Source organism: Narcine bancroftii, chromosome 6 (genome assembly GCF_036971445.1).
Source record: "Narcine bancroftii isolate sNarBan1 chromosome 6, sNarBan1.hap1, whole genome shotgun sequence".
Taxonomy (NCBI): domain Eukaryota; kingdom Metazoa; phylum Chordata; class Chondrichthyes; order Torpediniformes; family Narcinidae; genus Narcine; species Narcine bancroftii.
Window position 1 is genome coordinate 19,667,556 of NC_091474.1, and position 144,179 is coordinate 19,811,734.

At 40.8% G+C, this 144,179-nt stretch overlaps 2 long non-coding RNA genes and 1 pseudogene across 4 annotated transcripts; 1 reads left to right on the forward strand and 2 right to left on the reverse strand.

The window, feature by feature from the left end:
• Positions 1 to 7,296: 7,296 nt before the first annotated feature.
• On the reverse strand, positions 7,297 to 78,754 carry LOC138737443 (uncharacterized). Of its 3 annotated transcripts, none has more exons than XR_011340923.1 (3): positions 78,629 to 78,754; positions 72,742 to 72,861; positions 7,297 to 7,486 (listed from the first exon to the last, which is right to left on the reverse strand). It is a non-coding gene; the product is annotated as an uncharacterized lncRNA (long non-coding RNA). The 3 variants fall into 3 exon arrangements; XR_011340925.1 differs by lacking the exon at positions 7,297 to 7,486 and adding an exon at positions 55,158 to 55,374; XR_011340924.1 differs by lacking the exon at positions 7,297 to 7,486 and adding an exon at positions 57,990 to 58,087.
• Positions 78,755 to 84,293: 5,539 nt separating this feature from the next.
• Positions 84,294 to 87,368, reverse strand: LOC138737444 (uncharacterized). Its single transcript, XR_011340926.1, has 2 exons — positions 87,197 to 87,368; positions 84,294 to 84,688 (listed from the first exon to the last, which is right to left on the reverse strand). It is a non-coding gene; the product is annotated as an uncharacterized lncRNA (long non-coding RNA).
• Positions 87,369 to 109,160: 21,792 nt separating this feature from the next.
• LOC138737828 (U6 spliceosomal RNA) lies at positions 109,161 to 109,257 on the forward strand (annotated as a pseudogene).
• The last annotated feature ends 34,922 nt before the right edge of the window (positions 109,258 to 144,179 follow it).

Consider the following 144,179-nt stretch of genomic DNA (forward strand, 5'->3'; position numbering starts at 1 on the left):
GTTTGTGGAATTTTGATGCACTCAAATCATATTTGTATATACCTTCAAAATGAATTACAATTCAAAGGGATGTATTGGTCAAAAAATTCAATCATGTGTATCTATTCTTCATACCACAAGATTGTTTCTGTGTACGATCAATTGGCAAGTTACTGTGCTCTTTCCATATATTTGAAGCATTGCTAGCATGTGCTTAAAATATGCAGGTTACATTGAGTAATGCGACTCATTGTGGAGCTCCTATTGGTCCCAGTCTGAGATTGAAGGTCAGCTCACTGGGCTGGGGAGAAATCAAGGCTTCCCTTGGAGAGGCTAAAAAGTGCCCATACCTCGAGTCCTTCAGGCACAATGCTTCTATTTCCTGATGAAGGGTCTCGGGCAAGAAACATGACCTGCTTCTCTTTCCACAGATGCTGTCTGACCTCTTGAGTTTTTCCATCATTTTCTGCTTTTAATTTGTTGGTACTTTCTCGATCTGCTTTGAGGGGCAAATGTTTCCAGGATAGTATTTTCAGGGACACTTTCCTCTGCATCTGAGGCAAAAGTTTCTGGACTTCCAGTGTATTCAAAGAAAAATTCAATTGCTTCTCTTTAAGTAGATTGGATTGCAGAAGCATGAAGACTTGTGCAGAACATCAGCTTCCTGGAGATCTATGGATTGATAGGGTGCAACCTTGTGTGCTGCAGGACAGTGAGGCGACACCAGAACTTTATCAGTTGCAAAACCTATCATTTCCTGAACGTGCGTAATATTCACAATGCTCACAGACATCCCATAATCAAGCCAAGCACCCAAAATCACACTTTCAATTCATTGGCATTGGAGCTAGATGTCACCTGGCATTCCTGTTGTGAAGCAAAAAGAGAGGATCTCTCAAAAACAGTTGATTACTGCTCCTCAGGACAGCATAGATAGTGTAGTGGTGAGCTCAATGCTATGTCAGTGACCAGGGTTTGAATACACTTCTGTCTGTAAGGAGTTTGTATTTTCTTCCCTTGTCTGTGTGTGGTGCTCTGGTTTCCTTCCACATTCCAAAGATGTACAGGGGCAGTAGGTTAATTGGTCACATGAATTCATTTCTGGCCCATGGGCCAGAAGGGCCTGTTACCATGCTGGACCTCAAAATTAATTTAAAAAAAAAATAACCTGAGTCTGGATTCAGTTGGTATGCATCTGCCAGACTCAGCACACTGAAGGAATGTGAGCCAGATATTTTTAGCATTAGCTGTTATCCAAGATATCCATGTTCCATTGATGCCATCTGGAATTTAATTTGATCCAAATCATCACTGCAAAACCGCTTAAATGGTTCTGAAATCTGCCTCATGTCCATCTCGATGGAATATTGTAATCTTGGAAAAATCTCAAATTTTCTCAGATTATTTTGTCAGACCCTCGTCCTTGATGTTCTCTTGCTACCACATTAGCTGCTTGTAACAAATTTCTGGACACCATAGGACTGATGCTAAAGGCTGGTCAGTATGAAGTCAGGTGAGGAGGATCATGGGGCAAACATTTCTACAAACCACATTTCAAAATAAATAAAAATAGTGCAAGCAAAAGAAAAAGTGGGACAGTGTCTGTGGTTCGTTGATCATTCAGAAATCTGGTGGCAGAGGGGAAGAAGCTGTCCTTGTTCCACTGAATGCTAATCTTCAAGCTCCTTCCTGTACCTTTTCACCCCCCCCCCCCTCCCCATGGTTGCAGTGTGAAGAAGGCATGGCCTGTTTTCTTGGTGGTGGTGGGGGGGGGGGGTGGTCCTTGAGGATAGAAGCTGCTTTCTTAAGACGCTGCCTCTTTTAGATGTCCTTGATGGAGTGAAGTCTGGTGCTTGGGATGTTGTAGGCTGATTTAACAATCCTCTGGAGTTTCTTTCCTGTCCTGAGCATTGGCAGCTCTGTACCATATGTCTTTGCTTCTGCAATGCAGCCTGGGCTGAAAACAATACAGATTTGGGTCCTTCACTTTAGACCAGCCATTGTTCATTCACTGTGTCCCCATTTATTTGAATGGGGGCACTGGCATTCAATAAATGTAGTTTAGACAAACAGCACGGTAACAGGCCCTCCCAGCTGCCCAATTACATCCGATTGACCTACACGCCCAGTATGTTTTTGAAAAGTAGGAGGAAACTTGAGCCCCCGGAGGAATCCCACACAGACATGGGGAGAATGTACAAACTACTTAGTGTGATAGTCTAACCCCAGGTGCTAACTGAGCTGCCAAGTGGTCTTTTCCTTTTACATTATTTTAATTAATATTGAATTAAAAAAATTAATTTACATAAGTTGATGGTTTTCAAAGAATTTATTATTTTTCAATGAAAGTGTTTTAAATTTTGTAATTAGTTCAATGTTTTTCAATAAATGTTCAGAGGAATGAGAAACAACCCAAATGAAAGGAGTGAGCCATGCCCAGCATCGTCAAACCCAGTGCTGCAGAGACTATGAACCAGACTGGGTGAGGACAGTACATTTCCTTCCATAAAGCACATCAGTAAACCAGATGGTTTTTACAGTGATCTGTTTCATGGTCACCATTACTGATCTTTTCAGTCCAGATTATTTTAATTAACTGAGTATAAATTACTCAGGCCCTGTGGTGGGACTTTAACTCGTGCCTTCAGCTCAATCTCTGGTTTACTTGTCTGGTAATTTAACTACTCTGCTGCCATACCCCTGAGCCCCTTTCATATTGCTACAGTTCCCTGTGCCAAGAATGTTAACTTTGGTCGGTGGGCCAAATGCACTATATCATAGCAAGTGTGAGTTGCAGTCCATGCCTGAGGTTCATTCCATTTTAGGTTTGAAGGCAGAGTACAACATCCTATGAGCTATAATGACATTTCAGAGAGCTATGATAATTAATCTTGTCACTGGCTCACTCAGTGCAGAAACAAGCCCTTCAGCCCATCATGCCTATTCAAGCACCTAACTATACTCATCTCGGTCACCAGCACTTGATCTGATGCCAACTATAACTTGGCTACTGAACTGTTTGAGTCTTTCTCTCCCTGTTGATGTGATCTACTGGGATCACTGTCTAATGAGGGCGTACAAAACCATTAAGGACCCCTTCCACCCCACACACATCTTTCAGCTACTTCTATTGGGAATGATTAAAGGAACTGGCCACACTATATATTGTTCGTATGTGTGATGTCTTGTTGTGTGCCTGTGTGTTTTGCATCGAGAACAGGAGAACGCTGTTTTGACGAGTGTACCTGTGCAATCGGATAACAATAAACTTGACTTGTCAAGACACCTCTTGAGTGCTGTGGGCACTCTAACTCTTTCTCCACTTCTAACTTGGTCGATGCATTCCAGATTTCAATCATCTCAATGGAAAATTCTTCCTTGAATCTCAAAACGTCCTGTGTCATATCATAAAACAATCCCCCTTTTCTGGATACCTGTCCAATGGACAAAGTCTTTCAACCATCTTGTATATCTCCTCCCCAACCCCCCCATAACTTCCCTCATAGCGCCTAACTATACATATCTGGTGTCTCCCTCAGTCACTTCTACACCAAAGATAACAAATCCAGTTTAGTCAGTCTCTTAATACAAGCTATTAATTACATATGTCTGTAATGATCTTTGTAACATTAACTAAAGAGAACAGAAGGGTAGGGCAATGCAGTAAAAGCTGACTACAGTAAGAATTTTGAATATTGCTGCCCCTCATTCAAAGACTCCTTGATATTAATGGGGACAGGATGCTTTTAATTCAACTGAAAATAACAATCAGGTGTAGGAACTCAGTGGGTCAAGCAGCATCAAGGGAGGAAAGAGTGGTCAACATTTCAGGTTGGGACTCTTCATCAAGACTCCAGAGCCCAGCGTCAAAGGCAATTTTTTTCTTAATGATGTAGGTCTGACTGGACTGAGCCTGGGCATCTCATTTACTTCAGGAAGCCTTGCAGGTAATACTTAGGGACACATGGCACCCAATGGTATCCCACCTCTGCTGCTTCAGCCAGTGTGAGATGGAATGGCCCATGAGGAGTGACTAGGCCCAAGGATTAATGGAGTCTTCTGATGGTATTCCAACAGCATGAGATAGCTGAAGGGCCTTGCACGATCTATGTGCTTCTAGTGGTCAGGGACATACGTCGGCATTGTAAGAAGGGGCAAGATCCATGGACGCTCAGCATCTGAGGGTTTTATTTTGCATTTTTACCAGTGGTGGTACTTTGTGTATCTTTACAGGGCAACAAAGGGAAATAAATTTTATGTATTTGTGTTTGTGACATGAAAGGAATATTGAATCTTGAAACAGTTAAGAATATTTAAATAGTAATTTAAATGTTAAAATTTAGACACACAATATGGTAACGGGTCCTTTCGCTCCACAAGCCTGTGTCGCCCAATTACACTCAACTGACTTGCAGCCCCTGGTATGTTTTGAAGGTTGGGAGGTAGATCTTTGCTACCAAAGATTCAAAAATTAACTTTCAAAAGACGTTGGGCCCATTAATGGGCTATTACCCTAATCTAAAGAGTTAGTGTGCTGTGCTGGCGAGTTCCAGGTTGATGTCACTTGATTTCCACGTATTATTTCCTAACGTTGTTTAGTGGCTGGGGGTTTGAGATGTAGGTTTTTTTCCTTTTTTTAGTTTTGGTTTCCTTTTTTTAAATTAGATAAAATAACAGATGATGGCATTGCTCAATTATGAACAGTACAACCTTGTGATTTAAAAAAAAATTACAGAATGAAAAGAGAAGGAAAGATTATTGTAAAATTTTCTTTTTTAAATGAAAAATGCATAATTCATTTGAAAATAATTTTTAACTTCATTTTTTTGGGTTGTTTTTCTTTTTGTTTGATATCATGTTTCACTACACTATAACCAATGCACATTGGTATTTTGAATTATGTTCATTTTAAAATCTTATATATTTTAAATGTAATGCACATTGTATAATTGGATCATTCAATTGTTTATATATTAGATAACAATAAAAATGATTAAAAAGAAAAGAGTGGGAAGAAACCAGAGCACCCAGCGTAAACCCACGCAGACAAGAGAAGAATGTACAAACTCCTTAGACAGTGCTGGATTCGAACCTAGCTCACTGGCACTGTAATATTCTCTAACTGTGCTGCCCCATGATAATAAATTCATTTAATATTCAGCTTGTAGAAATTATTTGAAACTAATATTAATAAAATCAAAGTTTAAAAAATACTTTAGAATATTTTCCATTTTAATACATATTGACAACTCTTAAAATTAGTGGTGCTGTGCTACATGCCCAGATGTGGTTGCATAAAGTTGTGACCAGATATGATCTATGGTGAGTCCAGGGACTGTGCCGGATCTTCAGCCCAGCCCATGTTACCCACAGCCATTCAAAGGGCATGGTTCCTGGAGAGCTGCAGTTTGGTAAAAGTTCTATTATTGTCATGTAATACTAGATTTAGAATGTAACATGTGTGAACTTTGTCTACTGCAGGGAAGACAGAGTCGCCACTTTGTCCAGCGCCCTGAGCCAGAAGTTCTATGTGGAACTATTGGTTCAGTGTCAATGACATCCATCCCAATGCAGTTGATTAACTCCTCTGAAATGGATGAATAAGTGACTTGGCTGTATTATCCTACTGCAAATATTTCCTGAGGGAAGCTCTGCACATCTGTGTGTGTCTGTGTGTGTTTGTGTGTGTTTGTGTGTGCCTGTGTGTGCCTGTGTGTGCCTGTGTGTGCCTGTGTGTGCCTGTGTGTGCCTGTGTGTGCCTGTGTGTGCCTGTGTGTGCCTGTGTGTGTCATATATAAAAAAACAAGTGGGGTGGACAATGGGCACTGGTTTTACCAGTGATAGCAACATTTGTCTATCCGTGAAAAGTATTTATTTCCTGGACTCCAGCAGAAAAATGGAACAAACTACTTCAAAATAAATTGGGCGAGAGGTTTGAAAACAAAGCAACACTGAGCTTTATTCCAGGTTCATACAATTAAACATTTGGATCAACAACACATCTGTGGGAGGTACCTGGAGGAAACCCACACAATCGCAGGGGGATCGTGCAAACTCAGCAGAGACTGCACTCAAGGTCAGGATTGAACCTAGGTCACGGCGAATGCATTCTCCGCTAGCTGAGCGATGGGTCCATCTGGTGAATTACTATAAAATTGTTCTGCAGCGTTTTGAACTTTTTAAGGCATTGCAAGTAGTACTGACGATCAGATGTCCCTGCAACAATAAAACTTTTTTCTTTGATTAAATGCTTTACTTGTTGATTGCTTGAGCTGATTTTTGACTTCCAGAAGGGAAGACCAGTGTAAGATCCTGTGATCATTGGGACATCAGAGTGGAGAGTGAGCAAATTGGGAGTCACTATCTTGAAGGATCTTTCCTGAACCCAACACATTAATGGCATTGTGAAGAAAGCACATCAGCACTTCTACTTCCTCAGGAGTTTGTGGAGGTTTGGTATGACATCAGAAACCCTGTCAAATTTCTACAGACTGTGGTGGAAAGTGTGCTGATTGGTTGTCTCATGGTCTGGCATGAGGAGTCCAATGCCCCTGAGCATAAAACCCTGCAAAAGGTAGTGGACACAGACCAGGACATCACAAGCAAAACCCTCCCCACCGTCGAGAACATCTACAGGGAACACTGCTGTTGGAGAGCAGCAGCAACCATCAACGATCCATATCTCCCAGCATACGTTCATTGGTACCATCAGGAAAGAGGTCTAGGTGTCACAAGACTTGCACTGCCAGGTTCAGGAACAGTTGCTACCCCTCCACCATTAGATTTTTCAACAACAAACTCAATCAGTTTGTTGACATTTCTTTATTTGTTTACAGGTGTACATTGTGCACAGTTTAAAAAAAAATCTTGCTCTATCCTTAAGTGGTAATTCTGCCTGGCCCTCACGAAAAAAGAATCTCGGGGTTGTATGTGATGTTATCTATGTACTCTGACAATAAAAAAGCTCAAAGGAGTTGTTTATTGTCTTAGTTGGAAGAAATAAGAGATATTACTTAAGTATTGCTCTGTTTGACCTTGGAGCATGAGTACAGAAGATTGGCATTTTTAAAATTATTTTTGAGATGTTACCTTGATTACATTTTGAGCATCCTCAGAATTAGTAGACTTTGAACAGCAGGGCAAGTCAACAAATGGAAGAGATGGCTAATATTAACTTCAATGCAGCTGTTCATTCTATATTGTGGGCTTTGTTGGTAGCAAATTCCCAGAAACTTGGGAGGCACATCAAAAGTTTGAATTTACAATTTTCTGAAGTGTCTTTTCCCCCAGAATATCATCATAACTGAGCAGGTAAACTTCAGGAGTGCAACAGAATTCAGGCTGCGTGATTCAAATTAAATTGCATGCACTCTACAACCCACCTGGGTCTTGATGTACACCAGATATGTAGTTTACATCACATGCACATTATTCATGATGGGAATGGATAAAGACTTGCGTTTTTTTTTGTTGCTTCAATTCAAAAGCCGAATCACATTTTGGAATTCTGAAACAAGACAAAAAGCAGGAAATATTCAGCAAGTCAGGCAACCTCTACGGAGAGTTAAATTTTCAAGGTCAATGGCATTTCATCAGACTTCATTTCTTGTTTAATCCTGCTTCCTTTAACTTGGTTTCATCATACTGCAAAAATACGAGTGCCAGTTAACTGAACATTATGCTAAATTGTGACGCCTAATTTGAAACAGTCTTGTATATTAACATATGATAGACATTAACTGCCACCTTTTCAGGATTGTTTGAGTGGGAACGTTTTACCAGCCAGAATGCTTGAATCATGACATGTCTTCTAGAATGTCCTAAATGGCTTTGATGCTCTTGATAATTACATGCTTATAAGCACAGCAGCAGGAAGAAAATATTATAGTACTGAATGCAAAGCAAAACTTTTAATGGTATGCCAAAATGTTTCAGCTTTAAATGAGACACTGCAGAGAGAAGTGCAAAGCTGACAGTTAATCAGTATCCTGCATATTGGATCTGGATTATTTGTTTGCAATTTCTTGGAATCTGCATAAAGTGTAGGAGCTTTATTTTCTCTGTCAAGTACAAAAGCCAAAACTGTGATTGAATAAGAATGATTGTTTATTCAAATTCAGGGATTATGGATACCCATTCTAAATTTAAAGTCTCACCATTCAATTGCCTACTTTTTATATTTTCATGCTCACATCACTGTCAAATAGTACTTAACTGTTGATTTTTGTTCACTCCAAGTCATTAGTTCTATAAATTAGCTATGGTTAAGATAAAACTTTAACCAATCATAGATTTATTTATGGTTCTATTTGTATCTTGTAATCACTTCAACTCTTTGGCAAGAGTGATACCTCACTAAGTACAAAACCAAACCAGATGTGAGATAGTTCAGGGGTTGAGGGGGTGGGGTGCACTGTGGGGGAGGATAATACTTGCTTGGAATTCATAACCTTGGTGTATTCAGTAGTTTGGTTATTTATGATGTGCTTCCCAGATGCTTTGAACAGATGTAAACCAAATAGTGCTTCCCCAGACTCTCCCAACCCAGTTATCCAAACCCAAAGTATCCCTAATTTCTCTGATGGATTAGTCCAATTAGAAGTACTATAGCCCAGCCCCCCCACCTCCCGTCTTTCAGACTTTTTTTTCAAATATCCTTGCTTTAAAGAAAGCATTAAGTTAAACATAGAATCTGAAACAAAACTAAAGGGCCCAAACCTAAGCTTATATCAGAGGATCTGAAGTTTAACAAATTATAGTTGGTTACTGCTTTCAAATCAGATACTTGCTTTAATTAATATTCAGGAAGCATAATATAAACAACTCCCTTCTCTCCCACCACCCCATATAGACAATGAAGTCAAATATTGCAGGGGAAAGATTATAGTAATGGCTGCATATCAATCAACAAGTGACAGGTACATGACCCTCAGGTATATCTAATGACCAGTCTGTTAATTATAGAAGCTGTGACGTTTATATGGCTGAACTTTAGACCACTAATATAAAACAGACAGCTGAACTATAGCCTTGATCCCTTAGGGCAGTCTAGTCCCCAGTGGACTTATTATATGCTAATTAACTTAATTCAAAATTGTAATTCTAATGGTTAAGCTAATAGTACCTCATCTTGAAATGCAAGAATAACCAAAGTTTGTGGATCGTGTAATTTTTTTGGTGATTTTATTAAAATAAGACATGAACCAGTGTAGCATCTGTGTCAAATTTAATTGAGATCAAGGCAATCTTGCTCTCAGCACGTTTCAATCTAATGTCCATTGTTGATGATCTGGGTAGCACGGGATTTGGTCTCAGACCAGAAATACTTGGTTCTCCTCCAGAGGACACCATAAACAATTACCTTGTCCTCAAAAGTCATTGTATTATATGATATATTTGTTCTGCATTCCAAACTACATATCTTCAGTTATAATTGGGCAGCATCAAGCTGTGACTTTTGTTCCCAGCGAGTCTTTTTGGCAATGCTCACATCTCTGGAGGGCATTCCTTTTGATATAATAAGGATGGATTGAGACTTTCTGGTCAAGTTTCACTCTTTTAAATGTCCAACTTGGCCAGCGGGGAGATTATTTGAACTAAGTTCTGCAGCATGCAGGTCAGCAAAGACAATCTAAGAAACAAGTAGCTGTGAATGTTGTGCATTTCCAAACATGTGGCCAAATAAGAGTCAAGAAAATGCATTGAAGCTAATTACGCTCTCCTGCCCTCAATCCCCTTCCGCAGCCACCTTTGTCTGTCCACAAAGCTCAATAGGCACACAAAAAAATCTTGTGCTTCATGCTTTTATCAGTTTAAGAATGACTGCTCCGAACACCGATTCAAATATACATGTATTCCTTTGTGTTGCTGTCACCATGGACAAGCTCCATTTTGAGTTTTGTCTCGACTCTATTGACCAACCATTTCAGTTTCCTTGTTGCTAGATGGATGTGGTGATTTAATTAAGTATATTATTGCGATAATGTTTAAATTGGTTGTTTCCTTTGTCCTGTCAATGGTGGCATGATGGATTAGTTGTTATGGTTTCTACATGATTGCTGATGTCAATAATCTGGTGAATTGTGCATTACAGTAGGTCGGGCATTGCCTGACTGGAGAATTGAACCACTGCAATCAATTGAATTCAGGATAAAAGGAAATACACACTAAAACTCCATTTACTGTGATGCTTTCCTGTTCCCAATTTATATAAAAGATTTTGGTTTCAAATCTGACTTGAATGAGATAACAATTCAATTGTTCCTCAGATCAATGAAGTTTCTGAATATAGGCAATCCTAATTTTTCCTGCAGTTTGTGTTTAGCTCCAGATTCCAGCATCTGCGGTCTCCTGTGTGTCCACTGACGCATTAAATGCCTTGCAGTTTTAATACTTTTTTTTTCCCCATATAGTTGCAAAATGGACAGACATCTTCACATTACCTTAGAGTGGAGAGCTTATGGTGAAGAGAAGTTCGAACACTTGCTGGTGTAGTCATTCACGTTTTACTTCACAAATTTAAATTACGAGAATGAGGGATTCCCTGGACCCTTTTGTTACCATTTTCACCATCATAAATGTGACCATCACTTGTCCATGTTTAAAGTTTACACATAATTAGAACATGTTTTTTGATTTAAAAAGCATTTATACATCTTTATGGGGATTTTTCACATGATTGTCTAATAAGGAAAATAACTTCAATCTCTCCACACAGCAAACAACATCTCTTGAAAAATTACCTTCAAATTAAAATCAGAAGACAATTTCTGGACAATACATTCATCGCTTTTTGAAAAAAACCACGTCAGGACTTTCACTTCCTCAGGAGTTTGCAGAGGTTTGGTATGTCATCAGAAACCCTGGCAAACTTCTACAGTTGTGTGTTGGAAAATGTGCTGACCAGCTGCATCGTGGTCTAGTATAGGGACACGAAGACCCCTGAGCCCTGCGAAAGATAATGGACAGCCCAGGATATCACAGGCAAAACCCTCCTTACCATCGAGAACATGCTGCCAGCGGAGAGCAGTAGCAATCAACAAGGACCCTCACCACCCACCACTTGCTCTCTTCCCGCTATTACTATCAGGAAAGAGGCTATAGGGTCACGACTCACACCACCAGGTTCAGAAGCAACTGCCATCCCTCCTCCAGACTCCTCAACAGCAAACTCAGGCACTCATTTAATGACTCTTACTTTTGCATTTTATTGATTTTTTTTTCTCTATTGCACAGTCAGTTTCTTTATATTTATTTATTTGTTTACATATGTATGTATCTTCTTGAATACTGTTTTTTGCATTACTGGTAAGTGGTAATCCTGTCTTGCCTGCAGGAAAAAGAATCTCAGGGATGCATGTGATGTCATTTATGTTCTCTGACAATAAATCTTTGAGCTAGACAGTTGACACCACCCATCGATATCAATCTTGGGCTCTTCAAAAGGAGTTTGCAAAAAGTGGCATAGAAATGCAAGACATTTTGTTGCCTAACATGATCACATCATTCAGCCTAAAGCTATTTGTGCACTCTTCATTGATAAGATGTGGAACTGAAAGCCAATTTGAAAACAAATAGTCGCTAAGAATGTAAACTTTTCATTCTGACCTGCCTGGTTTTGCATCGCGGACATCTTATCCAGTAGTGAAGCGAATTTGCATTGACTTATTTGTATTGTCCACCACAGGTTTTGAGACTTTGGAGGAAAAAATAACTTTGCAAGCTAGGAATTAAGCCTGTGATACATAGTTAGTTTTGTTGTGCCTGTTACCAGTAGTCAGGTGCTGTATTTCAATAGATTCGATTTTATCTTTGGCTGCACAATCAATCTTCAGAGTGGATTGTGATATGGTGGGCTACTAAAACTTCTCATTTCTAGTATAACTCTAAATATGATCCATATTCCTTCAAATGCTGTACTCTTTTTCTCTTCCACATTATCTGTGGAGTGTGCTAAACTTGATTCATTCCTGACCTTTCTAGTGCACAAGAGATCATTATCTGACTCTTGCAGAGATACCCAGGTGATAAATGTAGATCGTAAAAGTGACACAAGTTAAACATTTAGGCCCCTTTTTCAGGCAGTATGCTCCATTTTAATCATCTTCATTTAGATGATGCCTTAAGTGCACTCAGATCATTCATGAATATATTTCATTATACCATTAGAAATGCACATATTTAAATAAAATTTAACGACAGCTAATCCTGGATTTAGAATGCACACATTATATATTGTACAATTATATTTCTGAAAAGCCTTAAAATATATTAAAATCATACTTTTTCTATTAATTTAATTTATTGAATTGTAAATTTAAAAATATTTCACTTCTTCCTCTCAACGTTTATATTTTTTTCATGAGTCAATGAGTGTGTGTATATATAAAAAAAAAAGCTGGATACAGATGATTGAATTCTGACGTGACTAAATTGAACGGGCGAATCAGAGTTTAACTGGGAAATGATTGTGTATTAGCAACCAAGAGTGCTATGTTCATGAGGATATAAGCAGAATTTAAAAAAAGTATCTGTGAAGCTTGCTGCCCAATAATTCCTACAATGCAGAGGATGGCTTTTCAACACAACCAGCTCCCAGGAGAGAAATCCAAGTAGTCCCTCTACCCACCCTGTCTTTACCAATGCAAAGTTTTCTTTCTCACGAGTGCCTATCAACTCTTTTAAATTCAGACATACAGCAGGGTAACAGACCCTTTCGACCCATGAGCCTGGGCTGCCCAATTACACACCACAGACCTACATCCCCCCCACGCCCCCGTACGTTTTGAATGGTGGGAGGAAACCCAATGTAAGCACGGGGAGAATGTACAAATTCATTACAGATAGCGCAGGATTCAATCCCCAGTCCCAACCGCTGGCGCTGTAACAGTGTTGCGCTAACCACTAACTGTGTCACCCTTTTGTTATCCTTTTTTTTTCCATGAGCCCGCACGAATGGATAATAAACAGTCGCTAATTAAGATTCAAGATTCTTTTATTTGTCATGTAATTTATTGTCTTGAAGTTTGCTTTAGTCTGCCATAAGGCAGTCACATTCACCATCAGCAGAAATCAAAGAAAGAGAAGCAATGTCCCCCCCCCAAGGGACACTGAGTGTCCATGGATGCACCTCCTGCACTTCCACAGCCTCCGCAGCCACACAGACTGAAGTCCAAAGCAGCGACCACCCAAGCTCCAGATTCGAACCTCCGACACGATCAGGAAGCCTTCAGCGCCATTGGCACCCTCACATCCCAGTTCCAATACCTGGCAACCTTTCACGCCAAATGAATTTGAAATGTGGCAGGAAACCAGAATATATGAGGGAATCTCATGGAGAGAATGTGTAATCTCCATGCAGACAACATCCAAGGTCTGAATCGAACTCTGGTCCCCTGTTCAGTTCAATGGGCCACATGGCCTACTCTGCTCTTAATTCTTAAGTTCTATTGCATGTTTAATAAAATTAATCTATATTTTTGAATGTTAGAGGTTCAATAAGTTTTTAATTGATATGCAAGATCCTGACAGGACATGACAGGGTAGATGTAGAGATGTTTCTGCTTGTGGGAGAACCTTGAACAAGGGGACATAGTTGCAAGATGAGGGATAGTAATTTAAAACTGAGTAGGAGCTTCTCACAGAGTGTGATGATTTCTGGAATCTTCTACCTGTAGGGGAGTGCCGTAGAGGCGAGGTCATTGTTGGGAGAGGGATGGTAATAAAAGAGGAAGGAGACAAATCTTTGAATATCCTAGAAATTGAGGTCAATAGATATCTGGTATTGAATAGAAGATGAGAACATAGGCTGATCGATGAGTTTATATTGAATGACTAGGCAGGTTTAAGAGGCTGGCCAGCCTACTGGTCATATTTTTGTGTTCATTTAAGAGACAGTATTTTTGTTATCAGTGTTGTGCCATGTTGATGCGTACTGCTGGCATTTGTCACGGTGATTCAGCATTGCTTCCCTAATGTATTCTAGACACTGAAAGTTAGATATCCAAACATTATTTCTCTGACTCATCATCTTGATCCCCTGTTGCCACTGGTACGCGGAGATGAGCGCTCCCGTGGAGTCCAGCCACCCAGATGACTGATGTCAGCTCTGACTGGGCATTGATTGGCCCATTGAGGGAGCTGACGGGTTTTTTATTTGAAATCCTGCGATGGCAGGACTGCGCCCAAGATGGTAGCGCCTGTTAATCGGCAGCAGCCAAGAGGGGCTGCAGACTCCAGGGAAATGGAGGTCTGGAGCAGGGCACTAGAGGACAGGAAGACTACCCTGTCTGAGAGGGAGAAGCGAAGGAGTCAACCCGCGGGGACAGTGACCATGCTGGAGGACCAGTGAGGGGGCTCTGCAGTTGAAGGACCAGTACATGTGGCAGACTGCTGGTAAAGCTGTGGGCTGCTGGAGACTGCTGTCAGGAGACTCGCACCGGGCTGCGGACTGATGAAAACTGACTCGAACTGGCTGGAGGGGTACTAGGTATTGGAACTGGGATGCGTGAAGGTGCCACGGGTGCTGAAAGGTTCCTGACCGTGTGGGAGGTTCAGATCTGGAGCTCGGGTTGCCAGTGGTTTGGACTGGACTCTGTGTGGCTGCGGAAGGGCTAGAAAGTCTGACGATACGAAATGTAATAGGCGCTTAGGCAATTCCTGCTGGGGAGAATCTCTCCACCTTGCAGCAGGAAAATGGAAATTTCAATTAATGTGACTGTTTTATTCTACGATAATAAATTGAATCTTGAAACTTGAATCGATGGTCAACCCAATTCTCTGTTCCATGGAACATTCAAGGCAGTAAAACAAAAGTTGGCTGGAATTCAGTCAGGGACCTCAGCGAGGCGATTTGTACTGGGGAGTCTTTTATTAATTTATTTCCCAGCTTAAGCAGCAGTCTTTGGTTCCCTGCTCTCCCACAGAGAGTTGCTCCATTGTAATCATGAGGAAGATGTACAAACTCCTTACAGACAGTTGCGGATTTAAACTTTGGTCAATGGTGCTGTAACAGCCTTGCGTTAACTTTATAATGTTTTTTCCTGACTTCCTTCATTTATTGTCAGAGAGCTCTGAAGTATAATTGGAATATTTAATTTGTTTGATAACATCACTGGTCTTGAAACCTCGGGGATCCCCAAAGTGACATCTGGTAGCAACCAGTGTTGAGACAAGTGAATCAAAGAGATTGCCATGTCTTTGATAGTGGCTTTAAGTTGTTGATAAGAAAGGCAATTGTTGTTGACTGCAAGATCTTGGTCATTAGTTGGTGCATCACTCGAAATGCCTTCCTTGTAAACTTGTCCAAACAATCAAAAAAACTTGCATTCATTTAGTGTTTTTCAAGGCATTTCAAAATGTTTAGTGCCCAATTAAATACTTTAAAAAGAGAAGTCATAATTGCAAAATAAAAATAATGTGGTTGGTGTAGCAATTAGCCTACTAGTATTACAGCACCTGCAGCCTGGGTTCAGATCCAGTGCTGTCCATGAAGAGTTTGCATGTTCTCCCCACGATCTGCGTGGGTTTGCCCCAGGTGCTCCTGTTTCCTCCCATATTCCAAATATGATGGAGTATGGGACAATGTAATAATGTCCAATCTGTTCTTGGATTATTCCCTGAATAGTAAAAAAAGTAGAATTATTTATCAGAAGCTATATTTAAAAAAAAATCGGTTAGCAGTGATTGAATGAAGTAGTAGATCTGTGATTAGCCAACTTTGAAGATACAAGGACAGTGAAAAGGACTGTGTGCCTAAAGCCAAGGTTCTTGCGGAGGTACACTGCTCTGGATTCTGGCAAACTACAGGGCAACGTGGGGGTTGCCAGTTACTGTTTCTGTCGTCAGCAGAGGAGAGAGTTTGAATGGGAGTGAAGGGGAGCAGTTTGGTCTTTTGGACTCCTGCACTGTCTGTAGGCTGGGGACAGATGTATCCACTTAAGTGGTTTGCTTGTTGAAGGTCCAATATTGCTGTAATTGCCAGTATTCAGTTTATGTTGCCAAAGAGTAAATTGACTATTTTACGTATTGTTAATCAAAACCAAATGGAGTTAAACTGTTTGACCACTGTAAACAGATAATTTCAACACTGTAATTGACTCCTAATTATTTTCACAGTATAAAAATATCAATTTATTCTCTGGGTGTTAGAGGGATCTTTGCAGCCTGACAATGCGATAATTAACCACAGCAAAAATAAAACTCAAACTGGTGGCAGTTAATTATCACTTATCAGGCAGCACTACAAGATGTTCTTCCACACTCATGGAAGAATTTTTTGAAATGTCTTACATTTGTAATTTATGTTTATGGGTATTTTGCAGAGGAATAAACTGAGATTAGAGTATCCCTTTCCACTACGGTTTATGATTTCTGTTTAACTTGTTCACGCCTTGTTCAACCTTTGCTGGCTTGGCTTTGTCGAAATTGCTGCACTTACTCTTGAGCTTGTACAATTGCTTCAGCTGATGGTGAATACTGAATATACTCATGTAATAATCAACCCCCCCCTTGTTGCCCCAAAATCATGCGTTTTCCATGACCCCCCATATTTTTGGCTCTGTGCCACCCCCCCACCATAACTCTTGATGCCCCACCCGTGTATCCTCGCTGCGGCTGCTGGCCCTCTGGAGCTCCCAGCCGCCCACCCATACAAACTCCCAATGCCCCCACCACATATCCTCACACTGGCTGCCCACCCTCTGGTGCTCCTGATACATGGATCATCTCCTCAGTCACCCGCCCCATCCAAGTTGCCGACACCCCCATCATGGATCCTTGTCTTAGCCTCCCGCTCATCCAAGCTCCCGACTCTCTAATGCAGACTTACCACCCAGTCCCACCTATCTCAACACAGGTACTTACCATAGTCAAAAGTATGACCCATGTAAAAGTCAACCTCCCCTATCCCCAAAATTTTACATGAGTATATATGGTATGTAGCTGAATCTAGGCAGGTGACCTTCAGTGCTCGCTGCTCCCATTTGGATTAACCTTCAGGGAATTTTAAGGATGCGAGTGATTTTGCAGGAGACACTCTAAGCAAACCTCAGCAATGCAACTGCAACACGATCCTAATGGTTCCCTGCTCCACCTTTCTTGAACACTCAGACCAATCTTAGAAGATTAATATCTCCTACAATTCATTCCAAGGAAGGGAGTTACGTATTGTTTTTCCAAGAGCTTTGCTTCTTCATTATACTTGGTGACCTGTTTGACCACGTTTACTTTTCGATCATGGGTATTGTACTACTGATGGATACAATCTGTGATTTCTACACAGAATATAGTGACGGATAAGTTGCATGTTGTGTTGGGTACGCAGAGCCTATCTGCACTTATGACAAAGATACCCTTGTTAATCTCTCCCTAATGTGATATTTTACATTTTTTAACCATATAGCATGGTAGAAGGCCCCTCTGACCTGTGTTACCCAGTTACACCAAATTAACTTACCAAACCTGCACGCTTTGGAGGGTGGGAATAAACCAGAGCCCCTGAAGAAAACCCATGCAGGTCACCAGGAGAATTCCCAAACTCCTTACAAAAGAGCATGAGTTTTGAACCTAGTTTGCTGTGCTAACAGCTACACTATCCGTGCAGTGCATACCTGCTTCTTTTAACATGCATTTTATGTCCATTTACTAAAAACGTCTAACTTGAACAACTTTGAACAATGCTTTAAGATGCGTGCCAAATAATGGTTGTTATCCATCTGAAAGCATTATTTTTAAGTGTCATTTAGGACGTCAGACATTATGACTTTATGGACATGCTGGTCTGTGAGGGTTCCACAGTTGCATGGCTGATATTGTTGTACACCTGATGTTGTTGAAATCATTGATGATGCTGCCGATATCATCATTTCTAGGGTATGCCAGAGAATAACTCTGATCTGTCCCACCTGCTGACCCATTTCAATCTTGACAATGTACAATTTTGGAGCATCAACTGCATCAATGGCTTTAGACTATAAGAACAAAAGCAGGCCATTTGTCCCATGGAGTCTGCTTTGCCTTTCCATCATGAGCTGATCAATACTCCCATTCAACCCCACTCCCCTGCCTTTTCCCCCATAACCTGGATTCCAGCTTTCCATTGTTCTCTACATGTACTGCTTTCCCTCTTAACAAGGTAGGGGCCGAGATGATTTCCTTTTACTGTAACATCTGCAGTTGGTATTGGGTAATGACTCTACTTTATCTGACTGGGCTGAGGGAGAACTGCAGTTTGGCTTTCCTGTCATGCCGGTGGGATTCATCCAGTTGTGACTTCAGCTATTATACCTATGTGCGCTACCACTTCCAAGCTCCTTTCAAGCTTTCTCTTCAGTATATTGCTGAGGGAGGGGCTATAGGTTGGCTGATTGTACTGAGGGTTCAACTTTCAATTTGGATTTCATTTCTGTTTTCTGGCTGCACAAACCATGCTTTCTCTTCCAGGACTGATCTGGGACCTTGGTTGTTGAGTAGTCTTTGTCGTCATGTGGCATTCTATCCTCCAGATGCATCTCCAGCCAGCTCTGTAGGAGCTCATCTAGTTGAGTGGTATCGCAACAGCAACCTTGCACTCAATGTTAGCAAATCCAAGGAGTTGATTGTGGACTTCAGGAGGAAATTGGGAGAACACGAACCATTCCTCGTTGAGGGGGTCAGCAGTGGAGAGGATCAAGAACTTCAAATTCCTGGTGTCAACATCTCCAAGAATCTGTCCATGTTGTGACCATGAAGGAGACTATACTTTCTGAGGAATTAGTGTCACCAAAGACTTTTTAAAACTTCTTCAGGTGTACTATGGGGAGTATTGTGGCTGGTTGCATCACTGTCTGGTACAGAGGTACCAATGCTCAGGACAAGCAAAAACTCAGCCTGTGGCATCACTGGCACCAGTCTTCCCTCTATCAAGACATCTCCAAGATGGGGTGTCTTAAGAAAGCAGCTTCTATTCTATGCCCCCTCTGTGCCCCCCACCCCCACCAGACCATGCCCCCTTCACTCTGCTACCATCTGGGGAAAAAAGGTACAGAATCCTGAAGACAAGTACTCAGCAGCACAAGGAAGCTTCTTCCTCTCTGCCATGAGATTCCTGAATTATCAATGAACCACACACTGTCTTATTTTGCCTTTTCCAAGTCTTGCAATGTTTTTATTTATTTTGTAAGGTGGTGTATATAAAAGTTCGCACTGTGATGTTGCTGCAAAGCCACAAATTTTGTGACATGTTCATGACAATAAATTCTAATTTTGATTCATTGGAGCTTTCTGCACAACTGGGCGGACAGAAGCCCAATTGGTTCATTGGTCCTATATTCACTTCCTTGATTCTAAGCCTTGTATGGAAATTTATCAATGTGCTCCCCTGGTTCCTGCCTCAGGCCTAGAACCCATATGGGATCCAGTGATTTGATTTTGCCTTGAGGTGTGAGCTGAGTTGTTCAAAGATCCTGTCAGCACTCTTATTCTCTGACTCACTTGTTCCCCAGCTGTTGAAAAGATCCAATCCTCTCCAAAGGATGGAGCTGACCTTCTATTCACTACACAGGCATTTCGGAAATCTAATGAATGTCAGTTCACATTTTTGCTGACATTTTCCGAGCATCTCCATTGTGTTGTTGGCCTCCTTAGTTCATTAATCATCGCAGCCACCTTAATACACTCAGTGTTTGCACACACCACAGGATGATTTTTAAAAGTTATTCACCAGTCACATGACTCATGAGACTGCTGTCACCATGTTATGCCTCGTCCTTGGTGCTCTGTTTCTTAATGACATCTTACGATTCGGATCTCTTCCTTCTATTGTATTTATTTTCAGACCACACACTGGGAGGTAGCAACGTATGTTTTCTACACAGAACATTGTACTGTTGCGATGCTGAAGTAAAATAATTGCAAAGAGTGCACTTCTTCCTCTAACAATATAGGTTCCTATTCATTCTTGCAATAGTGTGACAGATGGTCTCCATTTCCAAATGGACTATTGGTAACTACCATAGGCTTTTTAATTGTAAACTACGTATGCCTTCTCCATTAATTTCACTGCAAGAAGAGATGTTTACATACAATCACCAAGGAAATTACTTTCCTGTCATCTCTTGTATATCCATAACCTCAATCAATCAGCCTCGTACAAAATATAGAAAAGCATCATCACAAGACTCACACTTATTCCTCACACGTTGCATGCACACTACAGCTATTTCTCCATGGCAGCTCTGTGGTCATGAGGCAATCCACTGACACATTCTCCTGGTGACTGAGAAGGAGAGTGATTTAGATGGAGGCTAGGACCACATTACATCCCCCATGAAGTAGAACATTGGGCCAATATGGATTGAAATGATGGAGGGCTATTAGATCTTATCACACTCCTCTCCAGGCTCTTCAGTCTCTTCCAACAAACACATTGAAAATCAGCACAACTTTTCTCTTGTTGATTTCAGGCAGTCCAACTTGCTGAAGAGTGTGAGATGCCTGAGAGGACAGTGAGGATGTCCTTCCAGTTCTTCACTCTCAGCTCTTGTGTCACAGATCCAACATGGAAACAGGACCTTTTGACCATTGAATCTGTGCTGACAATGAACCACCCATTTACACTAATCCTACACTAATCTTTTTTTTCCATTCTCCTTACAATCTCATCAACTTCCCTCCCCCCCCCCCCCCCCCGAAGATTCTACCACACACCTACACAGCAGTTGCATTTTACAGCATTCAGTTAATCTACCAACCCATCTAGGGGATGCGGGAAGATACTGGTCCTACAAATATTTTTTTTAAACAGAATTGTGGGTGCTTGGAATGGCTTGCTCGAGGTACTGGTGGAGCCTAGTACATTAGGGGCATTTAAGAGACTTTTATTTAGACAGGCACATGGATGAAAGAAAAATAGAGGGTGATGAGGTAGTCTTTCTTTGTTAGGAATATATAGGTAAGCAAAACATCAAGGGCCAAAGAACCTATAATGTACTGTAACATTCTTATGTTCTATCACAGGGAGAACATGCAAATTCCACACAGGCAGAACCTGAGATCAGATCAGAACCAAGGACTCTGATGTTGCAATGCTCTGGCTCTGGCTCTACTACCAGAGCTACTCTGGTTGCCACTGTGCTATAGTGCTTTCTGTGGTATAGTGCTTTGACTGTCACCTCTTAGTGTGAAGATTTCAGGTTTGCTGTTGGACTCTGGGAACTTGAGCACAGAAATCTGCAGTGCAGAGGGAGTGCTGCACTCGATGGTCCTGCCTTGTAGATGAGAAACTAAACCAAGGCAATTCTTTCTCATGGGCACAAAAGATTCAAAGAAGAGAAAATAAATTTGCACTGGTCAATATGCATTTCTCATTAAAGCTGATAATCTGGTTAGCAGCTCATTGCTGTTTGTGGCAGCTTGCACAGTTTACCTATTCCATTTCCTGCATTAAAGTAGTCTTCACTCTTTATCTGTACTTCGTTGACTATAAAATTTAATTTTCAGGCGATGTAAAGAATGCATCATCCTTTGATGTGAAAAAATGGTGTACTTGCATCCCAGCTAGATGGAAAATCATGTGCATTGAGGTTGAAGACTTAATTATTCTATTAATTTCATTTCCAGTTTGGTTGATTCACAAGCTGACGATGTTAACACTTCCAAGTAAGGTCTTTCAGTTTAATTAGTATATCGACCCGTTTTAGAAGCTGAAGGCAAGGGCCACCTTCTGGAAGCCAGACATATTGGAGTTGGATGGCTATTGCAAATTTACCCATGCATTATCTTTTACATCAATACAGAACAAATTGGAGTGAAACACAAAAAGCTAGACACGGTGACTGTAGTAAAAACAGAAATACAGGAGGAACTCAGCCTATTGCACAACGTCCATATGGCGGTCAAGATATATGACCGATATTTTGGGCCTGAGCTCTTCAAGTTATGAGTAAAAATCAGGCAGATTGGGCTCATTTTAAGTCCATTTGTACCCTGAACTTGTCTTGATCCTATCAATATTTTGTTATGTCAGAATTCACTTCTGTAACACTGGGTTATTTTCATGATTATCACAAGATTAACTAAAAGATTTTAGTTTATTTTGCTGTTTTTTAATAACTTGCCAAATAAGTTAACCATGATCAGTTATTCGTGATCCGATTCCTGTAACAATTTCCAATGGAAGCTGACATCTGAATCAGCCCATGATCATTAATGGAAATGATGGTATGACTCTTATCAGATGTTTCATATGTTCAGAATAACAGGTGTAAAGTTGCATTGAATAATCCATGCTACATTATTACATTTCAAAAATTTAAATAATATAGATTTTTATAGAATAGTATCATCAAAATAATGAATTCTCATAGCGAGTTATGGCTTCTCTTCAATGACTGTCTGCCTGTAACTACAAATAGCAGAAAATCCAATTTCCATCTGTTTTGAGGTGAAGTGAGACAGGAGTATGCAAGAGAGAGAAAAAAATCTTTGATAATCTAGAACAAGTGAAAATGAGGAAAGAAATTTCATGTCAGTTGGGAGATTAATCTGAGGAAGGTTTCTAAACTTTTGTCTAAATTCATGGCAATTAATGATCACCTGCTGACAAACTTCATAAATGAATCCAGGAATAAAATTAACTTTGCAATAAATTCACTTCTGTTAATAATTACTGTGGATTGCAATGTGAAAATCTTCATATACATTTAATGGTATGCCGATTAGAGTCGACCTGTTAGACTGCTTGTAAAAGAGCCCTTCTCGCTGAACCAGGTATAATATGACAAATAAACTTTAGTTAAATGTAGTAATGACCCTGTGAAGTTCCTTGAGGTGTTTTACTGTGCGAAAGATGAAGCTAATCGTTGTAGCAACTGGTGTGATGGGGTGAGATCCCATCAGGCAGAAGTAAATTCAGAGAGATTAATAATAAGATTCAAAGACATTAATATCATTATACTGGGCTGTAGGAAGCAAATGGGGAGTAAGATGAAATGCTGGAAGCATGACTAATGTACATTAATTCTGCAAAAAAACATAACACAGGTTCTAAAAACCTGAAATAAAAATGTAAAATGCTGGAAGGCAGCCTCTTTGGAATAATGAACCGACTTAATGTTTCAGTCAATGTTTCAGTGGAACCAACAATTCATTGACCTAAGGTGTCAGATATGCTATCATTATTTAGAATCATAGAAAGAAAATAAAATGACAATGTTGAAAATTTGAAGTGAGAGCAGAAACTGCCAGGACCATTATAATCCGGAGAACAGGGAGGCTCATGCTTTAGGTGGGGATGGTTCTTCACAATCAGGAATGCATCTTTCTGAAATATTAATCAGCTTAAAGCCAGTATCACTGAAATTTTTACCTTCTCCAGAAGACTGCTGTAATAAATTCTTACCCGCAGTAATTAGCAGGTTTTATATTTTAATAGATTCATAAAGCAAAGATTAATTGAATGAAATAGGGAGCTTTGATTTACTGTAAATGAAAAGATAGATGAATAAAGATATAGATGTTAATGTTGCTCTTGATATTACTGAATTTAGTGTTGCCTCCTTAGTTCCAAGTCCTGGTGCTTTATTTTAAGTGGTCTGTGGGAGATTGTCATTAAACTGACTGCTCAGTGGCTAAAGAGAAAGCTGAATAACCTCTGTGATAACCCAGGTCAAGTTGGCAGTCGATCTGCCATTAAGCATGTGGATTGGACTGCATCTTTTTAACAGTGAATGTACTGAATGTACAAGGCATCTCTGTATTGTAATGTTGTGGATGCCAGGTTACGATAGACAAGGGGGCATTGTTTGAATCTTTTGCTGTAGTATTATTAGGACAAAAGACTTTTGCTAAGAAAATGCACAATTTAAAATAAACAAAGATCTAGTCAGTAACCTTTACAATTTAGAGCAGAGATATGCCCCCACCCAATGATACTAACAGAGAAGAAGTTTCCTCTGATTTGAGGGGGCAGAAATTTCTGTTGCACCATTGCTTGAACTTAAGGCTACTTTAGTCTTTTGTGAACAATATTCACACAATTTTGAAGGACACAGTGGACACAGCCCAGTGCATTATGGGCAAAAACCCTTGCTGCCATCAAGAAAAAGTTGGAGAGCAGCAGCAATCATCAAGGATCCACACCACCCAGGACCGGCTCTGTTCTCACTGCTGCCATCAGCAAAGAGGTATAGGTGCCAAAGGACTCGTACTACTAGGTTCACTGCCTCCACCATTAGACTCCTAAACTACAAACTCAATCAGAGACTTAATTACGGGCTCATATGTTGCACATTATCTATTAGAGTATTTATTTTCTGTATTGCACACAGTTTGCTTATATTACTTTAAATTTTTAAATGGAGACATGCAGCACGCTAATAGGCCCTTTTGGCCCATGAGCCTGTCCTGCTCAATTACACTTATGAACAGTGGGAGGAAACCAGAACAACTAGAGGAAACCCACGCAGCCACAGGGAGAATGTGCAAACTCCTTATAGACGGCGTGGGATTTTGACCACTGTCGCAGGCCTGTTACAGCATTGTGCAAACCGCTATGCTGGCCGGCTACCCTTTGTTTACATTTCCCATTTGTATATGCATCCTTTTCTGAATACAGACCATTTTTCCAGTACTGATAAGTAGAAATTCTGCCTGACCCACAGGAAAATGAATCTTTGGGCTGCATTTGCATGTGTGTGTGCTCTGACAATAAATTTGAACTTTGAAGGTCCTTTACTGCTTTCAAGTGAGCATTATGTTCAGCACCTTGGCTCTTCCAGAAGAATGGATGAATTTTTAAAATTCCCATAGCAATGCTGTTTATTCAAAATGTATCATTTGGATCATTTCATCTGAGTTATTTGTTTCAGTTACCAGATAATTAAGATTTTCCTGATCAAAGAGCTTTGAGTCATTGGGAATAATAGCAAAACAAATTACTTGCAGCTGAACCTCGGGGTTGTTTAGTAAATATGTTCACGTGGAGATTTTTTTTAATTTGGTGCCTGAGAATATTCAGAATGTATTTAAACATAACCAGCTTCATTACATGGTCTAACGTCCCATCCAGTTCAGACACCTCTGTGAGGCTCTACTTCGAGAAGGCATCCAATATCCTCACTCTGATCACAACCTCTTCTCATTGCTACCTTTGGGCAGAAGGTATAGACGTCTGAAGACTAGCACCTCTAGGCTCAAGAACAGTTTCTTTCCAACAGCCATCAGACACTTGAACCTCTCTGTAGTACTCTAATCATGGACTGTCTGCACTATAGCAAGACACTTTTTTGCCCTCAGATTACTGTGAAATATTCTATTTGTATTTATTGTCTCATTTAATTCAATTAATTTATTATTATGGTTTTCTTCTTTACAAGTACCTGTTTGACTGCAACAAGTAAGAATTTTGGGCATATGTACACTGTAACATGTGTTTGACAATAATCTCATTATGAATATTATTTAGAAAAAAGATTATTTCAGAGTATATAAAAGATGCAGTCAAGGATTGTGACCATTTTAATGCATGTATTTGCCTCCTTTACAATTTCCCATGTGATATTTATTCCTCACTCAACATTGTCTATTAGCTGATCATGAAATCTATTACCTGATTTCTCCACCCTGAAGAGAAAATGTCATGTTATTATATCATGTAACATTTGTTACATGTGATCTGTGTTAACTTATCAGTGAAACACAAAAGACTGCAGATTGTAGTAAAATCACATAGAAATGCTGAAGGAACTCGGTTGGTCTTGCAGCGGCTATAGGAAGTAGCAATATATTGATGTTTCGAGCCTGAGCCCCCATTCAAGGAATGAGCAAGGAACAGGAAGGTCTCTGAATAAAGACTGAAGAATGGCAGGGGCCTTGGGGGGTGGGGGTTTGGGGGGTGGTAATCCACACCAATAGCCAAAGATGTTAATAAGAAATGAGAAAAGGAAAGGTGAGAATTGATTTTAGCAGTGCTTGGTCCCCTCTACATCTGAGACTGGGTGCAGACTGGAAGATCACTTCGTTGGGCACCTTGGCTCAGTCCGCCGCAATAGCATGGATCCCCCAGTGGCCACATTGTTCTATTCCCTTGCTGACTGACTGTCTATGGTCTTGTGCATTGCCAGACTGAGAGCATTCGCAAATTGGAGGAACAACACAGATCTTCCATCTGGACACCCTCTAACTGAATGGCATTAACATTGACTTCTCTGGTTCCCATTTAAGCCCCAACCCCCTCCTCTTCTTCTCCCTGTCGCCCTTTCCCCTCCCACCCAGCTCGCTCTCTCACCTTTTCCCTGTGTCTCCTTTCACAGAGCCAAAATCAATTCTCACTTTTCCTCTTGTGTCTTATCAACACCTTTTGGCTGTTGGTCTGGGCTCCTCTCCCTGCCATTCATTCTTCAGATGTCTTTTTTTTGCTGATACTTTGAAGAAGGGCTCAGGCATGAAACATCAGTAATATATTACCTCCTATGGACACTGCGAGACTGGCTGAATTCCTCCAGCATTTCTGTGTGTTAACTTCTCCGTGCTACAACCCTTATCCTTTATTGGCAAAGGATTGATCATATCTTTATTTAATGAGGGAATCGGGTGATGCACATTAGTCCTCTAAAACAAGGCTACCTTCTTGGTTGGTAAATTGCTGCTTCCTGAAGAAAACGCATAGTTACGTCTTCTAAAATTGTTTGCATCATGGTTGCGGTTCAGTTGAAGACGAACAGTTATAAATATTGTTTAATTGAAACTGCATTTCTGAGTTAGTGAATGAGTGACAGTAATTCTTTTCTCCAGGGATAAATGCAGGAGAACCAACAAGAGTCACTAAGATGGATGATGGGGAGCTTGCATATATTGGCTAAATGTGTTTTAGACTTACTACCAATGATTGGCTTTGAAGTGAACTGTGTACGTTATAGAGCTTTGAGATATTTCAAAGTCATCCAACAGCTCTGTATAAATGGAGGGCTTTTTTTCCTTTCCCATACCTCCTATCCCTGGTCTAGCTGTCTAGTCCAGCCTGGAGATATCTGCGATTCTGATCTATGCAGCAACAGCTTCTTCTCCAAGATAATTCCACTCTCCTTCCCATTCCATCTCCACCAATGGCTTGGCTAAATACAGTAAAATCCCCATTATGTGGAATTCAAACTACAAGCAATGGGGGTGGGGGGTGGGGGGGAGATGGAGGAAATAAATACAAATCTTTGCATGGTACTATTTTATAATGTTTTGGAAGTTCAGAAGGTGGCATGAGTTTTTCAGGATTATACAGACTTATTGAACTGCAGATGTTTGAAAATTTAATCAGGAGTTTGAAACTAGTAATTTTACATGCATGGGAGCAAACAGTGAGGTACCTTTTTTGGGGGAAAAGTAACAAAGAAAATGCATTAATCTTCAAACTTTTGGTAGATTTACACTGATTCTACACGCTCCTTGGCATGGAATTGTAAAACAGTTCTGGACTCCTGACATCACGCAGCAATTTCTTCACAAGGCATCCATCACTGCTCCTGCTCATGTCTGCTCTGAAATTCAAACTCTTTCCCTGTTTGGGTTTTCGGAAGATTATTGTTCCCAATGCCACACACTGTTGTGGCAGTCCATAAAGAATAATAATGAAATGCCCTGAAAAGGGGTTTCCTTGGAATCTGAGGCTTTGAGCATTAGCCCCAGAAACAATATAGGTCACCTCCTTCCTCTTCCCATAGATGAACTGGCAACCCTAAGTCATTTCTATGGAAAATTTGATTGTCAGAAGCCTGGCTGTATTGTTAGGTTCTCACAGTAAACTGAAGGAAAATGCCAGGTTTGATTTATTTTCACTGATCTGACAATAGATGATTGGGATCTTGGACTGTAAGGATTGGTCACCTTTTTTGTAAAGTCTTCATTGCAAAAACAATGGCTTTGTAGATTTTATTTCCTCTGTCAACTAAATTCATTCATTTATTGACTTGAAACTGGGAGGCTGTGGCAGGTGACTCCAAAGGGAACTGTGAGCATCCAGAGCTCCCAAGGACATAAATCCCTGGACTGACGATAAATCTGGCGTACCCAGAGTGACTGAGGCCAGCAAATCTTATAACTGTCCTGATCCCTATGGAGTCCAGTAGGATTATTCAGGGAAATATTTCCCTTACCATCCCCCACCAATGGATTAGTCCAATTTATTTAAATGGAGATTTTAGACTTAGCTTTATTTAATTTATTTTGATGGTTTCAGTCATATATTACTTTTTAAATCTTTGATTCTTTAATATTTACAGCAATTTCATGGATTTTAACGTTCTCTTTACATCAGAGACACTTAAAAATTAAAATCTCAGATTTCAACAGGTGAATGTCAATGACTATACCTCAGCAGGACCCCACATGTAATGTCACAACAAAGGCCTTGACTTCTCCACTTCTTTCAGCGGAGGCTGCCTAAATCACCGAGTCCCTCCAGTGATTTTGTTTAGTTTACTCAATATTCCAGCTTCTGAAATTTTACTGTTTCACTTTTTACCACCTGAAATATATTTGGAGATTGAACTTGGATTATTCTGGGCAGGCTGGTAAATTTTAAAGATGCCACGTGCTTAGAACAAGGATGTTTACTTCATTGTGAACCATCAAGAACTGCTTCTCTCATATTTACAGATGATTACCTCAATCTCCATGATATTTGCATATCATTCAGAAAGTTTACACACTGTCTAGACCAGCCATTCTCAATGGGAGCCACTGCACCTGTAAAGAGGGAGGGGGAGAGGGGGAGGGAAGGGTGAGGGAGGGGGAGAGAGTGAAATCATTTTTTCTGTTTTTTATGTAGTCGATAGAAGAGAAGTACAGACGAAACCAACTCAACTTGACTGCTTCACAGGGAAGGGGGCCAATAAACTTTGGGTAGAGTCCTAAAGTGGGAGGGGCATATCCAAAAAAAGATTAGAGGAGAATGGCTGGTTTAGAGCACAATTACATCTTGATGCCTCTCTCTGGAGCTGGAGAATCAACTCGCCTGTCCTCTGCAAATGGACTAGATGAACAGGGCTGGGTAGTGGTCATAACTGGCAGTCGAGGCATTTGACCAAATTTTTTTTCTTGACATGTGCATTTTTTGGTAACCCCAAGATATTCAGCCAGAAGGTTATTAGACAACAAAGAAAACTCGCTGATTATTTGGTGTAATTTTCCTTTATGTTCTATCCCCCAAGAGCCTTGTGGTTCCATTAAATTCAGGGCAGGGAGATGTAGATTGGTAAATGTCTAATGCTAGGAATGCCACCAAACTATTTCCCAAACTTTCAAGAAATCACTAAAGAAATTCTCGCCAACAATGTTGATGACATATGAAGTGTTTGGTAGGTGGCTCATTTTGATTGACCCTGTCATAAATACTAGCAATCAGTAGAAAACCTTTTCCTCAAGGAATCGAGGTGTTGATCCTTAACTCTCTTTTCTCCGTTTTGCAAAATAATCAGGTGCACTTCACAAGAAATATATTTGAAGAGGTTGCATTAAAAAACATGAAGGAAAATAAAAATATTGGAAAGAGATGTTTAAAAAAAACCCAAATTGTAACTATTGTTTAGAAGGAGGGAGAAGGAGAACTCCTATTCATAAATTGGAGAAGAAAATCCCATTCTTGTTTTTCCTCACTTAAGTTTCCCTTTTCCCAGTGATTTGCTCTTCTGCCCAGCTCTAATGTAATGAATATCTGACTCATGACCAGGACCAGCCAAACACACCACCCTCAGTCTCCCCCAACACCTACCAGTAATCTTTTTGAACTCGAACCATCGAGCTATCTGCTCAGTAACTGGGCCTATCTATTGCCAATCCCCAGCAAATCCACTTACTGTATATGCTCATATAATAGTCAACCCCTGCTCCCCTTTTGTCCCAAAATTGTGCGTTTCCCTCAGACCCATGTAAAAGTTGGCCCCGGCTGCTTGCCCATCCACGCTCCCAATGCTCTGACCGCGGACCCTCGACCCTGTGACCCGCTCACCAGAGATCCCGACGCCTCAACCATGAACTCTCCCCTAGGCCACGGCTGCCTGCCCATCCAAGCACCCAAACATGGACTTACTACCCAGTCCTGGCCATCTGAACTCCTGATGCCTTGAACAATGCAGGTACTTACTGCAATCAAAGTAATATCCATGGAAAAGTCGAACTCCCAAATTTGACCTGAAAAATTGATCCAAAAATCTTGAATATTAGTTGAGCAATTACAGTACTACTCCCACAGACATGTATGCACTTGGTCTCATCATTGTCAGGCATACTCTTGAAGGGATAACATGTCGTATTTCTCTTGGACAGTCTTAAAACCAATGGCATGAACATTGAATTTTCCAATTCTAGGTAATGTCCATCATTTCCATCTTTTCTATACCTACTCCTGTTCTTAGATTTCTCTCTAACTTTCCTCTGCTCTCCCAATGGTCTCTAACCTTACCTGTCTCTCCACCTTTCCCATCTTCTGTCCAATACTCTTTCACCTCAGTTTCTTTCCCCTAGTCTTTCCCCATCCATTCTTTCTTTTCTTTGGCTTGGCTTCGCGGACAAAGATTTATGGAGGGGTAATGTCCACGTCTGCTGCAGGCTCGTTGGTGACTGACAAGTCCGATGCGGGACAGGCAGACACGGTTGCAGCGGTTGCAGGGGAAAATTGGTGGGTTGGGGTTGGGTGTTGGGTTTTTCCTCCTTTGTCTTTTGTCAGTGAGGTGGGCTCTGCGGTCTTCTTCAAAGGAGGTTGCAGCCCGCTGAACTGTGAGGCGCCAAGATGCACGGTTGGAGGCGATATCAGCCCACTGGCGGTGGTCAATGTGGCAGGCACCAAGAGATTTCTTTACTCCACCCATCGCCCTGTTATATCACCCCTTCCTACTTTAGGGTCAAAAAAGGGTCTCGACCCAAGACATTGACTGTCAATATAGAGTAAAATCCTTGTTATCTGGAATTCAAGCAGCCTCAAGCAACCAGCACAAAAAATTCACAGAAAATAAATAGGTTTAAAAATAGGAACGTTTAAAATTGGCACCACTAGCAGTTAGTTCACCCATCATGCAACACACAATCTCAAGTAACCAGAAAATTCACTTATCCGGCATGTACAAATCCCCATAGGTGCCAGATAACAGGGGTTTTTACTGTATTTCCATGGATGCTAGGTCCCTCCAGCTTTGCATTGCTTACTAGAAAATCCTTAGCAGTGTTTCTGCACCGAGTTTGAAGGGAATTAATCTAGCATTTGCTACTTAAATTTATGCAGAGCCTATCAATAAATCAAGGCATAAAATGGTACCGATCTTGATTAAGTGGGTTCTTCCTACAAATGAATACAAGACTTATTCAAAGCCATTCTGTAATACCTGTGGTAAGAGGAAATTTAATTTTGATATAGATATTTCCTTTGGTTATTGTTTGTACATTTCACTTGGGAAAGTAACAAATCGACCAGCATGTCATTAAATTCCAGGTCTCTATATACTCAACACACCATGAGAACCATCAGTGCTGCACACAACAGGATGGGAATGTAAAATTTATAGTCACCTGGTGAGTGTGATGGTAAGTTAACTAATGAGAGCTTTATTAAAAAGCTCAGAGTTTGTCTTTTCAAAGCTTGATGTAGGAGAATATTCTACAGGTTGGTTTAGGTGCACTTTGAAGGTATTGTTATGCTTGTTTAAGTAATTGCTATTATTAAGGATGTATTGGAACCATATCCAGGATTTTAATAAAAAGCTTATACTGTGATTCTGACATGTTAAACCCCTCTCAATGTGGTGAGATACTTTATTTTGGATTTTCTTTTATTTTCACACTAGGAAGGTAATCGATTCTAACAGGTAGTTGCAGACAAGAATTTCCTGTTACGGTCAGTTTCTTGTGTTTGGAAAGTCGAGTGAAACAAGGCAGGAAGTTTCTGCCCTATTGTTCCTTTGTCACACTTGAGATAAAATTTGAAACTGTGAATGATGGGAAACTGAATTAAAAGTAAATGCTGGAAAAGCACAGCAGGTCAGACAGAGAATGGCACTTTACATGGGATCTTCCATCCAAATCGCATTGTCAAGGAAGGTAAATCTTGTTTATTCTCTGCAAACCTGCGTGTTTGATGGTACAGGTTTATTTTGGACCAAGTTGCAATTTCAAGCCTATCTCCCGCAGGTCAAACCTCATTGTATTGCAACACACTCTTTGCTATCTACTGGAGAAAGTATCCTGAAGATTCTACAGAAATAGAACTCTGGGGGAAATGATAGCAGCACAAGAGTAAAAACCAACTGCTGGAGGAGCCCAGCAGTCAGGCAGCACCCACGGAGGGAAATGGGCAGTCAGCGTTTCAGGTGAGAAGTGAAACACGAAAGTCTACAAACACTGAGACTATAGTAAAAACACACAGAAATGCTGGAGGATCTCAGCTGATCTCACAGCATCCATAGGAGGTAAAGGTATATTACTGATGCTTTGGGCTTGAGCCCTTCAAGGTATAACCAAAAGCAGGCGCGCATCTTAATTAAAGTCTAGAGATTAGAGGGGAAGAATGGGAGGGGGAGGAGTCAGGACCTGACCGTCAAAAGCGGTTAATTAGATATGAAAAGGTGAGAATTAATTTTTGCTCTGTGAAATGGAAAGAGAGAGTTAGAGGAAAGGGGGGGGGGGGGTCCAGGACATTTTGGCTGTTAGATCTGGACTTCTCCCCCTCTTTCCTCCTTAATCTCTAGTCTTAAATTAAGATGCTTACATGTTTTTTAGTTTATACCTTGAAGAAGGGCTCAGGCCTGAAACGTCGGTAATACATCTTTGTCTCCTATGGACGCTGCGAAAACCGGCTGAGTTCCTCTCGCACTTCTGTGTGTTTCAGGTCAGAACCGTGACAGGATAGGGATTCGGCCCGAAACATTGACTGTCTATTTTCATCCACAGATTGGCATCCTTCAAGAAGAGGGTTGAAGGCGGGCTGGCACGACACGTTGTCTATTCTTTTTCTCAATCCACTGAGTTCCTCCAGCAGATTGCTTTTTGCTCCAGTTTCCATCATCTCCAGTCTCCTGTGCTTTCAATTCTTTTGTTGATATAGTTAACATTGTAAGACCGTGGATCTTCTTTGAACTACTTCAATGATGTGGACTGGACTCAGTGCTATTGACGGGGTTTAACCGAGACACACTTCTGTTTGAACATCACTGATATCCTACTGTTTCGGTCATTTAATTCCGCTTCCTATTTGCTTCATTGATTGATGTTTTGAACTGATTGGACTTGTCATGCGTCGAATATACTAAAACTATGAGATCTTTTTTCAACTTCACCCTTGGCTATTTTAGCACCATACATGTTGTAAGCGATAATGAGATGTCAGTCGAACACACTCCAAACAATCAAAAAGAAAAATGAAAGCTTGTTAAATTTTGGCTGCAGTGCAAAAATTATACAACAGACTCCAGAGGATAAATTGATACTTTCAGATTGGTGTGTAAGCTGCCTGGGATGCAGGTAAATTCATGACTTTTAAAAAATAATTAGATTTATTGACTCACAATAAGGTCCTGAAAGGATATTAAATGGGATGCCATTTATTCTGAGCTCTGATATTGTGAAGTGAGTGTATTAGTCTGAGTCAATATAGAGTGGATCAAATCAAAGGTTACAGTTACAAAGAAAATGGATGAAGAAGAAAGATTATCAAATATGGGAGGATAAAGTGTCATAATCCCCAGACTCAATGCCTTCTTTCTAACCCATCACAGGAGTTCTCATGGTCATGCAATGGATCACCGTGAACAGTCATTAGTTCTCTGTGATTATAAGTATTGAACAAAGTTGCACATATTTTCGCTGGCTCTGGTTGCCACAATAAATCTTCCTGGGTTTGTTATTAAATAATGTCACTCTCATTGAGTGCATCCCTGAATCTTTTCCGTTTGTTGCTTGCCTCTGCCACCAAAGATCACAAAAGCAAAATACTGCAGATGTGGAAAATCTGAATAGTAGTTATCCTATTTGTCTGGATACACCTGGAAATATCAAACAGAAAATGTTGGGAATGCTCAGCAGGTCAAACTGCATCTATGAAGAGAGGGAGTCAATGTTTTACAATGATTGGTTTTTATAAGAACCTTCATCACTTCTGCTGACCAGAGATGTTAACTGTTCTCATCTCTCCATAGATACTGCCTGAACAGAGATGCATTTCCAGGATTTGCTGTTGTACATGTGCCTTTTCTCATTCTATGCCATCTTCATATCTGAATGGATGAATTCAAGTAGAAAGGAGCAGTGATGGAGGAACATGCGAGTTTGGGAAACAGTTGAGCTACTAAAATTTGAGGAAATGCCTTTTTTTTGGGACCAGTTATTAGAAAAGTAAGACCAAATGCTAATCGACTCAAACAAGAAATATTTATCTCAACGGGACATGTAGCAAACTGGCAAATAACGTTATGCAGCTATACAGTATGGAAACTGGCTCTTTGGTCCAACTCATCCTTGCCAACCAAACTGCCCATCTGAGCTGGTCCATTTGCTAAGTGTGGCCTTTGTTCCTCTAACCATTTTCTACTCCAAAAGTCTTTTAAATGTTGTAATCACTTACCACTTTCTCTGGCAGCTCGTTCCATACACCCATCACCCTTCTAGGAGCATAAATGACAGGAGCAGAAAAAGGGTACAGGTACTCCTGTGTGAGTTACGTCCATCCGCACACATGACTGAAAATATGTTTTTACAAAAATAAAGAAAAAGAATATAAAATTTACATGGTTTATGTTGTATTTGACAAACTATAACAGGGATGCAGGGCATGTAAGAGCTAAAATGTGCTTACTTACTTTGTTAGTCAGTGTCCTGGGGTCTGTTGGCTGGGTGCGGCCATCTTGATTCCTGTGCGCATGCGTGAGTCTTAGCTTGATGCCTGCACGGTTCGCATATTGGAGTTCAATTGGTGCAGGCATGAGAGTTAAGGGCACAAATTCAATATTAAGGTGCTTAACTCGCGCCTGTGCCAACTGAACCCACTGCAAATGCGCCAACTGAAGACTTGCACATGTAAATTGTACAATTAGAAAAAATATTTTTTAAACTAATGTACGCAATTCCGACATGCGTCCAAACTGAGATACCACTGATAATTCAGTCTGAATTACAATTGTAAGTTGGGGAGTACCTGTAATTCAGCCCATTGAGTCAGCCCTGCCATTCAATCACAAGTTGATCTATTCTCCCACTCAGTCCAACTGCTTAGCCTTAGATGAACTTTTGATGCCCTGGCTAATCAATAACCTCTCAAACTCTGCCTTAAATATACCCAATGACTTGGCCTCCAAAACCATCTGTCTCTGCATCTCTGTTCTAAGTGGATACCTTCAATCTTGAAGTTGTGCCCTCATCCTAGATTCTCCCATCATGAGGCAAAATCCAGCATGGCCATGGGCTACCAGTTTCAAAGCTCCCTCCTTACCACAGTGGGTTAGACATGGTGACACACACAATAGAGCAACTGCCTCAATATGTTCAATCCTGACCTCTGGTGGTGTCTATGTGGAGTTCATGTGTTCTCCATGCGATCCCATGAGTTTTTAGTGCTCTGATTTGCTTACTGTAAATTGTATAAAAAGGTAGAATTTGGAAGGAGATGATGGGAATGTAAGGAAAATACAGTGGGTTGGATAGGATTAGGGGAAAAAACAATGATTGATACTCAACAAGGAGTGGATTGAGAACTCTTTACTGGGCTGTATATAATCCATGACTCTATATCCTTTTTACAGTGAAAAGCTGCATTATTGCTATATATACGACTCATCTCTGGAAACTGGCTTGTACGTTCATACAGAACAGAAGAAAAAGCTAGGTCGGTGAGTCCTTTTACACAGCAAGCTGGCTTCCCAAAGCAAAAGAGGTGGGACGTGTAGTACAGCCCCACCTCACCTCTGACACTACCTTCCTTGGTGGATAAAAGCCAGATAAATTTAGACACCCCCAATCTGCCTTCGACGTGTTCACACAGGTAGGCAAAGTGTTCAAAAGGCAGATAATATCTGGCTTGAATCCTCTGTGTAAAAGGGGTAATGTGATTCTGGCATTAGTTGATTTAAGGACTATGTGCCCTCCCCCCCTCCTCTTCCATTGCTGAAAACCTCAGCTGCATCACTGAAAAATCTGGGCTATTTGTGCATTGAAGACAAACCTAACTGGATCTTCAATTAAAACTTTAAGGAGTGGTCAGTCAAACCAATTTCCTTCCATTAAACCCTATTTCCTGGTCAAGGTCATACAGTTTCATAGTCAGATATTGATGCCCCAGTGTCATGTGGAATATGCATTAAACAATGCTGGGCATTTCAGCTTTGCATGAAAGAGTCCCTATGGAGGTGTCATGCAGTCAGAAGGACATGATTCAGATGCTTGTTGTTCTAAATAACAGATTTCAGTGTGCTGTTTTGAAACTAGATCTAGGGTACATGGCCTCATAAGTTGGGGCAGCAGATTTAAGAAGGAGCTGCTTTGCCCTGGAGAGCAGTGAATCTGTGGAATTCTCTGCCTAAAAAAGCAGAAGCTGCTTTCTTAAATATATTAAAGACACAGGTTGATAGATGTTTGCATAGAAGAAGTAGTAAAAGAGTTATAGGGAAAAGCTGATAAATGGAGTGGAGAATTTGGCCAAATTAACCATGATCTTATTAAATGGTGGAGCACGCTCAACGGGCCAGATAGCTGAGTCCTGCTCCATTTCTTCTGTTTTGTTTCTGAATCGTGTTGAGTAGTGACCATCATAAGAGCATGGGTATGTTTGTAGATGAACAGTGCGTGAAAGTAGAACCCTATTCAAGTGTAATATTCTCAGCTCTACGCGAGTCCACTCAGTGACACCCACATCCACCTGCAATCCTGGAAATATGCACACTGGTACTATTTCTGGCAAACTATAATGAAGATGCATAGCACTTTCCTACTGCGGGATGCACCCCTAACCTTCCTGATTCTGCAGTTGACCCCTCTGGCCAACCTGTAAAGATCCAGATTTGATAATGTTGATATTGACTGTTGTTTTCACGTTCAATCCTGTTCTGGCCCGACTCTTTGGCTGGAGCTGTGGTTCCACTACATGGGATATCTGCATCTGCACTCCCCTTTGTAAAAGTGCATCTCCTGAAGCCCGATAATTGGATCCCATATTGGAGAAGAGTTCTGTAAACTGCCATGATGATAAAGATTATTGCTGAGAGCCCGACAGTCCCTTATCCTTTTCATCTTCTTACATGATGCCAGTGCCATCAGGGCATCAATCTTCACTCTACTAAAGATATCTACAAGAGACAGTGTTTCAAGAAAGTAGCTTTTATTTTATCAAGGCCCTGAAAACCCAGGCCATGCACTCCTCTCACTGCTAGCTTCAGGAAGGAGGTACAGAAGCCTGAAGACTAACACCTAACGGTACAAAGGCAGCTTTTCGCCCTCTGCCATCAGATTTCTGAATGAACAATGAGTCACAGACAGTACCTCACTTTTTTCTGCTTTTGCACTAATTTATTTATTTCCAAACTGTAATTATAGGAAAACAATGGATTTCATAACAGTGACATCTGATTGAGATGTGATTCAGGAATTCTTGGGTCAGATTGCCCTGTTCTGCAAACACCACCCATCCCTCCCCAACTTCAACAACTCCCTCATTCTTTCGCTTTTCTGCTGTTGGATTGATCTGCAGAGAACCCGCATTTGTCACCAAATGAGTGTGCATTCTATCCCTTTACAGCCACTAGGTCTGGAGAAAGGCTCACTCATATCTTGCTGCAGTAGGCACTCCCTAAGTCACTCAGTCTGTAAAGTAAAAAAAAATGATCCCAACAAATGTTTCAACTGAGAGGCCCTTCCACTGCCAAATATTAATTCATTGCGCCTAGAGTAAATCTATTCAAAGTCCCCAACTGATACAGCTCAGTACGGTGGACAATGTTAATCTATAGCTAATCAGTACCTTCAGTCCTCAAACAATGGGCACCAAATAGCTGAATGTTGTCACCTTGTGCATTTCACAGCTGTAGGTTTCTGCAGGTCTGTAACTGACTTTAATGTTCATTTCGTTCATCAATGTAAGGATATTTCAAAATGCAAACTAGATCATTCAACACAAGGCCAAGTTGATAACTTTCCAAATGTAGAGGAGAATATATTCACTTCCTGCAGAGATTGTTCCCTTAATAAATTTTACTGGTCCCAGAGAAGCCTTGGAATTAAGGGTTCAATTCCATACTAATCGGAATCTACAAAAAAAGTGTCTTGCAATTCTAATTCCAGCACTGCCAATGAACTGCCATTTTCTATCCACAGCTCATCATGTTACATCAGAATAAATAAAACCGAGCCAGACAGGAACTTCACTTTATATAAATGATTACTCCAATCATGTCATTCACAGCCAAAAATAACTCTACCATTGAAGAAAATCATCTTATTTCAAGATTGCCTTTAAGAATATCAGAGCCATCTAAGAATAATATTCCCAGACACCAGGACAGATATCATCGGTTTCTTGTTTCACTCCAACTTTTCTTGAAAGAAGCTAAGTAAGATTTACAATGTCAAGAAAATAAATTTTAAGGGAAGTTGAAACAAGAACCTCAGCCCATTTTCATGCTACCGATTTTAATTTTTGAGAATGTTATTCTTGGAATTCTTTTCAACAATTGTTAATTACTTGCTGGGTTTGTCACGAAAACCAACAAGGTCGGGTCAGATACAGCAATGAGCTCTCTGAACCCTTCTCCATTAACAATGGCGTGAAGCAAGGCTGTGTTCTCGCACCAACCCTCTTTTCAATCTTCTTCAGCATGATGCTGAACCAAGCCATGAAAGACCCCAACAATGAAGACGTTGTTTACATCAGGTACCGCACGGATGGCAGTCTCTTCAATCTGAGGCGCCTGCAAGCTCACACCAAGACACAAGAGAAACTTGTCCGTGAACTATTCTTTGCAGACGATGCCGCTTTAGTTGCCCATTCAGAGCCAGCTCTTCAGCGCTTGACGTCCTGCTTTGCGGAAACTGCCAAAATGTTTGGCCTGGAAGTCAGCCTGAAGAAAACTGAGGTCCTCCATCAGCCAGCTCCCCACCATGACTACCAGCCCCCCCCACATCTCCATCGGGCACACAAAACTCAAAACGGTCAACCAGTTTACCTATCTCGGCTGCACCATTTCATCAGATGCAAGGATCGACAATGAGATAGACAACAGACTCGCCAAGGCAAATAGCGCCTTTGGAAGACTACACAAAAGAGTCTGGAAAAACAACCAACTGAAAAACCTCACAAAGATAAGCGTATACAGAGCCGTTGTCATACCCACACTCCTGTTCGGCTCCGAATCATGGGTCCTCTACCGACATCACCTACGGCTCCTAGAACGCTTCCACCAGCGTTGTCTCTGCTCCATCCTCAACATCCATTGGAGCGCTTTCATCCCTAACGTCGAAGTACTCGAGATGGCAGAGGTCGACAGCATCGAGTCCACGCTGCTGAAGATCCAGCTGCGCTGGGTGGGTCACGTCTCCAGAATGGAGGACCATCGCCTTCCCAAGATCGTGTTATATGGCGAGCTCTCCACTGGCCACCGTGACAGAGGTGCACCAAAGAAAAGGTACAAGGACTGCCTAAAGAAATCTCTTGGTGCCTGCCACATTGACCACCGCCAGTGGGCTGATATCGCCTCAAACCGTGCATCTTGGCGCCTCACAGTTTGGCGGGCAGCAATTTCCTTTGAAGAAGACCGCAGAGCCCACCTCACTGACAAAAGGCAAAGGAGGAAAAACCCAACACCCAACCCCAACCAACCAATTTTCCCCTGCAGCCGCTGCAACCGTGTCTGCCTGTCCCGCATCGGACTTGTCAGCCACAAACGAGCCTGCAGCTGACGTGGACTTTTACCCCCTCCATAAATCTTCGTCCGCGAAGCCAAGCCAAAGAAAGAAAATTAAATAAATAATTTAGAAACTCATCCTGAATTTAGTACAGATTACAAAAGACCAAATTGTCCTAGAAATTTTGGACCATGCATGAAGGATGTCTTTCATTTATAATTTTATTTTAATATGCAAGTTCATGTTTTTTTTCCTACATGTTCAAGAAGAATGACTTTCTAGATGTCTGTTTGTTTTGAAATCACAAGCCACCATTATTACACTCAGAGGAAAAGCCTTGTTTTCTTTTCACCTCAGGTTATTTGGAGTCCCGTCTCTTCTCCCACCACCCCCCCACCCCATCATCATGACCATTGTGTGAAGAGGGTGTGCAAAATTACTGAGGACCCCTTCCACTCTGCACACAGAATCTTTCAGCTGCTCCCATTGGGGAAGAGATGCAGGAGTATCAAAGCCAGCACCATCAGGGTGAGGAATAACTTCTTGCCACTGGCAGCGAGAATGCAGAATGACCAAAGGAACGGCTCACACTCACCATTTGAGACTCTCATAAGTAGAAAACAATTATATATACATATGATACTTGTCCTACATGTGCATTGCTTGTCTGTATGTGTGACATGTCTTGGTTGTGTGTCTGCATGTTTTGCACTGAGGACCAGAGAACACTGTTTTGTCAGGTTGTACTTGTACAATCAGATGGCAATAAGCTTGAATTGACCAGATAAATATTTTTAATTTTTTATGTTGTCAGGAAGAGAGTACTAAACTTGACTGCTTCACACAGAATGGGGCCTATAAACTTTGAGTAGAGTCCTACGGGAGCTATAGCTGCTTTAAAGACCATCAGGATTTTGACCTAACAACTGGGTCAAGGCTACCAGCCCTATTTTGAGCTTGGAGGTTTTAAAGTTTTCAAAGTATTTGCTGATCCTTTTTTTTTCCTGTTGGAGGCCATAGTGAATGAACTATTATCAGTGTAATCTGAGTTTTGCAATGCTTGCTGTGTATCAAAAATGTAGGACTTTTAATATATAAAATACAGCATAGAGCATTGCAACATTGGTGCAGGGAGGGTAAATATTGAGTCATGTGATCGCTGCATCAATCAAGTGTTAGTGGCCCTGTTAGCATAGGGGTTAGTGGAAAGCTGTTTCAGTGCCAGCGACCTGGGTTCGAACCTGGCACTGTCTGAAGGGAATTTGTATGTTCTCCCCATGACCTGCATGGTTTCCTCCGAGTGCTCTGGTTTCCTCTCTCCCTTCAAAATGTACTGCGTCTGTAGGTTAATTGGGTGGCATGGGTTTAAGGGCCGGTTACAGTACTCAATATCAAATGTTCTGAGTCACGTGGTTCAATTAGTTTATTGGTCAGATGACATTTAGATCTTTTCCACTTGTTCATTGGACGCACCTATCCTTTCCCTTAAATTCCTGCATGCAGTAGCTGATGGTAGCTTCCTGAGAACTGCAGAGCTAAGCTCTACTTGCTTGCTATCAGGGCTGACTAAAAAACCTGATGCCCATCATGAAGTGAACTGAATTTCCTGAGCATATTTTGCGCGCTTGAATAATTTACACTCTGGTATGCTCACTCTATTAATTTGCTCTCCTTCACAATAACTTTTATTTCATTTGTTTTTGATAGGAGGATATCTGAATAAAGTAGAAAATCATTAAGCTGCAAGGGTTGAAGATGAATTATTTATTTTGTTTACATATGTGATACATCATTTCTGCTTCTGTTATCTTGCATGGTTACTATAATATAAGGAGTCTCTGTCTACTCTTTTCCCTCCTGGTATCGGTCTCCTCTTGGGTCTTCTCAAGAACTAAATCCCATTTACCAATTCTTGACCTTATCCAAGGGTTATCTCCCTTCAAGTCTCACTCCATCCCCTCGCAAAAGTACTGATCTTCAACCATACTGCCTGGAGACTCTTTCTTCCCATTACTTAATTAGCAGTTGTGATAAGGTGAGCATCAACATAATTGTTTTTTTAAAAAAAAGATATATTTCCCTTTCTGCACTGCAGGTGGTAACGATTTGAAAAGTTCCGTTACAGAATAACGGGTGATTAGTGGCACACCACACTATAAATTCCACAAGTGACTACGGGAAGACAAAACGGTTGAGTGGGTTTAAGAGCTTCCCGAATTCCTAATCTGAATTAGTTTGCGGTGTGCTAGTCTTACAAAGTCAGTTATTCTATTTATACCATCTTCTGGTTAAGTAAAATCATGTCCGTTGGCTTTTTATATTCATGACTCCGAATGATGTCAGTTTGAGAGTCTCAAATGGTTAGTGTGAGCTGTTCCTTTGGTCATTCTGCATTCTCGCTGCCAGTGGCAAGAAGTTGTTCCTCACCCTGATGGTGCTGGCTTTGATACTCCTGCATCTCTTCCCCAATGGGAGCAGCTGAAAGATTCTGTGTGCAGAGTGGAAGGGGTCCTCAGTAATTTTGCACACCCTCTTCACACAATGGTCAAACTTCCCAGTTTGCACACCCAACCAATCGTATCATTCACCATTTGATATAATAGAGCACAGCACTATTACTGAAACAATGGGATTTCAAGCCTCTAAATTCCTGAAGGTAGCCATTATGTCTTCATTAGGTTCAGTATGATATTTTGCATTAGTAATTCTGTATCGCAGGTCATCTCATGTGCCACACCTACATCTCCATTATTTCAAACCTTTTGCTTCTCTCTATCCTTCTCCGTTTCTCCCACCCACTGGCTCTACTTGACTCTATGAACTTTCCCAATCATCCCATCACCTTCATTCATCAATTTTTGTTTGACAAAGCAGAAAACTTTACACCCAAATTTAAAGTAACATGGATGCTGAAATAAATTTGACCTATCTGCCTTTTTTCTACCTTCACACCTCCTGGAGTGGGCCAAAATTTTGTAACATTTCATGCTGCTATGGCATCATCTGTATCTCAGTTATTGTGCCTTAGCACAAATACATTCAACCAATGAATGAGGCTAATTGGACTTGGTATTGTTTAACACGTACCATTATGGAGTGGTATGCTAAACAGATCTTATTGTTCACTGCAAATACTTTCACACTGATTCTAGTAGGAAGTCAACCCACTTCCAACATCAATGGATTAAGAAGATAGTATTTGTGTTATTACTAATTAGGGAAAATGTGCATCTAATAATTAGACCAATAAACTTGTTTCTTTGGAGTCCAGTGTTGCTAATTCTCACTTCACACAGGCAGTGAGAATGCTGAACCACCAAACGAACTCTTCATACAAACCATCCAAGACTTCCTTCTGTACAGAAAACATTTTTTTTTTGTATAGATGAAATACTTGTCCTGTGTATGCCTTGTTTGACTGGATGTGTGTTTTGTCTAGCTGTGTGTCTGCAAGCTTTGCACCGAAGACAGAGAATGATGTTTCCTTGGGTTGCACTTATAATCAGATGACAATAAACTTGACTTAGTATTGCAAAGTCTGAACATGTTAGATTATGTTTAACAGCTTTCAAACTGTAATTCTTATTTCATTGGGAGGTAATGCACTTGGCAAGTTCACCTGTGAATGTTATGTAATCTCGGAACAATGTGATGGAGAAAGAAACTTGAGCCAAATAATTTTCTCATAATTATCTCGATAAAACAAGTATCAGGTTAAAGGCCTTTGACAATCATGTCATTACATCTTTTTGGATTCCAACAGTGAATAAAGCTACTGAAAAAGGAAGGGGACCAGTGAGATTCCATCTCCTGTCTTTCACCATTAACTATCTAAATGATTTATATTGGAAGATCTGGAAAGATGAGTCGATAGATTCTTGTGAAGATGATAATTAAATGTACAACCAACATGGGTTTTTTTTGGCCACACCTATTTCTAGTCATTTTAGATTGGTTTAATTCTATTTGTTTCGCAAAATAAAATAATAATATAATTTTTTTCTAAAGTAGAATCTCTTGTTGGATTTTCTGTTGGTTTTGAAAATGAGGAAGCAATTGGTTGAGGGAAACGTTGAAAAACCCACCCTTTCTCCTGAGGAATTGTGCCGAATATTTAAGTCTTCCATTTGTTTATTTCCTCAAATAAATGGTTTTGGACCTTGTTATAATGCCACTGGAATAGTAATGATTTCCTCATAAATATATTAAGAATCTAGTTCTTGTTAATTAAAAAAAATGTTTAGCTCGTACTTTGTCAAACCCAATATTTCAGTCTTCATTACATCTTTTTGGATTCCAACAGTGAATAAAGCTACTGAAAAAGGAAGGGGACCAGTGAGATTCCATCTCCTGTCTTTCACCATTAACTATCTAAATGATTTATATTGGAAGATCTGGAAAGATGAGTCGATAGATTCTTGTGAAGATGATAATTAAATGTACAACCAACATGGGTTTTTTTTGGCCACACCTATTTCTAGTCATTTTAGATTGGTTTAATTCTATTTGTTTCGCAAAATAAAATAATAATATAATTTTTTTCTAAAGTAGAATCTCTTGTTGGATTTTCTGTTGGTTTTGAAAATGAGGAAGCAATTGGTTGAGGGAAACGTTGAAAAACCCACCCTTTCTCCTGAGGAATTGTGCCGAATATTTAAGTCTTCCATTTGTTTATTTCCTCTAATAAATGGTTTTGGACCTTGTTATAATGCCACTGGAATAGTAATGATTTCCTCATAAATATATTAAGAATCTAGTTCTTGTTAATTAAAAAAAATGTTTAGCTCGTACTTTGTCAAACCCAATATTTCAGTCTTCATTCAATTTTTTCAGCCTGTCCTGCGAACCTCTCATGAGTTACATAAATTACCATCAATTTCATTGCCTTTCTCCATTTATATATTTTTAGTAATATATTTATTTTTTTGTAAGGTGGTTTATATGTGGTGCTGCTGTCAAACAACAAATCTATTCATGACAATAAATCCTGATACATTTCTCTTAACTTCCCTTTTGCTCCTCCCTGTTTGCCCTGTGCATAGTAACATTATGGGTATGAATTCTGAACTGGAATCGAATGAACCAGAGATTTGAATTTGCAGTCCTGTTCAGTCCAATAAGAAGATAACTCTCAGTCGACAAGTGTCTTTGACTATTAACTTGAATGAAAGTAATTAGGGATGGATAGTTAATGCTGACTTTGAAAATAACATTTATCTGTGCCTATTTGCAAGTTGTCTACATCATATGAATAAATATCAAAGTTATTTTCCCTTCCCTTTTGTCTCTTCAAGATCATCTCCTTTGCCTGTCACTATTAGATTCAGGCAACAAAAGTTTGTAACAAGTGTTTGCCTCCTCAGAGCTTGGTGTGAATATTAGTCAGAAATATGATCAATTTTTTTTAAGGACAGCCAAAATAGGATTCAATGAAAATAAAAATGAGGAAGGAAGTGACCGAGACGCAGATGGATTTGGGAACATCAAAAGGAGAGAACGACTGAGCTATGCTGAGTGCCTCGGACCTGAGGCCACAACCTCCCAAATAAAATGATATTCCTTTAGAACAGAAATGAGGAGAAATTTCTTCAGCCAGAAGGTGGTGAATTTGTTACCACATATGGCTGTGAAGGCCAAGTCATTTAAGTGGAGATTGATAGGTTCTTGAAAGTAAGGATTAAAAAAAGGTTACAGGGAGAAGGCAGGAGAATGGGGTTGAGAGGAAAAATATATCAGCCATCATTTGAATGCAGAGCAGAATCAATGTGCAGAATGGCCTACTTCTGTTCCTATGTCTATGGCTTACATCTATTAAGTAGTATATTTTTCATTGAAAGGGAATGGTGTAATGCTGTGGTTCTCAAATGCATTTCACCCACAGACCAGACTACAGTATTTTATTTTTATATATATATAAAGCTGATTTAGTTGGCATGCACTTTGCAGGTTTGCCGCATTTGGATCCCAACACACAAGATGGCATCCAAATGAGGCATGTGGTGGCCCACGACATCCCAACACACAAGATGGCATCCAAATGAGGCATGCGGTGGCCCGTGACATCCCAACACACAAGATGGCATCCAAATGAGGCATGTGGTGGCCCGCGACATCCCAACACACAAGATGGCATCCAAATGCGGCGAACCTGCAAAGTGCGTGCCAACTAAATCAGCTTTCTTCATGGGCTGCTGGCCACATGGAGGGAATGCCAGCCTATCCACAGCCAGCAAGCCTATTACATAATTTCTGCCAGAAATGAAGCGGCATGACAACCAGGCTTAGCAGGCCTATATAAATGCAGGGCGAACAGTCAATAAAGTCAATGTCTTGCTTTCAAGCTCTGCTGTAGCATGTACTGCGCGCACGTGCGTGCACACACACACACACACACACACACATTTTGTACAGAGTTTGAAAGATATTTGTGCATCTATGTATGTATGTTTGTTTGACTGTTCTCCATGCAAATCAATAGGGAGCACTCTAGAAATATCCAAGGAGGTTCAGTAGGGGTAACATTTGATGCTGAATGTCATGACCACATTGAATTTAACCTTTAAGGCTATATGAAGTTCAACATTTCAAAAATAATAAAAATTGAACTTGCACCAGGAACATCTCAATTAGTCACAGTGCTGTGCATCAATGTACATTCAGAAATAAAAACAAATGGCCAAACCTTGTTTAATATGTGCCCCCCAAAAAACAAAGCAACATTGACAGAAGCTCTTCATAAGGCCGTAGAGTTAGACAAAGGAGACAGCAGAGGAACATCAGTCTCGCCTCACTGCTGATGCTTCCAGACGTGCAAGGAGCAGGCAGCAGGAAACAGAACAGCAGAGATACGTCCGTCTCTGTTCTCAGGCCTTCCAGATAGGCAAGGAACAGGAAACAGAACACCACCACCAGGCCTGCCTCAGTGCTTAGGCCTCCAGACAAACAAGGAGCAGGCAGCTGAGGAACAATACCAAGCCCGAGTGTTTTATTTCCTGGGTAATGCTAGTGTGCACGTGTGTATATATATTTCACTCTTTTATATAGGAATACACACATTTTATATGTCTATACATTTTTTTTTGTATATACATATGTAGAGGAATGCCTACTGTAGTCTGAGTGAAATGTGTTTGAATACCACAGCCTTATACCATTCCCTTTCAATGGAAAATGTACTACATTATATATAATCAGACTATTTATAATAATTATAACAAACCCATGGACTACCAGGAGAAAGCTGAAAATCTCTTCAAAGACAACTCATGAGACTTTTATTAGATTTTGTTGAAACATTTAAGAATTTTTTCGATCATCAAACTTGCAACCTTGCTTTAAATATTATAAGTTCACTAGATCAGTAATTTTTAAAAAAATATTTTATTTTGGTTTTCATAGACTAGCAAAATTTAAACAAACAGTATAATCACCTCCCACCCCACCCCCACCTTACCCAACTTAAAAAGAACAGCCAATTAAATTGTACAAATACAAATTCTGGTGTGTCCTGGGTAAACTTGTATCTCTCACTTTGTTTGTTTTAGATTGGTCGCAGTGTTTGAGCTACCGAAAGAAAATAGACACCCACACCGAGAGCAGTTCAGTTTATACAAATGTTTATCACAAATTCAAAAGCTGAATTCACACAACAATATGCAAGCCCTTCCCAATTATACTTATCAACACCTGGACTGGTCCCAACTGCCGAAGCGAGGCAATGACCGCACACTTGTAGTAGGTTGTCAGGGCTCCGGTAGCAGCTTCTCCACCTCCCCCGACCAGGATGTTAGCTGGACTCTAGAAGTTCTTCTTCTCGCTGAGAGACGTTTCCACCCCTCAGAGTCTCCACTTCAGCAGTGGGACCGTGCCTTATATTACCCAAAAAATTGTTTACTCATAGCTTATTTCTGAATAAATGATTTAATTATCTTCAAGGTCTCCTGACAGTCTGCGACCAACAAAAGACAACTGCATCCTGGGCCTCATGGTGGAAGTTGGATAATGTCTACTGATTCATATGCATCCCTGGGCCCCAGTGTAAATTTAGATAATGTCTTCCTATTCAACTGTATCCTGGGCCTCATGGTGGAATTTAGATTATGCCTTCTGATGCAACTGCATCCCTTCTTGCATAAGCTGGTCTAAATCCTCCATTACATGGTGTTATAGACCTCTACTGACTCTAGGGAAAAAAACCAACCAGGATGGCTAAATAACAAAGGTTAAAGGAAAAAATTAAAAGGAAAAAAATATGGCGAGCTCTCCACTGGCCACCGAGACAGAGGTGCACCAAAGAAGAGGTACAAGGACTGCTTAAAGAAATCTCTTGGTGCCTGCCACATTGACCACCGCCAGTGGGCTGATATCGCCTCCAACTGTGCATCTTGGCGCCTGACAGTTCGGCGGGCAGCAACCTCCTTTGAAGAAGACCGCAGAGCCAACCTCACTGACGAAAGACAAAAGAGTAAAAGCCCAACACCCAACCCCAACCAACCAATTTTCCCTTGCAACCGTGCCTGCCTGTCCCGCATTGGACTTGTCAGTCACCAACGAGCCTGCAGCAGACGTGGACGTACCCCTCCATAACTCTTCGTCCGCGAAGACAAGCCAAAGAGAGAGAAGACACATTGAAGGAAAGGATAGCAGTTAACCATATAACCACTTACAGCACAGAACAGGCCAGTTCAGCCCTACTAGTCCATGCCGTAACAAATCCCCACCCTCCTAGTCCCACTGACCAGCACCCGGTCCATACCCCTCCAGTCCTCTCCTCTCCATGTAACTATCCAGTCTATCTTTAAATGTAACCAATGATCCCGCCTCGACCACGTCTGCCGGAAGCTCATTCCACATTCCTACCACCCTCTGCGTAAAGAAATTTCCCCTCATGTTCCCCTTATAATTTTCACCCTTCAATCTTAAACCATGCCCTCTAGTTTGAATCTCCCCCACTCTTAATTGAAAAAGCCTATCCACATTTACTCTGTCCCTTTTAAAATCTTAAACACCTCTATCAAGTCCCTCCTCAATCTTCTACGCTCCAGAGAAAAAAGCCATAGTCTGCACAACCTTTCCCTGTAACTCAAACCTTGAAATCCTGTCAACATTCTCGTGAACCTTCTCTGCACTCTCTCTATTTTGTTTATATCTTTCCTATAATTTGGTGACCAAAACTGTACACAGTACTCCAAATTTGGCCTCACGAATGCCTTGTACAATTTCATCATAACCTCCCTACTCTTCAATTCAATACTCCGATTTATGAAGGCCAACATTCCAAATGCCTTCTTCACCACACCATCTACCTGAGTATCAGCCTTGAGGGTACTATTTACCATCACTCCTAAATCCCTTTGTTGCTCTGCACATCTCAATAGCCTACCATTTAATGCATATGACCTATTTAGATTTACCTTTCCAAAATGTAACACCTCACACTTATCTGTATTAAATTCCATCAGCCATTTCTCAGCCCACACCTCCAGCCTTCCTAAATCACCTTTTAATCTACGGTAATCTTCCTCACTGTCCACAACACCACCAATCTTTGTATCATCCGCAAACTTGCTTATCCAATTCTCTACCCCTACTTCCAGATCGTTAATATATATAACAAACAATAGTGGACCCAGGACTGATCCCTGAGGAACTCCACTAGTCACCGGCCTCCAATTGGACAAACAATTTTCCACCATTACTCTCTGACACCTCCCATCCAACCATTGCTAAATCCATTGCACTACCTCCTTATTTATACCTAATGCCTCCACCTTTTTTCCTAACCTCCTGTGGGGAACTTTGTCAAAAGCTTTACTAAAGTCTAAATAGACAACATCCACAGCTTTCCCTTCATCAACCTTTTTTGTAACCCACTCGAAATACTCAATCAGGTTTGTCAAGCATTATCTACCCCTGACAAAACCATGTTGATTACTCCCTATCAATCCCTGTACCTCCGAATATTTGTAAATACCATCCCTCAGAATACTTTCCATCATCTTACCCACCACAGATGTCAGACTCACGGGTCTATAATTCCCAGATTTACATTTGGACCCTTTTTTAAACAGTGGAACCACATACGCCACCCTCTAATCCTTTGGCACTACCCCCATGACCAGTGACATCCTAAATATCTCTGTTAATGGCCCCACTATCTGTCCACAAGCTTCCCTGTGTGTCCTTGGGAATATTTTGTCCGGTCCCGGAGATTTATCCACCTTTATCTTTTTCAACATAGCCATCACTACCTCCTCGGTTATCCTTATATGCTTCATGACCTCCTCACTATTTTTCTTTACTTCAACTGGCTCAATATTTTTTTCCCTAGTGAATACCGAGGCAAAGAAATCATTCAAAATTTCCCCCATTTCCTCTGACTTCTCACTCAGCCTACCCTCACTATCTACAAGGGGTCCAATTTTATCCTTCACTAATCTTTTACTTTTAATGTACCAATAGAAACCCTTTGGATTTATTTTTACTCTGTCTGCCAAAGCCTCTTCGTGCCTTTTTTTGGCCTTTCTAATTTCTTTCTTAAGATTCCTTCTACACTCCTTGTAGTCCTCCTTCAAACTCTTAGCTCCCTCCTCTTTATACCTCTTGTACACCTCCCTTTGTCTCCTAACCAAATTTCCAATATTTCTCAAAAACCAAAGCCTCCTTTGATCCTCACTGGGACATATCTACTCTGAACCCGCAAAATTTCTTTTTTGAATATCCTCCATTTTTCATTTACATCCTTACCTGAAAATATCCTGTCCCACTCAATAGACCCCAAATCCCTTCTTATTCCTTCGAAATTTGCTCTTATCCAATCCAGAACCTCAACTTTAGGCCCCTCCTTGCTCTTCCGTAAAACTACCCGAAAACTAACAGAGCTATGATCACTAGACCCAATTTGTTCTCCAACATTAATGTCCGATACCTGACCTAGCTCATTCCCTAACAGGAGATCTAGTATTACACCGTCCCGAGTCGGTTCTTCTCCTAATTGATTTAGAAATCAATCTTGAACACATTTAACGAACTCTAGCCCATCCAAACCTCTAACTGTATGGGTATCCCAATCAATGTGAAGGAAGTTAAAATCTCCCATGATCACTACCTTATGATTCTCACACATATACGTTATCTCCCTACAAATTTGTTCCTTTAATTTTCTTGGCCCATTTGGTGGTCTGTAATACACTCCTATTAGCACCTTCATGCCTCCTTCACCCCTCAATTCCATCCAAACAGCCTCACTGGACGATCCCTCCAGACCATCCTGCCACCTCACGGCAGTAATGCCCTCATTAAAAAGCAGAGCAACTCCTCCCCCTTTTTTTTTTACCCCCTGCTCTATCACATCTAAAACAAATGTGTCCTGGAATATTAAGTTGCCAGTCCTGTCCCTCCTGTAGCCAGGTCTCACTAATTGCCACAATATCATGACCCCAAGTATCTGTCCATGCTCTAACCTCTTCTACCTTGTTCACTATGCTTCTTACATTCAAATATATGCATTTCAGAGAAATGCATATATTTATAAATTGTCACTTTTTTTGCCATGAGTTACAGCAACTTTGTGATAAATTGCATTGTGGCATTCTCAGAATTTGAATTGAATACCACGCTTTCTCCCCGCTCGCCCGCCCGAGCAGCTCTCCCCATTTGCCTGTCCAAGATCGCGCGCTCTCCCCACTCGCCTGCCCCAGCTGTGCTGCCACTCCCTGCTCACCCGAGCTGCTCCCTCTGTCAAATATCCTTTCATGGTGTTGTTGAAATTCTGCTGGAGGACAATCTCTGTGCAATCTCCTACCACTTAGAGGTGAGGTGAGACCTCGGGCTGTCGGGCAGCATTGGTGATGACAGTGGGGAGGGTCAGGGATCAGCGACTGCATGGGAAGGTGTCTGGATCGGTGACAGCTGATAAAAGCATCTCCTGATGCTACTTGGCTGGTTTAGAGAAAATACTTGAATATCCAAGAAATCTGATTAATCGTGATAGGTCTGGTCCCAAGCATTTTGAATAATAGGAACTGTACTGTACTATCAGTTGTCCATAGACCGCCAATTGACAAGTACTTGAATGTACTCTGACCTAATGATCCAGAGAGGAGAGGTCTAAAACCAAAAACCTGAAGATACCTGAAATCTGAAATAAATGTTGTAAATACACAACAGGTCAAGCATCAGTTGTAGTGAGAGAAAGCAAATTAATATTTCAGGTCGATGTCCATTCATGTTAACATAGCAAAGAATGGTCTTCATAAAATGTGTGCAAGAACATAAGTTCAAATCACAGCATTGCAACTTCAAAATTTGAATTCAGATAACAAATACTTTTTTCTAAAAATGAATCTCATTACATTACTGGCTTGTTGTAAAAAGCTAATATTCCTTGAGGCAACATTTCTGTCTTGATTTAATATGACTTAAGAGTTACAGCAATCTGCTCAACTTTTAACTACCTCTTCAACTGAGTGTTCAGTGTCTAATGGTCAGTGGCATTAAGCTAATGCATTTGTTTTTTTGATAGAGGTGTTTGGAGAGAGAAATATATGAGAATTTTGGTTATGAAGAAAACTTTGGTGCACTCTATGTATTTTTAATCGTCAGTTGAAGAGGTGAGAAAGGGGAAAGTTCCTCTTCCACAAGCACATGATCACAATTTTAGGGATGGGAAATCCTGGAAATGGTAAGCGAGTTTGGCTGTAGCTAACCTTTAATTTGAGGGCTTGTTATTTCCAAAGAAGGATACAGCTGGCAGAATTTTTTTTTTTAACCAGACCTTCCTCTGAGGGTACTCTGCAACAGTTTTCACTTCAGCTCACTCTTTGATTGCCTCCACTGGGCTGAGTTGGCACCAAAACAACATCAGTAAATTGCTGAATAAAACCTCAGCGACCCCACTGATTTCAATGGGGATCAACGAAGTAAAAAAAAAATCCCTTCAGACATTTTGACAAGAGAATTTTTTTTGGTATATGAACTTGTCTAATTTGTTTGAAGATCCTAAAAAAAGAAAAAGTGCCTCATGCTTAAAATAACTCTTTTTGTTGTTCTGTTAAATTTATAAGATTTTGTTATCTCACTAATGAAAAAAATAGTTGGTATTTATTTTAGTGTTCTTTAAGAGCTCTAACCTGATAAGGCTTACTAAATAATACAATTAACCCTAATGATATGTTTGTACATATATGCGCCATCTGTTCTATTGCTTCAATTTCCTTCCTATAATAAATTGCTCAAAACCGTGATCATAACTCGAATACGTTAGATTCAACCTGCCTTTTTTCTCCTTTTTAAATACAGTGAGGTGGCTCTGCGGTCTTCTTCAAAGGAGGCTGCTGCCCGCCAAACTGTGAGGCGCCAAGATGCACGGTTTGAGGCGTTATCAGCCCACTGGCGGTGGTCAATGGGGCAGGCACCAAGAGATTTCTTTAGGCAGTCCTTGTACCTTTTCTTTGGTGCACCTCTGTCACGGTGGCCAGTGGAGAGCTCGCCATATAATACGATCTTGGGAAGGCGATGGTCCTCCATTCTGGAGACGTGACCCATCCAGCGCAGCTGGATCTTCAGCAGCGTGGACTCGATGCTGTCGACCTCTGCCATCTCGAGTACCTCGACGTTAGTGGTTTAAACCTCTTTTATTGCCTTGTCTATTTGATGACCATCATGACTGCAAATAATTCTCTCCTCGTGCACATTAAAAAAAATTAGCTTCTAATTCTTTCCAAACTCTCAATGGCAAATTGTATTTATGCTTTTAAGAACTGAACGGAATTCACATAATTTTTGCTCTGAAATTGCAATATTTTCGGAAAGGAGCAAACCTTTTCAATGCAGCGAATGGTATATTCTTAATTTAGTAACTTCAAATTTTGCTAACTGAATTGAAAATTTGCCAATTTATCAAATAACTGAAAGGGTGGAAGTCAGCTTTACGGTGAATAAACATTTAAATCCATTTAAACTAGGGAATGGAGATAATCCATTCTTTCCAGAACCAGGCTGGGATTTGGTTTCTAATATTGAGCTTCACGCGGCAAGTTATAAATCTGAAGATTGCAATGAATCTGAAATGTAATGAGAATTGTTCTAATTAGCAAGTTTGTGACAGATTGAAGTATGTTCATCTGGATTTTCAGCATGGCGGATACCTCTTCATTTCATACCTATTAACTTTGATGAACAGATTGCAATCTATGCAGGAGAGGGATTGCACAGCTGTATTTTTCTAACTGCTTGAGAGGCAGACTACTGGAATGTTTCAGGATGTAATGCAGGTGAGCAGATATCAAAGTTGCATCAAATTATACCTGAGATAATAGCAGATCTTGCAGGTAAAGAAGCAATTGCCCTATTTTAATCAGGGTCCCCACCTAGTTCCTTAGTAGCCTAAAGATCATGGAAACACTGTCTCTTCAGCAGTATGTTATTTTTTATTTAAAATCTAAAAGTCCTGATAGATCATCCCCAAGTGACACATAGCATAGGTTTAGAATGATCCCTTTTAGTCCTGCAATTGATGCCTTACTGTGTGATGCAGGAATCAGGCACTTGAAAAGAGTTATATCAAATGAAAGTTTTTTTTTAAACTTTTTCACACCATTATTTTACTTGTGTAGTCTGTTCCATTTAAGTGAATATCTGATGAGTGAATATTTCTGTCAGGTAAATGTAACCTATTTCTGTCAACAGCTGTCATCTTTATTGTTGTTGCCTTATGCAGTCCATGAACATGAAAGTAAATCATGTGTGTGTGTGTGTGTGTGTGTGTGTGTGGAGTGCACAAGGAGAAAGGGTCGACAGCGGGGGAGCAGTTAGGATTCACGTTACTCCTGAAACTATTTAATGTCGAGGGCAGCACGGTTTGTGTAGTGGTTAGCACAATGCTTTTACAGCCCCAGTGATGAAGATTCGAATCTGGTGCTGTCGGTGGGGAGTTTGTATGTCCTCCTTGTGTCTGTGTGGGTTTCCTCTGGCTGCTCTGGTTTTCTCCTGCTCTTAAAAATGTACAGAGGTAGCAAGTTGCTTGGGGTATTTGGGTGGCACAGGCTCGAGGGCCGGAAAGGTCTGTTGCCAGGCAGTATGCCTAAATTAAAATAAGAAAATCAAAGCTAATGAACACCAGTGCTTCTCCTGGATAACCTAGCTTCTTCTGTCTTCTCTTCATGGTGGGAAAAGCCTTTTGAAAGATGATGTGTGTGAGCTGTTGTCAGGTGCAAGCCCTTGCTGAACTAAATGTTAATCTGTTTGAGATAGCAAAGCACATTTTTCATGCATATCGCACATTTCAGCACAGATGTCATGTCTGAAAGTGCAGAAATTTCATCTTCAGGTTTATTCTCGTGTGTACTGTGACGCAGTGATGGAGGTTGGTTGTGATCAGACCAATAGACATCTAGTACATTGTACAACAAGGCACAGTCCAAAAGTACAGATTCACAGAGAGAGAGATCAGTTGGTGCAGAGGTCTGTCAGCGCGGAGTTCAGTAAAGAACACAACATCCCCATCTGTGTTAAATAGTTTGTGCAATTTTGAGAAATGTTTGGCTGCTCTGGCAGCATCTGTGGAGAGAAAAATAGTGTGAACATTTTGAATCAATGATATTTCATGAGGATTCACAGTATCGGCGTGGAATGTTGGCTCTGGTTTTGAAAAGGTGGGGTTCTTTTAATTTTTTTCTTGCAAGATGAATGCGGCAGGTAAGGCCAGAATTTACCCCCTATCGTTCCTTCATGCCTCTTGGCAAGATGGCAGCTAAGACACTGTTTTAGCAACTGAGACCTGTTCAGAGTAGACTTTATATATGAAATATATGGGCGTGTTACAAGCCCTGAGCAGGGGACAACATGGCTAGAGTCCAATGTGTGTGTACATGGGAGACAGCAGCTGTCAGTTTGCCCACTTGTGTGTGGGCATTAACATTCATGCACCTTCCGAATAAAGTTCTGGACCCAGAATGTTAGGATCTTCATGGAGCGTCACTACAGCATTGTTTCTGACCGCTGTTCTGCTGTCATAGCTCACAAACTCTGATGTTGGTTGTTAGCATTGCTGCACTCTGTAAGCTTGATATTGAAGTATGCATCAGAAGCCATTTGTGGGCCTCCGAAGGGGAAAATCTTCCCACCAAATACCCACTTGTCCTCCTGTCACCTGCCACTGTGGAAGAGTCTGCCCATCCCACTTTGTCGCCAAAGAACTGACAAAACCAGAGGGGAAAGATATCGTCTTCAATCACCGGGGGTGGCCAAGAAGATTGAGGCTTTGTATCACATTTGAGAGGAAGGAATAAGGATGGCAGATTTCCTTCCTCCTAAAGGATTTAGTGTTTCTTTCTGACTGGCTCTAGACTGGCTGAAGGGGTACCAGGTATTGGAACCAGGATGTGAGAGCGTGCTGGAGGCTTCCTGATCGCATCAGAGTTGTGCATCTGGAGCTCTGGTTGCTGATGGTTTTGGACTGGAGGGGGAAGACTCTTTGGCTTCTTTTTCTTTGGCTCTAAGGGGTGCTGGACAATTTTTTCTGATAGCGACTCTTTATCTGCCTTAAGGAAATTTCATGTAATATATTTTTTGTTTAATTACATGACAATAAAAATAATCTTGATCTTTTGCCATAATTCATGCCAGTATTACTGACACAAGCATTTTATTCTTAAATGATTTAGTTGACTGAGCTTAAATTGTCCAAATGCCATGTAGTATTTTAGCATGCACCTTGACATTAATAGTCCAAACCTCTGGATTGCTGGTCTAGATCGAGCAATGTAGCCGCTATGCTTCTGCAATGCTTATAAATTGACTGCAACTCATCTATGTCAAAGCACATCTGTGGAATCTTGTGTGCTAAATTCTACAATTTGGCAGTATAATATTTTGATCCCTGAATTCCAGTTGTTGTCTAAATTCTCATCCTTTCAGAGATTCTGAGAATAATTTTGATCCAGGGAGAACATACAAACTTCTAATAGACAGCGTGGGATTTTAAACCCGGTCCCAATCACTGATGCTGTAAAGGTGTTGCACTTACCACTACACTACCGTGTCGCCCTCCAACAAGTGTTACAATATAACAAAATTTCACAGTATATTGTTGCATAAAACAAAAAGTGTCAAAGACAAAGGCACAGTTAAACAATGCAAAGCATCATCTTTCACAAATGAGATGTCTGTTCAAGAATCTAATAACAGCAGGAAAGATACCAGGAATGAAAGGGTTAGCGGATGATGAATGATTGTCAGCTCTTGGACTGTACTCGTTGGAGTACAGAAGGGTAAGGAAGGATTTCATAGAGGCATCTTGAATGCTGAAAGGCCTGGACAGAGTAGATTTGGCAAGATGTAGGATTCTTGGACAAGGGGGCGTAACTTCAGGATAAAAGGGCATCAATTTAAAATAGATGTGAAATGTATTTTTATTTAGTCAGAGGATCGTGAGTCTGTGGAACTTATTGCCACAGGAGGGTATGGAAGTGTGGTCATTAGGTGCATTTAAGGCAGAGATTGACAGGTATTTGATTAGTCGGGGCGTCAAGGGTTATAGGGAGAAGACCAGGGAGTGGGGCTGAGTAGGCAGATGGGTGATTAGAATGGTGGAACAGACTTGATGGGCCTACTTGTGCATCTTGTGATCTTGTGAAACTGTCCTTGAATCTGGAGATGTGTGTTTACAAGCTCGTATATCTTCTGTCTGATGGGAGGAGGGGTGGTGGGGAGGAGAGAGTGTGACCAGGAATGGATGTGTCCTTTAATATGTTGGCTGCTTCCCTGAGGTGGTGAGAAGGAAGGTTGGTTTGTGCGATAGCCTGAGATGCATTCGCAACTTTCGCTGTTTCTAGCAGTGTTGGGTAGATCAGTACCAAGCCACCCTGAAAAAAACTTCGGTATTTCCTCATTTCTAAGCCCAAATGTTGTAATTCCCTTACCCAATAAGCATGCTCACCAATCAATCAACCACAGTTCAAAATGGGTCTCCTCCACTTTCTCTGGGACATTTAGGAATGGGCAGTGATTTCTAGCCTGGTTAACAATGATTCCATGTTGTAAAGAAACATTATTAAAAAATGTAAATCCAGACATCCAGATTTTTTTTCTTGTACACTTTAACCTGTGCTTTTTTTAAAAATAGCATTCGCATTATTAAGATTTTTATGGAAGTCAAGTATTCCTGTCAAGCAATTAATGTGCGCCAGATGGATAGCAATATTTTTAGCAACAGCCGATCTATTCACTTCCATTTCAAATCGGCAGTCGCACATCTGTGTGTTTGATAAAGCTGCAGAAAGAAAATAAATTTATAAAACTCTCACCAGCAGCCACTGGAGTTTTAAATGTTTAATTCACTTAAATCCTAATCAGCAGTTAAATGTGTGACTTACTTTCTAATTGAACTGTCACCTTGCCCAACTAATGATTGAATTTTGGGTTTTAAATAGGAGCCAAACGCATTTCTGAAGCTGCCATGAACATATAATATATACATCTGTTAGAGTGCCCCAATATTTAACCAAAACCTGTTTATTTTGCCAACATATTTTAAAATGTTAAAATATTAATGCCACTACCTAACGCAATAAGACTACATCAGAAGTTCAAATGTACATAAACTAGCAAATGAATAAAACATGATTTCAACAAAAAATTGTGGCATCTTTTTAAAGGCATTAGTAACAACCATTCCAAGGACCTTCTCCAAGCTGCTGAATATGAACCTGATTTAAAAATAAAACTTGTTTGGTTAATTTGTGGAGCATTTTAGTGAAACCCAAGGTCTCCTTAACAGTTCAATACATTAGAATTTAAATCATTGACGAAGAGATGGAACATTATTTTTGTAAGTGTAATGCACAGAAAACGCTTATCTGATGTTCATAAAATATTCCTTATCATGCAGATTGGAGAAAAGTTCAACATTTATTGTCAAGCCCTGAGAAGTTCCCTGAAAAAATTCTTAATTTCCGGCAATTAATCTGCTGAAGGTACATTCACAATGTTGTTAGATAGGGGAGCACTGAGACTTGGATCAGGTGGTGGAAATAATGTTAAGGAAACAAAAATTTTAAAACAATTCTCTATTGCCAGATTAAGAAGATCTGGGGTTAGTTTTAGTGTATAGACAAGATATATCTGGAGACTTGTACACTGTTGGCAATGTAAATCTCTGCTGTGGATTTACCTAGATAATACCTTCCAGATGCACTCAGCAGTTCTCTCAGTTTGTTCTTAAATGCACCTTATCAGTCAACTGGTTTGATGATAATGGGAGTAAACAAGAAATCTACAGATGCTGGGTCTAGTGTGGTACACAAAAGTGCAGGCCATGGTAATGGTATTAGGAGTGAACTGCAGTACCATGAGGCCATAAACTCTGTTTTTCCCTTGCAATAGTTAGTTCATGGTGGCCAGTTTTTGGGCTGTTTTATTTCTTTATAATCTATTTAACTTGGTATGGGGACAATGCAGTTAACGCAATGGAAGCTATCCTCGATACAAAGAAGAGGTTTGCTCTCCACTGGCTTTTGTAGAGAAGTGATAAGTGAGTTAAAGCAGAGTCAGAATCAGAATTTATCGTCATGAACATATCAAGAAATTCATTGTTATGTATCGGCATTACAGTGTAAAATATTGCTGTAAACTACATTTGAAGATGAATGAGTTCCAGAAGAAGAGAAAGTGAGGTAGTTTCTGTGGTTCATTGTCCATTCAGAAATCTGATGGTAGAAGGGAAGAAGCTGACTTGCGCCACTGGGTGCTTGTGTTCAGGCTCCTGTGCCTCCTTCCCCATGGTAGCAGTGTGGAAAAACTCATGGCCTGGGTAATGAGGGACCTGGAAGATGCTGCTTTCGTCAGACACCGCCTCTTGTAGATGTCCTCGATGGAGTGCAGTTTACATCTTTCTTTTCCTGTCCTGTGCATTAGCACCTCCAAACCAGGCAGTGATGCAACCATCCAGAATGCTCTCTATGGTACACCTGTAGAAATTTGCAAGTCTCTTGTGACACACCAATCTTCTCAAACTTTCATGCAATATAGCTGCTGGTGAGCCGCCGTCATGATTGCATCAACACGGAGGCCCCAGGACCTCCATTTAGAGATGTTGACACCCAGGAATTTGAAGTTCTTAAGCCTTTCCAATGCTGAGTACTGGTCCGTGTTCTCCTGATTTCCCCCTCTTAAAGTCCACAATCAGCTCCTTAGTTTTGCTAACGTTGAGCACAAGGTGGTGGTTGTGACCCCACTCAACTCGCTGATCTATCTCCCTCTTGCTCTGTGATTCTTCTGATGACCATGGTGTCACCAGCATATTTGGAGATGGCATTTGAATTGTGCTGTGGGTGTGGAGTGAGCTAATCCCTTGTGTTGTCCTCCTTTTGCCATCTTTATAAGTGGAGAGGTGGCTGGAAAGCGTGCATTCATTGTGAATTGCTATTTTTTTGTTCATTTACTCGTTCATAGGAGGTGGAATTTCTGGTAAGGCTTGTATTGATTGACAACCCCAAGTTGCTGCCACTGAGCAAGCAGATGAAGGTCAACTTCATCGAGGGATCAGTAGTTGCACTGGGTAAGGGTCGATTTCCTTCTGTGATGGATGTTCTTGAGGCAATAAAAGTTTTCAATGATAATCCATTGTTTCACAGTCACTGTTATTGAAAACGGCTTTTTATTCCAGTTACTTGAATTTAAATTCTCCAACAGCCATGGCCTGATTTGAACTTGTGGTTCCAGAACAATGGACTGGGCCTTGGGATACTTTTTTTCAATAACTTTACTACAAAAGTGTCATGCATTCAGAAATATTACATTCTCAGGTGTTTTTAAGTGCATAATTACGATATTAATATTTATGAGTTGATACAGGGAAGTAGATAACTGCATAAAATCTCTCTGCTGAGTTCCCTTCTACCTGTCAAAAAGTTGGGGCACAGAGGAATTCCAAATGAATCCTGTCAGTATGGAGTAAATGTTGCCTTGTGCCATTAGAAAAAGGTGCATGCATTTTGAGAGCTGAAACTGCTCAGAGGGTTAATTACATGAAAGCCACAGGAATCCAGGGCAGAGTACATCAACTAAAAGTCAGCCCATCGGGCAAAGGAGAGTGGATAAGGAAAGTTGTGCTCCTTGAAGATTGATTGATTTGTATTGACATATCGGAGAGTGTGATTGCTTCATGCATGCATTGATTTCTATGATGTGATTTCTGCCTAAGATTAATCAGACTCGCAAGAGCTGAATTCCCTTTATAAATCAGACAAGGGAGTCAACTAGCTCTATCAAAAGTGGCCTTCAAAGAAGAACTTCAGTGCTGTCAGATGAAAAAACTATTGCAAACGAACAGCATCTTTTTTTCCTCTGTTGCGACAAACACAAATACCACCATTGGCAAAAAGACAAAAAGGATCTTGGAGAGCAAAACTTTTTATACAATTCGTTTGATTATGAGTTTCAATGCTAATTTTACAGGGTCTCTGGTAGATTGTCAAACTGCAGAATTTTTTGTGTTAACCATGTCTTACCCAGATAGGTGCTGGCGATGCTGATTAGATTATTGGCAATCTGAGCACCTTCTTGGAATTGAAATGATACGAGGAATTATTGTGAATAAGGTTAAGTTTCTTGAACACAATAGCTAGCTGTAGTGATAGTCATTGTGTTCAGAGATGAATTAATCAAATTGCATCCATTTAATTCTGTATCCTAAAAGCAAAATTTGACAATCAGTAATACAATCCAGTAGTGCTGGTTATCGATAATGTAACTGAAAGATGTGAAACACGCAAATCTGCAGATGCTGTGATTGTCGTTTAAAAAAAAAGACACGAAGCTGGAGGAACTCAGAAGATTCTGCAGAAGCCATAGGAGGCAACGGTTCTGGCCTGAGCCCTTCTTCAAGGTATGAGCATAAAGCAGGCAGGCACCTGAAATAAAAGAGGCTGGGGGGGAGGCGGGAGGAAGAGAACAGGCCAACAGACAAAAGGCCCCATTTGGAAATAGATAGGAGGGCAGGAGAGGAGGGAGGGGGCCGGCTTTGTGAATGGAAGGGAGACAGAGGGGAAGGAAAAAAGAGAGTGCTGAAGGGAAAAAGACCTAGCAATAGAGGGAAGGGAGAGATGAGTGGGGTGGGAGGAGCTCATGGATATCAAAGAAATCAGTGTTCATGCCATTTAGTTGGAATAGGAGGTGTTGTTCCTCCAATTTAAGAGTGGTCTGGCAGTGCATGAGCTGACATGTCATGCTGGTTTTTATTGCAAGATGTGAATAGCAATAATGCCATTGATGGACATCCTAAAAGAATATCTATTACAAATGCCTTGAAGGAGAAATTCATTGATGACTTGGGCGTCAACCCATTCTTCAAAAGTGAAAGCTCAAATGCAACTGCTGGAATCTGGAGGGGGTAAAAAACTTCTCGAGGAACTTGGGGGTTGTGCAGCATCTGTGGAGACCAATGGAGTCGACAATGCTTTGCACATTCTCCCTGTGACCTTGTGAGTTTCCTATAGTCTCCATCCCTTTCCCAAAGAGGCACAGGTTGGCCAGTTTAAATTGGTGAAGAGGTAGAATCTGGAGGAACTGATGAGAATCTGGAGGAACTGATGGGAATGTAGAAAAAATAATGAGGGTTGGGCAGAATTGATATAAAAATGGGTGAGTGATGGTTGGCAGTGAATAGATGGAAGAGCCTGCTTCCAGCTGGATGTCTCTTATCTCTTGGGTGTAAGTGAAAAGGAGTTGATGGAGATGGGGGAAGAATTACATGGGAACAGTGTAAGTGAATACTTGTACGTTAGCATGGATGAAATTCAATAGGCCTGAGGGTCTGTCTCAGTGCAGTATGATTCTTGGACTCACATGGATGGTCGATGTTTTGGGTCAAGATTCTGCACTGGGATTCAGAGGGAAAATGGGCAATACATAGGAGTGAGAGCAAGGGGAGTGGTGGGAGTTGGTAGATGATTGGTGGAAATTGATGTGAGTGGAAGATGTGCAGAGGGAGCTGGAAGGGTGGGGGGGGGGATTGTTGGGACAGAGGCTGGCAGGTGATAGGTGGAAATGTAAGGAAAACATTGGCAGATAGAACCAGGTAGGGGAGGGCAGCGGAAGGGTAAAGAGAGGGGGGTGGGAGGAGACAGGAACATTGAACCAAGAGAGGGTAACAAGCTGTGGTAATGGGTGGAAGATGAAAGTCAAAAAAATGAAAGGACGAAGTGTTTACATGTGTCCATCATTCCTCCCTTATTAGGTTCCATCCCTCACCTACGAGCCTCTTTCTTTACCCTTTTCCCTGCACTCTTCTTTCTGTGGAGAGAGAAGATCAGAGCAAATATGCAAAAAATGAAGGAAATATGGTGAGGATTCCATCAACTGCAGCAGAGGCGATGCCACATGTCCTGAACATTCTTCTCCATGCTATATACTAATTAGCCTGTGTTTCAATATTCCCCTCCTCCCTCACCTGTCTTTAAATGCCCATCATCCCCTTCTGGACTGGTTCCACCCATCTCCTACTGGCTTCTGTCTCACTCATCCTTTTCACTTCTATATACTTGCACTTTCCCTCTACCCTCTACATCCTGATTCATGGTCTCTTTTTCTCAGATATGGTTTGACCCACTAACCCTTTCCACTAATTTCTATATATTTTTTTTGCATTCTGAATGCAATTGGATATAAATGTTTATTTTATGGAAAATAATTTCTTGGGCTTCTGACAAAAAAAAACTAGGGAATGGAACTGTATGGATGGTTGAGAAGGAGCTGGCATGGACTTGATGGGCTGAATGGCTTACATTTGTGCCATGATGTTTGATGGCCATCTGCAAGAATGTTGCCTATCTGTTCTATTCAATTGAATAAAATATGTTTCTCTTGCAAATATTTAACATCAGTGACTAAAGTTATAATTCCCCCCACAGTATGATTAGTCTATTTGCAATAGGCTCACGATCCTAGATCTGGATTCATGCCATGTTTGAGAATTGATGCTTTAAAAAATAAAATGGCAGCCCTGCCGGAGCTGCAGAGACCAGGGAGTGGAGACGCAGCACTCTTGCAAGGTCCAACTGCCCAGTCTGATTGCCGTTAATGGAGCTAACAGTGGTTGTATTTAAAAATTGTGCGACTGCGGAGTCTGCCCCCAAGATGGTGACACCTATGATCGATAGAAGGCAGAAGGGGCTGCAGACTCTGGGGAACCATAAGATTGGCGCAAGGTATTAGAAAACAGGGAGAACACATACCCCTCCCCTCGCTTGAGAAGGAAAAGCAGAAGAGATGACCCTTGGGACAGTGACCACAGTGGCAGACCAGTGAGGGGTTCTGAGGCTGAAGAACACACAGGCAGCAGGCTATTGTGAGTCAAGATGAGGAATCCACACAGGCTAGGGGCTGCTGGTGACTGTGGTCAAGGGATTCGTTTCAGGCAGCGGACTGGTGTAGGCTGGCTTGAGATTGGCTGAAGGGGTACAAGGTATTGGAACCAGAATGGTTTGGAGCAGACTCTGCGCGGCTGGGTGGGGGGGGGGGGGGGGGGTTGTGGCAATGCTGGAAGTGAATCCACTGACATTTGGTGATTCTGAGGGGACTTTCTTTTGCCTGTGATGTCACAGGCCGAGTTAACAACCCTCTGGAGTTTATTCTTGTCCTGAGATTTGGCGCCTCCATACCAGACAGTGATGCAACCAGCCAGAATGCTCTCCTTGGTACATCTGTAGAAATTTTCAAAAGTCTTCAGTGTCATTCCGAATCTGTTAATAACTTTCTGACCAATTACTTGGGCCATTAACGTTTCCGTACGCCCAACGAGATGATGTGCCTTTTCTGATACCCATATCCTAAATTTCCATCTGTCGTTTTTTGATTTTGCAAATCACCATTCCCATTCCAAATATGAATAGAAACCATTTTATAATCAAATTTATATTATATAATAGAAATAGAAAAAATATACACTATTTTGCCTAGAAATTCATTGCATGTTGGTAGCATTAAAAGTGCTCCATAGTTGCATCAGCATATTGAGCTCCATCTCCAAAATTCATTTCATTCAAGTCAATAAAGTGAACCTCCGAGGCAGCTCATAATAAACTATTGCTACTATAAAGTGCTTTTAGCGTCAGCTACTAGAAATGAATTTTGAACCATTTATTTTCAGTCAAGGAATACAACTCAAGTTGAAGTATCACAAAGCACTTCCAACAGGATAGGAGAGGACTCATCATTCTCACTTAAAAAGCAGGAATTATGAACCTGTTCACTGGCTTACATGCAGACTATGTACTGCTTTACCCATCTATATCCTGATGACTTCTAAACCTTTTCATCATGTGGAACCATGTTTTCACCCGTTCAGTTATGGTGCCAAAGTGGAATGACTTGGAATTCTTCACTCCTGTCAACCTTTGTCTTGGTTCTTTTAATCTTTAGTTGGAGCCTTTCATTGAACTTTGCTATAGAATCAAGGCCAGTGGTACCATTAGGCCAGCGAGGCAGCTGCCTATGGCACAGACCTCAGAAGGGTGCTTTCGAAGGGTAGATTCCAACAGCTCAGGCACCTCTGCATCGTGAATGAAGTGGTTCTGACTAATGCACTATAAGCACACGCGTTAGTCTGGTAAGGCAGAGGGACAAAGTGGTACGGTGATTGTCCAATGTCGCATCGGGTATTACACCCATCGATCAGCCCAGTCAGCACACCCACCCCGCACAACCCAGTCTGCAAGCCCCCCTCTTGAAAAAGTGGGAATTACGATAAACAACTTCAAGGTGGACACAAAGATCATTTTAGATTTGCTGTATCACGTAGGAAGTTAGAAAAGTTAGAAATTAACTTTTATTGAATTTAACATGTTTAATCGCATGATGATGCTCTCAGATTGACTGCACGTGTTGCGTAACAAATGTGAGGAGCCCAGTTGTAACCAATTTTACAACTGAAGTAGAGCTCATAGGTTTTCTTAATAAGTGGAGTCATGCTGCATCTTTGAGCCTTAAGTATATACTCGGCACAAATGTAACAGTATGCATCGCAGCTGTTGCGACATTGACGAGACATTTCTGCTGTGTTAAATCTTCTTGTATTAATGTGTCATGTTTAATCTAACATGACACAAAACAATATTCTTTCAATTTAAAGTTCAACACAAACATAACACGAACATCAACAGCACAAACTTTTAAGTGGGCAGTTCTTTTAGAGATTGTCCGTCAGGTGCTTTGACAACAAATGTGGATCTTCTTAACATAGGTGCTTGTGTTGGCTCTGCAGGTCCACGACTTTCTAGCACAGGGGTGGTGTTTCCTCTGTTACTGTTTCACTAGGTTGAAATCTGATAATGTTCCCTCCTTATATTGGCATTCAGGTATTTTGGGTCCATGCACACACATAGGTCACTCTTCTTTATGAATCCTAGTGCCATCAGTCGGTCGAATTCCTGCTTGAGCTTTTCTTTTAGTGATACTGGAACTGGCCTTGGGGCCTGCACATCCACCTTTTCTCTGCGCTGTTCCGTGTATGGTCACTGTTAATGTGGTACACCCTCTTGACTCGGCTTAGTTTTACACATCCTTTGACACCAAGCAGTGAATAATGTCTATCTGGGACTACTGAGAACCTGAGGTGGTGCTCTTTATCTTTAACTTTCACCTTGAGTTCATTTGTACCTTTCATGTTGATGCTCTGCCCATTGTAGGCTTTGAGCAGTGCAGGAATTGCATGGATGTATGGCTTTATCTTCATTGCCCTGATGTCGTGCTCACAGATCAAAATGACCTTTGTCCCTGTGTCTCATATTTTGTTTGTAGGTGTCCAGATACTGTGGCTACAACTATGCCTTCATTTTCACTGGCTTTCACACTATCACTATCACCAAATTTTTGCTTGCTGTATAGCTAATTCATTGGCATGGCATATCTTAAGGTAAGTTCTGTCTCTTGCAGCAACCTCTCTCTCACTTTCTTTTCATTAATTCCAAAAATAATTGGATCACGGATCATTGAATCATGCAGCAATCCCAAATTGCCTTTTAATTTGGTCTGTTTAAAAAAAAGTATCAAAGCTCTCTCCCTGCAGCTGCGTTTGGAACCAAAACATGTACCTTTTGAAGGTTTCATCTTATTTTGGTGAACAGTGTTCATTAAACATCTCAATAACCTTGTCAAATTTTCTCTGGTCCTCTGCCTTTGCAAAAACAAATGTGTTGAAGTCCTCTAGAGCTTTAGGTCCCACTACGGTAAGTAACACTTCAATATTCCGTGCATCTGGTTTGCTATTGATTCCAATAGCTTGGCGGTACAGCATGGTTTACATTTCGAGTCTATTTTACAGCATCAGGAGTTTTTAAACTCTCAATTTTTTTGCTGATATCAACTGCCACTCACGATGCACACTGTGATGTTTCTTTCACTCCTGTGACTGCAGCATTCTCCTGGTGCTGCTTCCACTCCTAGTACCATGTTATGTTTCTTTTATTACAATAAAGAAACTTGGGTTCTTTTTAAACAACTAGATTTATAACTAAAGCAAATAGCACTAAGATAGAACTCAAAAAGACCAGACCTCATGTTGAGGCCTCCATCTGGAATCTGCCCAAGATGCAACAGTCATCTCAAGATGCAACATTCCCCAGATGCCACACACTCCCTCTCTGTCTCCTCCTGGTGGCAGAGCTCTATCATGACAGGATGTGAGTGGAAAGAAAAAGTTTGAAAATCACTGTTATAGAGCTACAAACTGAATTAATTGGTGGAAGATATACCAAAATCAGTTTATGAAAAAAATTAGACCTGAATGATGTTGTCTTTAGTGTATTTATTATTGTTTTATTTGTATGTTGAGAGATTTCATTGTTGATTGAAAATTAATGAGTTGAAATTTCAGTGCATACCCTTTGGCTTGGCTTCGTGGACGAAGATTTATGGAGGGGTAATGTCCACGTCTGCTGCAGGCTCGTTGGTGACTGACAAGTCCAATGCGGGACAGGCAGGCATGGTTGCAGCGGTTGCAAGGGAAAATTGGTTGGTTGGGGTTGGGTGTTGGGTTTTTCCTCCTTTGTCTTTTGTCAGTGAAGTGGGCATATTAACTGCTGGATTAATGCATGGATAGGAAATGTTTCTCTCTGCCATTTTAGTGAAGCCACTAACCTGTTTAAAATAGCTTAAGGCCTTTTCCAGATCAAAGGAATGTCATGTGGAACTGTTAAAATGTTCGTGGCTGATAATGCATTACGCAATTTGAACCCACTGGAATTGGCCGAGAGATTTGCCGACATGAGAAATAAAGGTGTACTGCGAAATAAATGAGTACTCAAGTGGTCTAAACTCCAGTCAATTTGTTATAGCAAACACTTTCCTTTCAGGTGAGTTCACTAGTATTACTTCCCGTTTAATTTATCGAATTTCTTGCTCATGAAATGGTCTCAACAGGTGAGATCCAATGTAGTTGGGTGAAGACTCTATACACCTCCAATCAGCTTGTGTGTGGAAAGGCAGAACATAGTTTTGTGTGTTCAGTGCTATCTACTTCATCCAGGTTGCCAATGGAGTTCTTGTCTGTGGGTCACAAGGGAACCTTCATTGGGAATTCTTTTCTGCAAGTTGTTTCTCCCAAAGAGGCAGTCTGCTAATATAATATAATCTGAGGTGGTACTCTAATCTTCATTCTGTGGTGTTTCAAACACCATGGGGTAAAGGTTTGCTCTCTGTTATATATTAACAAGAATGATTCCTGGAATGAAGGGATTATAGTATGAGGAATGTTTGACAGCTCATGGACTGTACTCCTTGGAGTTCAGAAGAATGAGGGGAAAGCTCATAGAAACATTTCAAATATTGAAAGGCCTGGATGGAATGGATGAGGCAAAGTTGTTTCCCATGGTAGTCGAGTCTAGGACAAGAGGACACAACTTCAGGTTTGGAGGAATTTATTTCATCAGGGAATGGTACACCTCTGGAATTTGCTACTACAGGCAGCTGTGGAAACCAAGTTGTTGATTGTATTAAGGCAGATGTTGAATGGTATCTAAATAGTCAGGATATGGGAAAAGATAGGGGAGTGGGGCAGAGGAAGAATGGGTCAGCTCGTGATGGAATGGTGGAGGAGATTCAGTGGGCTGAATGGCCTACTTCTGCTTCTATAACTTATGGTTTCATGCTGTGTAGTAGATGCACAATGAGATAACATTCTTTGGCTTGGCTTCGCGGACGAAGATTTAAGGAGGGGGTAAAAGTCCACGTCAGCTGCAGGATCGTTTGTGGCTGACAAGTCCGATGCGGGACAGGCAGACACGGTTGCAGCGGCTGCAGGGGAAAATTGGTTGGTTGGGGTTGGGTGTTGGGTTTTTCCTCCTTTGCCTTTTGTCAGTGAGGTGGACTCTGCGGTCTTCTTCAAAGGAGGTTGCTGCCCGCCAAACTGTGAGGCGCCAAGATGCACGGTTTGAGGCGATATCAGCCCACTGGCGGTGGTCAATGTGGCAGGCACCAAGAGATTTCTTTAGGCAGTCCTTGTACCTTTTCTTTGGTGCACCTCTGTCACGGTGGCCAGTGGAGAGCTCGCCATATAACACGATCTTGGGAAGGCGATGGTCCTCCATTCTGGAGACATGACCCATCCAGCGCAGCTGGATCTTCAGCAGCGTGGACTCGATGCTGTCGACCTCTGCCATCTCGAGTACTTCGACGTTAGGGGTGTAAGCGCTCCAATGGATGTTGAGGATGGAGCGGAGACAACGCTGGTGGAAGCGTTCTAGGAGCCGTAGGTTATGCCGGTAGAGGACCCATGATTCGGAGCCGAACAGGAGTGTGGGTATGACAACGGCTCTGTATACGCTTATCTTTGTGAGGTTTTTCAGTTGGTTGTTTTTCCAGACTCTTTTGTGTAGTCTTCCAAAGGCATTATTTGCCTTGGCGCGTCTGTTGTCTATCTCATTGTCGATCCTTGAATCTGATGAAATGGTGCAGCCGAGATAGGTAAACTGGTTGACCGTTTTAAGTTTTGTGTGCCCGATGGAGATGTGGGGGGGCTGGTAGTCAAGGTGGGGAGCTGGCTGATGGAGGACCTCAGTTTTCTTCAGGGTGACTTCCAGGCCAAACATTTTGGCAGTTTCCGCAAAGCAGGACGTCAAGCGCTGAAGAGCTGGCTCTGAATGGGCAACTAAAGCGGCATCGTCTGCAGAGAGTAGTTCACGGACAAGTTTCTCTTGTGCCTTGGTGTGAGCTTGCAGGCGCCTCAGATTGAAGAGACTGCTATCCGTGTGGTACCGGATGTAAACAGCGTCTTCATTGTTGGGGTCTTTCATGGCTTGGTTCAGCATCATGCTGAAGAAGATTGAAAAGAGGGTTGGTGCGAGAACACAGCCTTGCTTCACGCCATTGTTAATGGAGAAGGGTTCAGAGAGCTCATTGCTGTATCTGACCCGACCTTGTTGGTTTTCGTGCAGTTGGATAATCATGTTGAGGAACTTTGGGGGACATCCGATGCGCTCTAGTATTTGCCAAAGCCCTTTCCTGCTCACGGTGTCGAAGGCTTTGGTGAGGTCAACAAAGGTGATGTAGAGTCCTTTGTTTTGTTCTCTGCACTTTTCTTGGAGCTGTCTGAGGGCAAAGACCATGTCAGTAGTTCCTCTGTTTGCGCGAAAGCCGCACTGTGATTCTGGGAGAATATTCTCGGCGACACTATGTATTATTCTATTTAGTAGAATCCTAGCGAAGATTTTGCCTGCAATGGAGAGCAACGTGATTCCCCTGTAGTTTGAGCAGTCTGATTTCTCGCCTTTGTTTTTGTACAGGGTGATGATGGTGGCATCACGAAGATCCTGAGGCAGTTTTCCTTGGTCCCAACAAAGCTTAAAAAACTCATGCAGTTTGGCATGCAGAGTGTTGCCACCAGCCTTCCAGACCTCTGGGGGGATTCCATCCATACCTGCTGCTTTGCCACTTTTCAGTTGTTCGATTGCCTTATATGTCTCATCCAGGGTGAGGACCTCATCCAGCTCTAGCCTTAGGGGCTGTTGAGGGAGCTGGAGCAGGGCGGAATCTTGGACTGAGCGGTTGGCACTGAAAAGAGATTGGAAGTGTTCTGACCATCGGTTGAGGATGGAGATCTTGTCGCTGAGGAGGACTTTGCCGTCTGAGCTGCGCAGCGGGCTTTGGACTTGGGGTGAGGGGCCGTACACAGCCTTTAGAGCCTCGTAGAAACCCCTGAAGTCGCCAATGTCCGCGCTGAGCTGGGTTCGTTTGGCGAGGCTAGTCCACCACTCATTTTGGATCTCCCGGAGTTTGCGCTGAAGATGGCTGCATGCGCGACGGAAGGCTTGTTTCTTCTCTGGACAGGACGGCTTTGTAAGGTGAGCCTGGTGGGCAGCTCGCTTCTTTGCCAGCAGCTCCTGGATTTCCTGGCTGTTTTCGTCAAACCAGTCCTTGTTTTTCCTGGAGGAGAAGCCCAGTACCTCTTCAGTGGATTGCAGTATGGTAGCCTTCAACTGATCCCAGAGGGTTTCAGGGGACGGGTCCGTGAGGCGGGTTGCATCGTCGAGCTTTGCTTTGAGGTTTGCCTGGAAGTTTCCTCTCGCTTCGTCTGACTGCAGGTTTCCAACACTGAACCTCTTTCTGGGGGCTTTACTGTTCCTGGGCTTTGGCTTGAAGTGAAGGTTGAGCTTGCAGCGAACCAGCCGGTGGTCAGTGTGGCATTCCGCGCTAGGCATGACCCTGGTGTGGAGCACATCTCGTTTGTCACTTTCTCGCACCAGTATGTGAATTAAACATAGCTTCTGAAATTTAGTGGCACAGAGCACATGCCTTCAGCTATGCCTATGCTGCCCTTTTTGCCCGTCCACACATTCCATTTGCTCACATCAAGACTGTAACCTTCTGTGCCTGGACCATGCCTGTCTAGATGCCTCTTTAGTACAGTGATTGTATCTGATTCCCCCACCTCCAATGTCAGCGCATTCTAGATGTTAGCCACTTGGAATAAACACCCGTTCACCTCAGATCCACTTTAAAACTCACTAATTTTAAACCTCCGACCTCCTGCTTTTGAAATCCCAACCATGAGAAATAATTTCTCACTATCTCCTCTGGCCATGTTAAAAGAGCCGAGATTTCACTGAATGCTAGGTCAGGTTCCAGGTTTTGCACCATTCTTTCTTTTCTATTGTTCCAAACTTTAATGATCATTCTACCAATTTTATCAATACTAAAGTTACTTTGGTCTGGAATAAATGTAAGTGCAGGAATAATTCATGGGCTCCTTGATATAACTTTATTGAGCAGACACAAAATAAACCCCATTCCAAAAGTAGAGACTTCAAGCAACTGGTGCAGTTAACATCATAACACCTTAAATTAGTCAAACATTGTTAAAAACATAGACCAAATGTGATGAATTTAAGTTTGGTGTGTTAAATTTATATTTTTGGCCTGTGAGTGCATTTAAGTATGTGTGTGTGTGTGTGTATGTATGTGTGACATGTGACGTGTGTGAGAGAATATCATTTGCGTCCCTCTCAATCTGTGCACGGTGCCCCTACCTGTGTGAATCTCTGCATGTGTCAGCTTGAATATATTTATTTCTCTGAGCTGAAGATTCTATGATCTGATAAACCCACTGAGGTTACAACTGGAGTTCCTTTCTCAGGATGTCAAAGGGATTGACAGGAATTTGAATGAAACCAGAGCTAAATAAAATCCCAAACTACATGTGTTTTGCAGAATCTGTATGGAGCTGGCAACACATTATATACATTTATTCTTGTTCCAAGTAAATCTATAAAACCCATCTTTTATTAGTAGTGACCAATGCTGATCTCATTGATCAAAGATATATAAAAGGCATTTAAATTGGGAACTGGCAGCAAACTAATATTGTAGTGGGGCAAGTCTTTCGATTTCATTGTTATTCCTATTATAGTCTGTTACTGATCATCTTTTTATTACCTGGAACCAACTTGCCGTTTTCTTCTATTTAAACCGGGTGAGTGTGAATTTTCTTCTGTGGTTTGGATTCACTTCAACTTTGAAACTCCACCTGTTCCAGTGAGTAGTTCTCGAATGCACCTTTTGATAAAAATCAATGGCTCTAAGCCAATTCAATCATTTAACCAAGAACCTAAATCTAAATTTAGCCACACTACATAGATAGATTTTCATTTCTCATCTGCAAATTGCACTTCAAAATGATCCATCATTTTAATTCAAACAAACCTAAGGCTTGTGTACACATTAATATCCAGGTCCTATACATCCATTGATGCTATTACATTGGTCATTTACTATAAGTCTAGATTTATTTTCTCATGGGATCTGGGTGCCAGCTGCAAGGTCAGCATTTCATACCCAACTATAATTGCCCTTGAAAAGGTAATGGTGGGCGAACTCTTGAACCGCTGCAGCCCTTCTGATTAAAGCATTCCCACTGTGCTGTTAGGCAAGAACTAGTATTTAGGCACAGCAAAGATGAAGAAGCAGTTGAATTCTTCTAACTGTTATCATTTGTAGGGGAAGATTGAATAGGTTTATACTTTATACCTGGAGCAACAGAGAATGAGGGGAGATTTGATAAGAGGCGTGGTGCGCTGTTAGCCAGAATCAGACACACACAAGGTAAAGACTGTACAACAAGCTTTAATCCACAAAGACTTCCACAGACCTAAGCTGGCTGTAGCTGCAATAACTCTTGAGTGAGCTTCGGGAGGCTGGCACAGGCTTATAGCCAGGAGGGTGATTCACACCCAACCAGGTGGGGCTTGATCCCTTCAGGCTGACTGATTGACAGCCGGCCAGGTGTTGTCCTGTCCCCTTACACTCCTGCAGGTACAGAGGTTACCCCCAGCAGTAAGCCAGCGGTACATTCCTGCAGGTACAGGTGTTTCCCCCTGCAGTAGGCCTGTGGTGTACCACCACAAGAAGTGTACAAAATTATGGACAGCAGGGGTGGTGGGTTATAGATAGAGTCAATACAAACAGGCTTTTTCCATTGAGGTTGGGTTAAACAAGAAAGAGAGGGCATGAGTAAAGGGCAAAAGAGAAATTTTTTAAGGGGAACTTCTTTACTCAGAGGGTGATGGGCATGTGAAACGAGTTGCTACAGACATGATGGGTGTGGGTTTGAGTTCGACAATTAAAAGAGATTGGATAGGTACATAGATGGGAGTGGTATGCAGGGCCATATGGTTGAGTCAATGGGACTAGGTGAAATGAATAGTTTAGCATGGACTAGATGGGCTGAAGGGCCTGTTTTTGGCTGCAGTGTTTTGTGGTTCTAAGTGAGGACGTTGTATGATAAACTGGAGAATAATTTGCAGATGATGGAGAAAGGCAAGAAATGTCGATGCTGCAACCTTGAGTAAATAAAGGGGATCTGTAGTGATTCAAGTGAGTCCGGCAGCAATGCATGGAGAGAAATGGATTGCCAATGTTTTAGGTCAATCTTGATAAAGGCACAGCATTTTAACTGTCCGTTACTCTCCCTGGATGCTGCCTGACCTGCTGAGAGCCTGTAGCTCTTCTTTAACCTGCAGATAATTGCATGCCAATCATAGGCTGATCTAGCCCTTAAGGGCAGCAGAGCTGTAGGTCTGGAAGTACAGTGGCAAATAACTTTGGTCAGTTGAGGCAGAGCATCTTAAAGGCAGTGCACCATGCTGCCATGATGTGCATGTGCATTATACACAGGTGCAGGAAAAACTCAGCAGGTCATTGAAGGTAACCAGTTGCAGGCCTAAGCCCTGACAAAGGGTCCAGGACAGCAACGTTTGTTATCCTTTACTTCCATTGGCTGACCTGCTGAGCTTCTCCAGCACCTTGGTGTATTGCACTTGACTCCAGCATCTAAATCTAAATTTTAAATTTAGACATACAGCATGGTTACAGGACCTTTCGGCCCACAAGCTTGTGCTATCTAAATTCACCCACTAAGCCTACAACCCCACCTGTATGTTTTTGAAGGGTGGGAGGAAACTGGAGGACCCGGAGGAAATCCATGCAGTCATGGGGAGAATGTATAAACTCTTTTCAGACAGCACCAGATTCTAATCTGGGTTGCTAGCACTGTAATACCGTTGCGCTAACCACTATGCTAACCATGCCACCCTTTATTGTCATCTCGCTGTTTAATTCCATGATGTGCTAGTGTTCTTACTGGGAAGCACTGTATATCTACATATCTCTGATACTTCCATTTCACAACTCACTGCTGGGAAATAACATTAAATATGGTGGATAGACTACTGGATAAGATTCTCGCACCAATGAATAATAAATAGTATATATACAAGGACCCCACCTACAGTTACATCCAAGTCCGTTGCTTCACCTGTGCATAAAATTAATATCTTCAAATGGAGGCTTTGCATTTTATAAGAATATCAATGGATTAGTTTGTGTTATTAACAGCCATTTGTCAACAATTTAATTTTGAACAAATGGGCCTCAGTTTGAATTGAGGACAATGCTTGCCTGTTGCATTCCATACTATGAACTGAATACAGTGAGATTGTGGAAAAGAAGTTTAGAGACATGGAGATTCACAGTGTTTCTAAGCCCAGTAAGCACACTTTAGAACTCCTTAATCTTTTCATGTCCCTGGAAGTTGCTTCCTCTCCAGTTCTTATACCACAGGCTCTGTTGCAGGTAGTGGAAGAGCTGGTGGACTACCTGGGTGGGTGGGTTGTATGGAATGTTGTGCACTCATGCCATTTTTGAGTCATCTCTTAGTGCTCTTGTTGTGTCTTTACTTATTTTAATCAATCACCAAGGATGCCCATGAGTTAAGCAAAATGCTACAGTTTCATGGAGGCTTTGAGATCCTTCTTGAAATGGTTTCTCTGTCTTCCTGGAAACCTCTAATCAGGATAGAGCTGGGAGCAGATTCCTTGTTTCAGGGAACTTAATTATATGATCGGTGTATCAGACCAGGCTGAGTGCGATTAGATTATCAATGTGGGAGATATTGGCTTGGGTGGAGTTGCTGATTTTGGTTTGCTTGTCCTACTGGTAGTTTTCAAAGACTTGGTATCTTGCCAGTGCTTTGGGGCATCTCCTGTAAGTGGTTCATTTCTGTGAACAGGCAGGAGGTTGGGAATCATTGCTGAGCCATGAACCATGAGCATTCTTTTTTTCAGTCAGCTGAAGGCTGTGTTTGGGCACTGAGTGGTGGATATCAACATGGATGTCTGTCTCCAGTTCTCAAGATAAGGGAAGTGGTCTGTGTTTTCCAGAGCTGTGTTATGGGTTTTTATTTTTGTTTAGATTATGCGGAGGAGTCGGTGAGGGTGTGGGGGGAGTGCGCTGATTCCAAATCTTCTGTTCAGCCCACTGCTCTTTGTCAGAGGGATTGGAAGATGACTACAGCAGTGGGTCAAGTGTGGTGGGATGTCTCAGGACATTTCTGACGGGTCCTTAATGCACCTACACTAAATCCAAGATAGCCTGGGCAATGAACAATAGTTCTGGAAAATGTATGGCTCGTATAAAGATGGAGAGAACCATGTTTATTTTCTGATTGAGGCAGCATCGTTGGCCTCTGTACCCTTGTGTAGAAAGTGCTCTCACTAACTCAGTCCAATACACACACTCCCAATTTATTTGGCATGTACAAGGTGACCAGGAGAGAGATCCTTGTTTGAATTTTTGGAATAGTCACTAGTTTAGAGGTTAAGTAGCAGGTTTCGAGTTCCTAATTACAAACGTGTATTCTATTTTTACCAGTACAACATTAATAGGTGATGTAGATGAATGAGTCTTGTACATTGTGATATAGCCACATAAATGTGTGATCGAAAAGTTTCAAGTAGCACGTGTCAGTCCCCACCATCTTCATGAATTCTGTTAGTCAATGAAAACCTTTCTATCATTTAATAGCACTTCCCACAAATTAATTTTAAATTTACAAGCTATATGGACTTCAGAAATGGTCTGAGAGACCACAGAATTGTACATATACAACCTGATAAAACAGCGTTTCTTTGGACCATGGTGCACGCACGTACGCACATATTACACAACACATAACAATGATATATAGACATAACAATGTAATATCTAATATATATATATCCATTTTGTCCAGTTGCAAAATGATCACGTGCAATAATCGGAGGGCTACAAGAAAATGGGATAAATATCAGTAAAAAAAAAATTACTTGGTAATCATTCCAGTTGTTTTTTTATGGGAGGGGGTAGCATGCAAAGTGACTTCTTTATTCTCTAATTACAACATGACTAGAATTCCAAAGTGAAATACTTTAGACTTTCTGAAGAAATGAAGGATGCTAAATGACAGAAGTTAGTTGACACTAATTTTCCATTTTAGGAGCATGCATCATTTCAGCAAGGATAAAAACGGGCCCTTGGGCTCTTCTAGACTGTGCCAAACTATTATTTCGTGTACCTGTCCAAATTTTTCTTGTGTTAAAACTGAGCCCACATTCACCACTTCAGCAGTACATTCCATACTCCCGCCACTCTCTGTGTGAAGAAATTCACCCTAATGTTCCCCTAACCTTCTCCCCTTTCAAAATTAATCTGTCTTCTGGTTTGTATCTCTCTTGACTTCAGTGGGGAAAAAAAAAATAGTCGCATTTAATTCATCTATACCCATAATAATATCATATACCTCGATCAAATCTCTCCTCAGTTTTCTACACTCTAGGGAATAAAGTCCTAACCCTTTGAACCTTTCACTGTAACTCAGTTCCTCTGCCCCAGCCACATCCTCGTAAATCTTATTTGCACTATTCTAATTTTATAATTCTATTTTCACATGGTCATATCCTCCCCACTCCTTTCCTTCTGTGAAACCTTAAACACATTATTTCCAGTTGTTTTCTTCTTGTTCCATTAAGGTAAATTGTTGATTCATTCAGGTGAAATGTTGATTCTCTTTCCCTCTCCATGGATGCTACCTGTCATGCAGAGTATATATCAAGCCATCCCTATTACTGTATTATGAAGCATGAACAAGCCTTGATGAATATTTATAAAACACTGGTCTGGCCACAAAAGTTTGGTTACATGTTTTAGGAAGGACGTGAAGACACTTGAAAGGCTATAAAAAATATTTGCTCAAAATGTTGTAAGGGCATTGACTTGCAATACGCGGAAATGCTGGTACAAGTGGAATTGAGGAAAGGTAAAATCAAGATGTCTCAGCAACTGAACTGAACAAAATTGTTCCTGGAAGTAAAAAAAATGCATTTTCTGCAAGTCTGAAATAAGAATGCAAACTCTTTTTCTTTCCATGGATGCTGCCTGAACTAGCTGAGCTGTTTTTTTTTGGTGGGGGGGGGAATTTTATTACAAATTTTATTATAAATTTGCTCCCCAGGTGGTTGAAAAAAAATTAACGTAGATTTTTCTCATCCCATGTGGTTAGCACATGGAATGCTTTGCCCAACAAGGTAGTGGAGAGTGATTGGAGAAAAACACGAATGCTGTAGAAACTCAGCAGGTCTAACAGCTTACTTTATATTGCAAAGATAGAAATGCAGAAGCAATGTTCCAGGCCTGAGCCTTCATCAAGGTATAAGCAAAATATAGGCAAATGCCTGAATAATAAAGTGGGGGAAAGGTCAGCTGATTGAATAGGGAATTGGATCACTACATTAAAGAAAAGTAATGGGTGATGGCAGGAAGTGTATTCCCTTGTATTGTTTGTATAGGGAGCTGGTGTGAACTCAAAAGTGTTAAATGGTCTCTTCTGTGCTCTGAAAAGTTAAGTGCTATTTCTTCTGAATACTACGATGTGGGAAGCAACATCAGGCTTGAAATGGAGAATTGAAGTGGGAGAAAGAGCCATGATTGGGAAGAGTTTGACACTTGATACCTTTTTTGTTCATTAAGCACATTCTGCTGATGTCCCTGGTAAGGCCAACAGTTATTGCCCATCTTTAATTGCCCCTTGAGCTAAGATCCTATATGCCATTTGGAAGGGGAATTAAACATCAACTGCTTTGGGTGTCCAAAGTCTAATTAGAGGGCAAACAAAGTAAAGACAATGGATTTGAACACATGATCAAGGGTGTTCATAGCATTCTAATTGCTTTGTGACACTCATTGCTGATGCAAGCAAGTTTTCCACCCTAAAGTTATTTTAGACCAGTCCACAGATCTGCTCACCCATTTCTGGGTGTGATAGTACAGACTCTATCACCAATATGTATATGTACAGATGGTAGTGTAGGATGACTGTGATTGGCTGAGACCATAGCCACACCTACTGGCAGGTCTTAAAGGGTTGCTCCTAGCCAGACCAGGTGATTCTGGACTGGTAGACTTACATGTGATATGCTCCAGTCTTTTAGTTAATAAAAGCCTTGGTTTGAATCAACAAGTCTTTGGTTCTTTTGACGCACTCTACACTGGGAAGGATATCATTTAGCTGGAAAGAATGTAGAAAAGCTCGATGGGCTTGATTTATAAGTAGAGGCTGGATAGGCTTGGACCTTTCTTCCAGGAGGGTAGGAGTCTGAGTGGGGACCTTATAATGAAATAATGAGGGACGTAAATAATATATTTTTTAAAATCATTTGTTTTTCCTCCCTCTGCATATGGGAACCTAAAACGTGAGGGCATGGATCTGAGGTGAGAAGGGTTTAAAAAGAACCTGAGGGATATCTATTTCACAGAGGCTGCTGGGTGTATGGAATGAGCTGCCTGTGGAAGAGGTACAATTGTAATGTTTAAAAGACATTGAGACAAGTATTGGGATAGAAAAGGTTTCAAGGGATATGGGACAAGTGCAGGCTAATGGGACTAGCTTGGGAAGAAATTTGGTTAGTATGGGCAAGTTGGGCATTTTTCATGCTGTATAACCCTATGGTGTAATGACTGTATTGATATTCCTCAGGTGAGCTGTAAACTGTAAAAGTATTTCATGCCTTTAGCCAATAGTCCAGTAAATTCACCATGATGAAAAGTACCTTGCTGCTGACGGACTAATTCACTTTGGAAAATTAATTAGAACACATTTTTGGATGAACTGAAGGAACTTTCTTCTTTGCTTACGTCCAGCAATATTAACTGTGAAGATTTCAACGTCAAGATCGCCAGAGGATGTCGAGGCAAGGATAATGTAAGATACGGAGCGATACAATGATAGGATGGGTTTGGAGCAGCCATTTTCCACGGGGGCCCACTGCCTCCCTGGGTGGCCACTGTACATTTAAGAGGGGCCATGGACTGAAATCATAAAATATTTTTAATTTTTTTATGTAGCTGGTAGGAGAGAACTACAGAATAAACCAACTAAACTTGACTGCTTCACACAGAAGGGGGAGGGAGCACAAACTGTGAGCAGAGTCCTAAAGGAGTTATAGCCAAAAAAAGTTTTAGAATGGCTAGTTTAGAGTGCTTGATATCAATGGAAGCAAGTGGGACTAGTTTGGGTGGGACATTTTGGTCAGCGTGAGCATATTGGGGCGAAGGGCTTGTTTCCATGCTGTATGACTCTAAGACTCTGAGTGATTACAATTCCTGTGAAACTCCACAAGCTGGAGAGATTCTTAACCCAATGACAGCTGGCAAAACTGCATCTAGATGATAACGATTTTATTATCATACACATTGTGCAATGCACATATGCCTGAAATTCTTCCTGATGCAGCTGAACTGATAATTTAATTCAATTTGTTTACTATTATTGTTTAATAGAGATAATAAATACACAAGGTAGATAATATCCTCGGTGCAAATTGGTGACTTTCAGAAGTCCGCCTAGTCTATGATTAACGTACCAAGGTGGAGGTTCAAAAGTCTGATAGCTGTTGGAAAGAAACTGTTCTTGAACCTATAGGTGCTGGTTTTCAGACTTTTGTACCTTTTGCCTGATGGTAACAATGAGAAGAAGCTGTGACCAGGGTGATGGGGGTCATTCATGATCTGGGCTGGTTTCTTGAGGTAGCACCTCACATCGATGTCGCAATGGATGGGAGGTTGAAGCCTGTGATGGACCTGGCTATATTTTGCTACCTACTGTAGCCTTTGGTGTTCCTGGGCAAGTGTCGTGCCAAACCAGTCAGTATACTTTCCATAAGGCACCTGTCACATTGAAACATGCAGAACTGCTGCCTCACCGTGCCAGTGATCTGGGTTCAATCCAGACTTCAGATGCTCACTGTGTGAGAGTTTGTATCATCTCCCTGTGACCATCTGAGTCTCACCTCGGTGCTCCAGTATTCTCTAGGTACTTGGCCACCATGATATATTGATTGGAATGTGGAGAGGATAAGTTATAAAGAAAATGAGTTGCGGAATGGAATTAGTCTGTAAGCCAGCATAATGTCATGGGCCAAATGGCCTCCTTCTATGTTATAAGGTATAATGAAAAGAATATGGAAAATGAAAAGCCTCACTGAGGCTGACACCCACTCACCTCTCAACCCCTAGGCTGGGATCCAATGTGTAAATTTTACAATATGCCATTGATTTTGAGGTTGGGAGGGAAAGAAATGCTGTGTTGATTATCCAAGCCGTAAGAATTCTAAAAGAAATATTGTTCTTTATTTTTTTTCAAATATGCTGAAACTGAATGTTTAAGGTTGGACTCCGCTACAAGCAAGGCCCTAATCACTGAAACTCTCACTGATGTGAAATAAAATCACGCTTTGCTGGCCTGAAATTATTATTACAAGGCAGAGACATGGTGTGCATCCAAAAGAAACTAGGGTGCTTTGTTAAATGCTCAGTGGAGCAGGGAGAGGTTCATCACCCTGAACATCTCGACATGTGAACAGCAGCAAAACATACCCTTCCTTCGCTTATGACTTGGCTGCTTTGTAAAGCCTGCTGCCAACGATAATAAAGCCAGCACTCACTTTGACCTGCTTTTTTTTTCTGTGGGGCTGGAGTTTTACTTTTGTACTGTTCCTAAGCCAACATTATGGGATTTTGTTTTTTTTCAAAGGCTTTGGCTGGGCTTGTTTACTTGGCACCTCACCACATATTTTTGATCTACTTCTATTTCAGAAGGGCGATCGACTTCTACAAGTTAAGTATTCAAGGGGAGTGAAACAAGAAAGTCTGCAGACGGTGTGATTGTAGTAAATACACAAAAGTGCTGGAGAAACTCGGTAGGTCCCGCAGTCTCCATAGGAGGCAAAGCTATATCACCAATGTTTAGGCCTCAGGCTTGAAACAGTGGTGATAAATCTTTACCTCATATCGATGAGTTTTTTCAGCATTTCTGTGTATTTACTATGTATTCAAGTGGCACAACTTTAAATAACCTATTACTTTGATGAAGGAAACATCCTTGCACACTAATTGATGAGTGAGACATAAATAGGCTCCTGATGCGTGATACTTCTCAATGTTTACAAGCCTGAAGGATGCCATGGCAAGACTCAAAAAGCAGCCTGTGCTCTTTGTCATTTATCTGAACTGCCACAGAATATATCCTTGCTGTGAACTACCCAGATCCATCTATTCTCTTCATAGAAAAAACAGATGCCGGAAAATTAACTCCAGCAGACTTACTATTCCAATTTTGTTTAAAGGACCACAAGCTTATTTAGTAGTTTATATTTTGATCCAACTAACTTTAAAAGAACAATTAACACTGGACAAAATGGTGTTAACATGCAAAATTTTAACATGTTCATATTGAATACTATTTTCAGTAATTTGTAGGGTAAAGGAAACAACATTATTTTAAAATGCTAAAGAACTTTGACACTGGGACTAAAATGATAATTACATCTGTAATTTGCAAGGTTTGTTTGCTCTCCTCTGCATGGTAAACGACAGAGGTGGTTAATGAAGTGAGAGTGGGGCCACCGACTCTGTCACAGACAAGGCAGGAGGTGTTTTGGAGCTGATGGGAAAGGGTAGTTGTATGCTCCTATTGCTGCTTGTAAATGACAGCTGCTTGTAAATGACAGCTGCTTGCTTCTGTTGTAGAGGCTTAAGGTACATGATGGCTTCCTGGATGCTTCTTCCTTTGAGTTAGAAAGGATGCTACAACTTTTCAAAGGAGACGTTGAGAATGCATTTGGATATCACTGCCCTTCTGGAAATCTCTTGTTGCACTTGAGTTGGAGAATAATTATTGTTTTGGAGTTGATGTCAAGGATTGTGGTCCACCCTTGTGATAAGGTCACATATTTCCCCGAATGTTAATTGACTCCCTCCGAAAATGTGGATGGAAATAAGGTGGAGCGTGGTTGGTGCAAGATTGATTGGTGAACCAACTTGACAAGCTTAACCTCCCCTATTGCATTACTATTCTAGTATGTATTACTGCCAGGGGCTAGTGAAGGCCATTCAGCCAGTTTATTTAGTCAGTTAATGTGAAGAAACGTTACAGAGATAGAGTGCCTCTCTCCAGCAGTTTGACAAGGGAAATCAGCTCTGGAACAGATCTCCTGTAAACTCAGTGACCATCACTTCAGCTCCAGAGTGCGGTTGAAGTTCAGCCACAGAAAAGCCGCTCTACATTCAAACACAATGAAATGGATTTTTTATAAAAAAAGCAATTAGTTCAGGACCTGATGTAAAATCCATATGTGGACAGTTACTGTAGGTAAACGCTTTAATGTGTGATTGTTTTAAAATGCATTGAGCAGAGGGGCAAACAAAAAGTAAAAGTTTTCTTTTGCATTTGGTTGTTAGCATTTGCATCTATTTTAAGAAGCAATAACTAATCACTTATTAAATTAAATGTGACTCTTAGCAGAACTCCCCATGGTGCCCTTGACATGATGTCCAAACATGCAGTAGTCTCATTTATACTCCGCATGAAATTTCTGGGAATAATTCCAAACCTGCTGAAGGAGATTAAATGCACTGAATAACAGGTTCATAGAAATGCTTTCTTCTGCTAAGAGAATCAAGCTGCTCTTCTGTTTTAGCTTGTTCTTTGCTCTATACAGTTTCACAGTCACTGAACCCAGACATTGGAGCGACCACAAATGGCATTTGAAATGGCCGCTGGTATCTCCTTAAATGAAGCTTTAACATGTTTGGTGCTGCTGCTTTAATTTTGGCATTGTAATGTTCATTCTAATGATCGTTCCTTGTGAAAACCAACTGTGTGGTTAGTTACACAGATTCCCCAGCCAGGGGCAGTAGTTTACTTTTGACGCTATGCTCCCTGAAGACTTGGTTTCCTTTCTATCGAAGATTTAAACTTCTCCCTTCCCTTTCTCATGAGGACCCCAAACCTCTACCTTGGAAATGGGCATGTGTAAGGTTAAATCTACTTCTCCATTTACCTCTCCACACACACAAAATTGCAAATTCAATGTTCCATCTACTCTTTATTTCACCAATGTGGAGTTCTTATTTACTTTCAGAATTATTTTTTTATTTCCAAGCTTGCACTTAACTGACCACTTCAATGATCACGAGTCAAAAAAAAAATGTTTTGATGGCAATAAAACAACTGGGAGTTTTCACTTGCAATTCATCAGATCCACATTGGTTTCCAACAAAGCAATTCCATCCCCCTCACCTTATTTCTTTGATATACTGAAACTTAGGAGAGACACATAAGAAATGCAAGTTCTTTATTTTACTTTCTTACTTTCCCCTCAAAGAAAATAACTTGCCTCACAGGCAACTCCACAGCAAGGTTGTGCTGAGCCCATGAGTTCCTTGTGCCGAGAATCCCATGCTTTTATCCAAACAAGCAGGCATAGAAGGGTATATCAAGGGAATATACTTCAACATCCGACATCTTGTTGTGAATTAGGACCACTTGACAGCGTGAGACCAGATAATTCCCCTGGGGGTTGTTCAGATACACATGAGTGCATCACATCCTGTATCCCCTCCATTGCTCTCACTTCATTGGCTGCTTTTTCTGTATCTGTGTCATTGCTGCCCCAGAAAACCTCTTTGAACCCTGACCGGCTTCCCAATGGACAATACGCTGATGACACAACAGCTGAAAAGAAGGGAATGGATCCTGTTTTAGTGCATCCTGTTTTAAGTCTCTGTTCATGGTGAGGGAGCGATGCTTTCAATGGATTTCATTAACTTTTTCAGGAGATTGATGTGGCTGTTCACATTCCACTCAAGTCTGAGTTTAGGGCACCAAACAAGGATGAAATTTTAGGCATTCTCGGCCCACTGGAGCTTGAGCAGCTGACACTCTCTGTTACCCAGGTCCTTTCCCCAAGATGTGCTGTTCACCATTAAATAAGGTTGGGATGTCATGTTGTTGTGCAATATGTAGGTTGGGGTGTACTTAGAGTACTGTGTGCTGTTCTAGTCATAGCATCGTAGGAAGGGTGTGTTCAAGCTCCAAGAAAAGATTCACAAGCATTGCCAAGATTGGAGGCCTGGGGTTATCAGGAAGGATTGGATAGGCTGGATCTGTTTGCACTAGAGCAAAGGAGTTTGAGAGGTGACATGTAGGAGGCAAAAAAATTATGGGTGGCATTGATAGAGTAGATGGCTGTTTCCCATGATAAAGGTGCTAAAACTAGAGGGTATGGGTTTCAGGTAAAAAGGATGAGATTTAAAGGAGATCTGAGGGGTCAATGTTCCACAAAGAGAGTAGCTGGTGCGTGGATTGAGCTGCCAGAGAAGGCAGGTACAGTAGTTACATTTACAGGACATCAGAATGACAAATACAGGGAGGGATATGAGATTAATGGAGGCAGCAGGAATGAATAGACAGGCATAATGATCAGTATAGAGGTAGAGGGCTGAAGGGCTAGACTTTAAGTTGTACACTGGCTTGGTCTGGTCTAACATCTTGCAGCTTTCCATCACTCACACTTCCCCCTGGACTCAGATTCCCTCTGGAACCAGCAAAGCCCTTGCCTTGTCTCCCTCCTTTTCCTTGTTTTATAGCATTTACAGGCCCGGGAATTATCCCCATGGCTGGCTGGTCTGTTAAACATTGCTTTACAGGATGTTGTCTGATTGCTTGGTGGGGTTGAATTACTGGCGTGAGATCTCTGTCTTCCCACTCACTTGTCATCTATCCTGAGGCTAGGGAGGCTGCTAAATATAAGTCTGCTTGGCCATCTGATTAGAATTTGAACCGTCCAGTTAGGCAACTACGACTATAACTGGTATCTCTTACACTAGCTCACTTTATCTCAAGCATTCCATTTTCCCCCTTGGGTTTCTATGAGTATATATTTTTCATTTCCACTGCCAACTCTCTATAACTACAGCACCAAAGGTTACTTAATATGGTTTTACCTCTGTTATTTCTGGTCCAGAGTACCTGGAAATGTTTGTTTTCCATTTTATCATCCATAATGTGTGTTGGAAGGACTCAAGAGAAGAAACAAGGGCACAATAGGAGCAGGAGTGGGTCACTTAGCCATTTTATATGCATGGAGCTGATCTGCCCTGCACCTCAACTCTTCTTCTGCGCCAATTCTATAAAGCCCTGAATTCCCTGATTGATCAAAATAATATCCACCACTTCTTTAAACCTCCCAATGACCTCATCTCTGCAACCTCTAGAGTAGGGACTTCTAAAGAAACAAAAGCCTCTGTCAGATAAAATCCCTGCAAACCTCAGTTTTAAATGACCACCCAGTTATCTTGTAACTATGTGGCATTGTTACAGACTCTCCCTCTAGTGGAAACATCTCAACTTTTTCATGTCCTTTAGGGTCCAATATATTTTTTTAAAAATAGCTCTTCATTCTGCTTAATTCAAAGAAAAAGCCATGTGGATTTTTCCATCAGCCTTTCCAACTTCTAAGTCTGCAGACTTTCTTGTTTAACAAGAGATAATGGCTGATTTAGGTTAGGAAGATTGAGGGAAAGTACTTATTGGAGGGCATAAATCTAACAGGCTTGGTAAGAATATAAGGGGTGTGTGAGTAGTAAATGTCATGAACACTATCTGTAGGGGTGATGGAAACCATTAATTGAAAACTTCAAATGAGAAATGAATAGTCATTGGAGAGAAGATCATCTGCAGAGGTATGGGAACAGAGTGGGAGAATGTTTGTACTGTGGCAGCCCGCCACCGTGGAGATCAAGCTGCGCGCGGTAATAAACAGCAGCATAACACTCTGTAACACATCCCTTAACCCAGCAAACCGACGCGGTTGAAAGCTGAAGCAGTACAGGCCCAGCAGCCCTAAAATGGCGCTGGGCAAACTGCCCAGCTAACAGCTCAATAACAGGCTGGGGAAGAAGGGTATTTGCATGCAAGAATGTTCCCGCCTGCTATTGTTATTCATGTGACTGATGTCAGCCAATCAAACAAACGGCGGGAACTCCAACTGTATAAAAGGAGCCTTTCCAATAAATCTCAGAGCTTAACCTCCTGCACTGTGAGTGTGTGTTTCTTTATAGCAGTCGGCTACAGCACACTGCGAGGACATGACGGAAACTCGATTGACTGAATGGTCTCCATCTAATAACAATTCTATCATTCTATGTTACATTGTCCCTCTGTTGTTAAGGCTCTCGTTACCGATTTATGGCATTTTTCCTCCTATTCACCTTTCACTGCAGGTGACAGCCCTTGTGCTAGCCATTCCCTATCTCTGAGGATTAAGCCTTAGAATCCGTCTAATTTCTGTTGACTTCAATAGAATTGAATTTCGGAAGCTGATTTTATTCCCTTCTGGGTACACGTTTTAAGCTTAAGGAAGAATGACAAATCTTGTGGGTAAATTTGACATCATAAATGAGTAAATTGCTGATCAAACAATAACAATCGATTTGAATGTAAACTGATTCCTCATGATCTCTGCATCATGTGACATAGGTTGCAGCGCCCTCTCCAGGACACCGGTAGTTTCATTTTTTTGTTGTTGATTGTTTTGAATATAACTAAATAGTAATTAAATTGTTAGAAGGTGTTAGAAACAGAATTACCTTTAAAGAAATTGCTCGAGACAAAAATTGAGAACAAAGAACATTTATTACAACAACAATGCAAAGTTGGGAGCTTCCCCTTACCCTGGGAATACACACATACACTGGGGCTCACCCAACTTTTATACAGTCAATTCCAGTATCAGAATACCCTCCCCCTTACATTCTTCTGCCCCCTGGATGGGTTTGGCAGAGGCAATCCTTCCTGCCTACGTGCAGTTTCAGTATACTTGGAGGACCAGGGGGTATCCTGTCGGTGTCCCTTCATGTTATTGTCCTTATTCACACCTTCCTGACTCTCAGGCTTACTAACATCTTATATGCAGAACTTTCTGATTCTGTCTCAAAGGCTAGAAGACCCTTATCTTATTCAGACTAACTTTACTTCCTACATTCTATTATCTATCCTTATCCTATTCATACTGGCTTTATTCATTACACATATATCCATACTAGTTTTCTTCATCTTTCATATTAGTTTTATTCATCTCTCACCAAGGTAACATCGTTTTAGTTTTTATAGCCAAAAGTAATTAAAGTTTTCAAAATGTTTCTACTCGCCTTCGGAAAGATCTGCAGGATGAGCTATGCGATCATGGGTGGACAAGGCCTAAAAGCCTAGGGGTTGCAGAGAAAAAGGAAATGATGTGCGAGGTGGAGGAAGCGCGGTAAGCAAACAGGGGTACGTGCTAGGCTGAAGGCAAACCCCTGCCGTCCGGCTCTCCCGTCCATTCTGCTCGCCAAGGTCTACTCCCGGGGAACAAAATGGATGACCTCCAAGGACTTTATAGCGCGAGTCCAGGGACTGCTGTGCTTTGGTCTTCATAGAAACTTGGCTCAGCAAAAGGGACCCAGTCGCTGCCATCCAGCTGGACAGGCTCACCTTATTTCAGGCGGACAGAGATGCTGCTTTGTGTAGTAAAGTCCATGGGGGTGGCCTGTGCATCTACATCAACACAAAATGGTGCAAAAACTCGGAACGAGTTTCCAGTCACTGCCCAAAGCTGATGGAATTTGTGACAGTCAGATATAGATAAATTTGTATACTACAGGGATTCACCACTGTCCTTATAGTCACAGCATAACCCTCCCACCCCCGACCAGAGCCAACACCAAAGAGACAATCTGGGAACTGTATGAGGCTATAAACAAACTGCAGACCGCAAACCCTAATGCACTGATCATTATCGCTGGGGATTCAACCAGGTTAACCTCACATTGAGGTTACCTAAATTCCATCAGTATCTGGACTTTGCTACGAGAGAGGTGAACACTTTGGACCTTGTGCATACGAACATTTCCGACGTGTACTGGGCAGAACCCTGACCCCACCTCAGATACCTAGACCTTATCTCTGTAACGCTGATCCCAGCATACACACCGCTCGTCAGACGCTCCAGACCAGTCCAGAAGCAGTTAAAACCACCCCTGTGGGGGACCACTCAAGCACTTCAAGACTGCTTTGAGCACATTAATGGGAAGCAGCAACCAGTGACGACTGCATCAATGTGGAGGAGTATATGGCATCAGTGACCAGCTACATCAGTAAGTGTTCAGACAACATCACTGTGCCCAAGACCATCATGACTCACTCCAGTCAGAAGCTGTGCATGACAGCCTGCTGGGTCTAAATACCTCCCTCTGCAATTGGATTCTGGACTTCCTGTCAGGAAGATCTCAGGCAGTCTGTATCGGTAACGGTATCTCTAAGACCATCACACCGCACGGCTGTGTGCTGAATCCACTGCTGTTCACACTGCTGACCCACAACTGTGCTGCTAAACACAGCTCGAGCCACATCATCAAGTTTGCTGACGACACAACCATGGAGGGCTTGATCAGTAAGAATGATAGGTCAACATACAGAGATGAAGTGTGTTGCTAACAGACTGGTGCAGAGCCAACAACCTGTATCTGAACATCAAATAATCAAAAGAGATGGTTGTTGAATTCGAGGGCCTGGGGGGAACCACGCTCCGCTGACCATTGACGGCATCACCATTGAGGTCGTCAAGAGTATCCAATTCTTTGGAGTGCGCATGGTGGAGAATCTCACCTGGTCCCTTGACACCAGCTCAATAGCCAAGAAACACCAGCAGCGCCTCTACTTTCTGCGAAGGCTGAGGAAAGTCCATCTCCCACCCTCCATCCTCACTACATTCTACAGAGGATGTATTGAGAGCATCCTGTGCAACTGCATCACCGCCTGGTTTGGAAGCTGTACCTCCTCGGACCAAAAGACCCTCCAGAGGATAGTGAAATCAGTGTAAAGATCATGGAGGGCTCTCTTCCTACCATGAAGGACATTTACAACACTTGATGAAGGAGAAAGGACATTGTGAAGGACTCCACACACCCCTCATGTAAACTGTTCTCCCTTCTGCCATCTGGTAGAAGGTACTGCAGCACTTGGGCCCTTGCATCCAGATTGGGCAAAAGCATTTTCCCCCAAGCCATCAGACTCCTGAACTCTCAGAACATTTGGGGATTGTGTACCGTGGAATGTTAATGTATAAGTCTTAATATTTTAAATGTGTCGAACTTCTATTCTAACCTATATTTATGTAAATATGCTCCTTGGTCCTGGAGAAATGCTATCTCATCTTTACCATGGTATGAACAACAAATAAAAGTGACTTGACTTGAAATAGATAAGCCAAAAACTGCAACTGATATCATTATGTTACAGCTTCATATACATGGAGGGTATATTTTAATACCCCTGGCGAAGGTTTCTACTCCTCAATGATCCAAACAGATCAACAATATTTATTGCTTCCTTTCACTTTAAGAGTGCAGGCAACTTTCCAGGGCTCAGATAATTTTTGTTGTCTTTTTGTTTAAATTCCTTTTCCTCTGCCAGACACAGCTTAATAACAAATGCATCTTTTTATTGAGTGTATCCCTAATGGAAATGCGATATTCTACAAATCTTGGTGTCATAGCCTGGAAAAAAAATAACTTTGGCACCGAATTCCGCTCTGGAGCGGAGCAGGAAATTTGAGCCAAATGCATTGTGAGAAGGAACATTGGCACTGGAGCAAAGGCTGCAGATGGGGGTCAGAGACAGTGGTTTTGTAAATCTAAAGTGCAACAAGAAACAATATAAAGGATCTCTAACTCAGTGTTGGCAGTCATAAACTTCCTTGTGCTGGTTAACCCCTGTGTTTCACGGACAGTGGGGTGAGAAACTTTAACAATGTATGCAGACTGCCAGTTAAAAAGAATCTTGGTAATCGGTTTCCTGCTCATTTCAACGTCTGAAATTTCAACTGATGTTATTATCCTGTAATAATAAAGAACGGTTAAAAACATGATCAAACAACATCATGCAGATGGTTACTTGTACTGAATGGACAGGATGATGTTAACTGGCCATTCCCTCCATTGCTACAGTGAGACACCTGGATTATTTTGGTTCTTTAGCTCTGATAAATTGCCTATCCGCCTCATTAAAAAAAAAATATTTGTTTTTCATTTAAATTTAGACATACAGCATAGTAACAGGCCGTTTTGGCCTAAGAGTCTGTGCCGCCAATTTACACCCAATTAACCTACACACCCTGTAGGTTTCGAACGGTGGTAGGAAACTGGAGCCCCCGGGGAAAACCCACGCAGACACGGAGAGAACGTAACAACTCCTTACACCTAGGATTTGAACCCAGGTGCCGATCGTAAAGACGTTGCGCTAACTGCTATTCTAACAGTGTTGTGTCATCTGCAATGCTTTAAAAGTTGTCTAATCTAAACAGAGGATCCAAAAGTCAGAAGGTAAATGGCAGAGAACTGGTGATCAAGAGGAAAGATAAAAGTGATCAGGTATGCTCTGAAATGATGCCAGGGTTGGATGAAGAGGTCTTGATTCCCATTGGATAGACTTAGGCGCAGAAACATTTCTCTTGAGTTATACCTTGCGCTTTGTGTACAGACTGAGAACTGCATGTTAGGCAGTGTGTCACAGATGAAGAATTCAGTAAAGGTGGTCCCCTCATATTGACTACATAGTCATCTTGGAGTGTCCCTGCTCTAGGAGCTTGTCCAGCAGAGTTACCCCCCCCCCCCCCTCCATGACTGAGGTTGTAGGATCAGTCTGATCTTCATGGATGATCAAACCATTGTGATAGTCCTGGCACTGTACTATCCAAGTGATTTTGACAAGATTATAGTCCACCATAATCTATGTTCTTGTTGGTGCAGGTGGAAAGTTGTGGCATTGTAGAGTTACAGTGGCCTTTGTAGGAAGGGCCCAGATTACGGGCTGTTCCCTTTAATATCTCAGTACTAATGGACATTCCAACCAACATCTTGCAAAGCATGGAGATGATTGTTTTAAAATTTAGAGGCCGAGCACAGTAACAGGCCCATTACCCCGCACCGCCCATCTACACCCATGTGACCAATTAACCCACTTAATCCTGTGCATTTTTAAAAAACATGGCAGTCAACAAAAAAAAAGCAAAGTTAGCACTTTTCAGATTGTTCACTTACAGATAAATCCTGATGTTGGAGGAGAGGAGGACATATTACAAATCCCATGTCAGTTCCTTGGTCCATGATCATTGTTAGGAAAAAGAAAGGAGGTTTCACTCTTTATTCCATCCGGGTGTGAGGACAATCTGTGGTAGTGTAAGGTTAAGGGGTTGCAGATCGCATAATATGCTCAATGGCCACGTGGAGGACTTTCGCACACACTATGCATTCTACCTTAATGGATTGGGGATAGTGTTTTAAGTTCTGTAAATTGGCTAATTGGAAAACTTTAAAGGTTAAGCTTCAGAAAGGCTTGGAATAAAGTTGCTGAAGGCTCAGATTCTTTCCAGCCATCTACTTAGCATACTGGGAGCAGGCTGGTGTCCACAGGGATTGCGAAGATTGATTGGTTCCTGACACTCTTTGAAAGTCATTTCTTGCTGCCTGGAAAGCAAATGGCAGCAAGGATGAATCCCGTTATTTATCTGTCACAGATTCTTTTTAACGGTACTTTGTGCTGTCTCTCATGGCCGTTGAATAAAAGCTATCAACCTTTTTATGAACTAGCTCCAAGTTATGTTATTTTATAAATTCTGTTTCCTCCTGGTTTTTGCATCCAGATATACAAAACAAAAGTCGCTACTGTGTGTTGCCAGTATGTGGAGGATGCACTTCAGCTATATATTAAAAAAAAATGGTTGAACAAGATGGATTGGAATTCACATTCTTAAAATGAGATGAATCAGTAAGTTAGATATCCTTGGCAGTTATGTGGAGTTGGAGTAAATTTTTGCACGTGAAAGGCAGCGCTGTTAAAGGAAAGGCAAAATGAGATGAGATTCAATCGAAATTACGCAACAGATGCTTGCTTCCACTAAGTTTGCCACAGTGTTTAAATGAATGAGGTTCTGGATAATGCTGGTTATAAAATTTAATTTTCATAATTTGTTTCCATGCATGTTTTGCACCCACAGTATGATGTGCATGTTGCCGTATGAACAATGGCTCCAGCCCAGTAATCTGTGGAATCTCTCCATGGCTCTCACTGCCATGATAATCAATTCCTTTTCATTATTACAGAGTGGGACGTATTCATCACCAAGTTTTACTTATTCAGATTGTGCCTTTGATCTAAGGCATGGGTCCTTGAGGCACATTCCTCCAGAGGGCTTGTGATTTCGATGCCCACTTTTTTCATTTGATTCAAATCTCAATTTACAGGATGCTTGAATAATCAGATTAAAATTATAAACATTTTTTGAATTCTCCAAGCCGGTAAAGTTTTCCCTGAAAATGAGTAAGGGTCTTGTTAGAAAAATGTGTTATTTTTAGATTTTTATATAGCTATGTTATTATGTATTTTAGATTTAGATTTTAGTTAGCGGGGTTAGTAAAGGTGGGGGGGGGGGGGAGAGTGGAGGGATTAGTTGGGTTTTTAAGGTTTTTATTCTTTTTTTCTTTTCTTTATTATATATCGATCAACATATATTTCAAAACTGTCACATTATGATTTGATTTACTAATTGTTAAAACTGTTATATATGTTGATTTTAAATAAAATATTCAAAAAAATCTCAATTTACATCAGATACCCAGCTTCTGTGCTGATCAGTGAAGCAAAGGGTTTCCGAATCAATTACTGTACTATTTTAAAAAAAAATCAATTGAAGATGATGGGAACAGATCAAATATTTGGAATTCTTCACTGATACGGGACTCTGGAGTCTCACTTCCCTTGGGCCAGAGCTCGCGTTCTGGGATTGAGGGATTGTGATGGTTTACAATGGCACCATGAGACAATGCTAGTTATTAATTCTTTTACAGGTTCTTGCTGCATCAGGAAGTTAAAGTGTGATCTCAGTTGAGGTAGATTGCTATCACTGTGCCGCCTCAAGATTATTTCACTTCTTATGCTTGGTGGCATAAACAGCAGCAGGCCAGTGAGGGCCTAAGTGGCTGAAGGACCCACACAGGCTGCAGGGCTGCTGGAGACTGGTTCATGGGAGTCAGAGGGTGCTGAGGGCAAGAGGAGATCCCGAAGGGCCTTGGGCACAGGTAGGAAGAATGTATCTGGGGCTCAGGTTGCCAATAGATCAAGCAGGGGTCTATGTAGTTGCAGAGGCTGTGGCAGCGCTGAAGGCAAATCTATGGACACTCCGTGTCTCTGAAGAGACTCTCTTCCTTACTGTAAGGGGCGCCAGGCAATACTAATGGTGACTCTTTGCTTGCCACATTGGCAGGCAAAAGGAAATTTTGTGTAATCTTACATTTTCTGTATTATTATATGGCAATAAAGGAATCTTGAATATGCCAACTGTCAGCTGGAAACATGCAAGCTCAATTTAAAGGAATAATTTTCTAATCCAAAACAGGACAATGCAATGCTGCAAAAGAGCCATGAGGCCTTACTCCTCTGGCAGAGGCTGGTGCGATTCTGCGGTTTTGGAATGGCACTGGGAGTTGGAATTTGCATCAGCCTGGTATGCCACTGTGGATTGATTCCCCAAGATGTGAATGTACTATTTTGCAGGGACTGTGATATCTGTTCATTCCAAAGTGCGGGGGGTGGGGGGGGGGGGATGTGGGTGATGGTGATGGGGGTGTGGAAATGAAATGTGAAAGTCTGCAGGTGCTGTGATTGCAGTAAAAACACACAGAAATGCTTGAGGAACTCAGCTGGTCTCACAATGTCCATAGGAGGCAAAGATATATTACCGACATTCTGGGCCTGAGCCCTTCCTCAGGGTATAAGTGAATAGCAGGGGGAGGTGTCCAGACCAACAGTCAAAGGAGTTGATTGGAAATCAAAAGTGGAAAGGTGAGAATTAATTAATTTCCTCTCTGTGGAAGGAGAGAGGTAAAGGGAAGAGAGAGAGAGAGAGAGAGAGAGAGAGAGAGAGAGAGAGAGAGAGAGAGAGAGAGAGAGAGAGAGAAAACTGGGGAAAGGTGACATGGAAAGAAGTTGGGGTGGGGTGGGGGGGAGCAGTTTAACGGACCTGAGAAGTCGATGTTAATGCATCTGGTTGGAGGATGCCCAGATGGAAGATGGTGGTGTTCTTCCAATTTGTGGATGGTTTCAGTCTGGCAGTGCATGAGACCATGGACAGACATGTCTGCAAGGGCACCCTCCAACTGGATGGCATTAACATTGAATTCTCTGGTTTCCGTTAAATACACCCCCTCTTCTTCTTCCCCCTGTCATCCCTCCCCAACTCCGTCTGTCTGCCTCTCTCTCTCTTCCCTATCCTTTCAGTCTCATTTCACAGACCCAAAGTCAATTCTCACCTTTCCTCTCATCATATCCAATTTTGACTGTTGGTCTGGACTCCTTCCCCCATCCATTCTACAGTCTTTACTCAGATGCCTTCCGAGTTTTTGCTTATACCTCAAAGAGCTCAGGACCAAAATATCAATACTACATTTTTACCTCCTATGGATGTTGTGAGACTGGTTGAGTTCCTCCAGCATTTCTATGTGCTTTGACTCCAAAAAATTGGTTTCTGTGCTACAATGAGCCCAGGAAATCACACAGCTCAGGCTAGTATCTTTGGCCCAGAAGTAAGACACCTAGCTTTGCTGGGACACTGCAATATTCACTTCCAAAAGCAGGATCTGGTGTCAATGTTTCTGTGATCTGAAGCATTCTCCACTGGTTGGCTAATTTAAACATGTATATTGGAGTTGGTCTATTATTTCTCAATGTATATAGTTGGCACATCCTCATGTTGTAAGTTGCAATTTAATACATTTTAGTTTGATCATCTGTTCTAGTGCTTTGGTTTAGAATTTCCTCAGGGTTGATGCCAGTCGTCTTAGCTGGGGGATACATGGAAATAATGGTAAATTCAATTGAATACATCTGTTAGAAACCCAAGATTAGAAACCCAAGAGAATATGGTGCAAAACTGAATTAACACTTTCAACGTGTTCACTTTCCGTGGAAATAAATAGAGAGCAATGTGGAATGGGTTGCAAAGAGGTCAGAAAGGTTGGATACAATGGAGAGTAATGTAGAGGATGGTGCAACAAAGCGTAATGGAGGGCAAGCTGAAGTCGGCAGGCATTGAAGCCATCAGTTCATTTTATTTCACAGGTCGATTGCCCCATGAATTTCTCCCAAACATATCCCTTTGATGAAGACCTTTTCCATTTTATTTTGCTAATACAAGTTAAAGAACTAATCAGGCTGCAGTGTACAAATTGCTCCCAGATTTATTGAAGCTTTGGACTATTAAGAATAGACTACACCATTTTTAGCTTTGATTGTCTGTCAGACAACCACAGTAGCAGTCTCAGTTGTTCAAATCCAATCGTATTTTGTCTCAGAATGTTGGGTAAGTCATTCTTCCCGCACTATGAAGTCTAACCACATCAAATAACAATTTAGCCTTTATATGATTTTGTCTGATTCAAATCATTTTGTATCAGTTAGATGTACTTCATCCACACTGTATTTTTTAATTAAAAACAGTCTCTCTCTTTTACACACACACACACACACACACACACACACACACACACACACACACACACACACACACACACACACACACACACACACACACACACACACACACACACACACACACACACACACACAAAATTTGATCTTGTCATTTTTAAATCCCATAATTTGTTCTTCATGATCTCTCCCTTTCTCTCTTCATCCCACCCCTGCCTGCCCTCTCATGTCTTTGATTTTTTGGCTACTTTGTTACTTCTTTCTTGGTGTTTGTGTGTGTATGTGGGCACATGTGTCAGAGAGAAAGAGACAGAGACATGTGAGGGTGTGTGTATGTGAGTGAGAGAGAGGCATGTGTGCTTCAGTTCTCCATCATCACTAGCCCACAATCTTTTGAAAATTGTTCTCCTCAAAGCCATTGTTCCCAGCTAAGATGCTCCACTCCTGTCCCCAGTGGTTTTCACACTATTGTGCTAAACTGTTCCGCTGGCTTCAGTGTAAAGCAATACCTTAAGGGCATAGGTTTATTGGAAAATGATAAACACTGAGATTGACACTCACTCAAGAAGAAGGTATGAAAATCATCAAAACAAAGGACAAGAAGGATGTCTTACCCATTATTCAGATCAGGGTTCAAAGCCACACATTGCTGCAGGGCAAATAGTTATGAACTGTGTGGCAGTAAATCTGAGGAAAAGTATTGGAGTTTACCATATTTCCACAGTCTTGTATTTCTGGATGCCATTTAACAGTAAGATGATTTAGAAAACTTATAATTTTTTTCCTTAATTCAATCTGATTATTTGTAATTTTGAAACTCAAAGTACAAAGATCAGTCCTCTGCAATTTACTGTTTCTTAAAGGAAGAATTTATGTTGTAATTTTTGAAAACTCTTTGCTACTGTCATAATAATGTTTCCATTAAGGGCGGCATAATATTAAACATTGTGCCGGTTCTTTGGTGAAATTTAGGCATTTTACATTAAGCCATCTGAAGTCAAAAAGATAAAGAAATGATTGGTTGAACAATCAGAGAACGTTCCAACATAAAAAAAAATCGAATGCAACTTTAGCAGCGGAAGGTTAAAAAAAAAATGCCATGACTAAAAGGACTATTATTTTTTGCCCTGTTGGTTGTATTAACCCAGAGAAAAGATGTGCACTGATCTGTTAATGCAGTTAGGGCGCAGAGTTATTATGAGTTACACAGTAAGCCAGGGACACTCTTTCAGTACAGTTAATTAGAATATGGACAATTTTTTCACCATTTGGCACCCAGAAGGACAAAGGCAGAAGGTTCATTGGAACATGTTCTCTCAAAGAAGTGCATCATACTGAATGGAATTTTTTAAAAACTGTTTCTTTATTGTTAGTGATTCAAAACCTTAGAACTCTACTCTTTGTTATTGTGGATTGCTGTGATGTGGTGATGAAGTTATAGGATCAATATCAGACCTCGGGATAAGATATATGAGCTTGAATGCCAATGTGGCACGTGCAATTATATACACCTAATATGGTATAAAAATTAATCAGGTCCTCTATGATCCTACCCAGACTAACGCATGTTATCAGGTCTTCCATGATCCTACCCAGGTTTAAGGTTAATCAGGTCCTCCATGATCCTACCCAGGTTTAAGGTTAATCAGGTCCTCCATGATCCTACCCAGACTAGCGCATGTTATCAGGTCCTCCATGATCCTACCCAGGTTTAAGGTTAATCAGGTCTTCCATGATCCTACCCAGATTTCAGGTTAATCGGGTCTTTCATGATCCTACCCAGGTTTAAGGTTAATCAGGTCTTTCATGATCCTACCCAGGTTTAAGGTTAATCAGGTCTTTCATGATCCTATCCAGGTTTAAGGTTAATCAGATCTTTCATGATCCTACCCAGGTTTAAAGTTAATCAGGTCTTTCATGATCCTACCCAGGTTTAAAGTTAATCATGTCTTCCATGATCCTATCCAGGTTTAAAGTTAATCAGGTCTTCCATGATCCTACCCAGGTTTAAGGTTAACCAGGTCCTCCATGATCCTACCCAGACTAGCGCATGTTATCAGGTCCTCCATGATCCTACCCAGACTAGCGCATGTTATCAAGTCCTCCATGATCCTACGCAGACTAGTGCATGTTATCAGGTCCTCCATGATCCTACCCAGGTTTAAGGTTAATCAGGTCTTCCATGATCCTACCCAGATTTAAAGTTAATCAGGTCTTTCATGATCCTATCCAGGTTTAAGGTTAATCAAATCTTTCATGATCCTACCCAGGTTTAAAGTTAATCAGGTCTTCCATGATCCTAGCTAGGTTTAAGGTTAATCAGGTCCTCTATGATCCTACCCAGACTAGCGCATGTTATTGACTCTAAGCAGCTTCCTGAGTTTAGGGATAATCAGAGATGGACAATATATATATTTTTTTTTTATTTACCACATGGTAGAAGCCAATTCTAGCCATTTAAGCCCAAATTCACCCAAATTAACACAATCCTGTACGTTTTGGAGGGAGGGAGGAAACCGGAAAAAACTACGCAGACAGGGGGAGAATGAACAAACTCCCTACGGAGAGGGTGGATTTTGAACCCGGGTTGCTGGTGTTGTAATAGGGTCACGCCAACTTCTACGTTAACCGTACCACCCAAGATACACCAACATTACTAGAAACTCCTGCTCTCTCAGTATGGCATGCTTAAAAAATATTTCAGGGGTGCTTTTACATAATGGATCATTGTCATTCAGCAAGGTAGAACATCAACGCTTTTCCCAGGACTATTAAAGACAGACAATAATGTTTTGTACAGACGTTCACTTTCATAAGAACCCAAAGAAGTGCACGAAGAGAAAGCCACTCCCCAAGTCTTCTGTGGAAAATAAAACAAACGCTTGGAAATGCTCAGCATGGCAGGCAGCAACCAAGAGGGGGGAAATTAATACTTTTTTTCATACTAATGAAAACAAAAGTAGATAACAAATGGAAGAATTCAAAAGGGTATTGCTGAATTGATCATCTTTATGAAGAAGGTGTTGGAGGAGTTATTGGTGGGAGTTGCTGACCTGGAATGGTCTTTTTGGAGTTCACCTACAACTGTCTGCATGTACAATTCCAATTGCTCATTACCAAAAAAAACAAATCATTAAAAGGGATCTTTAACATTCAACCTTTTTGTTTGTTCAAGGAAAGATTCTCTCGAGATGCAGGACTTGCTCGTAAAGTGGAAAAGATACAAAACACATACTGGGCTTGCAGCTTAAAACTTGCTCATGAGTGGGCATTCAAGTTCCATAAAGTCTCCAATTGTGAATGACCTTTCAAGAGCAAGATGCTGTAACTTTTTTTTTGCAGTACCTCCCATACAAGGGAAGCAGACACAGCAGATCATCGCATCACAAGTCACACCACATTTACTGATATTCTAACTCTGCTATTGCAAACCCCCCAGAACTCAATACTACCATGTGAATACCTTCAACCCAAGGACTGATGAGATTCACGTAAGAGTTTTACCATTAATTAAAAATTGGTATTCAGTGGTGACCTTGCCAATGACATTCACGTCTTATCAATGAGTAGAAATAAGAGAAAAACCTCTGAACAAATAGTGAAGATGTTTTATAATATTTTGATTACATTTATCCTTGAACGATCTTCCATGTCTTCTCCTTTAAAATCTCAGGCTTTGTTAAAGGATTTGATTTTAATCTTGTTTTCTTTTTTTTCTTTGAAACTTTATTTATTAATTTTAACGTATGAAGAAAGTAAGTAATTCACATACAGAAAAAAAATAAAGTAATACAAGTACAAAATAATATAGTTAAAACAATAACAATCTCGGCATCTCCCCAACAACTAAAAACTAAGACTAGAAAAAAACTATTTTTAACCCCTAAACCCCCCCCTCCCCACCCCCATGATAAAGAGTGAAGAATTAATACTATAAGTATAATTTAAAAAAATAAAAAATATATATCTTAAAAAAGATCGATATATAAAAAAAACAAAAAAAAATTAATTAAGTATTAATTATTAATCCAAATATTTTTTATTATATAAGAATATATATGAAAAAACAAAAACAAAAAGAACTTAAATGGAAAAAAAAACAACTAATAATAAAAAAAACTAAAAAAAAAGAAAAAAGAAAACGTATATATAGAAAAAATATATAATAAAAATAAAGTTTTTTTAAAGAAAAAAAATGATTAATTCAAACTTATTTAACTTGTATATAATCAATGAATGGGGTCCCCTTTAACTCATAAAAAGACATCTTATCTTGTATAGAAAAAGATATTCTTTCCATAACCAAACAAAACTTCATCTCTGAATACCACCTATCTAAAGACAATACATTTCTATTCTTCCAAGTAATCGCTATACATTTCTTGGCCACTGCCAGCGCTAAGTAAATAAAAGAGATCTGGTAATTATCTAATTCTAAATCAATCAATGGTTGCATCTTCCCTAATAAAAATATATCAGGGTCTAATACAATATGAAGATTATATAGATTATTAAATCAGGTTTCTGGCACTTTTTTACATGCTGTTTGGTTGTGTGATCGGTTACAACAATTTTGGAAAGGTATTCAATCTGTATTTAATCTTGTTTTCCACCCTCTGAAATGTTGGAATGTTACCAACCACATCTGTGTATTTCTTGTGTGACTTCTCTTTGGGTCGTCTGCATGTTCCAAATTGGAGACTCTCCCACTCTGTATCAATGGGTTACCAAGAGCTGATGTCTGTCCTCAACCTCTAATGATCTATGACCCTTACATCTTTCTGAAGGACTTTGAGAGCAACTGGAAATGGAATTCTCTTGTTTCAGCCAAGCCTTAGATTTAAGCCAAAACCATGTCTTTCTCTACTGTCAGACAGACAGGTTAAAAAAAACATGATCAGCACTGCTGATGTAATAAAATAGAAAGCAGACTTTAATATCTAAGTTCTGACGATGCTGGTAAACCAGCCCTAAGATGGCCGCGGTTGTACTTTTGTAACATCCGAACGGAATGGCGACCGGCCTTATTTGTGTTCACTGCTTGTTCTTTGAAGTCTGGTGTTTGTAGCACTGCTGTTCATTTGAAATTGGGAAGTTGTACATTGCTGTGATCTGGAGGAACGGGTTCGGGTTTAAATAATTAATGCTCTAAATTGGATAATCTATGTAAAAAGATGGCAATGCTGGTGTATTTTGCCTGGCTGTCGATGTTTAGATAGTAACCAATTTATTCCTAATTGTATGTTCAGTGCTTTGGATCAACGTGCGTTGTGTTAAATGCTCTTCTTTTCTTTGGCTTGGCTTCGCGGACGAAGATTTATGGAGGGGGTAAAAAGTCCACGTCAGCTGCAGGCTCGTTTGTGGCTCACAAGTCCGATGCGGGACAGGCAGACACGATTGCAGCGGTTGCAAGGGAAAATTGGTTGGTTGGGGTTGGGTGTTGGGTTTTTCCTCCTTTGCCTATATAAATAAACTACCATTACTACAACAAAAGAAGGTTTGATTGTGAAGAACGTTTCCCTTTTTCTCACACAGAACTTGAAGCCTACTTTATTTTGTCCAAGAATTTTATACGCAACTGAGTAGGGATTATTTGATTCTTTTCAGAGTATTATCCTGATCAGGTTCTCTTAACTTTCTCCCTTATTTCATTTCATTGAGGAACAGAGATTCTCAAGGACTAGTCAGAAAGAAACCTTCAAAATGTGTAATGTGCCTAAAGAGTGGTTACCCTTCCTCCTCACCTTCCCAGTTTTAGCTGGATAATTTAAACAGTGAGATTCCTTCAATTAATTTGTTTTCAAAGAAAGAGAATCTTCACAGGAAAGTACAGTTGAAATTAGAAGGATCTGATTTCATCATAACACATTTATTGCTCAAGGTCTTGTCTTCTTTCTCCAAAAGGTCAGTATGTGTAGTTCATTCAGTTATTGGCAAGTGGCTATGAATTCCTCCTTTGTATACAAATAATTAACAAAAAATACTGTCCATTTTGATCCAATAATTAATATCTGCAATTGTCTAAACTTATCAAACTCTAGAATTTTGTTCTTATTTATTCACTGAATGTGGTCACTGAATGTGGATGACATTAGCAACGAACAGCATTTATTGTCTACTGCTTGTTCCCAAACAGAAGAGAAAATTAAGAGCCAACCGACTACATTGGTCAGCCTGCATTCACACAAAGGCTAATCAGGGTGGAGACAAGCAAATGTCCTTCCTCGGGAGCACAGAATGAAAATGTCCATTCTTTGCAATAAATTGATGCAGTCTTCTAGTTTTTAGATAATATCAGCATTGCACCTGCTCTTTATTGGCAGCACCCATCAGGAGATGAGAGAATGACCTAAGATGCTTAAAAATAATTTGCAGCACTTAAAGGGGAAGTATGCTATGTCTGCAACTTATGGTGATAGTTTTGGAAATAGTGAATCTGGGGGCTGTGGTACTTTGAGGAATGGCTGTACATCCAAAAGCGTGAGCACCAAGGTTTCCTGATAAAATGGGATGGAAAGATGAAGGGATTGTGATTCCACAGTCTAACACGATGTGAATCAGTCTGAGGAACGATTCACCATTCCTATTTAAAGGGATTATGGGCCAGTTACATCTTGGTTGTTGGTTTATTTTCCGAACTGTTGGTAGCATTGTACGTGTGGTCAAAGTTTGTTTCAATTGGTGCAGATGTATCACTCTCTTTCAAGATGTGTTTTATCAAGTTATTTCTAGAACTCAGTCTTGCTTGAAATTTGCCTTTAATGTCAATGTTAGAGATCAACTCATCTCTATGATGCCCTAATCTGGATTAATACCTATATGTCCATTGGCACTATGTGTATGTTTTTTTTTTAAACTTTAAATGCCCAAGATCAGTAACCTGAGAAATTTCAACCTTAAAATCCTCTAAAATCTCACTTTCAGACAAAAATAAGACAAACCTAAAGCTGGTACATATTTCAGGTTTGGCCCTTTCCACATCACACAGGGAATTGTACAAGGTCATTTTGATATTTATAAATATTTCTACCATTAGATCATCGACAAGTCACATGAATTTATCTATCCTGCCAAACTGTCACATCTAATAGTGTTGGGATTTATAAATTAATTTGTACTATGTGTTCTTTCCAGAAAAAGAATTGAACCTGATTTGGGGCTGAGCTCACATTTTTACAATTGACATAAAAGACAGGGTTCTTGATTACCATTTTCAACGATATAACAAATAATGAGCACATTCTCCCTCTTGTGATATTATGGTTAACTGGTTAAGTGATTTACACTAACTTTTTCCATAAATCTGTTAATTAAACCATACACTTTCAAGTATTTTCCACATTTAGAATTGAGGTGTGATTCAAATATTTAAGCATCAGTACATGATTCAACACAGATTTAAACATTAAAATGTGAGTCATTTTTATACATTTATAAGTCATGGCTGTACACAATAGAATGTGATGTATGGTTTTACACCAAGTGTGATCAATTGTTTTATATATCAAGGCATGACTTCACCACTCGTGATGCACATTAGGACATGATGCATGGTTTTGCATGTATTTTAGTTAATCAAGCTCAAATGGTTCAGTGGCTATTGGAAGAATTAAAGTGGCCTATTTGCAATTTAGTTATTTTACAAGTTACACCAGCCCTGATGCATTTTTGAGTTGCTTTTGTAATACTTCTGACAAAATTTAATTGATTAATTGAGGTATTTCTGTTGCTCTATTTAGTGACTACATCACAAGCTAATTGTCATCTAATGTAAAAAAAAAATTAATATAAACAATCCTTATAGATGAAACAACTTTGTAATTCTGAACTAGTTAATGTCTTTATCGGCAATTCATTTTATTCTAATTCGCTGATTTAGTATACATACATCAGCTGATAATGCACAGTATGGTTGCAACATTCAGAGATCATGGGTTAAAATATGCACCACAGAAAATAACATGTATGTGTGAAATCTGGAATTGGATCAGAGTTGGATCTGAAACTGCTCAGTTTTTGATGCTTGGCCAACCTATTCATCAAAGGGTTATCGGGAGCTGAGAGAGTAAAGGTTTCTACCCGATGACAGGTTTATGCTCCATGTCCTATTAAAATACAATTATCAACAGTACTTATACACCCTTGGCTCATGGTGAACAATTCTGCTTGGATTGTCATTGTTACAAACTTATACATTTAGTATGACCCTACTGAGATCCCACTTACTTCCCAATGTTTAAGTTAGATGATGGATACTAATTGTTTGATCAAGAATTAAGAAAGGTGCATTTCTGGCATTCTCTTTTTGCCCCTTGATTGAGCGGCTATTTCAGAGGATATTTAAGATCCAACCACAATGCTGAGATCTGGTGGCACAACCAGGTTGGCTCCAGTAATGATGGCAGATTTTGCTTCCTGAAGGATGTTAGTGAACCAGTTGAGTTTTATGACAATCCAGTAGCTATGTTTAAAATTCCAGAATACAAATGGAGCTTAAATTGTGGGATTTGAGCTCAAATTTTAGGATTGTTTGCTGGGTCATTCTACAAATTCCCCATCTATTTTGGTTTTACTTTTGAGATATGAGTGATGCTGATAAGGCCAGATTTGTTACCATCTCTAGATACCTGGAAGAGGACTGTGCTCGATGATTTACAGGTACTCTACTATTCTAAGCCTCAGAGAGGTTATGGCAGCTTTGCAATGGCCCTCCACTAAATATGACATGAAAGTCCCATACTGGCAAATGGTTTTTCTAGCAGCTGGAAAAGAACTATGCAGACATGTGGAGAATGTATAAACTCCTTACAGAGGCGGTTTCGAACTCGGGTCGCTGGTGCTGCAACAGCAATGCGCTAACTCTACGCTAATGTTGCTGCCCCTACGCTAACCTTGCCATCCAGTTCCATGTGCCTACTTTTTAAAAAAGTATTTTCCTTCTAAGAAATAATTTAAAAAAAACTTTTTTAGTGAATAAATCGAAGTAGGGGTTTTCTTTTTATACTGTCTGGAATGTCATGTTTTTTGACTATCTCACAATCCTGGAAAAATCTTGAACAGAGAATGCACTTCGTTTCACAGTCTGCATCAACCACAAGTATGCTATTTTCACACTATTCCTACCCTAATACATTTTATTCTCCCATTGCCATTAACTCCCTCCAGATTCTGCCATTCATCTACCATCCGGCAGACTAAAGGCACTTTTCTGTAATACTGCACTGATTTTATTACATGACAATAAAAGAATCTTGGATCTTGAAAACTAGGGGCAACCTACAATGGTCACTTAAATGACCCACCTGCATGTCTCTGGGATGTCGGAAGAAGTTGGAGCACCCAGAGGAAACCCATGCCATCAAAGGGAGAATGTGAAAACTCTGCACGGACAGCCCCATCGGTTAGGTTTGAACACAGACTGCTAGAGATGTGAAGCAGCATTTCTAACATCTGTACCATGATGGTTGCCTGATTTCAATATCAATGGAGTCTTCCCTTAGCATCCTCAGATTCCAAAGTAAATGATCCTATCTTATTCATTCTTCTGTTGTGTTTAACATATTCTTGTCCTGAGTATATCCCAATAAATATCCTCTTCAATACAACCACATCTTTCATGTCATCTGATGACCAGAATTTTATTGATTTTTTTATTTTTATTTTAATATAGAGGTACATTGTGGTAACACCACATGGTAACAAGCCCTTCTGGCCCATGAACCCATGTCACCCAAATACATCAATTAACCTACACCCATTTTTGGAGGATAAAGCACTCGAAAGAAAACCATGCAGACACAGGATGAACATACAAACTCCTTGTAGGCTGTGCCATATTTAAACCCGAGTCACTGATTCTGTGATAATGTTGCGCTAACTGTCCTGTCCTAACTATATGCCATTTGAACAATTTCAGCATATTCCCCTTGTTTATTTGTTTTATTCATTGAATAATAAATGAAAGCATTCCCTATGCCTTTTTAACTTATTCTTACCTTTCCTGCTATCTTTAAGAATCTAAGTTCTTTGACTTTGTTTTGTATCTTCTAATGTTACACTGTTTTGGTTGAAAACCTATTAACCTAAGAATGAAGCAGGGTGGGTTTCCTCAGAATTTCATTTCGGATTACAAACCAAAAATGCAAAAAAATTGGCACCAAGTCCCTCAAACCTACCTTACCATTCAATATGATCATCGCTGACCAATGTTGGTCTCTTCTATGTAAGGTCCCTAAAACCTTCAATTTCCCAATCTTTCAAATATTTATCCATCTCCATCTTAAAAATATATTATAACCTGGCCTTCTCAGGGACAGAGAATTCCAGAGATAAGTGTGAAGTGATGCATTTTGGAAGGACAAAGATGAAGGCTGAGTGCAGGGTTAATGGCCAGATACTTAACAGTATGGAAGAACAGAGGGACCTTGGAGTCCAAATCTATACATCTCTCAAGGCTGTCATGCAGGTTGATAGGGTAGTTAAAAAGGCCTATGGGATGCTGGGCTTCATTAGTCAGGGGATTAAGTTCAAGAGTTGAGAGGTAAAATCACTTGTGAGACCACACTTAAAATATTGTGTTCATTTCTGGTCACCTCATCGTAGGAAGGATGTGGAAGCTATGGAGAGGGTGCAGAGGAGATTTACCAGGATGTTGCTTGGATTGGAAAATAAGTCTTATGAGGCAAGGTTAGCAGAGCTGGGACGTTTCTCTATGGAGTGAAGAAGGATGAGAGGTGACTTGATAGAGGTCGTCTAGATTCTGAGAAACATAGATAAGGTAGACAGCCAGCACCTTTTTCCGAGGGCGATAGTAGAAAACACCAGAGAACATCTGTACAAAGTGAAGGGAGGAAAGCTTATGGAGATATCAGGGGTATTTTTTTTACACACAGACAGTTGTTAGTGCCTGAATGTGAAGGCTGAAACATTAGGGACTCTTACACAGGCATATGGATGAAAGAAAAATAGAGGGCTACGAGGTAGCAAGGGCTTGGTCATTTTTGATAGAAATATAGAGGCCACAAAACATTGAGGGCCAAAGGGCCTCTACTGTTCTATAATGTTCTATGTTCCCTCTAATACCCTCTTACATAGGATTTAGTATCTTTGAATAAGGTCACCTTCATTCATAAAATAAATGCCCTCCCAAACTGTCTAGCCTCTCTTGATAGCACAATCTTCTCATTTTATGAATTAGCAGGGTGATCCTGCCTTGTACTACCTCTAATACTATGATATCCTATAGGTTTAACTCGAGGGGCACATTGCACAAACTTAAGGTTTATCACATTGAATTTAGAAAGTTAAAAGGGAAATTTATGCAAGTGATTTATTCTGAGGAAAATGGTTGGATGGAATAGATATAAAAAGCTTGTGGATAAATAATGAATAAGGGAGCATGGTATTAAAATTAAAGCCAAGGTGTTTCAGCATGAAATCAGGCAGAAATTTGCTCCATAAAGCTTTGAATGCAAGGTCAATTTAAACTTTCAATGCTAGAAATGACAGCTTTTTATTAGGTAAGGGTATCAAGGGAGATGGATTGAGGATGGGAAAAAGGAGTTGAGGTGGAGATTAGCCATGATCAAATTAACTGACAGAACAAGTGCGAGGAGTTGAATGGCCAACTCTTGCCCTTTCTTCCCCGCGAAGCAGAAAGTACAATTTCTGTCAAATGACTGCTTATGTGCAAACTAATAGGAATGCACTGTGTTGAGACCATAATAAGGTGCGATTAGAAGCCATAATGGAACAAGATACTGAGAGACAGTTTTTGCTAAACGCTTTAATTAACTCCATGTCTCCTATTATTAAAACGATATTCAAAAATGTTCGGGAGTGTTTTTTTCTTTAAATGAACTGAATTAATTTTCCTAAGAGATGGTGTATTAGGCATGTAAAATCTACATCTGTGTCTGATTATTATCCCAAATATTTTTACAGTTGGTTTAAAAAATTTCAATGCCTCCAGCAGCAATTATCAGTGATACAATGAGAATTATATAGTTTGGGTAATAACATGATTTGAAATCTGACAAATAATATATTGGGATGGAAATCATTTGGAAAAACGAAGCAAGGTATAGCTTGAGTGTCAGGATTGATGAGCTTAATGGATTATGTGGGCTGGAAGGTATTATGCCCTCGACATATTCAGCCTCCAAATTTTACAGTGTCATTACCTGCTTCTAATCATCCAATGACACTTTTTGGAAGGGTTTCCAACTGCAAAGTACCAATTTCAGGGTCACTTAAGTGGATTTCTACGGGACACTACATTTTTGGAGGTGTCACCCTTCAGAAGAGTTCTTAAATGGAGTTCTCACCCTCCCTTCCAGCTGAGTGTAAAATATCCCAAGAGAACTCAGGCCATCCACAGGTGATGAATGTCTGACTCATGGACACCTGTAAATGAGACCAAGCTTCCGTGTACAACTAGTTTCCTCTCTCTCTCTACTCACTGGAATTGTCAGTCTGATGTGCTATTGATGCCATCCATTGCAATGCAGTGGGATGGATGGTCACCATAGCAGCGATATCATGTATTTGGGCAAAATCAACTTTCGAACGTCTGTAAAAATGGGATGCATTCTTTACCTGGCGCAGCCTGAATTGTTAAAAAGAGGTGCTCGCTTCGGCAGCACATATACTAAAATTGGAATGATGCAGAGAAGATTAGCATGGCCCCTGCATTTTTTTAAAAAAAAGAGCAAGAGAGTTCTCCTGCAGTTTAGGCAGTGGATGAGGACTGGGGCTGAAGCAAGAGAAGCCCACTTCCCTACTCGGCCATTCAATAAGAGTCACGGAGTCAGAGTTTTATAACTTAGAAACGATCCCTTTGGCCATTCAGATTTATTGTCAGAGTATACACATGGAATCACATATAACCCTGAGATTCTTTATCTGGCAGAATTTCTACTTATCGGGAATGCAAAAAAAAAACTACTCAAGAATAGATATGTATACAAAAGAGAGAAATTAAACAAGAAGGAAGTGCAAACAAACTATGAAACACAGAAAATAAATATTGAATAATAAATGATGTACAAATAAAATCTGATTGAGTCTGCTGTTTAAGAGCCTGATGATGGAGGGGTAGCAGATGTTCCTGCACCTGGTGGTGTGAGACTTGTGACTGATAGTAGCAGTGAGAACTGAGCCAGTGCTGGGTGGTGTGGATCCTTGATGATTGCTGCTGCTCTTTGACGGCAGTGTTCCATGTAGATGTTCTCGATGGTAGGGAGGGCTTTACCCATGATGTCCTGGGCTGTGTCCAATACCTTTTGTAGGGCTTTAAGTTCAGGGGTATTGGTATTTCCATACAAGACTGTGATGCAGTTGGTCAGGATATATTCCACCACTCGTCTACAGAAATTTGCTAGGACTCTCAAGAAATTTTCTCACTCTCTCCACCCCTGATCCCCTAATAGATCACTGAATCGTACACCTCTGATTTTCCAACAATCAACACCTTGGTTTTGGTGACATTGAGTGTGAGGTTGTAGTTGGTGCACCATTTGGCCAAGTTTTCAATCTCCCTCCAGTATGCTGACCCATCACCCCACGAGCCAACTACCATGACTAATGTTACGCTCATCAGCCTGAAGTTCTCTGGCTTGACTTTGCAGTCCTTCTTAAATAAAGACACAACATCAGACACCTTCCAATTTTCTGGTACCTTACTCATGGCTAAAGATGATCCAAATATCTCTGCCTAGGGCCCCCGCATCTTCTTCCCCAGCTTCCCTTAATGTACTTGGATGCACCTGAGGAGGCTTGGGGGATTATGTTCTCTAAGACCTCCAGTACCTTTTTTTTATAATAAGCTCCAAGACTACAGCACGGTAACAAACCCTTTGGCCCATGAGCCCATTCTACCCAAATATCACCATTAACTTACAATCCTGTACATTTTTGGAGGATGGGAGGAAACTGGAGAACCTAGAAGATATAGGAAGAACATACAAACTCATTACAAACAATGCTGAATTGGAACCCGTGCCATTGGTGCTGTAACAGCACTGTGCTAATCGCTACTCTGAACTTTCCACCTTTTTCTAATCTTTTCAGTGATTTTCCATGCATTTCCATTGTAAATACCGATAGGAAATATTCATTCAAGATTTTTTCCATTTCCTGTGGCTTCATTCATAGACACCAACATTGATCCTTAAGCTCTTGATGTAGAATCTGCACCTTGTTCATCATAACCACCTTATTTGCCTTCCTGCTTTCCCTCTTAATTGAACTCCTGCATTTCTTATAGTAAAGGATGTTACTTGAATCCAAGACGTCATGTGGAGCATGGAGCAAACACTGGGATATTGGGCATCCACAGAAGCACAGGATATCCGAGAGAAAATCATGGCTGGAGAAACATGAGAACTGCAGACGCTGGACTTTTGAGTGAACAGAGAGAGGTTGAAGGGACTCAACAGTTCAGGCAGCAGCTAATTATTTTGTCATTATCGTTCATTCCAAGCAGTTTTCTGCGCACAAACTTTGAGCTTCATGCAATTTAGCCTCAAACAATTTTTTTTTACATATAGACTTACAAGTTTAACTTTCAATTGTGTCAAATTTTATCAGTAATATCAATTCTCTGAAGGGGTACCAGGTATCAGAACTGGGACGCAAAAGAGTGGCAAGGGTGCACAAGGATTCCTGATCGAGCCCAATGGTGTCACTAGGGTTAGTGTCACCAGGGCAGTGACTCATAGAGTCACCCCCCCCCCCCGCCCCAATGGACATCCTCCTGTACCAGACCACACAGAATCCTTAATTTGTTTTGTACTGATGTTACTCAGGAATCATAATTCCCATACATCACTGAATGTAATGGCAATAGAAGTGAGATAAACAGCGAGCAAAATTAAAATTACACTTTTAAATTATAATATCATACTAGTTCATTCTGAAAAAAGTTATTGATTGTAGGTTCACAAATACTAATTACCACAATATTTCAACTAAAACACCAGAAAATTTGACAAAAGCAGTGACTATAAAAACACCAGCAGCAATGAAAACAACAGCGTGAGCTTGTCGCGCGTGTAGACGAAACTGCGTGATTCGAAGCATCATTGCAACTGGGTAATAATGACAACTCTGACTGGAGCGCATTAGAAGGTTCAAAAAGTAAATGAGCATAGAATTTTAGCCTTGTCGGTATATTGATACATGTGAGCTGGGTTTACAATAAAAAATGGTTTTGTTGTTATAACTAAATACATGGATATTTTTATAAAAAATAATAAATATCTGCTGAAGCACTGCATAAAAATTTTACAGACAGACATTTTGGTGTCACCCCTTCTGATGGCGTCACCCGATATGTCCCTAGCGATGCCAGAGATCGAGTCAGAGGCTTGAATCTGGAGCTGGGGTTTGGACAGAAGGCTATGGGGTTGAAGAAACGCTTGAGGCAAATCCATGGATACTCAGTGAATCTGGGAGACTCTTTTGCTCTCTGTTTCTGATTACTAGGGGTGTTGATAGCAAATCTTTGCCTTCCTTACGGTAGACTAAAGGAAATTTTGTGTAATATACCATTTTCTGTTTTATTACATGACAATAAACTAATGTTGAATCTTAAATTTTGAAATTTTGCGCACCCATCCGCTAACAACAGTCCACACTGCTTTTGAGGGCTGCTCTTATCCCACTGTTAGTTTTATGCTCCACTTAAAATTTATGAAACTTTTTGTTTTTCCTTCTTATTCTCCTGCTGTGTCTTGTTGAGCTTGATTTTACAATTCACCATCTGGATGGCATACTTTCACATGAAACCCCTGCATATTTGCAATCACTAAAAAAGTTATTGCTGCACTCCAACTTACCACAGAAATACTGGAGGAACTCAGCTGGTCTCGCAGCGTTTATAGGAGGTAGTTATATTACCAACATTTTGGGCCTGAGCCCTTCCTCCAGCATTTCTGTACTTTGACTACAATCACAGCAACTCCAAATTACCACCCAAGGAAATTTGTAGCGCACCTTCAGTGAATTACTTCCTTTTGGTCCCCGTGGGGCCACTTACATAGTAAATGGAACATTTTACAGATAAAGGAATGGAGCTTGAGAGGTTCAGGGGTGGGGTGGAATTTTCTCTGGTGGAATGGCTTTAGGACATGTAAAAGAGATCATTGCTAGCAATACAGGACATAGGGATTGAGGAAAGGTGTGGGAGTCTGGGAAGGACAGCAAAACCCCTGTTATCTGGAACTCAAGCAAACAGCAGGCCCAAACAACCGACAAAAAAAAGCAGAAAATAAATTGGTAAAAATATGCAAAATTTAAAAATTGGCGCACCTCACTGCTAGTTCATCAATCCACACAACACACAGTCTCAAACCACCGGCAAATTCACTTATCCGGCATCCACCAATCCTACTGGTGCAGATTTGATGGGCTAAAAGATCTCTATGTGCTATCATACAACTTAAATGTTGCAATTAGCTGATACATTCTTCACACTGATAGAAGTCAAGTTCTTGGGAATCACCTATTTAAAAATCCTACATTCTTGCAACTTCATTAGTAAAGATTAACAAAGAACATTTTTTTTCCCTTTGGTTGAAGTTGAAAGACTCAAAGATCAATGCAACCACACAACCATATGGAGTAATAAACAATTTCTGATTTTGAACACAAAACCATTATAAAAGTGAGTCAGATAAATTCAATAAAGCTAGTCTTCTCTAGTTCATTGCAAATGTTAAATTTTCTATACTTTGTAATTGGCAATCAGTGGATTTGGCTAAGCAATTTGATAAAATAATTAGTAGTGCAATCGTAGACAATAGAAACTCTGAGCTTTAAAAAAACCGTTATTCTGAGCTTTAAAAAAACCTCTGTCGCATCACATCACAGTCCAACGCTTTGCTAATAGTTACAAGGTCTTGGACTTTTCTGCAAATGTCAGTACAAATTTTCTCTGTGCAGCTCACCATATGAAATAGCGATTCAACAGATCCTCATATGGAACCTCTCTCCTCTTTTTGCATGAGCACATTTTACAAAATAGAATACACTAATTGAACTGTAAAATGAAATTAGCTGCAGCAGTTGCCCAACACCCTCTCTCTGGCTGCGATTAAACAACTTAGATTCTGCATCATTGCATGTCTGGGTGCTGCATCATTCACGCTGAATTATCTTAAAGTATGAAAAGATTGAAGGTCAGCTTTATCATTCAGGGTGGATCAGCTTTACATCTAAAATAAATGCAGGAATTCCTGCAACACACCAGGTCAGCCAGCATCTGCGGAGAGTTAAAGTTTCCAGGTGACAACCTTCCATCGGGAAAAGATGATGTAAAACAGTTTTCAAGATGCAAGGAAGTGGGTGACAGATGGAAGAGAGAATGAATGGGAAGGTTTGTGAGAGGGTGGAGGCCAGCCAAGTGCTGGTGGCTCAAGGAGAGGCTGGTGAATAGGAAAAGATGTGGCTGTGAAATGAGATGGAAGTGGTAGAAAATGAGAGGGACACGTTCTGAAATATGAAAAGTGCTGACTTTATTTAATTACACAGCATGTAATTAAGGTCTGGAATGCACTGTTGGAGTAACAGTAAAGGCAAGTTTCAAAAGGGATCTGGTTAATTATCATACAGGAAAGGAGCCGCAGGATATACAGGTAGTCCCCGATATGCAGCCGAAGTGACTTCTGGCCTTCCGGACATATGACCACAATTTTTATGTGAATATAAAATTTATGCTTTTACAGATCCATTCTTAACATCGGGTGCGGTGCCATCCTCGTCTGCCCAAGTGTGTTCGGTGCAGGAACCATGGCTACGTTTTGGCTTGGGGAAATTCACGAGCAGGAGCTCGGACCTCGGGTTCTACAATTGTAAATGTCTGGGTAGTCGGGGACTGGCGGAGGGGAGGTGTCCGGAATGGCGGATACCGTGAATTTCTGACACGTCCATTTCGAGATGTGACCAGACAGTCAGAAAGGAACTCGGTCATAAGTTGAGGACTATTAAGCAAGGGCGGGGAAGTGGGGTAAATTGGAGCTCACTGATAGAGAAGTAAAACACACAGGTCTCCAGACATCGTGGTTGAAATAAAAACACAATGCTGGAGAAACTCAGCAGGTCAAACAGTGTACTTTATTACCTCTTGCCTGTGGAACAGTGCTCCTCCCCCACCATTTTGTTCATGCACCTGTCCACATTTTGTCTATGCATGAAGGGCTCAAGTCCAAACTATGGGTTATGTACCTTAATCTTTTCTACACTGTTTGCCCTAATGAGTTTCTTCACCATTGTGTTTTCACTCTGTAGTAGAGCTGAAAAACCTTCTTTTGTGCTGTATCCACCCTGATTTTCAGCGATGCAGAGAGATTCAAGGCTGATGATTTAATCCACAGACGGAGAGCCGTGACATGCCAAATTGGAAGATGATTCTGTTCCCCTAGGATCCCTTGAAAGGGTAGCACAGTTAGTGAAGTGGTTAGTGCAACCCTATTATACCGCCAGTGATCCAGTTTTAAATCTGGTGCTGTCTGTAAGGAGTTTTTATGTTCTCCCCATGTCTGTGTGGATTTCCTCTGAGCGCTTCAGTTACCTCCTGCCTTTCAATACGTATAGGGGTTGTAGGTTAATTGGGTAGCATGGACTTGTAAGCCAAAAGGGCCTGTTACTGTGCTGTATGTCTAAATTTAATTTAAATTTTGGAAACAATGTAGGAGGTGGCCAAAGGGAGGGGTAGGAATAGGAGTGGAATGGGGAGTGAGTGACAGGCATCTGAAAGCACAGTCATGTTCTCTCACTCAATGTGGTTTGTGAAAGCACGTACCTGGAGCTGTCCAAGGCCAGCACCATGATATTATGGAATCTTCTTGAATGTTGGAGCAGGCTTGATGGGCCAGAAGGTCTATCCCTGCTCCTATTTCTTTTTAATTGCTGGAAGTACACCATAGGGCAGGCAGCATCCGTAGAGAGTGAAATAGAGTTCAGATTTCAGGCCAAAGGATTGGTCAGTCATCAACTTGAAATTTTAACTCTGTTTCTGCATTCTCCGACTTTATGACTCGAATATAATAATCATGCAGTATTTGATTAAATTTATCGTCTACAAATTTCAAAAAAGCTACAATGGGAGCACTTCAAATGGTGTTGCATTTGGATAATCCATGATCAAAGCCGAGTAAAATATCTTGGAACACTTCACAGGAATGTTCTCAAACAAAACTTTGAATCACTGGGATGGTGGCTGTGAAATAAGATGCCCAGCCCGACAGGACCAGATGAGTGTGGGGAATGAAGAGAAAAGGGAGCTGTGAAGCCAAAAGGTTTTGTAATAAATTTCACAGTTTAGAGCAAGTGGAAGATGAAGTGATGCAGCGTTCTTGGGGAAAAAAAGAACAAGGACCATGGAGAAAATTTGAGACAGAGAGATTAGAATTATAAATGGGTAAATTATACAAGATTAAATCTATGGATAGGCCAGGCCACTGTGGATCAGTGGATTAATGAATATTTAAACACCATACTGTTTTTTGTGAATCCCTGCTGAGGAAGCATAGATCCAAGGAATAGTTTCTATGGCTCAGTGAATTATTTAAGGGGTTAAATCATACAACCCAACACAGCAAAGGTCAAAGACTATACATTCACAGGATGCCTTGTTAGTATTTGTACACACCTTGGTTGGAGAAATATCAATCTGTTGTTTAATCAAAACTATACTTTATACATAATAAATTATTTACAAAGAAGAAAACCGTTCAGTCTTTTTACACCAATAATGTCAGATATATCTATGCATTCTCATCAATGTTCATTGTTAATTTTTTTTTTGAAATACACTGTTGCCACCACTGCCACCCGTTGTCATTTCTCCCCACTTCTGTTGGCTGAGGGACTTCCCCTTGGTCTCAGCCCCTCTGTTCCCGGTAATGGGAGCAATCGAGACTGTGGTCTCTCCTTACAGCGCTCTCATGTTGGCTACTCCAAGCCTCAGTGCGTCCCTCAGCACGTACTCCTGCAGCCTGGAATGTACCAGTTGGCAGCATCCCCACACCATCGTCTCAGTATCCTGAAAGACCAACAAATTTTGGGTAGACCAAAGTGCCTCTTTCACCAAGTTGATGGTCTTACAGCAGTTCTGGATGTCTGTCTCCTAATGTGTCCCCAGGAACAGACCGTGGATCAGAGCGTCCTCACTCATGCTGATGCTGGTATGAACCGTGATGAGGACCCTTGCATCCTTCTCCACACACTCTGCAAATCTGCATTCAGGTTAATGCAACCTGATATCATGAAAATAGGCCTGTCGAATTTAGGTGGGGTATTGGTCCCTTAAAATTCTAAGTGTATGTGTCTCTTTATAGGTACAAACACAAAATTTGTTTTTCTTTATTTGTAAAAGACCATAATAAGGTGCCTCTAGGTCAGTGCTACTATCAAGAGAAGAAAGAGAAGCAAAAGTTAATCAGAATATTCGAGTGATCCACGGTGCCCGCCGACTCCTTCGATGCTCTGCTCCCACAACCTCCTTAGCTGCATTGTCTCCTGTCCAGTCCAGCAGTGAACCCAAGCTCAAGGCATCTAAATCATCCCCTCTTGGCCCCCGTTCTGAACGGTTTTGATGTAATTAAGCAACAGTCAGCTCTGATGCCCTGCTCACCATTGGCACCCTCATGAATCCTGGTCCTGATACCTGATTCCCACAAGCCCGTGGCCTGGCACCTCTGCTGAGAGGTAATAATTGTCTTCCTTTGTTTTCTCTCTTTGACTAGCAGACACTGCTTTGACTAGTCCCTGCTCTTATGTAATTCCAAGATGAAGGCCTATTACTGTACCCTGGTTGGTACAGAAAGTCAATAAAAGTCAGCACTTTCCATACACTTTCAGTCGAATAGAAGAAATTATAGACAATATCTAAAGTGCATAAAATTTCAGAAGTGTGTGAAACACAGAAGTCTGCAGGAGAACCTTAAAGAAGGGCGCAGGCCTGAAATGCCAGTATTATATCTTTACCTCCTATGGATGCGGCGACTCCAACTGAGTTCCTCCAGCTTTCTGTGCGCTTTATTAGAATTGTGAAAGAACCCAGAAGAGGTCAACCAGCAACTAACCTCAAAATGGTTGATGGTCACTGGTGGTGATGAGGGTGGGGCTCAGTTGGTGACGCAAATCGTTTCTTCCCTGCTTCCTCACATCATGTTCAGGTCTTTTGCGGTGTTGCTTGGAGTGCGGCAACTTGACAGCCCTGGCTTTACGTGCCATTACATTCTTCCAGGGAGCATCTCGTTTCTTTCTTTCACCATTCTGGTCACCAGTGCATGGTGTAAAAGATCTGCGTAATCTCCAGGTACAATTTTGCCACCCTAAAGGGTCACATGGCACCCAAAATATTGCCTTTTTTTTTCGCTCATGAACTTTCCAAGATGGAAAGAATCATTTGTACCATTAGGCATAAGACAATAGGAGCAGAAGTAGGCCATTGAGCCTGCCCTGCCATTCAATCATGAGCTGATCCATTTTCCCACTCAGCCTCACTGCCCGGCCTTTTCCCTGTAACCTTTGATACCCCAGCTAATCAAGCATTTATCAATCTCCTCTTCAAATGCACCCAATGACCTGGCCTCCACAACTGTTCCTAGCAACAACTTCCACAGATTTACCACCCCCTTGCTGAAGAAATTCCTCTGTATCTCTGTTCTCAGCAGACACCCTTCAATCCTGAAGTTGTGCCCTCTTGCCCTCGACTTTCCCACTGTGGGAAATGACCTTTCTACATCTACTCTGTTCACACCTTTCAACATTCAAAATGCTTCAAAGATATTCCCCCCTCATTCTCCTAAATTCCAACAACTACAGCCCAAGAGCTGTCAAACGCTTCTCGTATGATAATCTTTTCCCAGAATCATGACGGTGAACCTCCTTTGAACCCTTTCCAACGTCAGCTCATGTTTTCTTAAATGAGGAGTCCAAAATTGCTCACAATATTCCAAGTGAGGTCCCACCAGTGCATATGAACCAGTTATCCAAATGGATGGACTCTCCAACTTGTTCCCTATACCCTACAACTTTTCTTCTTCTTCCCAATAGTCATTCTATTTTCTTTTGGGAGTCACAATCAAATCGGTGACTGACACCTTGTGAGGTTGAATATCCCATGTTGTAATAAATTGCTGTTTGAATATAATTATCTTCCCTGGTTCTTCCACTAATCCCCTCAAACATGATAATTTCCCCTGCTATCCATAGAATTTATTCCTACTAATGCAGTGCGTTAATTTTTTATGATTTTGATCTGAATATTAATTGGTATTCATTCAGTTAAACAACACGGAAGCAGGCCTTTTGGCACATCAGATCACTGCCAATCCACACACTTGTTATACATGGATCTCACTTTATTCTCATCAACTACTTTGAGATTCTGCCACTCACCTTCATGTCGGAGTCCAATTAACCTATATATTTAGGTGAAGACTGGAGAACCCTCTGATTTGGGCTTGGGAATTGTTTATCCAATTGGACACACTCTCCTAATTTTCACCCACGGTTTTCTGACAATTTTTGAAGAACTTGCAAACTCCGCAAAGAGAGTACCTGAGGCTATGATTAAACTCAGACCACTTGAACTATGTGTTAACAGAACTCACTGAGCCAGTGCATTACCAAATGGTGAAGCAAAAGTTTAGTTTTAATTTTCTTTGTTTGAACTCAACAACCTTATTTATTTTCTGATGGTGACTTTCATTCACATAGATGTTAAAAGCTATTTAAATTATTTCCATTGGTTTTTCTCAGTGAAATGAATGTGTTATGCTTCACTGATTTCAATGATCTTTTTGCATTTTTATTGGAGGATACTGATGTCTTTCACATGAAGGAACTGATCATTTCTCACTTATTTTTCCTGTTTCTGTGCTAAGGTAATCAAAGTTGTTGCTTTTTTAAAAAAAGTTTAGTATTCATTAGGTTCTGCTCTCATTGAGCTTCATTGCTTTAGTGACTGGAGAGTTACCCATTTTGTATATGATGATGGATGTAGCTGTATTCATTGAGAATCACATAAACACAGGCACATTGTCGTGGAATCGCACGTGGGAGTGTTGTTTATCAACTAAAAACTGGCTGTGTCTAACCTGATTTATATGTCAATCTTTACTGCCATATAATGAGATATATGTAAAAGTAGCAGCAATATGTATAAAGGAGCAAATACTCAAGAGTTAGTACTGACAGTTATTCAATCACAGGGCTCAGATTATATTCATAAAGTGTTCAATCTTTGCCGGTATAATTTATGACATCATCAGAGCCCCTTGACTGAACTTCAGCAGTAACTCACTCCCAGGTATTTATTGCTGGCCAGTAATCATATTTTTCATTGACTGACCTTGGATGAATATCTGTATTCTTTACTTGTTTCGTGGCAGATGCTTGTCACATAGTAGTGAAATATATAAATACTATTTGCAGTAAAATGGGAAAAAAATGATTTTCTCGATCATTTGGGGGATTTACAGGATTGGAAAGATCTACTTATAAACAGTTCCACTTTGAAATGAATCATTCACAAATCGGTTCTGGATACTGCCATGGCTAATATTAACAGATGAGAATGCAGAGAGACTCTGAGGAAAATACAGAGATAAGTAGTGCCGATGACTGGAAATTAGACTGGTGGGTGGGGTACAAGACTAGACTTACCTTTGGGCTTGTCTAACCAAATTAGCAGATTTTTCTGTGGGGCCAAGCTTAAAATGATGGGAAAAAGGGGGAGGGGACAGTAAAAGAAGATGCTCTTTGTAGAATAGCTATGAGCTGGAACAAATTACTTGTAATGATGCTGAGACAAAGTCAATCAAGAAGAAATAAAATTAGGACAGGCATGGTGCTGTGTCATATACTTCTTCAAGAACAGAACATAATCCCAAGATATTTGAGAATGAAAACCATGAGATGGGTAGTTAGAGAATTGGCAAAAATAATCTCCTTAAAGGCAGACATCAATGAGACTGAAGTCTATAAATTCTTGTAATAATTTGGTCATGAGAAGCAACTAAATCAGATTTATTATCACATACAATCCTGAGATTCCTTTTCCTGCGGGTGAGGTGGAATTATCATTTTGGCAGTGCAAAAAAAATCCTGACTCAACATACACATGTAAATAAACTAACTGCAATACAGAGAGAGAGAGAGAGAAAAAAAAAGTGCAAAAGTTACAGTCCTTAACTGAGGCCCTGATTGAGTTTGTTGTTGAAAAGTCTGATGGTGGAGGGGTAGCAACTGTTCCTGAACCTGCTGGTGTGAGTCTTGTGAAATTTATAACTCTTTCCTGATGGTAGCAGTGAGAACAAATTGTTCACTGAATGATGCAGATCCTTGATGATTGTTTCCGCAGCATTTGTTCATCGAGTACTTACGTTTTGCTTTTATCGATCTCTCTAACGATGACTGGAGCTTCTCCTCCCCTTTTTTGAACACAAGGTTCTGGTCTTATGACCCACGGTTCAGTCATTATTGTTTGCTGCTCAAGGCTACGTTGAAAACTGAACACGAGGAGCAATAAGCCATTGGCTTTATTAACATCTATTGTTCACTTTAAAGAGCATTCTCCAAAAGTGTGCATGTAAAGGAAGAGATACTTTTTATATTCTGTCACCACTAGCCCTCTACATCCGAGGGAGGTAGTTTGAAGTGCACTTAATGTTCTAATGAATGCTCCCACAAACAACTTTTCTAGATAATCAGTGTTAACCAGCAGACAGAAACGATAATTTTGGAGCAAGGAAAAAATAGATACGTAAAAAAGAATAGGAAATCATTCATGCAAAAGTATTTTAATAGAATTGTGGCAGAAGTAATATTGAAGAGCTAAGTCAAACTGATGTCATTGAAGAGTTTCTAAACAGTGATCATGACGAAGTCAGAAAATGCCAGGGTTATCAGAATGGCTCTTCAGATCATTTCAAATGTAATCCTGAGACAGATTAAGAATTCATCACTTAGTGTAGCTTGGTTGAAGAGGCAGTCATCCTGTCCCTGGGTAGGTGGCAGTTGTTATAGCTCATTTCTCGCATGGCCTCAAAATACTGAAGGAGCATGGCACGCTTAATTTACCGTGCAGAGTAGAGTTTGCTTGTGATGCAATGGAGAGTTACTACATCTGGAAGGGAGAGGGTTTGGGTGTTTTTTTTAAAGGAAGGAAACCATTCCACCAGGCACATGAAACTCTTAAAGGTGTTACTTCTTCATCCGCATTTGGAAACATAAAAGACAGGCTAATATTTCTGTTTGCCATGCTTTATAACACTGTATGCATAGTTTATGAAAAGTATATTTAAAAGTGAATTTAGGGATAAGTTACCAACAGAAAATATTTTAAAGAAACGTATTTCTTTTGATGTCCTGTTTGAGGAGATTTGGTCTGTCACCAAGCACTCTTTTAAATTTCTATGGAGAGCATTTTGACTGGTTGCTCCACTTTCTTGAATGGAAGTGCCAATGTACAGGACAAGAAAACAAAACTACAGTGAGTTGTGAACCAGAAGGCAGGGCCCTTGCCACCTAGCCCATTTGGAAGGAGATATAGGAGCCTGAAGACAAAATCCAGTGGTTCAAAAACAGCTTCTTCCCCTCTGTCATCAGATGCCTGAATGGACAATAAACCACAGACACTTCCTCACTTTCTCTTATTTTTGCACAAATCTATTTATTTTTAAATGTAATTTTATAGCAATATTTGCACTGTAATGCTGATCCAAAACAAATTTCATGACATGTTCATGGCAACAAATTTTGATTCTGATTCTCAACACTTTTGATCTTACTACTATACATATTTTTCTTTTGTTTCTGTAAATTAACCCTTTTACAAATGAAGTCAGGCTTCAAAAATTGTCCTACACCACAATATTGCTCAGTTCAAACTTCAGAGGTAGGTTTCAACATCATCTCTATTTTACAGACGTTACATGGACAATAGAAGATAGATTCTTAGCCAGTGATGTTCCTATTTTATTACCTCAAATCCCCAAGAAAGTGAGATGGTTTGGAATGCAATGAATCCCATATCAACAAACATTGGAACGGTGGCACTCAACAAAGAGTAAGTTGGTGAATTACATGTTTCAGTACTGGTTCAAAGATAAATAAACACTGGAGAACTCCTGGACACATTTGGTAAGGCAGTGCACTTCCTGGGATCTTTACTGTAATCCTTAGAGAGCAGGTATGCTAGTTAACCATGTAATCTGAGCAGTGTCATCTCCAACAGAGTAACATTCTCTTGGTACTCCACTGAAGAATCAACCTAGAATATGTGCCTGTATTTCTAAGCAGTAAAGAACAGATAAAGAATGCAATAGAATGAAGTGAGAACCAAAGTTGCAGTGAGATGCATTTTTAACAATTCAATGGAATAACATTGAGGACCAACTAATCTTCTAAGATGACAAACAGAAGCATGGTTGGACCATATGGTCTCTTGTCTCTGCTCCGTTTGCCAATAAAATCATGGCTAATCTTTTACCAAAACTCTTCTCACACTAAACACATGCTTCTTGATTCCCTTCTTTTCTAAAAATCTGGTCATCTCTCAGTCACAGAGCCTTCAGAGCCATTTTGAGTGGAGAATTCCAATGACTTACAGACCTCGGAGAGAATAAATTTCTGTTCACCGCTCTGTGGAATGGCCAGCCCCTTATTTAAAATGGCATCTCTGTTTTTGAGACTCCAGTCAGGTAAACCATCAGCTTTGTGTCTACCATATAAAGATTTTGTATGTTTCAAAGGATTACCTCTTTTTCTTCAAAGTTCAATGGAGAAAAACTCCAGGCCACTTAAGCTCTCAACAAAGACACCATCTCAGGAATCAGTCTAATGGATCTTCACTGAGCTCCCTCCATCACAAGTATATCTATTTTAAGTTGGGGAATGAGAAATTAATCTCGGTGCAGTCTTATCATGACCCTATATAACTAGAACAAGATTAATGCTCATGGAGTAAAAGGTAACATTCTATTTGAGTTCTAAATAGCTGGTTATACCTTCAATAATTTTCTGTAGGCCTTTTCACACTGCAGACGAGCAGTGACCCAGGTGAAATTCCAGGGAAGGAAGGACACCCGGGTCTTTCACACTGTGGTCCAAATTCCCTGTAATTTGCCCTCCCCAGCAATTTAGGGGGGTACTGCCCCCAGCGAAGATGTAGTGAGTGATGCATTATGCACTCATAGGTAGTCCTATCGGATGTTGGAAGACTGTGTTTGTGGATATATACACACATACATATATAGAACATATTTATATGTGTGTATATGTATATATACATATGTGCTCTATATGTATGTGTGTGTGTGTGTGTGTGTGTGTGTATACACTATATCTGAATATATACATATATATGTACACACACCCATATGCATACATATAGAGCAATTAACAAATAGCAGAACGAACTGATTTTTTTACGGCAAATTGAGGTTGACAAGCTTAAATGCTGAAATGACAACAAAATGACGCAGCATGCAAACTCTGACATTACAACGCTTCCCTTGGTTGGCTATTTGCTGGGAGAGGGTGGCCCGGAAAAATTACCCAGATCTGCCACCGGTTCACGAGAGGGTTCCTGAGAAAATTTTCCAGGAATCCCCATTTTGCACAGCAGTGTGAAAAGGCCCTAGTGATTCAGGTATAAGAACATCAGGCCCCTCTGAACATCAAAACTATTCAGATCTTGCTGTGCACTAAGGCTTTTAATTTAGTGACCAAAATGATTAGATTTCTGAAAAAAAAGATGCTTCACATAAAATAAATGAAACCTTAAAATGGATTGAGAAATATAAATTAATCAAAGAACACTCTCCTGTCTCTGACTACTTAAAAGCATCGGAGAGACTTGGTGCAGTCTGGGAGTTCGCTTCTTTGCGGTTTTGTCTGCTACAATAGCGTGGATCTCCGAGTGGCCACCTATTTCAATTCCTCATCTCATTCCCTTGTTGACACATCTGTCCATAGTCTCATGCACTGCCAGACTGAGACACCTGTAACTTGGTGGAACATCATCCATCTGGGCACCTGGGAGTAACATCCACTTCTCTGGCTTCAGTTAACTCCTCCCATCTTTGTCCCCCTATCTCCTTTCTTCTAGTTCTCTCTCTCTCTCTCTCTCCCCTTTTCCCCCTGCCTCCTTTCACAGAGCCAATATCCGTTCTCATCTTTCCTCCTATCATATCCAATTAACATCTTTTGTTTGTTGGTCTGGACTCCTCCCCCTCCCATTCTTCCCCCTTTCTCAAACTTCATTGAGATGCCTGCCTGCTTTTTGCTTATTCCTTGAAGAAACGCTCAGTCCTGAAATGGTAATATATCTTTACTTCCCGTGGACGTTGTGAGACCGGCTGAGTTGCTCCAGATTTACTGTTTTTTAAAACCCAGCTAGTTTCTTTCCTCTGAAGAAGATGATCCCATAACTTAGAAGTGTTACTGGAGGAAGCTGTTTTAAACAAACTAATAAATGGCTTCTTAACCAAAAAAAACTAACGCTGAAAGTGTAAAATTATATCAGTTTTCAGTACAGCATTTACTTTCCCACTTTCCACACCAAGTCTAAAGCTTGCAATGACATCATCCAAGAGGAGAAATTAATGTGAATTGAAAGGTGTAACATGCCACACCAATAAAACGATGGGGTCGCTGCAGAATTTTAAATACCAGCATTTTATAAGAGATACATTAATTGTCAAAATTTTCTAAAGGATGTTGCTCAGGTCAATGATTTATTTTAATACTCCACACTTTAGGCAAATATAAATCAGGCATATTGAACAAGGCTCTTTTATGTATTGCTACATTAGTATTGTCTTAAAAGCTGAACTTATGTCAAATATATGTAGTCTCATAACCCTTCAGTAAAGGCTCATGATACATTGTGCGAGCATTAAAGGTAGGAACACTTAATGACACTTTATCATTTTAGTTGAGCCTTTGTCTCAAAGTTTTAGAATTATTAGCTGATATTCATAATATCTTTTGAGTTTTCTTTGATGAATTTATATTTTTCTATCCATAAGATTTCATATATTTTATGTAAAGCATCTCATTATTTTGGAAATCTAATCATTTTGGTCTCTTAATTAAAAACCCTGGTGCACAGCAAGGATTTTTAATCTGTATAAATTGTGGCACTCCCTTCAAACAGTGCTGGAAGATCACCACCACTATATAAGCGTGATGTTGCCACCTCCAACTCATGCCCGTGATGCCACCATCAAAGTCAAATCAGGAAATGAAGATCGAAAAGAAAAGAAACCACTGAGGCTGGAAATCTGAAAATACCGGGATCACTCAGCAGTTAAGACTAGAACTAGGGGATATCGCCTCAAGATACAGATAGCAGATTTAGGACGGAGATGAAGAGGAAGTTATTTCCCCAGAGGGTGGTGAATCTATGGAATTTGCTGTCCACTGAAGCACTGGTGGTGACCTCAGTAAATATATACTGTATAAGATAAGGTTGGATGGAGTTTCACATGGTAGCGGAATTGAGGGATACGGGGAAAAGGCAGGTAGCCAATCATTAGATCAACCACGATCTCGTTGAATGGAGGAGCAGGCTCGATGGGCTGGATGGCTGACTCCTGCTCCTAGTTCTTGTGTCAGGCAGCATCTGCGGAAAGTTTGGACAAATGGCCTGAAACATTATCCTTGGTTCTTTTCCACAGATACTGCCCGAACTGCTGAATGTTTTGTGAAATTTCTGTTTTGTTTTAATTGCTAAACTCAGTATTCAGATTATGCTTTGGATTCAACAAGAAAGCATCACGCAAAGGGAGACTCAAAAAAAGAAGCAACTCATTTCAGCAGTCTGAGTCAGATTGAGATTGATATCTGTTTTCCACATAGAAATGCTCGATGCCCTGACCTTCCTCCATGAACCACTGACAACCCTTTTGCAATGAAACACATATGGGGTGCACTTTTTATTTGGAAGCATGGTGCAGTGGTGGATCTGCTCTCTCACAACTCTAGGGATCAGGTTCAATCCTGAATTAAAGTGCTGTGTGTGACCACATGGATATCTCCTGGGTGCTCCTATCTCTTCCCTCATCCCAGAAACGTTTAGATTGTTAGGTTCAATGGCATCTGTAACTTGCCCCTAGTATGTGGGTGAGTGTTACAATACAGCAGAGTTGATAAGAACATGGGGAGAATAAAATAATGAGATTAGTGTTTGATTAATGTAAATGATTGGTTGTTGATCAACAAGAAAAGTCTCAGAGGCTGCAATTGTAGTCCAAACGCAGACATGCTTGAGGAACTCAGCTGGTCTCACAGTGTCCATAGAAGGTAAAGATATACTACCGACGTTTTGAGCCTGAGGCCTCCCTCAAGGTATGAGTGAAAATAATCAAGCCTCTGAATTAAGGGAAAAAAGGGGAAAGAATGGGATGGGTTCAAACCAACAATTGGATACGATGAGAGGAAAGGTGAGAAATGATTTTGGGTCTGTGAAAGGAGATGGAAAATAAGGAAGAGTGAGAAAGGCAGAGCTAGAAGAAAGGCAAGAGGAGGAAGAAGATGAGGCGGGTGTTCAATGTAAACTGGAGAAGTCGATGTTCATGCCATCCAGTTGGAGGGTGCTCAGACGGAAGACGAGGGGTTGATCCTTCAATTTACAGGTGGCCTCAGTCTAGCAGAGCATGAGACCAGGTGGCCTCAGTCTAGCAGTGCAGGACTTTCAAGTATGAAGTTTTTGATGGGCTGAAGGGTCCATTGTAGTAATTCTCTCTGGACTTTAATCAAGTGCTGAATTTACATTAAAATGTACTTTTATTTGTGGCTCAGATGCCTCCAACAGTAACCTTTCTCTACATTCATGTGATAAATCTACAGAATCCCCAGAACCACCGCCTATTTTTTTGATTCTTTGCTTGAACGCTAATTGAGGTCCTATTTCAGTTTGCATTTTGGTACAGACATGCTTTCTGTTTCCTCCAGGGATCTGAAATACCTGGTGCACTGTGAATGACCACTTGTAAGTCTTGGCTCACTTTCTTTTATCCATTGAAGTGGTTGAGTGAGCTGATAATATTCCAGCCTTGTTACTTCTTAATAAGGGCATGCATTTGTGACATGAGAGTTCAGCTCTCTTTTTACAGCTGGGGTTATTTTTGAATAACTACCTTCAAACCCAGAAAAATCTGATCTTTATAAAAGCACATTGGCTTGTGATCAGTCACTTTGGTTGAACTGTGCACATATGTACAACACATGGGGATGATGCAGATTCTCCTCTCTCCCTTTCCCTCTCTCACACCACAACAAGAACCACACCAATCTCAGTTAATTTACTGCCTCTCTAATCATTGGTACACAGCAGGTGGCAGTTCAGTGTTGTGTTTCAGGGATGAACACCGGGCAGTTTTTATTAGCGAGGGAACTATCTATGTATATTCAAATTTACGTGGTGAAAATATGGCTCCGCATCTGAAGATTTTCTCATTAATGTTAAGATGAAGGTGTATTGGTAGGGAGAGTGGAACTATCAAGACTTTAGTAGCTTGCTTATTTTTCTGCAGTTACCTTGATGATCTTGAGAGCAAAATGTTTGCCTTTAATAGATGTTGATTAATCATTTGGCATACAAAGCCTAAGGATGGTTCTGGTGGTAAAGGATTGGAGAGTAGTTCAGTGTGATTACAGGAAATGGCTAAAACACAGAGACAGAAACACACCTGGTGAAAAAGAAGCACAAAAAGATCTGGCAAAATAATTGATGTAACTGGGCTCTGTTTAGACATTGGAAGACTGATAGGCAGCAATATTTGAGGACTGGATCTGGCTCGGGGATGACGGAGAGAGTGAGGGAATGAGAGAAAAAGAGCGAGAGAGAGAAGTCAGAAGATTGGGAATTTTTGAGGTCCATTGTAATACTGGAGGAGGTTATGGGTTCTGAAAAGGCAGGGCCATGAAGGAACTCCAACTGTAAGTGAAAATTTAAAATTTAAGACACAGGATTCAAATTTAGGGCAATGTGCATGAAGGCACATGAAATAAATACAGAATCAGTGAAAGACAAATTTATACTATGGGACGCAATGAAAGCCTTCATTAGAGGGCAGATAATAAGTTATGTAACTAAGATGAAAAAGGACTACAATCGGGAAATAGAGCAGTTGGAAAGGGAGATAGTAAGTACAGAAAAAGAACTAGTAAAAAAGGATGATATAACAAAAAGGAGAGAATTGGGTGCAGTATTTGATACAAAAAAAATACAGGCAACAGAGCATCACCAATATTTTGTACAAGAATATGTGCAGATGAATTGGAAAAATAAACTGTAGAAATGACAAAAGCATAGAAATAATTTTTGGTGACAGATTGGCTGAGGTTCAGCAGCTCGAAAGAAGGACAATAAAACAGTTCCTGAAAAAAATAAGATAATTTATTTACATATTTAATATTGTTCTGGTCCAAATTATTTAATGTTTGCCCAATTAAGTAATTATTTTAAAAAATTATTATGTCAAATGTTTCCATCCTGTTTTATCCCAAAGGCATTGGTTCACAACTAATAAAATACAATGGATGACAGTTACCATCTGGTATATTACTAGAATTGAGATTGTATTCACAAAAAATGAAACAGGCCATTCAGTCCAGCTATTTAAGCAGCCCTTCTTTGTACCTTTCCATTCCTTTCTCTCTCATGTATGTATCTCAAGTCAAGACAAGTCAAGTTTATTGTCATTGCACAAGTACAACCTGGTGAAACAGCGTTCTCCGGTTCTCGATGCAAAACACGCACACATTCATAACCCACATACAGACAAACAATAGATATGCAGGACAAGTATTCATATAAATAAATATTGTTTTGCAAATATGAGAGCCTTGGATAGTTAGTGTGAGCAGTTCCTTTGGTCGTTCAGCATTCTCACTGCCCGTGGGAACCTGGTGGTGCTGGGTCTGATATGCCTATATCTCTTTCCCACTGGGAGCAACTGAACAATGCAGTGTGCGGGTTGGGGTGTAAGGTGCCCAATTATTTTGCACGCCCTCTTCAGACAACAATCATGGTAGATTATAATGATGGGGGTGAGGGAGACTCCAGCGATCTTCTCTGCCATGGTTCTGTGTTTGACTTCCAATCCATTTCTCTGCAGCAACTGTACTGTGATGGCGATGCAGCTGGCCAGGATGGTTGCCACGATGGTGACCAGTAGCCTTGCCCGCTTCGGTCTTCTCAGGAAGTGCAGTCACTGTCGCTCCTTCCTGACAAGTGAGGAGATGTTTCGTATCCACGATAGGTCACTAGTCGAGAGGACTCCAAGGAACTTGGTGCTCTACAATCCATATGTCTAAGGGTTTGCAAATGCTAACTTTTTTTTCTTGTATTTACTTGAGCCTTTTAGTTATTTTCGGCTCCACTCTGGTCCACAAGATCCTTTCTATGCCTCCAACATCAAAACCATTCATTGTTTTACTTCCAACATCCTTCCACCTGCCCTAAGATCAGCCTGGGAACAGGCCTTTCAGCCCAAAGTCTGTGTCATCCAGGTTGTGTAGCAAGTTGGACCCATTTGGCTGTGTTAGCCCACATTCCTCTTAACCTTTCCAGTCCATGTACTTGTACAAATGTATTTTTAAATGTTACAATTGTCCCCGCTTCTGCTACTACCTCTGACAACTAACTCCATACACCCACAACCCGCTGAGTGATAAAGCTGTCCCTTAGGTTCCTTTCAAACCTTTCTCCTCTGGCCTTAAATCTATACCCTTTTGCTCTTAGATTCCCCTTACCTGGGGAAAAAAAGGTGAAATTTATTTTCCTGATCTATAGCCCTCATGATTTTTTAAAAAAACCTCTATAACGTTCCCCATCAGCCACTTATATCCAGGGGACCAAATAATAGAGACTACACAGTCTCTCTTTAAAAGTGAAGCCCTCAGTAATGAACAAAGTTAAGCCTAACTTTTTTACTGAATCACATTCAGGAATCGGAATCCTGCTGGTGTTAGGTTAATTTACAGGAGATTAGGGATCGACTCCAGGCCTGTTCGTTCACTTCCACTCTGGTCAAAGTCTAAGCCAATACTTCTGAAAAATTCATCTCACGGATGGTTGCATTAACATGCCTGGACCTAACACTGAGTTGTCTGAATCTGTCGAAGATGACTCAATAGAAGCTGTGTTTATTATACAAAATAAAAGAAAGAAGCCCATTGCTGGGTGATCTTAAATTTATTAATTGCACTATCTACATAACTATGGATGAAAATTCTTGGATTTTTACCACAAACCATGCAAAGATCAAATTTCAGAATGACTACCAAACCTCACATCCGACACCTTTCATCCTTCACTTGGTACAACATTCCTGTGATCCCTGAAGCAACGTGCTCCAAAATGCATTTGCATTTCGGGCAGTTAATAGACCAGCAATTACTTCTCTTTGGAGAATGATTCCAGTCATCCATCATTCTGTGGGGGAATACAAATATTTGAGTGTTCCCCATTGGGCAGCCTTAGAATTTAGAAATTTGTCCAAAGCTGGTTTGACGTTTTTAGTGAGTGAGACTCCAATGGCCAAAGACATATGGAATCATAAAATCACAGAAATTTATGGCATGGAAGAAGGCCACTTGGCTCATCCCACCATGCTAGCTGAAAATATTGAACAAATATCATGACTTATTCCGATCTAATAACCGACTCTAACAGCTGCATAACCCTCCATTTTCCTCAGTTCCATGTGCCTATTCAATAGTCTTCTCAAAGATATTATCTTCCCTGCCTCCCCCACTGTTGCTGGCAGCAAATTCCATGGACCCACCAGCCTCTGCGTCGAAAAACTTGCCTCTCACATCCTCTCTGCATTTAATCCCAAGCACCTTAAAAATATGGCCCCTCACTTTAGTCATTTCAGGCTGGGAGACAAAGCCTCTCATCATCTTACACCTATATCAGGTCACCCTTCATCCTCCATCACTCCAAGGAGAGAAAAAGAAACAAGTTCATTCAACCTATCTTCATAAGGCATGCTCTCCAATCCAGGCAGAATACTTCTAAATCTCCTCTGAACTATCTCTGTGGCATCCACAAACTTCCTGTAGTGAGATGACCAGAACTGAACATAATCCCACTTTCCAGTTCCATAGACTTGCTCCATGGCATTGGTACATCTAGGTGTGTTTTCAACATTTATGAACACGAATGGAGTGCAATGTGAATAGTAATGGATCAATATATTTTACGAATGAAGTACAAATTTTGGGAAAAAAAGAATCCTGTCATCTTTACCACATTTATAAGGACTAATCCACACTGATAGATCATTGAACTCTTATTTCTTAACTTCCTCCATGGTAAGCTTTTTGCTATGAATTTGCATCAAGTGCTGGAAATGTGTACAGATTCTTCCCTATAAACTTGCTGCACATAAAGTGCTTGCATAACCTAATGCTTTATCTTGTTTTTCTGATAATGAAGAAGCCATTAGCACTGTGTGCCAAAGGCATGGGTGGGTCAGAATACTTTTTTAAACATAATTAGTTATATTTATTGTAATGGAGAGACTGTGCTATACATTCATGGCCAATGGAAAATTTCTTAATTGACTATCATTTGTGACTCTCAGAAATGTACAAAAATGGGAAAAAAAGGTGGAGTATTTATAAAAGGATGATCCTTTCTCTTCTGCAAACCCCTGCTGAAATTTTATCCAGGCTGGGGGAATGCATGAATTTTAACTCTCTCTAAATTCATTAAGCCATTGAGTCAACTTTAAGTAAAAATCCCTGTGTTTTAATTTACTGGCTCCTAGTCCCCAGGCACTCCATTTTAAAATTGTAATCTGCCTGTTAAAATCCTCCTATCTTGCTGTTGTCTTTCCTTACAACCTCCTCCAGTCCTGCAACACTCCATTAATTTTGTGTTGCCTCTTGCTCCCTGTATTTCCCTGAGATTTTGTTTTTACGAATTTGTCTATTTAGTCCAGAAATCAGAAAGTACACAAAAATCTCTGGATAAGTTAGCCATATCTCAATAGTTTATAATGAATGACATCAAAAATGTCTAAGACTGATAAGAAAAAAGCAATTACATAAAGTGGAGAGCTAGAGGAAACTAGTTCTGCCAATTGTAGGAGTGAGATTATGCACACGTCGGACTTTTGAATGAGTGAGAATACAGTAAAACCCCTGGTATCCAGAACATATGGGGATTGGTAGATGCTGGATAAGTGTATTTTCTGGTTGTTTGAGACTCTTACAGTGCCTAACTAATACACTTACATTAAGAATAAATAGTTTAGAAGACAAAAAATACTATACTGTACTTACACTGAACAAATTTCTCTTGCATGGATATATAAACCTTAAAGTATTTTACTTAATTTTCAGTCGCATTCTTAAAAAAATATTTAACCGTCACTACATCTGGAGGTTTCTCCCTCTCCACGGAGCCATCCAAATGATGCACAGTAACATTATAGATAATTAACACCTCCTCCCCCAAGTTACAGATAAACCCTCTAGCCGGGGTGGTTCTTACAAAACAGGGATAAGGAGACACTTTAAGAAAGTCACCCCAGTGGCAAGTGGCATCAACCAGCTCTTCATGCTGGGCGACGCCAGCATTTCACACAACTTTATTCAAACAACTGTGATAAGCAAAGCACAACCAAATCACTCAGCTGCCTAAATATTTGCTCCCATCTTCACCAAAGTTTTATCAGTTACTTCAGAGAACATCTACAACTTTAAGCTTATGTTTTTTTTTAACCTATTATTCTATTCTAATTTATTTTAATTATTTTGCAAGTTGCTTGAGGCTGTCCGTTGTTTGAATTCCAGATGTCAGGGGTTTTAATGTGTTTATGGGAACTTGTTTGTTTGAAGGAATAGTCCATAAATCAGAAGCAGAACCAGGAAGAGGATATGTGGCAGCCTACCTTTTCAAACTATTGTTTTCAATTGATTTAGGAACTCTTCTGCTTAAATGCTGTACAGTGGGAATCTTGAAATACCTTGGTTAGTTCATTGCTTCAGTTCCCAAAAAATCTCTGCTGGAAGTTGCTTCTATGAGAAGAGCTTGCTCATTTGCATATAAGCAAGGGTATCCACATCAGACCAGTCCTTTCCAAGTCATTGGAAAATTGTGGTCTCGATGAGCACAATGTATTGAACAAATATGCAATGTGATTTACAAGTGAATGACCCCTTTCTATTGAACTTCAGCCACTCTGAAAAATGGAGAACTTCACAGGGTATTCCACTGGGACAATCATGAATCCCAAGACCCTTGCTAACTCAGGCAAGTTTATTCATCTATACATGTGTATCTCAGATCAGTTAAACTTATAAAGTCATTCCTACTTTAAATCATTAATAATAAAGGATTGATTCCATCTTGAGGTATTTCTGGAGTAGCTGTCTTTTCCACTTTAGCTGTTGTGGCTAAAGGAAATCTCACAATTAACACAACACTTGGTTGCCTTGGTACCCATATGCATGCTATTATTGCTGCCTGTCTAACTTAATTTATCTATATTTCCTCAATATTTTGATTGTGCCTTAGGCTGAAATAATATTTTGATAGTATAACTTAACTGAATAAGCTGACATCCTAAAAGAATTGGATTCCATAACTGGCAAATAATAAGTGCCAAGATTTATAAAGGTGAACAGACAATAAAGCAACATTGCAGGCAAGGTCAGACCTCAGGGAGGTTAAAGATCACCAGCTCAAGCCCATTTTATTTTCCTGCTGTGTTCTGCCTTGGTTTCTCTTGGTGATGAAAAATGAAACAAGGATTTTCTGAGGTGGCGGTATAATTTCATGAAGAATGGAGATAAAACAGAAGGGTAAATTTAAAAAAACCAAGAGGCTAGGGCGAACCATGCATCTTTTTTTGCCCTTCAACCAGGACATAGTTGATCTAACCTTAGCGCCCAACTTCACTTTCTACCCTGTTCTCTAGAACCCTCGATTTTCCAGTAGTATCTCTCAGTCTTCAAGAATATCTCATCGTCTGATTAAGACCCCACCTCCAACCCAAGAATGGACTTTGAAAAATTGCTGAGTGGTACAGTTAGTGTCGCGATTAGTGCAATGCTGTTACAGTACCAGTGATTGGGAGCAGAGTTCAAATGCCCCCACTCTCTGTAAGTAGTTTGTACATTCTCCCCGTGTCTGCATGGATTTCCTCTGGGTGACCCAGTTTCCTTCTACCCTTCAAAACGTACCAGGGGTGTAGGTTAATTGGGTGTCTATTTGGGCGACACAGGCTCATGGGCTGAAAGAGCCTGTTACCATGGTCTATGTCTAAATTAAATGTTAAAAACTGTGGTGAGACAAAACAGCAGAGAAGTGGGTAATGGTTTTTATTAAGTGTGGTAATTTACAAATGTGAAGAGGTATATTAGTTTATGGTAAAAAATTCTTTATGATTGACAGATTTTTTGTCATGAAAACATTTTATTCCTGCTCATAATGTAGTTCTCTTGTAGCCCCTGTTGAAAATGAGCTGCAGATCTTTCTCAGCGGTAAACCACCCTTCTTCAATGAGGAGCAGGTGGCATTTGGCTCTGATGGCTCAGATTGAGGGGCTGCTTCACTTGGGCTGGGAGAGGAGCAATCTCAGATGCAATCCCAACAGGCTGTCCTACTCCAGCAGAGCAGGTTGTCTCCTGGTCACTGCAGCCACAATGATCCTCATTCACCTTTACTACTCTCTGTGCTGTGAGCTTTCTCTTTGAGGTTGCCACCTCTCCACCATCTTTCATTTTCCCTCTTGGGCGGCAGAGTTTGTGCAAGCCCTATTATAGTGCCAGCAGCCCAGGTTTGAATCAGGGTTGAATGTAAGGAGTATGTACGTTCTCCCATCTCTGCTTGAGTTTTCCTGAGGGGCTCCAGTTTCCTCCCTCCCTCCAAAGCATACAAGGTTGTCAGATTAATTAGGTGGCACGGGTTTAAGTGTCCAGAATCGGCTTCTACCATGCTGCAAATAAAATTTAAAATCTGGAGCAAGCTTCGTGTATGGAGGGAATGAGTTGACATGCACATGGAAGTGATAGAATGAGCCAAAAAATGGAAAAACTACAAAAATGTAATTTTGATAAGAATGCAAGCTTGTACACAGCTTTTGGGTTCTTTAACAAATGTACATTTATAATGCCCTTCAGATGGAGAAACTTCATGAAATACTTGCTCATTTTTGCCACCTTCTCAAAATGATCTTGAATCACAGTTCAACAGCTTGCATTCTCAGGCCAGATCCAAAATAATCCCTATGGGGATAGGGCTCAGAGGCTTTGCGTGAGGAAGGAACAGAGAACTTCATTGGATCTCACAGTGATCAATGAGCCTCTTGATGAAATCTGGTTGAATTCTAATGTGAAGAGTGTCCTTTGAGTGAGAATATCAGAGAGTAACTTGTGCTCAGTGTGAGTGAATCTGTGATTTATGAGTGAGCGAACATAATATTAAAATGAATGTTGGATAATTTAGGAGGGAATTATCTAAGGATGGAATGGGATATAGATCAACTGGAAAGTTAGATCGAGTGGCAGCAGATGGAATTTATCCAAGTAAGTGTGACGTAATGCATTTTGGAATGTCAAATATGGGCAGAACATAAACAATAAATGACAGTGATCTTGCGAGTGTTGATATATAGAGAGACTGTAAGGTGCAAGTTCAAAGTTCCCTGAAAATGACAACATAGTAAAGACGGTATTTGGTATGCTTGCATTCATAACCTGGGTCATTGAGTACAAGAGCTGGGACATCATGTTGCAGCTGTATAAAACATTGGTCTGCCCACATTTGGATTAATGTGTATAGTCTGGTCATCACATTGCACTGGCATTGAACAGAGTGCAGAGGAGATTCCCCAGGATGTTGGCTGGAATGGTGGATTTTAGTTACTTAAACTATAAGGAATGGCTTGGACTTTTCTTAGCCTTTTTTCCAAGGCAGGAGAATCTAAAATTAGAGGCGACCGGGGGAAAAAAATTACAAGGACATGAGGAACAGTTTCTTAACACAGAAGATAGTGGACATATGGAACAAGATGCAAGAGGAAATAGTAGAAACAGGGACAAATGCACTGTTTGAAAGGCATCTAGAGTGGATAGGAGAGGTTTAGAGGGGCAGGGGGTCAAAGCAAGCAAATGTGGCTGGCTTGGACTTCATGGACAGGTTGGGGCAAAGGGACTGCTTCTGTTTATATGACTCTAAGAGAGATTGGCTTTTCTAAGTGGAGTGAAGGATGACCTAATGGAGGTTTATAAAATTAGGAAGTGTAAATATCCCGTGGGGAATATGAATAGGTTTAAGTTGAGAGCAGAGATATTTAAAGATCTGAGGAGCTGGTTTATCACACTGAGAGTGGCAGTTGTATGGAACAAGTAACCAGAAGAGGTGGTAGAGGAAGATACAAATAGAACATTTGGAAGGTAAATGGGCAGCACAGACTCATGGGGCGAAATGGCCTATTACCATGCTCTAGATCTAAATTTAAATTTAAAAAAAATGTAAAAAAAAATAATTGAAAGTATAGTCTCATTGAAGCTTTGTAGGACTGCAATAAGACCTCCTTCCTCCTACACTAAAACCTATTCTTTAATAAAAGTCAACCTAACATTGGTACTCACTGCTTGTTCTACTTGTAGCTTGGCCTTGGGTGTTTTGTAAAATTCCTCCATGTCCTTTTGAACAACAACACTATCCAATCTCATCAATACAGCTCTTCTTTTCTCACTGATCTCCTTTCCTGATATGTGCTCCAAAGTGGATGCTATTCACCATTTCCCCATGTGCCTGTAACTTGTTCTCTCTCAAATGTCTGTCAACTTCCTTTGATTCATTTGCCATTTACAATTTGCTAAATCTATTTAATCCACTGCCACAACTTTGTGAAGTGAGGAAAGCAGAGCAACTGGTGGAAATTCCACGTCTTGGGGAGAACCTGAAAATACCCCGTGTAGCACCAGAGATCAGGATTGAACTTGCCCATAAGAGGTCTGAAGTAGCAGTATCATTGCTATGCTTCCCTCAAGGTGAACCTACTCGGAAAAGAATCTCTGGAGTAGATTCCTGGCTTAGTGCCTACTTAGGCAGGAGCCCTTTATGTCCATAAATCAGACCTTGCATTTACTAAGAAGGATTGTTTCACTGTGAGTGACTTGCTTTCATAGATCACAGGCATTGAGCACAGGAGATGGGACATCATATTGCAGCTGTACAAGATACTGGAGGGACGAAGTTATAAGGAAAAGATGGATAAGCTAGTAGGTTTCCTCCGTGGAATGGAGAAGACTGATGGAGAACCTTAGAGGTATACAAAATCTTATAAGGAAAAGATGGATAAGCTAGTAGGTTTCCTCCGTGGAATGGAGAAGACTGATGGAGAACCTTAGAGGTATACAAAATCTTTGCAGAGATAATCAGAACAGTTGATTTTTCCCCATAGTAGGAGAGTCTAAATCTAGAGGACATAAATTTAAGGTGAGAGGGGAAAAATTAAAAGGGACCTGAGAGATCATTTCATTATTTTTAATTTTGACATACAGCACGGCAACAGGCCCTTTTGGCCCACGAGCCCATGCCGCCCAATTACACCCAATTGACCTACGACCCTGGTACATTTTTGAATGGTTGGAAGAAACCAGAACATCCAAAGGAGACCCACTTAGACATGGTGAGAACTCCTTACAGACAGTGCCAGATTCAAACCCCGGTCATTGGTGCTGTAACAGCGCTGGACTAACTGTGTCGCCTCACATGCTTTCACATAGAGAGTGGTACATACATGGAATGAGCTGCCAGAGGAAGTGGATGAGATGGATGTAATTATGATGTGTAAATATCATCCGGGCCAGTAGGTGAGTTGGAAAAGGAACCAAACACTGACAAAAAAGAGCAGCTCAGATAGACAACTTGGTTGCTATGGACAAGTTGGGTTGATGACCCTGTTTCCATGCTGAATATTTCTGATTATATAATAATACAAGTTGATGTATTTTAATTTAGTTAAAAGTATATTACAAATGCATATGACTGAATTTGCAGTTATGAAATCAGTCAACTTTCAGTGGAATGATTTCAAAAACTCATGATAATTAACATAAATAACTTTACTAAAGTGAAGGCTTAATTCTGAAACCTTGCAACATATATGATCAAACATTCAAATTATACAGATTATATTTATCAGATCTATGAGTGACCGCCATCAATGGATAAATCAATGGGGTTTCTTTGGCTTGGCTTCGCAGACGAAGATTTATGGAGGGGGTAAATGTCCACGTCAGCTGCAGGCTCGTTTGTGGCTGACAAGTCCGATGCGGGACAGGCAGACACGGTTGCAGCGGTTGCAGGGGAAAATTGGTTGGTTGGGGTTGGGTGTTGGGTTTTTCCTCCTTTGCCTTTTGTCAGTGAGGTGGGCTCTGCGGTCTTCTTCAAAGGAGGTTGCTGCCTGCCAAACTGTGAGGCGCCAAGATGCACGGTTTGAGGCGAGATCAGCCCACTGGCGGTGGTCAATGTGGCAGGCACCAAGAGATTTCTTTAGGCAGTCCTTGTACCTTTTCTTTGGTGCACCTCTGTCACGGTGGCCAGTGGAGAGCTCGCCATATAACACGATCTTGGGAAGGCGATGGTCCTCCATTCTGGAGACGTGACCCACCCAGCGCAGCTGGATCTTCAGCAGCGTGGACTCGATGCTGTCGACCTCTGCCATCTCGAGTACTTCGACGTTAGGGATGAAAGCGCTCCAATGAATGTTGAGGATGGAACGGAGACAGCAGTGTTAATCCACATAGTACATAGTTTTAATTTTGATTTTAAGGTAATAATGGACAGCTTCCTGATAGGTTAATCAGGAGTCAATGTACTACCTTGGGGATCACGGAGAGAGTTACAATATCTCGTTAAGTATCCATGGAGATGCTCATTTGTACTGTTAAATCTATCCACAGATTCAATGTTACAGTTACATTGCTGAGGGAGAGCTTAATTCTAGAGTTTGCAATTTGAAGTTGACATTAAATGTTGTCATCCTAATCTCTCTCTCTTCCCTAAAGTCTCTAATTGAGTTTGCATTTGTTTTTTTCTACTCTACTTTTTGCACAGTTTTGAGTTAAACTCCGGCAAAGATTGAGTAAACTATCTTGGTGCCCTAGTAATAGAGACGGTGATGCTGTGGACAAGGAAGAGATTTGCTTGTATATTTTTTAATCTAAAAAGAAGCTAGTGTGTTTGAATTCAACGCTGGATTAGTTCCAGCCCCAAAAGCAAGGTTCTCTTCCTATTTTTCACTCGGATGATTGAGCCATCAACAACTCATTTTCCAAAGAGAACCTTTTATTTTAATTGCATTTCCTACCATTCACTGTTTATCTCATTCCAGGCAATAGGAAATGTTTTATTCAAGATGACAGGGTTCGACAGGGCTGAAGCAGAGGTCTCCAACTCAATACAACTGGTAGATGGCAAAGTACAGTTTGGCTGTCTTTGCAGCACAGATTCTCCTTGGAAATGAGCTGGACCAGATAATGCTTCAGCTAAGACTTGATGGAGGGATGAACTGTGTTTAAACTGCATCTTACTAGGGTCTAATTATACTACTACATGAACATAATAAACAAGAGCATGTTGGCCATTTGGTTCCTCAAGGCAGTTTGGCCAATAACATCATGGCTGACCCCATGTCTCAAGGCTGATTTCCTTTCCTTCACTTAATATTTAATATTTTTCATCATTACGGTTAGTGTAGCAGTTCTTCTTCTTTGGCTTGGCTTCGCGGACGAAGATATATGGAGGGGTAAATGTCCACGTCAGCTGCAGACTCGTTTGTGGCTGACAAGTCCGATGCGGGAAGGCAGACACGGTTGCAGCGGATGCAGGGGAAAATTTGTTGGTTGGGGATGGGTGTTGGGTTTTTCCTCCTTTGTCTTTTGTCAGTGAGGTGAGCTCTGTGGTCTTCTTCAAAGGAGGTTGCTGCCCGCCGAACTGTGAGGCGCCAAGATGCACGGTTGGAGGTGATATCAGCCCACTGGCGGTGGTCAACGTGGCAGGCACCAAGAGATTTCTTTAAGCAGTCCTTGTACCTCTTCTTTGGTGCACCTCTGTCTCGGTGGCCAGTGGAGAGCTTGCCATATAACACGATCTTGGAAAGGCGATGGTCCTCCATTCTGAAGACGTGACCCACCCAGCGCAGTTGGGTCTTCAGCAGCGTGGATTCGATGCTTGTGGACTCTGCCAGCTCGAGTACTTCAATGTTGGTTATGAAGTCATTCCAGTCAATGTTGAGGATGGAGCGGAGACAGCACTGATAGAAGCGTTCTAGGAGCTGTAGGTGATGCCAGTAGAGGGCAAAGACTCAGAAACCTGGCCAGGAATCCTTGGCAAGCATGGTGTTGGCAAATGCAATGACAATGGGCGACTCCTGTTGGAACTCTGCGCAGAACAGCAGCTTGTCATTACTAACACCCTTTTCCAGCCGAGACACAGCCTGAAGACTACCCGGATGCATCCCCGATCCAAACACTGGCACCTCCTGGACTGCGAGAAAGAGACAAATGAGATGTGGTCCACACCAGGGTCATGCCCAGTGTGGAATGCCACACTGACCACCGGCTTGTTCGCTGCAAGCTCAACCTTCACTTCAAGCCAAAGTTCAAGAACAGTGGAGCCCCCAGAAAGAGGTTCAATGTTGGAAACTTGCAGTCAGACGTAGTGAGAGGGAACTTCCAGGCAAACCTCCAAGCAAAGCTCGAGGATGCAAACTGCCTCATGGACACGTCTCCTGAAACCCTCTGGGATCAGCTGAATACGGCCATACTGCAATCCACTGAAGAGGTACTGGGCGTAGCAGTTAATGCATTTATTACTGCACCAGCGACCCGGATTCAAATCTGGTGCTGTCTGAAGGTTGTTTATACATTTTACCCCTGCTTGTGTGGGTTTTTCCCTAGTGCCCTGGTTTTCTCCCACTATTTAAAAAACGCACAGGGGTTGTTGGTTAATTTGGGTGACACAGGTCAAAATTGGCTTTGGCAAAACTGTGATAAAAATTATAAAAAAATTTAAATCATGTATACACATCATTGAGAAATGTCACGTTAGTTGAATTGCTCTTTCCCTTCTTCTTTTGCCTAAGGGGACTAGAATTTGTGGTCAAACTGAGAGTTGAGAAGGTTGAGAATGGCAAGGTACAAAACCACTCGCATTAGAATTGTGCTCTGCTGTCACATATGGACCAATTAGGTTCAAATCGCATTGCACTGGTCACTTTGCACTATTCATAACATCAGCCATGAACAGCACATTGCTTAATGGTTTAGTTTTGATCACTACAGAAGTGATGCAAGTTCTTTGGGAAGGTTACAGATAGATTCACAAGGATGTTGCCAGGTCTGGAAAAGATTTGCTAAATGAGGAAAGATGGGATAAATTAGGGAGAAACTGACGTTTATTGGAGGTGTATAAAGCCGAGGGGATCTAAATAAATGAGAAGGAAAATTTCCCCAAGCTAAGGAGTGGAAAAGTTATTGGTAAACTAATTGGTAGAAGGACAAGACGAAAAATTATTCCATTTAAAAAAAAATTTAGACATACAGCACAGTAACAGGCCCTTTCAGCTGATGAGCCCATCCTGCTCAATTAGGGTGGGAGGAAACCGGAGCACCCAGAGGAAACCCAAGCAGACACGGGAAGAACTTACAAATGCCTAACAGACTGCGTCAGATTCAAAACCCAGTCGCTGGCGCTGTAACAGCATTGCGCTAACTGTGGTGCCCTCTATGCTAACAGTGTCGCAATTTAATCTAGAGCATGAGATAAATTGGAATTAGCTTTCTGAAGGGGTGATGAAGGCAGAAATTCTCATCTCATTTAAAAGCATTCAGGGTGCGCTTAGAGAGCTGTGACTGGCAGGGTTAGGGACTAAGTAGTGGAAGAGTGGCGATGGTGTTTTTTTTTAATGTGGCACAAATGTAATAGGCCTTGTGTCCTCTATTTGCATTGGAATGTTTTCATGATTCTAAAACTTCCTTCTAATGCTGGAGTTATTAAAACAAAAATTGAAGCAAGGAAAGAGTGAAGATAGTCATTTTCCCCGGTTTGCTATGGGTAGATTCTGCAGGGGAATGCCAGCAATTTCCTCAAGGAATGCCAAGAATTCAGTAGGTCAGTTCCACCAAGTTTTGGATGCCAGAGCAAGTCCATCACAGACTCCAATCTCCTGGCCATTATAGACATCTATATGAGGCAATGTCTGAAAATCTGAGTCTCCCACCAGTTGACATCTGTTCAGTCATGCCCCATGCTTTGAGATGTCAACTAAATTCAAATTGTGTGTTCTTGCCAGGTCCTTGATCAATCTTCCACCTGGAATCCTGTCTAAATCTTTCCATCTCTGCAATTCAATTATAATCTCTTCATTCTATCATCTTCATGCCTCAAATGTTTTCATTGAAGAGCCTTGGGATGTTTTTGTTTCATTGAAGGTGCTCTTTACTATTTACTCATGAACATATTCCAATTCCAGCCTGCAGTTTAAGAGATGTTATTGAAAATTTAACTTTTGCTGAATAAATCATTCTTTGTCAGTCAGCTAGAAAACTAATGATGGTTTGAAACCTCATACTTGTACACTTAAGATTCACAAAATAATTCTTAAAAAAAAACATTGCCACCTCTGTTATTTGCAAAATTGCCTGGTGCATCACACAGCAAGTGTTGCAAGCAGAGGAAAAATCCAATCGCTCCCCCAGTAATGAAGGTGTTTTTCATTTTCTGTGATAGCAATTTTGTAAAAAGATTCAAAATACTTGAATTTTTCTTTTTTTTAATGTGTTGCAGGATTGCTCATCTAGTCAAATCTCTCATTTGCATTAAATTTAGACTTGGCCTATTCTTTGCTTGTAGTTATACAGTTCACTGATTCTTCCCGACTCTCAGGTTAGCTTCAGGGTAGACTGGTGCCAATGTGGGCCAATAAATGTTTCTAATTTTTGTCGGAGGTTGAAAATGCGCCGCAAAATATAATAAAATGCAAATTTACCATTTTATTTACATATTCAAAGTCATTTCTCATGACCAGTATTTAACTTTGGCTGAGGAATCTTGGGGAAAAAAAAAGTTCTGCTCCCTCAAAGTATGCTGCAGCCATGTGTAACTGATGTTTCAATTTGCAATTGTCTCTTGTCGAAGCATTTGCCTCGTTCTTCATTCAAGTAATTACAGAAGATAGGAATGTTAAATTTATCAAATTAGCACAGCCACCCTTTCCTACAGTGAGGACGGAAATTGAGTTGATTTTATCTGCAATGTACAACTTTCCAATGCAACACTGGAGCGTGACAAAACGTTGATTTTTTTTTTCCTCCCCCGATGGAGGGTTTGATGTTGAGAGGGAAGGAATGTTGCGATGGAGATTGGTGGGGGCTGAGTTTTTTAGGGAATAAATGAGGACAGAATGAGAAGAATGAAATCCTGTGAATTATCTTTATCATACACTATCGTAATGAGGAAGTATCTGTGGAGCTGCTGGATTAGTTTGTTCACAGTCCATCTCTACAAAGGCACAAAAACTAATATCTTAATGGAGGGGGAGTGGGGAGAGAGGAAGGTCTGGAGTTCATCAATTCAAGTGCACTTTTT